Source organism: Chiloscyllium plagiosum, unplaced genomic scaffold (genome assembly GCF_037043375.1).
Source record: "Chiloscyllium plagiosum isolate Xiang-an unplaced genomic scaffold, Cpla_swu_hap1 HiC_scaffold_43, whole genome shotgun sequence".
In the NCBI taxonomy this organism is placed as follows: Eukaryota; Metazoa; Chordata; class Chondrichthyes; order Orectolobiformes; family Hemiscylliidae; genus Chiloscyllium; species Chiloscyllium plagiosum.
The window spans coordinates 27,038,177-27,151,191 of NW_028270181.1; the positions used below are offsets into that span (position 1 = coordinate 27,038,177).

Consider the following 113,015-nt stretch of genomic DNA (forward strand, 5'->3'; position numbering starts at 1 on the left):
CGATCCAGACTCTCCTTACAACTCAAAGCCTCCTTTCTCAGCAACATCTTGGTAAATCCCTTCTGAACCCTCTCTAGTGTAATAATACCCTCCTATAACAGGGCAATCATTACTGGACACAATACTCCAGAAGAGGCCTCATCAATGTATAACCTCAACATGACATCCCAACTCCAATTCTGTATTGACTTCCCCTTCCCATAGTTCTCCTCCCGTTTGCTGTGCCTGACCTTTCCATACTCCCAGTTCTTTCACTTGTTTGGGAAAGTTTAATAGCCTCTGCTGAGCACCTCTCCCCCCCCACCTTTAACTTTTCCATAATTTCCCATGCAACTGAAGCTGTTCCCTCCGCCCCCTTTCCCACTATCCTTATCCCCATCCGCAGCCGGGTTGGAACGAAGGGTCTGTTTCCATGCTGTACATCTCTATGACTCTATGACTCTTAGGGCTAAAGGGATCCAAAGAGTGTGGGGAGAAAGTGGGATGAGGTTTAGATGATCAGCCAAGATCATATTGAATGGTGGAATAGGCTTGAAGGGCAGAATGGCCTTCCCTGGCTCCTATTTTCAGAGTTTCTACATGATATAATATTAGTCGAGTCCATGAGGTGTTTGTCAATGTTACTCTCACCATTGCATACAACATAAGCCATTTTCTATAAACTTGGATTCCTGGTTATTGACAACGTACATGCAGTCAAAGATATTTCCCTTATTGCTCCCAAGATACAACTTAAATCTTCAAAAAGATCAATCCTACAAAGTACAAAATAGTAGTGGTTGCCTCTACAAAATTAGTCAACTGGAGATCATGTCATTTGTGGATAAGGTCCAGGTATCAATGAAGGAGCATTCAGATTGTCTGACATCCGCTTTGATGTATCTAAAATCCCATTTGTGAATTCATCCAACGTCTCAGACTTCAGTGTGACAGCAATAATAAATTCTAGGAATGTGCTACTGGCAATTTATTGCACAATTATCCAATTTAGTGTCAGCCCAAATACTGGCAGACCAAAGCTTGCAATAATATGCAAAAATCTTCCAATCAGTCCTTAAATGGCAATCTTAACAGTTAGAAGTTGAACTGCAGTACTTGATCAGGATTTATGGCTGGCATAGCGGTACTGCTGCCTCACAGCACCAGAGAGCTGTGTTCAATTCCACCTTCATGTGACCGTTGGAGTGGAGTTTGCACATTCTCCCTGTGTCTGTGTGGTTTTTCTTTAGGTGCTCTGCTTTCTTCCCACAGTCCAAAGATAAGCAGGTTAGCTGGATTAGCCATGCTAAATTGATTGTAGTGACCAAATATGTGCAGGCGAGGTGGATTAACCATAGTAAATGTGAGATTATGCAGATAATGTCTGGATGGGATGCTCTTTGGAGGCACAGAGTAAACTTGGTGGCCCAAACAGCCTCTTTCCACAGTCTGGATTCTATGACAAGTGGGACTATTAGACAATGCTTGTTACACACAGATAGGAATTGTGGTTGATTTGGATACAATCTTGGCAAAGAATAGATGCATGTTAAAATAAATGGACAGATATTGGACGAGGAGAAAGTGAGGACTGCAGATGCTGGAGATCAGAGTTGAAGAGTGTGGTGCTGGAAAAGCATAGCTGAGGAAATGTAGCATCCGAGGAGCAGGAGAGTCGACGTTTCGGGCATAAGCCCTTCATCGGGAATGTATATTGAACTAGGAATTCAATGGTTCTTTCTAGAATAGACACAAAGGATATAGCATGAAGGGATACCCACTAACCTTGACAGCATGTAACGAGGGCAGATGGAATCAGTGCTAGACAGAAAGAAACAATGAGACCTGGCACAGAGTAAACCACAGAATCCAAACTTACTTGATTTAGAAGCTGATAGCTGAAAGCTTCCTTTCTATAATGACCATCTGCTGGCTTCCAAAATGCCACAAAATACAACTAATTACTCTAGTTTCTATTTAATTTCTGCCTGGACTTAAAACACTTAGTCATCAACTGACATTTGTGCCACACAAATGCCAGTCAATGACTATCTCCAAGAGACAATCTACCCCTTGACATTCAATGGTGTTACAACACTGAATTCCCCACTATCAACATCCTTAGGGTTACCATTGACCAGAAACTGAACTAGAGTTGCCATATAAATACTGTAGCTACAAAATCAGGTCAGAAGCTATGAATACTGTGGAGACTAACTCACCTCCTGACTCCCCACCACCTGAAAGGCACAAGTCAGGAATATGATGGAATACTCCCCACTTGCCTGGATTAGTGCAGCTCCAACAGCAGTCAAGAAGTTGGCATCATCCAGGACAATGCAGCCCACCTGATTGGCACCATATCCAGAAATATCTACTGCCTTCACTACAGATGCTTAGTGGCAGCGTGCACTAGCTACAATACGCACTGCAGAAATTCACCAGCACCTTAGACAGCACCTTCTAAACTAACAAGAACACTTCCATCTAGAAGGGCATGGGAAAACCACCATCTGCAAGTTGCCCTCCAAGCCATTCACTTCCTGACTTGGAAATATATTGCTGTTCCTTCAGTGTCACTTGGTCAATACCTTGGAATCCCTTCCCTAAGGGTATTGTGGGTCTACCTACAGCACATGGACTGCAGTGGCTCAGGAAGGTAGCTCACTATCCCCTTCATAACAGCAATTCAGGATGGGCAATAAATACTGGCCTTGCCAGCAAAGCCCACATCCCACAAGAGAATAAAGAAATAATCCAATCCAGTGTATAAATGAGGTCCTAAGTGAAAGGCTTGAAGGTAAGACTAATGGAGCATTGAAATTCTAACTTGACAACATGTGTATCTGTTTTCCAGATACAGTCTGCTCAACCACAGTTCCCATCTGTTGCAGCAAGCATTGTCTAATAGTCCCACTTGTCACAGAATCTAGACAGCGCTGAAAGAGGCCATTCGGGCCATTAAGTCTGCACCAACCCACCAAAGAGCATGTCCCAACATGAACAGTGTCAACAGACACATCCCATTATCTAAAAAACCTGTAACCTTTCACCAGCTATCTGGGCTCATTAACAACAAACACTTGCTGGACATGGTGCTCAATTGGAGCTGAACTCTTAAATGAGGAGAAGAAACAAATGAAAGGAATTTGCTCTTTCCTGTGATTGAAAGCAGAAACTTAGCAAGTACAGATTGGTCAGGACCAGTCTTAAAAATAAAATAAGCCTTAAAGCTTCTGTTTCCACACATAGGTTTGAGTGAACATGAATGTCCAAACTCTGTCATTCATGAACACACGCTGCAGCACCGAAAGCTAAAAGGGACAATTTCCTGGTGGCCAGAGCCCTGCCTATATGCCTCATGGCTGTGATCTAAGACAAAAGATATCATCTTTGTTTAGCCCCCAGAATGGGTGTCATGGTGGCTCAGTGGTCAGCGCTGCTGCCTCACAGTGCTAGGCATCTGGGTTCAATTCCACCCTCGGGTGACTGTGTGGAATTTGAATAATCTCCCTGTGTCTGCATGGGCTTCTTTCAGGTGCTCTGGTTTCTTCCTACAGAACAAAGATGTGTAGGATAGATGAATTGGCCATGCTAAGTTGCCCAATGGTGTCTGGGAATGAGTCGGTTAGCCATGGGAAAGGTGGGGCTAACAGGGGATGTGAGTCTGGTAGGATGATTAGTGTGGAGACTTGATGGGCTGAACAGCCTGCTTCAACACTGTAAGGATTCTACAAACTGATGTCAAAAACACACAGAGCAAGGGAAATGTTCCACGAATACCACTTTAATGTATTGTAGCATCTTATTACAGTCATCCTAATGAGCATTTCAACTGACACAGGACCCAATAAATTAAACATTGGAATAATGAGAAAAATGCTGCTGTTTAAATTGAGTTATTTATGATTTTAAAATATGCAAAACAGGTTATGGATGTTTTTATTTTCTAAATGGACCAATCTTATTTTTCCACAATATTTTAAAATATCTGCGAACTGATGAATTGCTTGTTCAAATACGTTGCCAAACATTCAGAGATTAGGATCCTCACTGTTATTGCATTAGTACAGTAATTTATTGTTTACTTGCTGGATGAATGATTCCACATGATCCATTTATAATTGGCTCAGGAGATCTAAGGATTCGTCATTAGGCTTGAGTGGATTGGGAGCAGGGTGCTGCCAGCATTGCCTGACTTTCTGAATGCACCATTTTATGTGCTTTTTCTCCATCTTGCAATCTCAATATATTCAAATCAACACTAGCCACACCATCTCCTATTTTACTCCTCTCCAAAGAAACTGGAAGTTCACAGCTCCTGAAATTTGACCTTCCTCCTACAATCTATGAAACCCAAACTTGGCCTTGACTTATGGTATAACCTTTTGATTTATCCAATTCTTCTCCCTGACCTTTGTCCTGCCCTTCACCTACCACTTCACTTGGGTTCTCAAGTAAATCATAAACTTATTGGTTCAGGACAGTGTAACCTATGTAGGCACCTCACTTTTTGTTCATATTTTAGGAGATGAACTGTTTAGCTTTGGGTTATGTAACTAATAGGCTCAAAGCTATACATTGAACATCGAGTACACTGCCCTACAGAAACTGTCCTGATTTTATGTCTTTTGTAAAGACTCTGGTGGCTTTTTGTACTGGTAACTTGAATGGGTTAACAGTTCCATTGGCAACTGCAGCAAAAAAACATTTGGATAGATACATGAATAGGATAGGTTTGGAGGGATATGGACCAGGTGCAGGCAGGTAAAACTAGTTTAGTTTGGGATTATGTTTGGCATGGACTGGTTGGACCGAACTGTTTCCGCGCTGTTGGGCTTTGTGACTCTAACTTGACTGTCACTGGCTTGGAAGCACGGATTGCTGGTTCCCATGAATACCCATTTCATACATGGGATTGAAGCTGGCTACTGAAGATTGGCTGCTGCCAGGGCTGCTGGTGTGAGTGATGACGATGCTGGGGATCTGGGCAGCCTGCACCAATGCAACATCCACCTTCTTCAGTCCAACACCATCCAGATTTCCGACCACCTGGACAAGACAATGAATCAAGCACGAGAATTTGGTCAGCGTTTCGTTGCTGGTCAAGAATGATCCAATTCAAACAGTAAAAATGCTCTGCCTTGAAGAGGTGTGATACATTCTTCATTCGATGCCCATTCCTTCATATGAACAATTCGAAAGTGCAATAGGTGTTAAAGAGACAATGTTATTTGATAGAAACCCTTTCCAAGTTACTCTAGGAGAGCCCAAATACATACTAATTCCACAACTGGCACGCCATGGATTTATTTTTATTCGCTCTTGGGATATGGGCATCACTGGCTAGGGCAGCATTTATTACCTAATTTAATCTCTAATTGCTCTTGACAAAAGAGGTGGTGAGCTGCCTTCTTGAACCGCTGCAGACCTTTTGAAATTGGTACACCTACAATACTGTTCGGGAGAAAGTTCCAGGGCTTTGGCTCAGTGACATTGAAGTAATGACAATGTACAGTATTTCCAAGGCAGGATGGTAAGTAGCTTGGAGGGAAAATTGCAGGTGGTGTTGTTCCCCTTGTCGTTCTAGGTGGCAGTGGTAACTTAAAGGTTTGGAAGGTGCTGCCGAAGGAACCTGAGTAAAGGTTTGCAGTGCATCTTGTAGACAGTACTTACTTGATTTATTTATTGTCAGGTGTATTGTTATGAAGGTGTAGAAGTGTACTGTACCTTTAAGAGAGTGAAGGACTTGGCAAGCACATTCACTGCTGGAGAATTTACAATGTAACATTTGGTTCAGAACAGATAGCACTGGCTGAGTTGCTATGAGACAAAAACAAATTTAAATTTGGTCAATCGGTTAAATTATACCCCGAAAGCACCAAATTCCAATCAAGTTTGAATTAAGTATATTGACAATCTTAAAAGCCAATGACACAATCCGATGCTTTGGGGGTATAAGACCGGGAAAAATTGAATAGTTGAGAGGAGAACTGCTGAGCTACCAACATGTAAAGACTGCCTGAAAAATAGCTCTCTTAAAGGTACAGTAACTTGCGAAGCAGAATCCCCAAGAAGAAAAGAAGAAAGAAATTCAGAGACGAACCAAAAGCTGTATTGATTTTGAGATAAGAAGTTTTGCTTTGTAAATCTTAATTGGGAGTTTAACGGACTAGTATTATAGAAGGGAAGGTAAAAGATAGGTTAGAGGAAGGGGTTGTAAATAGTTGTTAGTTAATTATTCTCTGTTATACTTTAAGAAATAAAGTTGTTAATTTTTATTTTAACTAATTCTTGGCCTATCAAATTCTCACAGATCACTGCAACGGGATAAATCTTTTCCATGTTGCTGGTTTTAAATTAGCAGAGGGGTTTACCCCATTTTGTAACAGTATCCTATTACATATACAGTGAAAAGTGAACATTATTACTACTGAAAGTCAGTATTGGAGGGAGTGAATGTTTGTGAGTGTGGTGCCAATCAAGTGGGCTGCTTTGTCCTCTGTGGTGTCAAGCTTCTTGAGCATTATTGTAGCTGCAATCATTCAGGCAAGTGGGGAGTATTCCATCCCACTCCTGACATGCGTCCTGTGGACAGACTTTTTTGGGGAGGCAGGAGGTGAGTTACTCACTACAGGCTTCCTTGCCTCTGACTTGCTCTTATAGCCACAATATTTATAACTAATCCATTCAATTTTTAGTCAATTGTTACACCCAGAATGTTGATAGTGAGGGATTCAGTGATGGAGAAAGCTTTGAATTCCAAGGGGCAATGGTTAGATTCTTTCTTGTTGGAAAAAGGTATTGCCTGGCACTTATGTGACCAAACGTTAATTGCCACTTATTAGATCAAACCTGGATATTGTCCAGGTCCTTTTGCATTTAGATATGGACTGCTTCAGTATTTGAGGAGTGGAATACAGGGTTAACAGTAGGGTTCTTAGTAAGGTGGAGGAACAGAGGGATCTTAGGGTCTATGTTCATAGCTCTTTGAAAGTTGCCACTCAGGTGGATAGAGCTTGTAAGAAGGCCTATGGTGTATTAGCATTCATTAGCAAAGGGATTGAATTCAAGAGTCGTGAGGTGATGTTGCAGGTGTACAGGACCTTGGTAAGGCCACATTTGGAGTACTGTGTGCAGTTCTGGTCGCCTCATTTTAGGAAAGATGTGGAAGCTTTGGAGAGGGTGCAGAGGAGATTTACCAGGACGTTGCCTGGAATGGATAATAGGTCATACGAGGATAAGTTGAGAGTGCTAGGCCTTTTCTCATTGGAAAGGCGAAGGATGAGGGGTGACTTGATAGAAGTTTATAAGATGATCAGGGGAATAGATAGAGTAGACAGTCAGAGACTTTTTCCCCGGGTACAACAGAGTGTTACAAGGGGACATAAATTTAAGGTGAAGGTATAGGGGGGATGTCAGGGGTTGGTTCTTTACCCAGAGTGGTGGGGGCATGGAATACGCTGCCTGTGGGAATGGCAGAGTCAGAAACATTGGTGACCTTTAAGTGGCAATTGGATAGGTACATGGATAGGTGCTTAAGCTAGGACAAATGTTCGGCACAACATCGTGGGCCGAAGGGCCTGTTCTGTGCTGTATTGTTCTATGTTCTATGAGCCATGAATGGTGCTGAACATTGTGCAAACGTTGGCAAACATCTCCACTTTTGACCTAATGGAGGGAAGGTCATTGATGAAACAGCTGAAGATGACACTACCCTGAGGAGCTCCAGCAGAGATATCCTGGAGCTGAGATGACTGGCCTTTAACAACTACATCCATTTTCCTATATGCCAGATACTACACTAGCCAGCAGACAGGTTCCCCTGATTCCTATTGATTCTAGAGTTGCTATGAGGTTCTTATACCACACATGGTCAAAAACAACTTTGATGTCAAGGCTATCAGTTTTGCCTCACCTCTGGTTTTCAGCTCCATGCTTGAACCAAGACTATAATGAGGACAGGAGCTGGGTAGACCTGCCAGAAACCAAACTGGGTGTCACTGAGCAGATTATTACTGACCAGGTGGTGCTTGATCACATTATTGACAATTCCTTCCATCACTCTACTAGTGACCAAGAGTAGACTGATGGGGCAGTAATTGGCCTGGTTGGATTTGTCCAGTTTTTTGTGTACAGGACATACCTGTGGTGAATTTCCACATTGTCAGGTAGCTGTACGTGAACAACTTTGCTACAGGGCACAGCGTACTGTGGAGAGCAAACCTTCTGTAATATTGTCAGAGTGCTTGATGCAGTGAATGTGGCTTAAAAGTTGAATCATCACAGAATCCCTACAGTGTGGAAACAGGCCATTTGAACCAACATGTCCACACCCATCTTCCGAAGAGTAACCCACCCAGACCCATTTCTCTACCCTATTACTCTACTTTTACCCCTGACTAGAGATTTGTACCCCAGGGATGTGTAGGTTAGGTGCATTAGTTAGGGGTAAATGTGGAGCATTAGGGGATTGGGTCTGGGTGGGTTACTCTTTGGAGGGTCGGTGTGGGCTTGTTGGGCCAAATGGTCTGTTTCCACACTGTAGTGATTCTAGGATATTATGACTAATGCACCTAACCTACACATCCCTGAAAACTATGGGCAATTTAGCATGGCCAATTCACCTAACCTGCACATCTTTGGATTGCAGGAGGAAACTGGCACTCTTAGAGGAAACCCATGCAGACACAGGGAGAACGCACAAACTCCACACAGACAGTCGCCCAAGGCTGTAATCAAACCTGGATACCTGGTGCTGTGAGGCAGCAGTGCTAACCACTGAGCCACTGTGCCACACTGAAGCAACTCCCTAAGGCTTTTCAGCAAAACCTCCATCATGAGAACCTAAGATAACTTAATTATTTTATTAATTGAAGGGATGTGGGTGTCATTGGCTAGGCCAGCATTTATTGCCATCCCTAATTGCCTAGAGGGCAGTTTAAGAGTCAACCACATCGCTGTGAGTCTGGAGTTAGGTGAAGGGCAGAGTAGGTGAGAATGGCAGATTTCCATTCCAAAAGGGCACTAATGAACCATAGAACATAGAACATAGAAAAATACAGCGCAGTACAGGCCCTTTGGCCCTCGATGCTGCGCTGATCCAAGCCCACCTAACCGACACAAGCCCACGATCCTCCATATGCCTATCCAATGCCCGTTTAAATGCCCATAAAGAGGGAGAGTCCACCACTGCTACTGGCAGGGCATTCCATGAACTCACGACTCGCTGAGTAAAGAATCTACCCCTAACATCTGTCCTATACCTACCACTCCTTAATTTAAAGCTATGCCCCCTCGTAATAGCTGACTCCATGGTCAACCCTATCTAAATCCCTAATCATCTTGTACACCTCTACCAAGTCACCCCTAAACCTTCTTTTCTCCAATGAAAACAGCCCCAAGTGCCTCAGCCTTTCCTCGTACGATCTTCCTACCATACCAGGCAACATCCTAGTAAACCTTCTCTGCACCCTTCCAGTGCCTCCACATCCTTCCTATAGTATGGCGACCAAAACTGCACACAATACTCCAGATGCGGCCGCACCAGAGTCTTATACAACTGCAACATGATCTCAGGACTCCGGAACTCAATTCCTCTACCAATAAAAGCCAGTATGCCATATGCCTTCTTCATCGCACTATTTACCTGGGTGGCAACTTTCAGAGATCTGTGTACATGGACACCAAGATCCCTCTGCTCATCCACACTACCAAGTATCCGACCATTAGCCCCAGTACCCCATCTTTTTGTTACTCCTGCCAAAGTGAATCACCTCACACTTACCTACATTGAACTCCATTTGCCATCTTTCTGCCCAGCTCTGCAGCTTATCTATATCCCGCTGTAACCTGACACATCCTTCCTCACTGTCAACAACTCCACCGACTTTCGTATCATCCGCAAACTTGCTCACCCAACCTTCTAGCCCCTCCTCCAGATCCTTGCGGAACACCGCTAGTAACTGCACTCCAAGATGAACCTTTACCATCAACTACTACCCTCTGTCTTCTTCCAGCCAGCCAATTCCTAATCCAAACCTCCAACTCACCCTCAATGCCATACCTCCGTATTTTTTGAAGTAGCCTACTATGGGGAACCTTATCAAACGCATTACTAAAATCCATATACACCACATCTACCGCTTTACCCTCGTCTACCTCCTTAGTCACCTTTTCAAAGAATTCAATAAGGTTTGTGAGGCACGACCTGCCCTTCACAAAATCATGCTGACTATCCTTGATCACATTATTCCTATCCAGATGTTCATAAATCCTATCCCTTACAATTCTCTCTAAGACTTTGCCCACAACAGAAGTGAGACTCACCGGCCTATAGTTACTAGCGTTATCCCTACTCCCCTTCTTGAACAAGGGAACCACATTTGCTATCCTCCAGTCTTCTGGCACTATTCCTGTAGACAACGAGGACATAAAAATCAAGGCCAATGGCTCTGCAATCTCCTCCCTTGCTTCCCAGAGAATCCTAGGATAAATGTCATCAGGCCCAGGGGACTTATCTATTTTCACCCTTTCCAGAATTTCCAACACCTCTTCCCTACATACCTCAAAGCCGTCCATTCTAATTAATTGTGACTCAGTATTCACATCGGCAACAACGTCCTGTTCCTGAGTGAATACTGACGAAAAGTATTCATTCAGTGTCTCCCCAATCTCCTCAGCCTCCACACGCAACTTCCCACTACTATCCTTGACTGGACCTATTCCTACCCTAGTCATTCTTTTATTCCTGACATACCTATAGAAAGCCTTTGGGTTATCCCTAATCCTGACAATTGGCAATGGCTACCTGATCATCATCAGACTCTTGTTTCCAAGATTATTATGGAATTCAAATTCCACTGTCTGCTGGTCCCCAGAAAATTTCCTGCATTTCTGGATGAATAGTTTGGCAATAATACCCACCTGGGTCATTGCCTAAGAGGTGCAAGAGTATGCCATTTGGCCCCAAATGCCTGCTTTCAATATTCAATACATGGCTAATCTTCTTGTAATCACTTTCTCACCACTTCCACTATTTCTTGGTTCACCGAGAGACCAAAAATCTGTATATCTTAAATATGCTCAATAATAGGGCATTCACAAAAGGATAGAACATTCACAGCTTTGGGGTAGAGCATTCCAAAGATTCACAAACTCTGAAATGATGACTATTTTATCCTCATTTTGGTCCTAAACGACTGAGCACGTCATCCTGAGATTGAGCCTGTGATCTAATTTTCTCACGCAGAGACAACAACGTCTCAATATCTACACCTACAAGGACAGGGACAGCAGGAACACCCCTGAGGCATCCTTCCAAGTCACCCCCCCTACAACTACTTGGAGAGGTTTCACTGTTCTTTCAATGTTGTTGAGTCAATTTGTGTCTAACCGATTCACCAATCTGGCTGCAGAAGTTGAAGAGGGGACTCCATTATTGCCTTCTTGAGGGCAATAATATACCACTGATGCTCACATTCCAAAACTGAAATATTAAAAAATGCCATCATTTTAAAATAGTGACATCCAAAACTGCTGCTGATTCCCAAATTCCCAGTTCTTGTTTCTGTTCCAAGTTCTGAAAGTCACATTACAAATCTCTAGGTGTGAATATCAAATTGAATGTAGTTAAAAAGTCTGCCTGTAATCTTTACTGTACCAGTTGGATGTCTACTGAACATAACACTGGGACAGAGACAAGCACCAAAATCTAACAGCAGCAAGTAGTATAGCTCTGTTTTATGTCATTGCCTGGGATTTTCCAAGACACAGTAAGTTACATTGGACGGCTTGGTGCACTTCAAAGTGGTCTGCATTATCACTCCTACATCATAGATGCACAAGCCCCTGAACATGCTCTGTAGTGGCTAATCGATATAAATAATTGGACTCAGTTCAATGTAAGATATTGAACAGAGGAATGTCACCCAGATAATATTTGTCAGTGAATATCCAAAACACAAGTTTCTGGATTAATAACTTGCCACTTATGTGTGTTATATTTCTCTGTTGGTATTAATGAAGAATTACCACCTGTGGTTTTCTTATGAATAATCAACTAGTAACATTTGCACAAATCCCATGACACCAGCTGTTAATGACTCAAAGTACCATTTTAGCACCATCACCCATTTGAGCATGTTGTGATTTAAAAGTTCCAAAGCATTCAACAGAAGAATAAACAATGCAGTTGTAAATATTTTATTTTCACCATCAGTGTTCGAGGGATATTTAAAGAAACCAGCGTGTGCAGAACAGTAATGTCCCCTCAGTTGGCACACCAAGATGTCACAGGGTGTGTATTCATTGTGTAGATTGCACCACCAACATTTCTGTCATTTAATCCCTTGCCCCCTCTTCTACCCTTCTCTGTTGTTCTTTATCCCAGACTCTCAGAGGCTGGAACCTGTGCAAAATCTCTCAAAGATTTTGCAGATGATACGAAGATAGGTGGAGTTGTGGACAGTGAGGAGGGCTGTTGTCGGCTGCAGAGGGACTTAGATATGATGCAGAGCTGGGCTGAGGAGTGGCAGATGGAGTTCAACCCTGCTAAGTGTGAGGTTGTCCATTTTGGAAGAACAAATAAGAATGCGGAATACAGGGTTAATGGTAGGGTTCTTAGTCAGCTGGAGGAACAGAGGGATCTTGGGGTCTATGTACATAGATCTTTGAAGGTTGCCACTCAGGTGGATAGAGTTTATAAGAAGGCCTACGGAGTATTATCGTTCATTAGCAGAGGGATTGAATTCAAGAGTCGTGAAGTGATGTTGCAGCTGTACAGGACTTTGGTTAGGCCACAGTTGGAGTACTGTGTGCAGTTCTGGTCGCCTCACTTTAGGAAAGATGTGGAAGCTTTGGAGAGGGTGCAGAGAAGATTTACCAGGATGTTGCCTGGAATGGAGAGGAAGTCGTACGAGGATAGGTTGAGAGTTCTCGGCCTTTTCTCGTTGGAACGGCGAAGGATGAGGGGTGACTTGATAGAGGTTTATAAGATGATCAGAGGAATAGATAGAGTAGACAGTCAGAAACTTTTTCCCCGGGTACAACAGAGTGTTACAAGGGGACATAAATTTAAGGTGAAGGGTGGAAGGTATAGGGGAGATGTCAGGGGTGGGTTCTTTACCCAGAGAGTGGTGGGGGCATGGAATGCGCTGCCCGTGGGAGTGGTAGAGTCGGAATCATTGGCGACCTTTAAGCGGCATTTGGATAGGTACATGGATGGGTACTTAATCTAGGTTAGAAGATCGGCACAACATCGTGGGCCGAAGGGCCTGTTCTGTGCTGTATTGTTCTATGTTCTATGTTCTATTACATGCCAAAGAATCTCTGACATGAAATGTAGCTTGCTGTTATAATTTTAACCTGTACTTGTAAGTGTAGCAAAGTGTGCAGTAGTATACAAAAAGTGTCCATGTGTGTTAGTGACTGAGTTTATGTGATGCAAACACTTAAGTATCATACAAAATTCACGATGTTGGTTATAGCAAGTATATCAATGGTTTGAACACAGCAGTGATACATACACAATGATCTTTGTCTCAATCAGTGAAAATTAGAGGGATATTTAAAGAAACCAGCTTGTGCAGAACAGTAATTTCCCCTCATTTGGCACACCGAGATGTCACAGGTTGTGTATCCATTGTGTAGATTGCATTTTGTAGAGTGAAAGTAAGACTTTCAGTCCAATTTTGAAATAAATGACCACAAAGTTAAAGCAACACATACTGATATCTAACCAACATATATGCTGACGTCTAACCAACATATATACTGAAGCCTGACCAACATATATACTGAAGTCTGACCAACATATATACTGAAGTCTGACCAAGCAATGGAACTCCTTTGTTGTTGGAACACTCATGTTTTGCTCACTTGCCTAATGGAATATGCTGGTATCTACCTTGGCAGTGAGTCCCCCATCACTCCTAGGACTCCCTTCAATCATCGAGATGTTTGTCATGTTAAACGATGTCTGAAATGAAAGCAATTCAGATTGTGGAAATGAGCAAATATTGTCTTCATGAATCATAAGAAATTCCAGATCCTTTCTTCCCTAAGAAACTACTATAAATCTTCATTCCAATGCCATGCTATATCTTTCTTTCAGTCCAACACCTTATTTTTTTTCTGCTAAACTTATGTTGTTAGCTATCATTGCTTCTGCACTGTATATTCCAGTCTTAGCTTGGCTTTTGCTTTCCTCTGTTCTATCTTGAGCTGTCATGACACTCAGCAGTTGAAACTAGTCATCTGGCAATTTATTCTGAGACCTTTATTTCATATGTTCCGAAAAAGCAGAAAAAGCCTGATGGTAAATGTGCTGGGGTTCTGTTTAAGATGCAAAATCTTCCCCTTTCACCTTTCCTTCTACTTCCCAGTTATTTACTTGACAATAAGAAACTCTCCCATTCGATTCTCAGGATGTCTCTCCATTTCTTCTTGAAGACATACAGCATGATCCAGAGAAGTGAACTCAGTTAGTTAAACTTCCATGACATCTATGTGAACAGTCCAGTTTGCCTGACTGACTGACTGATTTGGGTTGGAATGTGAGACCCCACATCAAAGCCACCTGGCTCTGGTACAAACGTTACATTCTCCTGTTTCCCATGATACCCACTGCCAGAATTAAGGCAGAAAACTGGCAGAATCCCTGTGAAATTTCAGGGCTCGCTAAGCTTTTGGCACAGATCCAAAGATAAAATGTACTTTTCCACAGAGGTAATTCCTACACCTAGTATTCCAGTTTCTTGCATTGTTTATTGAGATTCCAAATCTCTATAAGATGCTTCCTTTCAGGTTTCATGCTTAGGGCATCATTTAGGCCTTGACCAATAGTGTGAAGTAATCCATAGGGTCAGCTGCCTATTGTGTACTGTTCCTGAAAATTGGGAGTGATGTGGATTGGTTGGCTGATTGGATATTGTCTGTGTCACACCACTCGGGAAAGTCTAAATTGCCCAGTTATGCGCCACGCAACAGGGGTGGAATTGGTCTTTGGCAATAGCACAAGAAAGGCTTGCAACTAATCAATAGCTGATTCAACTACTCATCACACCCACATCTGTTTTTCATTGATATGAAAATATTGTCAACACTGAACATTCAACAGCATCTTCCAAACCCCTGACCCCTATCATCTAGAAGAGAGAAGGCAGCAGATACATGGGAAAACCACCCACTGTGAACTCCCCTCTGACTTGGAAACATACTGCTGTTCCTTCTGCATTGCTGGCTCAAAATCCTGGAAGTCCCTTCCCAACCTGACTGTGTATGTCCCTGCATCATATGGACTGCAGTGATTCAAGAAGGCAGCTCACCACCACCATCTCAAGGGATGGACAATAAATGCTGGCCCAGCCGGGGACACTCACATTCCATGAATGAATAATAAAAGAATTTTTAAAAATTCAAACCAATATAAGTGTCAGGGAGAAGAGGACTGAAGTCCATAAAAAATAGTTGAAATATATCCTCATTTTATAATCTTTGGTGGAAAGAAGAGGGTATGGTCAAAGATCTACTGTTGATTCACTCAGTCTGGCTGATGCTTCTGACAGACACCAATTTCACTCAGTAAGTCCATGTCGGAACCTTTCCCAAAGATCTCATAGCTTACGTCATTTTGCTTAGTTGCTGCTATTTGAAGTGAGCAATTACCTTCTCAAAGATACCCGAGTCATTGTTTTTCAATTTCGATTTCTCCTTGGTGTCACTTTGCTCAGTTGTATCTTTGCTGAATTCACAGGAAACGGTTCTGCTGACAGGTCTCGAATTTACAATGGAAATGTCAACCTCATTGTCAGTCCAGCCCTAGAATGGGAAGGTAGATAAAAGTTAAGGATTGTTTAATACCCTGAATACAGAGACACTGATAATCTTTGAACCAGTTTTCTCTTCGCATCACTTAAAGCGACAAATAATGATTTTGTAGAAGTAATATTACTCGACCAATAACCCAGCAACCCACATCCTGTGGATAGGGGTGCAGATCCCCTGTGGTATGTGGTGGAGTTTATATTCAATCAATAAATCTGGAATATGAAGCTCGTCCCAGCAATGAGGACCAGGAAGCTGTCACTGATTTTTGTTTTTTAGGAAAACTAATTTAATTCATTAATGACCTTTAGGGAGGGAAATCGGCCATCCTTACCTGGTCTGGCCTACACATCGCTCCAGACCCACAGCAATGTAGGTGACTCTTAATTGCCCCCTTGAAATGGCCAAGGAAACCACTCAGTTCAAAGTAATTAGGTACGGACATCAAATGTAGGCCTTACCAGAGATGTCCACATCCCATGAAAAAATAAAGAACAGTAAATTAGGCTTCAAGGCGCGATTGGTGCAATTGTAATGAAATCCCCAAAGGCATAAAATTATTCAGTTTGTACTGCTGGTCATATCTGGTGTTGGGGAGAGTGTATGTACTTGAATGGTTTTAGGAGAAGGCAGATTGTAACATCAATCAGTTGGGAGATAAATTAGACACACATTTTTCAAGCATGGAGTGCTCTGTTTTGCCCTAATCAACCAGGACCAAATGTGCACCAGGCTGCATGAGGATTCCCACACCATACAGTCATTTAAAGAGCTAGCTTTAGCTACTGACGTGGCGAAGGTCATGAAGGTACAGCAGCTTGGTTTTGGACGCCTCTTGGCAAACAGCAAAGACAGACAATTTGGTCACACAATTGTTGAAGAGATAAGCTCAGTGTTGTGTCAATGCCTCTGACTGTCCACAGAAAGCCCTGGCCACTACAGGTTTTCAGACAGTACACACAGGTTTTTAGGCTGTTCACAGGTTTATAGACAGTACACACAGATTTTTAGATTGTTCACAGGTTTATAGACAGTACACATGGATTTTAGACTGTTCACAGGTTTATAGATGGTACACACAAATATTTAGACTGTTCACAGTTTCTTAGACTACACACAGCTCTTTAGAATGTGCACAGATCATCCCTCACAAAGCAGCAACGCTTGAGGTGATTCAACAAGGTGGTGGTCATGTATGTATCCTTGCTTTAAACTATATGCAGGAAGACTACATGCAAGCTCAGATCTGAAAAGGAGAATTCTGATTGAAACCACCATCAGCCATTTCCATGGAGGTCATTGAGGCCCTGGTTGACCCCCAGAGACCCTGTTTAGGACTGCTGACCCAGACGCAAGACTGCCTGGTGGTCATGAATGGCTTTGTACCTCAACACAGCAATCACATCTACTGCTGGCATGCACCTCGAGCCACTTCTTGCTGAAGGCATGACAGGACCACACACAAGGAATATAGCCGAGCCAGGCTGAGATTGATAACCCACCTGAATGACCCAATTTAAGGTGTTGCCAAAATCTGGGGTCATAGATGGTAGGAAGCCATCGCCCTCAAGGATATCATGACTGCAGTTAGGAGGTGTGAGCTGGCTGGTCATGGGATGATGTGCAGACAATTCATTACCAGAGTCATCAGATAGCAGTAAGCTCTTGATCGTGAGATCTCACAAAGCAACTGGTGTTATGTCAATGTGTGATTGCTTAGCAAGTTAATAAAAGGCTAGCACATGAAGTGAAAACTGGATCTAAAGTTTATTGCATGCTGTTGACAAGTATGAAGTATGGACCTCAGATGGTTATGTCCCCTATTGCTTCTGTCTGATCTCTTCCATTTCATGCCCGCTTGTCCTGCAAGAGAAGGAAAAGCATAATGGTGATTCTCTGATGCTGTGTCTGAGTAATGGGCCTGCTATAGAGGAATTGCTTGAGATAGCTGGAGACTGGGAATGGTGGGTGTGAAGTTGGCATGTTTGGAAGATATATGAGGGTGAGGTGGAGTAACAGAATAATTGGAACTGCTTGCTGTTGGGTGAGTGAGATGTTTCTGGTGCACCATGAAAAGTTGGTGGTGCAATGGATAATCAATGTCCTCTGAAGACATACTCAGTGACCTTGACCACCCACGTGAAGCCACTAAACTGTTTCCAGCACTGCAACCAGATCTTTGAAGCAGACACCATGGTTTAACTTCCCTGGCTAACGTTTGGAGAGCATCTTTTAATAGTGTCCTTACTTCTTTCTACAACGGCACAGAAACATGGCCGCTCTCCTTCTCTCTTCCTCCATGATCAAGATCTCCAGTTCAACATCCATGAGCTAAGGAAGTTTTTCTCTCTGCCCTGGAGGTCCATTTTCTTTGTTCCTAATTGTTGACAATTGCAGTACCAGCAGCCAGGAATAGCCTCTATTTATTCAGTGCAAGCTTCTTTCAAGAGGGACAGACGGCATTAAGAGCTGGAGGGTAGGCTAGAACAGTCTTTCTACAACACAAGCTCCCACTGCCACTCCTCCCCATGACTTTGAGTTTGGGGGCAGCCAGCAATGCAGCTGCATGCCTTGATCAGGCACTGTCTGCCTCACTGGAAGCAGCTGGTTGCAAATCGCAAAAATGGGCACAGATCAATTTTTAGTCTTTAATCTTTCTGAAGGAATCTCCTTAAGAGAAGCAATCAGGAGCAAGATAGACTGGCATCATCGCACTCAATTTTACTTGTATCATCAAAGAAAAACAACCAGTTGAAATTAAATAGTTTCTCAGAGGGCAAAAGAAGGACAACTCACTCACACATCAACATTTTCCATTTATGTACGACTCTAATGTAAAAAGAATCCTAAGGTGCTTTTCAGAATTGATGCAAGGACAACAGATGCTGAGTCAGCAAAAGAGAAGTGACAAACCCAGAGGGAAAAACCATTAAAGAACAGTAATGCTTGGACATGTATGTTCTGATCAAACTGAAGCTCCATTAAAAAATACAAAAGAGGTCTGACCAAGATCAATACCAATTTTAATACTTTTTCCTTCTGGGAAGTGCTCAGCTAAAGGTTGGTTCTTGGCTGAAGCAGGTTCCTAAGGAAGAGATAGAGATGAAAACATTTAAGGAGGGAACGTGCAGTGGGTAAGATCAACAGGAGTGACAGTCCTAATTTCAAGATTGAAGAAAAGGAGACTGCACCAGCTTACTGTTTGGGAGGTTGGAGAAAGTTACAAACCCAGAGGAAATGACTGAGATCATTTGAGTAGAAGCAAATGTAGGATTTAACAATGAGCATGTTGGAGAATGAAAGCTAATGATGATTAGACAGTGGGATGGGGCACAATGCACATTTGTAAGTTACAGAAGTTGGAGGAGTTGAAAGAGTATATAAGGGCTTCAGCAACAGAGAACATGACACAGGGCAATGGTGCAAGGAGATTATCATTGTGCTGAAAAAACTCTGGGCTCTGAAATTCCCCTCTGGGACAAATACAATGCCAAGGTCATGTTGAATATGTTCAAACTGACACAATGTTGGATGGCTATGAAAGATACTGGAAGACTATGCATTGGAGGTTGGGGCTAAGACATTGGTTCTGCTCTTCCTAATCTTGAGCTGGAAGACATCAGGTCTTATCCAGGTCAGGATATCAAACAAGGAGTCTAACAATGTAGGAGTAGTAGAATGAATGGGGGTGAGGTGAAGACCCAGAGCACACTGGAGAAGCTAGCTATCTGCTGGTGAACTCTATCAAGTTCTAGAATGTCGATACGGAAGGGGAAGAGCTCCAAATTGGTTATCCTTGGTAGGAGAGTGAAGAGAGGCCAGTCCTGGAGAGTGATTGCCCTTGAGATCAAAGCTCCATTCAATCAATGGTGGCTTCAAGGATTCCCACGAAACTAGAATCAATAGGAATCAGGGAAAACTCTCTGGTGGTTGGAGTCATTCTTGACAAATAGGAAGATGGAGGTCAGTCATCTCAGCTCCAGGACATCATAGTAGGAGTTCCTCAGGGCAGTGTCCTATGCCCAACAATCTTCAGTTGCTGAATCAGTGATCCTCTCACTATCATAAGGTCAGAAGTGAGGAAACTCATTGTTAATGGCACAATATTCAGCACCATTTATGACCCCTCAGATACTGAAACAGTCCATCGCCAAATGCAGTAAGATCTGGACAACAATCAGGCTGACAAGTGGCAAGTAACATTTGTGCCACACAGTGCCAGGTAATAACCATATCCAACACAGAATCAAACCATCATCCATTGATGTTCAAAGCATCACCATTATCAACATATAACTCACCAGAAACAGAACTAGATCAGCCCTATAAAGACTATGGCGACAAAAGCAGGTCAGAGACTAGGAATCTTGGAGGGAGCAACTCACTTCCTGACACTGCAAAGCCAATAAGGTACAAATCAGGCACTCCCCACTTGTCTGGATGAGTGTAGCTCCCACAACACTGAAAAAGCTTGACACTGTCCAGACAAAGCAGCCTGCTTAATGGCACCACATCCACAAACAATCACTCCCTCTAACTCTGATGAACAGTAATACCAGAATGTACCATATACAAGCTGCAGAGCCAAGGCTCCTTAGATAGTGCCTATACTGTGGGCATAAAAGGGGGAGTGGGGGGGAGGGGTTTGCAAATACACTCCAAAGATTCAAAAAAGTCACTACCACCTTCTCAAGATCAACCAGACATGTACAAATAATGTTGGCCCAGCCACCATCACCTACATCCTATGTATGAATAAAAAAAATTAATTCCATAGATATGAACCTCCTAGCAAGGCACTTATAGTAATGTTGACTGTGTCAAACTCTTTGCAAACATTGTGGTTGAGGGGGGATAATGCTCCATGATTGCAAACCATGAATTTTGAATGAGATTTTCTGGGTAAATGTTTAACTTTACCTGGTGATGTGCTTCAAACATTGAGAATGTATATTAGAAATTCAGTTACATGCTTCCATTACTTTCATCCATTAATTTTATTGAACAGAGAACCACAGGAGTGTAAATCCCATCTCTATAATGTGTAGCTATGCACTGGGAGTGTTAAGAATAAAAATATCCTTGTATAAACTAATGCATTGTGAATGATTTTTAAAAGATAACTGGGTTGGCTACATTCGTTGGAAAAGATCTTTTGGCTGAGCAAGGAATAAATGCAAATCGATGCTTTTTAAAGTGATGTTGTGGTTTAAAATTGCTAATAATGAGCTGATCATGACGATACATATGATAGGCAACCAGTGTGTGCAACTGATATTAAATGTGTTGGTAAAGGATCGGTGTCGGTAAAGATATTGGTCATGGCCCATGTCACAGACTTGCTTAAATCATTTGAAGTCGGTTCATGAAAACAGCATTTTTCATGTAAATTCACGAAATGTGTGTTTAACCTGGATTTTAAAATGTCTCTCTGCTATTATCAGTCTGTCGTGTATTTCCAACCTGCATCTGCTCACACTGTTTGGTGAGAGGCTTTACTTGACTACACTTTACCCTCTCTTGAAGGGAGGCTATTTTCAAATTTTACTCTTTGTTATGTGATGCTTTGATGTGCGTTATGTAACTCACTGACCTTTCCTTGTTGGTGTTGAGAATTCCAGGTTACTGTGGATGCTGTGCGTTGAAGCAGTCATGTTATTGGGAAGTGCAACTGTCTCTTTAAATCTAATAAAAGGTCATGGCTGGTTAAAATTCCTGTACAATCTCACTAAACATCAATATTATATTTGATGAAGCTTGCTTTAGCACCAGCCCAAATCTGTCAGTCTATAAAAATTGAAGGTTTTTCTATTCAGGATTTGAGCTTTCTTTTCCACATTTGATTTCCCCTATTGAGGGACTAAGTATATTCCAAACAAAAAACTCAATTTATCTTGCTGTTTTTAAAACAACGCTTTGGTTCATTTTTACTTCATGCGTAAACCAGGAGACAACTGACAGCTCATTTACATCTTCATTGATTCTTATTTCTTTTAGTTATTTTGCCACATACTATAGGAACCCATTCTCTGCAAATGAAAGGAATATTCAAGACCTTCAATACTCAAGCCCTTCCATCTTTTTTGAATTAGAACTTGGGGAATCTATTACTTTCTGTTGCCTTCTCCATAACAATTTTTTGTTTAATCAGATTCCACTTAATAGCCCTCAGCTCCCTTCTCTGCTGTAGTATAAATTGTTATGATAATTTGAAATTTAGCATCTTTGTATTTGTCCTGATGTCAGCAAGGTGCAAAGGTTCAGCAATATCTCTTTTCTGCTGTGTTCAAGTTTGGCACCACAAAGTGATGAGTTTTATCTCTTAGATTACAAAGTGCATTTTTACAGCCTCAGCCATTACAAATTTCCTCACACACAATTAAGTAGATTTTCTATTTAAATGCAGTCACAGTGGTATTTATGTCACAAAAAAACACTCAAGGCCCTGTTGTGAATAATGAGACAATTTACCAGGTAACCTGTCTAAGGATGTTGATTAATGGATAAATATTGTTGATACATTGGGGAACTGTCTCCTGCCCATGTCTTGAAATGGTGTCATGGAATCGTTTGCGTTTACCAAAGGCACCATACGACATCTCAGTTTAATGTATTATCTGAAAGGCAGTACCTCCAACAGTGCGAAACTCTATCAGGAAAATATCAACCTAGATTATTGGCTCAACGCTTTAACTCATGAACCTGAACCAAAGCTGACACCTAGGTTTATGACTCCAATAATGCAAATTAACCAAACGCAAAACACCCATTATCAATTGGTTCAAAAAAGTTCAATTAATTTATTTTTGAAGGGTTGGTTTTAAAGTGATACTGACCTAAGTCAAATAAATGGAGTTAAGGCACAGATTAACCATGATCTACTTGAATGTCAGAGGAGGCCTGAAGGCTGAATGGCCTACTCTTGTTCGTATGGCTCTCAAGAACTAGTGTTGACTAAACTGTATTTCCTTACCGACTCACTATCAGAAGCAGACATGCGACTCTTAGGCCGAAGATTTCCACTTGAGTTAGAGGTTTGGCTGGTCATGGTGGATTGCCTGGTGGAAAAGTAGCTGCTCGCTAACCTGTAATCCTTACGAGACAATCGTAATAAACATCCAAGGAAAGGAATGTATTTCACGATGGCAGCTCTGAAGGTGAAGAACAATAAGGGTAGCAAGTTAATTGAACTGAAATTGAAAATGGTGAACTAAGTTACCAAACCTCGGAGCCTTTATATTGGTTGGAACCTTATTGGAACACATTTGCTATATTTTTAAAATGCAATTCTAAGGGCATCTCTGGAAGGACCAGCGTTTGTTGCCTGTCCCTACTCACCCCGCCTTTTTAATCTCCTGCATGGTTAGTGTATAAGGCTTTCCTGCAACTATATGGCTTCCCAGGACATTTTGGAGGAGTTACAAATGAAAATATGAATTAGGAACAGAAGTCGGCCACTTGGCCTCTTGAGCCTATTCTGTTCGTTAGGGTCATGATCTGATCACTCCATATTCACATCCACTCATGATAACCTTCAGTCTCTTTCTTATTGAGAATCTATCCCATCCCCACCCTAAAACATATTCCACTGCCTTTACAGGAAGACAGTTCGATAGATTCACAACTCTTTATGGGAAAGAATTTCTCCTTATCTGTCTCAAATGGGTAACCCTTTGTTCTCGATTCACCTACAAGAGGAAACATTCTTCCCACATCCATCCTGTCAAGACTCTTCAGGAACTTATATGTTCAAATCAAATTAAGAGTCATTTACAGAGGAATCTCAATTATCCAAACGACACAGGTGGGGAGTATTTTGTTGGGATAATCAAATGTTCGGATAATCGAATGTTCAGATAAGTTTAGCCAAGCAATGGGACCTTGCGATCTTGTTCAGATAATCCGAAATTTGGATAATCGAGGTTCTGCTGTACACTGGAATGGTGATTGGAGTTACATATAGAGAAGGTAAGGGTGACATGCTTCCATTTCAAAAGGACATGAGTAAACTAGTTGGTTTTTAAAGAGTCTTCCTTTCTATTTCTAGATTATTGCATTTTGTAAATCTAAATTTAAATCTTTAAACTTCAGTTGTCAGATTAAAACTCTTTCCAATCAATCACTAGTGGAGATTTACTAATCTAGTAACAAGGCCATTATGGGATCCTATTGCTCTCTGTACCATCATCCCTATTGGAATACAAGAAATGTATTTTGAAAAAACGTACCTGTACTTGGGATGAGTGATAGCATAAATGATTGGATTGTGAATGGCTGAGGCTTTAGCAATTACAGCTGGAACAGAGTTCATGTAGGGTGTAAGGACATCGGCATACCTACAAATACAGAAAGCAGTCAGGTGCCAGTTAAATATCAACGTGGAACATGCGATCACTTAAGATAGATACGAAGATTGGAGTATAAATTCACCCCAGAAGTTCCAGACATTGGCAGGAATACAACTCAACAGTACTTGTACATACCCAGCAAAAGCAGTGAGGGCTACCGTGGAATATGGGGACCAGGAGATGACGTAAAGGAGGATGACTATCAAAGCAATTTTGGCCATTTTCCATTCATTCTTTATCCTCTGAAATCGTCTCCGGGATTCCTTGTTGGTGTTTCCTCCAATTTTTTCAACATCCCTGTTCAAAATAAGGATTTGCTTGGTTTGAGTCAATGATCCAAAGTGGGAACATTAATAGCATAGTGTAAGGTAGAAGACATGCTGTCATAATGAACAAAACCCTGGTTAGACTACCCTGGAGTCACTGTGAGCAGTTCCAGCCACCACATCTAAGGAAGGATGAATTAGCCATGGAGGGAGTTCAGCATAGCCAGACTAATAGCTAGACTCTTAAGGAATAAATTCTGGGACAGATTAAAAAATAAGGGTTGTTTGTGTTCCCCAGAAGTTTGAAAAGTTGAGATATGATTTTTATCAGTTTCCAAGATATTAAAAGGAAAATATAGGGAAGATTGGGAAAAATGAGACGAATGCTCAAAGTAACCTGCATTAAGTATAAGAGTCATGAACAAGTACAGAAAATGCTCATCTTTATATTGATAGGAATGGAATATAAAAGGGTAGAAGTCATGCTTCAACTACATAAAGCCCTGGTTACATCACAACTGGAATTATTAGGGAGAGCTCAGTGTATCACAGCACAGGAAGGCAATATGGGGCTTGGTGGAACTGTAATGTAGGTTTCAAAAGGGTTAAATTAAGAGGATTAATTACATAAACATGGGTTGCATTTCCTAGAATATGGAAGTTAAGGATTGATTTGATTAAAATTCGTAAGATGCTCAAGGGAACAGAAAGAGTTGATAGAGCCTATTTCCAGTGGTCAGGAGGTCTAGAACTAAGGATATAGCCTCAAATTTAGAATCAGACCTCAGAGAAGTAAAATAAGGAAACATCTCAACACACAATAGGTGCTAGAAGCTTGCAATTCTCTTCAAGCGGTGGTAGAAAATTTATTTTAAAGCTGAGGTGATTAGACTTCTGTAATGCAAAAGTATTGTAGAATATGGGGAGAAGGCAGCTTTGTAGAATTGTTGCTCTTCAGCTTAGATCTCATTGAAGAATAGAACAGATATGAGGACCTCCAAAGCTTCCTCTTATTTTGGCATGTACTTATTCACGTGTCAAAGAAAGGATGTGAGCCTGATCATTCCTAAAGTGCATATTAATCATCATTATGGACATCACAAGGCAAATGGTTTAAGTTTCTGCAGAGTTAACCATCCAAAATTAAGCCTGCTGTGAACTGAGCTTTGAATCAATCTACCATTGCGTGCTTCAGTTGCAGAGCCATATATATAAGGACTAATGAAATGAGAGATCCTGAAATTGCTGCACTATGTTTATGGTGGTAACATGTTCCCTCTGACATCTGTACTCTCCAATGAGGTGGAAGTAGAACATGATAATGTGCAGTAAGTGTCAGCACGAATGAATGATCCAGATTATTCATGCTGAAAAGAATCCAGTTCCCTTGAAAGAAATGAAAAATAAACAAAATGAGCTGAAATAACTCGAGAGGCTGGTGTCCCATCACCAAGTCACCCTTTATTTACATTTATACAGTCCTTGATACTGATCTAACTACCTCAGAGCCAGCTCTCTGAGTGAACATGATGTCTGACACTCCTGTTCTCATCTGTCAGCCAAGGCTCCCTGATTGTCCCAGATTTACAGCCTTCATCAGGGAACTCATGTGCGAGGAGGTCCACCTGGTTGACCTCATTACAATCACTACATCCCTTCCCCTCTGAGTCCTAGGACATAGACTGGTTCTCTTTTTTTGTAGCTATTCCTGCGGTGTTTTTGCACTGGGTCAGGTTCCCCCAACTCTGCCTCTGATACGAGCGGCTTATAATACTCAGTAGCTTGCCTCTTGTGCCTGGAGTAGCTCGGAAGAAATTTATTGTGTTCTTCAGACAGCAAAGGCATTGAGGCAAAGGCAATATCCACTGTGTCCACCTCAGATTCTGAGGTATCTTCAATATTTGATGAAGAGGAAGAACCCACAGGTTCCGGAAGAGTCGGACAGGCTGTCAATGAGCTGGGCATGTTTTGCTCCTCATCGTTTGAGAGTTTGTAGTTATAATATGGTCCACATGCTTGTTAAGGACCATTTCACCTACCCAAACTTTATATATTACTGGATCAAACCTCATGTCTACCATGTCTCTTGCCATGGAGGGCTATTCCTGTGTTTCCGACACCAAACTTCATCCCCTGAAGTAAACTGTCTCTCTCACTTAGCAGTGTCTTGCATCCGGCATTGGTCTTCCCTCTTATTGGCATGTCATCTAGATAAATTGCAACCTTGGGTAGACCTTTAGAAATCATCTGCTGAAGAATTGCACAGGGTGATGATACCTCAAAGACATTCTCATATATTGGTACAAACCCTTATGGGTATTAATTATACATATTTTTGAGAATCCTCATCTAACCACAACTTGTTCAAGTCTGGCTTCATGAAGGAAAGTCCCCCCCGCCCCCACCACTCCCAGCCAGCTTTGTGTATAAATCCTCTATGTGAGGGATTGGGTATTTATCCAGCTGCAAAAATCTGCCTGCTTAAAATCCCCACAAAGGTAAAGCGACCCGTTGCGTTTCACAATTGGTAAGACTAGTGCTGCCCATTCCACAAACTGTTCTTCCCTCTGGCAGCCACTTTCTAATTGAAAAATCAAGATGAATCTTTCTCAATCAATTTCACCCCACAAGCTTGAGGCCTGAGCCTTTTATTACAATTAGTGGTAACTGAACTGAACCAGTTGCTTCTCATAAGAGACCAGAACAGAAGTTGTACCCCTAATCTGTAAAGGTTCCCTGGTATAGGTTCTCAGTCTAGAAGCGGGGGTCTTGGGTAACCCTAAGGGTTGGAATCCTGCGATCATTGAAATGGCGGTTAATGACCTCCTTTATAACTGGGTGACCAGATGTTTATTTTCTCTGGTTCTGATTTGCATGTTGCTAAGAAATTTAATTGTTCCAAACCAAAACTCGGTTTCCACTTTGTGAAACTTCTCTTTCAGTGTATATCTTTAGCAAAACTTAACGAAACCAGCAGGAAAGAGCTTTTATATACAGCATGAAATATGTTGGAAGTGGGTTCTATTCACAACACTAGCCATGTTCCCCGTTTATTGCATTAATAACCACAGTGAGTCAATGTCAAATGTGTCATCTTGCTTGAGGAGGCTGCAAACAATTAAGGTTCTTTTGCATGCAAAAATATTAATAGCTATATTTTAAATATTTTTGAATATATACACTTTATTCAATTTAGTAAGAAACGGACTGCTGTACACCAGAGTAACCAGTAAATGATTCAAGGCAATTTTGCCGAAGTCATTTTCACAGTTACCTAAAATTGAGTTATATAAAGCAACTCGGCACCAATTTAAAATGCTTTTTTTTGTGGCTAAATCCCCAGGACCTGATCAGGTGTACCCTAGAACTCTGTGGGAAGCTAAAGAAGTGATTGCCAGGCCCCTTGCTAAGATATTTGGATCACCGATAGTGACAGGTGAGGTGCTGGAAGACTGGAGGTTGGCTAACGTGGTGCCACTCTTTAAGAAGGGTGGTAAGGACAAGCCAGGGAACTATAGACCAGTGAGCTTGATGTTGGAGGTAGGCAAGTTTTTGGAGGGAATCCTGAGGGACAGGATGTACATGTATTTAGAAAGGCAAGAACTGATTAGGGATAGTCAACATGGCTTTGTGCGTGGGAAATCATATCTCACAAACTTGATTGAGTTTTTTGAGGAAGTAATAAAGAGGATTGATGAGGGCAGAGCAGTAGATGTGATCTATATGGACCTCAATAAGGTGTTCAACAAGGTTCCCCATGGGAGACTGGTTTACAAGGTTAGATCTCACGGAATATAGGGAGAACTAGCCATTTGGATACAGAACTGGCTCAAAGGTAGAAGACAGAGGGTGGTGGTGGAGAGTTGTTTTTCAGACTAGAGGCCTGTGACCAGTGGAGTGCCACAAGGATCGGTGCTGGGTCCTCAACTTTTTATCATTTACATAAATGATTTGGAGAGCAGGAGAATCGACGTTTCCAGCATAAGCCCTTCTTGGAAGAGAGCTTTTTCAAGGAAGGCATCCTTGCAAGAGGATTCGCAGTAGGTTAAAATCAACTAGGAGAAAGTGAGGACTGCAGATGTTGGAGATCAGAGCTGAAAAATGTGTTCCTGGAAAAACGCAGCAGGTCAGGCAGCATCCAAGAAGGGCTTATGCCCGAAACGTCGATTCTCCTGCTCCTTGGATGCTTCCTGACCTGCTGCGCTTTTCCAGCAACACATTTTTCAGCTCTGATCTCCAGCATCTGCAGTCTTCACTTTCTCCTCATAAATGATTTGGATGTGAGCATAAGAGATACAGTTAGTAAGTTTGCAGATGACACCAAAATGGAGGTGTAGTGGACAGCAAAGAAGATTACCTCAGATTACAATAGGATCTTGACCAGATGGGCCAAGGCTGAGAAGTGGCAGATGGAGTTTAATTCAGATAAATACGAGGTGCTGCATTTTGGAAAAGCAAATCTTAGCAAGACTTATACTTGGCAAGGTCCTAGGGAATGTTGCTGACCAAAGAGACCTTGGCGTGCACGTTCACAGCTCTTTGAAGGTGGAGTTGCAGGTAGATAGGATAGTGAAGAAGGCATTTGATATGCTTTCTTTTATTGGTCAGAGTATTAGGTACAGGAGTTGGGAGGTCATGTTGCGGCTGTACAGGACATTGGTTAGGCCACTGTTGGAATATTGCATGCAATTCTGGTCTCCTTCCTATCGGAAAGATGTTGTCAAACTTGAAAAGGTTCAGAAAAGATTTACAAGGATGTTGCAGGGTTGGAGGATTTGAGCTACAGGGAAAGGCTGAACTGGCTGGGGCTGTTTTCCCTGGAGCATCGGAGGCTGAGGGGTGACCTTATAGAGGTTTAAAAAATTATGAGAGGCATGGATAAGATAAATAGACAAAGTGTTTTCCCTGGGGTGAGGGAGTCCAGAACTAGAGGGCATAGGTTTAGGGTGAGAGGGGAAAGATACAAAAGAGACCTAAGGGGCAACTTTTTCACACAGTGGGTGGTACGTGTATGGAATGAGCTGCCAGAGGAAGTGGTGGAGGCTGGTACAATTGCAACATTTAAAAGGCATTTGGATGGGTATATGAATAGGAAGGGCTTAGAGGGATATGGGCTGGGTGCTGGCAGGTGGGACTAGATTGGGTTGGGATAACTGGTCGGCATGGACGGGTTGGACCGAAGGGTCTGTTTCCATGCCGTACATCTCTATGACTCTAACCCAATTTGAGTTGCTTCCATAAAACTGAGTTGCCACTCTTCAATGTGCCTTCACAGCTCTCAAGGAAAGAGAAATCCATAGTCTAATTACCCTCAGAGAGAAAAAAAATTATTCTCATCCCTAACTTAAGATGGAGAGCTGTTATTTTGAAACTACTCCCCTTCACTCTATTCTTCCCCACAAGAGGGAATATCCTCTCTGTACCCAATTCCAAAACTATCCAGTATGAATCATTAGGATTCTATATCCCACAGAGCAACGGAAACTGAGTCATTTGAATATGCTTGAATCTGTGTTCAAAATCTGATCGACAAGGGAGTTGTGGGTTAGGGGAGCAGATGAGAAAGTGCAATTAAGGCCACAAACAGATCAGACACAATCTCATTGAATGGAAGAGTTAGCTGGATGGATCAAGGAATCAAATCCGGCTCCGATTTCTTATAGATTTCTCATACTCTTACACAGTCATAAATTTGTCTGGAAATTCTTAAGTCCAACTGCGAATTTAACTCAAAATTTGTCAAGATTGTGGCCAACGTGGACGGGGCAGTTGCATTTGATTGAGAGCACAGAGCCTAGCTTCCCAGAATGATACAGTAAAACTGACAAATGATGAAGAGTGGCACCTAGCATTACTTAAAAAACTCCCCACCATGGATTCAACAGACATTTAGCAGTCACTCATTATAAAGCATGCAAGCCTGACCTGTTAGTAGCCAGAATAGCCCGGAAAATGAAGACGTAGCAGTAGATGATGATGCCCAAAGGAATGAAGAAGACAAAGCAGAAGAGAAGCATGGTATAAGCCCGGACAGATGGGGTGAATGTTGTGTAGTCCCAGGTACAGGAGGTCATCAATCCTTCAGGCACATAGGCACCTAGATACAACAACAGGAACATGTAGATGCTGTAAATCAACTTGCAGATAACTTTCTATTATTCATTTCTGGTATACTGGTCAGCATTTATTGTCCATCCCTAATAGAATAATGACTTCTGTAGAACTGAGTGAGAGATGACCTTTATCCGAATGATCAAGATGTAGAATCAGTCTGGGTCAATCTGAGGGTGAAAAAGGTTGGTCAAGACTAGTGTTGTAAACTTAAATATGTGCAATTATGAGGGCTTGAAGACAGAGTTGGCCAGCATGAACTGAGAATTTAGGTTAAGGGTAGCTTAGTAGAGATGCATTGGCCATACATTTAAGGAAATATTTTGTAACAGTCAGTACTAATTTCAGTGGGAAAGAAAGACTCGAGGAGAGTGACACTCATCCACAATTCCATGAAGACTAGTGGTATGAGAATTAAGAGATCTTATTTTAAAAAAAACAAGAGTAAATTTAAACAAGAGAAATTAGAGAAAAGAGAATACTGGTTAGAACTCTAAAAAGATAGTCTTGGCTTCTACATTGTGATTGTACATATGTCATTTTTACAGTTAGAATTTCAAACTAGCCGCTTATGGGTGTGGGTTACGTTTTTGAATGGTTAGAAAACATAGGTAGATCAATCAGTCATTCTTGAACGATGACCCAATCCAGTTGGTGGAAGAGAGCAGGGAACCTCTGGTGTGTTAATGGAAGATTGTTTCATATTATGTGGTTTACGGCCAGGACTGTGAACTTTGATGGCCATTTGCATGTTTTTGCTTTCGGATAATCAAGAATTAATTTTCACTTAGGAAACCTGGAGCGATCATAGAGTCAGACAGCACAGAAGAGGCCCTTTGACCCATTGAGTCTATGCAAAATGGTGAAGTGTATGTCAAACTATTCAGTGAATACATTTAGATGGTTTGATTTACTTTGTTTCATTGTTTTCCCTTTTGCATAATAAACTTCTATTTTATTATTAAAATTCAGCATTGTGTGCTCCTGTTTCAGTGAATGGTTGCCATATTAAACAAAAAGAAACATATAATCTATCAAGCCAGAGTCCATTCTGGGATCTGCCTTGTCCAGAAGGCACATCAGTTCAAATCAATGACATCACATAGTCAAAAAGGAGAAGAGTAAGTGAAGTGAGCGCCGCTCCCCTAAGAAAGTGAGCCTGTCGAAGTAGGAATGGAAAATTGGAAATAGTGGACAATGTGAACAGAGTGCATCTGTCTTCATTGTAGAAGATACAAATAACAGCCCATAAATAAATGTCAATCAAGAGAATAAAAGTAGGTAAGAACTTAATACAATCTCTAGGGAAAGGACACTGAAAAAGCTATCAGAACTAAAAGCTGACAAGTCCTCAGCTCCTGACAGACTTCATTCTATTGAAAAATTGCTTCACAGTTGGAGAATTGATCTTCTTATTGCAGTTGGAGTTAAATCTGAAGGAGAAAGATTACTGCTTTAACTATTGCTGTAATTAAATGCTTTAATAAAGCTGTACCAATCAGCTTCTGAGTTTCCCACTCTGGTTCCTCTCTGTATTTTCCTCCTTTATGACAGTGGTGTATGTCTGAAGTTTGGTGACTTGGTATTGATTTGTTTGAACTTTGAGACCACTTCCTTTTCTCTGTTCCTCCTGCCATGTAACAAATATGGATTTTAGACTGAAAAGTATTAGTGACTGAGTCAGTTGAATGGGACGAGTAGATCCTCAACAAACACAGAGAATGTAAGAGAAACTCAGCAGGTCTGGTAGCATCTGTGGAGAGAGAAACAGAGTGAATGTTTCAAGTTCAGTACGACTCTTCTTCAGTAGATCCACAACATGAGTTTGCTTTTCATCTTCACACACGCTTTCACGCTTGGAGAATATTGTGGAGCATCGGAAAGGCTCACATGATGATTGACAATATAAACACAACTTTTATGCACATCTACAAGTCCTGAAGTGGGACATGAACCCAAAACCTTCAGGTACTGAGAGAGGTGGTACTGCTAACTGAACCACAGAATGCCCAACAATGTGAGTGATCAACCTACATTTTGAGACATGATCTCAACTAACAGCATCAAAGTGCACTTCAAGGTCACAGCCATGTGATTGCAGCACAGGCAGGTCAGATTATAATCATTCTGTGTGTTTTCAACCCTGGGAACTTACTCATAAGCATGATCGCATGTGGTCAGCCTACAGGGGGGTGATTGCCTGCAGTTCTTCAATCAGTGACAGGGCACCTCTGTTTAAGGAACACTTTGTGCCTTTTATACTTGTCCTGACCTTAAACACTGAACTTGATGATTGAGCAGCGAGCAGTTGTCTATTTGAGTTTTGCAGAGATACAATGTGTAATTATTTCGCCACAGGCAGCATTGTCAAAACCAGATGCCAGTTGAAATAGCGATGGCCCCCACTTCAACTGAATAACCACAATGTTATTTTTCGCCCATTTTCACATGAACCGTTTTCAGATGCTCATACATTGCAGTAGCCACTGGACTACTGCACTGAGTTGAAGATCAAGAGCGAGACCAGTCTTAACCCTGTGATTTTGTAACCTGGCAACTCTCACAGTCTTTGAAAAATGAGCAGCTGTGGAGGCCGGAGTGAGAGGGTTCAATTTAATTTTGTCCTGATGAATACCTTGCAGGATTGCATTGATTGTCCATCAATGGGAAGTGAAGGTGGCAAGTGGTGTGTGGGTGTTTGTGTTTGTGTGTGTGTTTGTGTGTGTGTTTGTGTTTGTGTTTGTGTTTGTGTTTGTGTTTGTGTTTGTGTTTGTGTTTGTGTGTGTTTGTGTGTGTGTAATGGATGGCATGGTAGGGGTGAGGATTTCTTTTGATTAACTTATAGGAAGTTGACACCAATGGCAGGACCAGCCATTTCCCTAATACCCGTTTTTGGTCAATAATAGCCCCCAAGATGTTGATAGCACAGGGTTCAGTGATGGTAATGCTGTTGAATGTCAAGGAACAATGGTTAGTTTCTTCCTTGTCATTGCCTGTCACCTGTGTGGCACGAATGTTACTTGCCACTTATCATCCTAAGCCTGGCTGTTGTCCAGGTGGGATGGGGTGGAGTTGCTCTAGACCCCTTCATTAATTTGATTAAAATTATTTTGGGAACTTGGGCATGGTTCACTAGAATCATTCTGTCCATTTAGTAAGTGCTAGCTCTCTGTCAGTACCCAGCTCGTGCCAGTTCACACCCTCCTCCCCACCCCCACAAACTTCTCTTTGACTTTTCCTGTGGCAGGATCTTTTCTCTTCAGATAATGATCCAATTCCTTTATCAAAGCCACAACTGAACCTGTTTCCATGTGGAACATTCCGAATCCTGATCACTTGCTGCATTAGAAAAGATTGCTCATATCTATCGAAGTATGTCAAAATAGGGACATAACACATTTACCTAAGTAGACATGACATTTTTCTCCATAATTCCTGTATTCATAATTGTTGCCCGTCCAAGCCTCAAACTCTGTACTACAGTGTTTCAATGGGCCAAATCTATACTTGGTTTTCCAGCAATTCACAGCATTTTGAGTCTGTTATGTCTGAAGAATTGTTATATCAAACTCAAAATGTTAACAGTTTCTCTCTCCAAAGATGCTGCCAGACTGATTGTGTTTCTCCAGAACTTTCTATCTTTATACTTGAAATAAAGATTTCAGGTTTTGAACTAGGAACCTGATGTTTGGGGTCAAAGAGGTTTTGTGACCACAAACTGTGAGGGGAGCAATTTTTCTTGAATTGGTTGATGTCCTGTGGTTAGGCTCATCTCACCGTCCAATAGGAGGGCCTTCAGCCTTGAAGGCACTGTAGCTGGCAGTCTGGGTAATAGATCCTCCATTTTGAGGTGCCCTCTGCTAGCTTTTAGAAGATCGAAATTAAAAGACGACCCCCAGAACCAAGCCACCATTGTGGAGGAGGTGTCTCTCCAAAGGGTGCCCTGCAGCGATAGCTATGGCCAGGGAGGTGGAGATGGCTTCAAGGTGCTCACAACTGCTGGCTGCCCCAGACAGCTGCGGGGTAGCAGTGTCCAAGATGTGGTCCAGTTCCAGATACCTCTGGTGGCTTGGAGACAGTTGGGAAATTCTAGTTAGCTTCTAACAACGAGCCTTAATTGGTTTTTCCACAGCTTGCGGGTCACTGCTTGTGGGCAGTAGTGCCATTGGCACCTATCCTGGGGTAAATATTGGAGCAAAAACTCTACCCTCATTCTCTCCACAGCAACAACCTGCCTCTAAGTCCAAAGGATGTTTGTTCCAACCCTGATTCCAGCGACCAGAATGTACAATCTAGATTGATATCTCAGTGCGATTCTGCAGGAATGTTATATAGGTAAAGGCTCTGTCGATAGGCGAACTGTTAAACTGAGGTCCCAACTGCCTGTTCAATTACAAACGATTCTTCGGGGAAGAGAATGGTCATGGCCAAAATAGATAGCCTTCAATTAACATCATCAGAACAAATTAACTGCTCATTTATCTGCTACTGTGTTGCAAATGTCCATGCTTCATGATTCATAAGTTCTTGAATATAGTAGTGCTCTATTGTTTGCAAGGAATATGCAGGCAAAGTATTTCACAATTGGAGATTTTCGCAAATGACAAACATGGCAGACTGTGCACAGTACGGTATGCACTTATAATCCAGGATGTTCTTTTTTTTTAAAAGGGTGGAAAAATAAAGATTAGATTTGCAGATGGCGAAAAAGTGTATGCCCTGCATGGATTTGTGAAAGGCAGACACACAAACAGTGGGACTTTATTATACTTCAGTGCAATTTTGGTAATTTAAGTTTTGACTGCAGAGAAATGGAGCTTCTGGTTGGGAAACAGATGAGTAACCTGGATTGGATGTAACTCTAGGATGCTTAAAACATTTAAGCAATGTTGTCTTAAAGGAAAGGCAATAAAACAGCAGGTTAGCTTACTTAGCAAAAGAACAGGAGATATGACACCTGTAATTCTTACAGAAGTGGAGTCCAAAGAGGGATCTTGTTTTGCGGGAATTAAAACAAAGCTAATTTAAAAGCATACTTGTTTTTCCTGAAGGATTGCAAAATCTGCTTCTTTCTTTTTTTAAATGTCATTGAAGGAATTTTAAATTTTTAAAAATATTTAAATATTTCTAAAATTAGTTTTAAGTACTTAACCTAAAGTACTTAAATCATGCCACATCCTCATGGAGAAGGGTGGAGATTTGAAGGATTTATGTGGGTATTTGCTGAGAGGATGAATTACAGCTTGCATTTACATATGGTGCAGCTCACTGAAAACAGTAGGCAAAGTAAATGAAAGTTTATTAGGCCTACACCATAAGCAAAGATAAAGCTAGCATCACCATCGCCTGCGTGAACTGTGCGCAGGGTTTAATCTAAGTTTCAGTTTCTTGAGGGGAAGGAAGCTAGAAGGTTGTCTCGCTTACAGCTAGTGGAAAAATCCTTGGCGATCCTCTTGGAGTTTTGTGCCAAAAACAAGCACCAGAAGTTAAGCTAGGAGGTATTGAGATGGGTGTCCAGAATAAAGGACTTAGGCATCCATGGTCAAATGGTAGTAAATGAAAGTCTTACCTCTGAGAACTGAGGAGAATTAAGATTGTTTCTTGAGGTACACTTCTGCATGATCCTGACAGATGTAAGTCACTCTAAGTTACAGGAGTAGTGCCAAAAGACTGGAGGACAGCAAATGTTGTCCCCTTGTTCAAGAAGGGGAGTAGAGGCAACTCTGGTAATTACAGACCAGTCAGCCTTACTGCTTTACCCAGCTTTACCCACTTGTGGGTAAAGTGTTGGAAAGGGTTATAAGATTTATAATTATCTAGCAAGGAATAAGTTGATTAGGGATAATCATCATGGTTTTGTCAAGGGTAGGTCATGCCTCACAAACCTTACTGAGTTCTTTGAGATGGTGACCAAACAGGTGGATATGGGTAAAGTGGTTGATGTGGTGGATATGGATTTCAGTAAGGCATTTGATAAGGTTCCCCATGGTAGACTATTGCACAAAATACGAAGGCATGAGATTGAGGGTGATTTCGCAGTTTGGATCAGAATTTGGCTGGCTGAAAGAAGACAGAGGCAGGTGGTTGAAGGGAGATGCTCATCCTGGAGTTTAGTTACCAGTGGTGTACTGCAGAGTACAGAGCTAATGGTAAGATTCTTGGTAGTGTAAATGAGCAGAGAGATCTCGGTGTCCATATACAAAGATCCCTGAAAGTTGTCACCCAGGCTGATAGGGTTGTTCAGAATGCATATGGTGTGTTAGTTTTTATTGGTAGAGGGATTGAATTCTATGCTGCAGCTGTACAAAACTCTGGTGCGGTCACATTTGGAGTATTGTGAGCAGTTTTGGTCACCATATTATTGGAAGGATGTTGAAGCTTTGGAAATAGTTCAGAGGAGATTTACTCGGATGTTGCCTGGTATGGAGGGAAGATCTTATGATGAAAGGCTGAGGGATTTGAGGCTGTTTTCATTAGAGAGAAGAAGGTTGAGAGGTGACTTAATTGAGGAGAAAGTGAGGACTGCAGATGCTGGAGATCAGAGCTGAAAATGTGTTGCTGGAAAAGCGCAGCAGGTCAGGCAGCATTCAAGGAGCAGGAGAATCGATGTTTCGGGCATGAGCCCTTCTTCAGGAATGAGGAAAGTGTGTCCAGCAGGCTAAGATAAAAGGTAGGGAGGAGGGACTTGGGGAAGGGGCATTGGAAATGCGATAGGTGGAAGGAGGTTAAGGTGAGGGTGATAGGCCGGAGTGAGGGTGGGAGCGGAGAGGTCAGGAAGAAGATTGTAGGTTAGGAAGGCGGTGTTGAGTTTGAGGGTTGGGACTGAGACAAAGTGGGGGGAGGGGAAATGAGGAAACTGGAGAAATCTGAGTTCATCCCTTGTGGTTGGAGGGTTCCTAGGCGGAAGATGAGGCGCTCTTCCTCCAGCCATTGTGTTGCTATGGTCTGGAGATGGAGGAGTCCAAGGACCTGCATGTCCTTGGTGGAGTGGGAGGGGGAGTTGAAGTGTTGAGCCACAGGGTGGTTGGGTCGGTTGGTCCGGGTGTCCCAGAGGTGTTCGCTGAAACGTTCCGCAAGTAGGCGGCCTGTCTCCCCAATATAGAGGAGGACTTAATTGAGACATATAAGATAATTAGAGGGTTAAATAGGGTGGACAGTGAGAGCCTTTTTCCTTGGATAGTGATGACCAGCACAAGGGGACATAGCTTTAAGTCGATGGGTGATAGATACAGGGCGGGCAGATGTCAGAGGTAGTTTCTTTACTCAGAGAGTAGTACGGGCGTGGAATGCCCTACCGACCATAATAGTAGACTCGCCAACTTTAAGGGCACTTAAATAGTCTTTGGATATACATATGGGTGAAAATGGAATAGTTTAGGTTGGATGGGCTTCAGATTGGTTTCACAGGTTGACGCAATATCAAGAGCTGAAGAGCCTGTAATGCGCTGTAATGTTCTATGTTCTAAGTAATCATTAATTATAACAGAATAATATAGGCAGTTGTAAGTCATATTGTTGAGTTAATGGTGCTTGCTTTTTAAAAGTCTTTAAATACAATAAAGTTTAATTTTGATTTAAAAAATGAAATCTTGTGATGGAATCCAGTTGGTTAAAATGATGAGTTTGGATTAGGGTTAGGGCTCGGGCTAGTGTTAGGGTTAGCATTAAAATTAGGGTTAGCATGAGAGTCGGGGTCAGGGTCAGGGTTAGTGTCAGGGTCAGGTTTAGTGTTACTCCTCAACAGCTAGAAGTCCTCAGATTGACCTTCAAGCTTCAGAGCCTGTCCACTGAAATGATCCAGGTCAACTCAGCAGCATCTTGTTCCAAATTTGTTCATGCCCCAGAAATAGTCCCAGCTCTTCCCGACTCTCCCAGAGTGATAAGCCAGTGCAGGGAAAAGGAAAATGAGTCTATTTGATCCTGCTCGATTGACAGAATGTTAGATTTCACTGATCATGGATTGTACTAATTATATTGTGGATAGGGTATCTTGTTAGAGAGACAGCCTAGCTTTCTTGTCAGTGGGTCTCCAGAATGGAAGTTGCTATGTTTGGAGTTGCTGTATCTCTAACATATCTCAGAGTTTATCTTAGAGTAGTATGAGGATAGTTTGAAATTCAAACAGTTTATTTACATCATTGAAACTTCTTAGAACTATACACCATTTTCAATGGATTTGCCTTCATAGCTAGGAGTAGCACGTTGTGTCTTTCTAAAATCTTTTCTCAGCATCAGACTGACTAGCTGAAACCACAGGCTGAAGCAATCAAGAACAGCACATGGATTAGTGATCAGACAAGCTTAATCAAACACTGCAGAATCATGGTCCCTCTAATGGTTAAGTAAAAATGACCACCAAGTTATCTGCCCAGTGAAGAAGGTAGATATGTCAAATAACCAGGAGTGAGGAATTTCAATACATAGGCTCTAAAAAATTCTATTGTCAGCAATTCCTGCCATAACTTCATTACTCAACAATACTTACTCCATCCAAAGAAAGGGGGGAGGCTCCAGGCCAGTGAATACAGCCAGACACCCAGCAGGATGTAGATAGCTCTCTTCTTCGACAACATTCCAATGGAGGCCAGGGGCCGGGTGATCACTAAATATCTGTCAGCTGCAATTACAACCAGTGTGATCATCGAGGTGATTCCAAATAGAGCCCCACAGAAAGCATATAGCTCACAGCCTGAAGGGAGAGGGGAAAAGGACAGCATCAGCAAGAATTGCCATTGATTAAAGGGTTAATGTCTAGCTTCCAGCCTCATTAACATTGGGTTGATTTAACGATTGTTTGGAATATTATAAATGTGACTCCAATTGAACTTTGAATGAATTTCTTGTACAAAGATCTTTGAATTGGCAGTAAGTGTAGGTTACCACTGTAACAATAATGAAAACAGAACACTGTGGATACTCTGTGATTGAGGTTTTATATTTATGAAGCAATTTGATAAGTAGATGTAGAGAAATTCACTCTTCAAAGAACTCTACAGGCCTGTGGGCTAAATGGCCTCCTTTTGTCCAGTGGGATTTCACAACTCTAAGATATTTCCAAGAGTCCAAAGTTAGAAGATATGGATATAAGAAAAGAAAAAAATTCTTTATTCAGAGAGTGATTAGAATGTGGAACCCTTGCCCTACAGAGTGGTTGTAGCATAGATGCATTTAAAGAGATGCCAAATAAATCTATGAAAGAAAAAGGAGACGCATGTGGAACCATCAACAGCAGCATCAACCAGTTAAGCCAAATAACCTGTTTCTATGTTGTTAAAATGTTATTTTGTAAGATTGTTGAACTCTGTGATGCAGAGGGATCTGGGTATCCTTGTGCATAAATCTCGAAAAGCTAAAATGCAAGTACAACAAGTTCTAATAGAATGTTATAATTTATCATGGGCGGGGGGGGGAAACAACACAGCAGTCAGGAGATTATGCATCAGTTCCTCAGGGCACTGGTGAGACCATATCTAAAGTACTGCGCACAGTCTTGGCCTCTTCACTTAAGGAAGGATAGAAATACTTTGGAGGCAGTTCAGAGAATACACAAAACTTGGTGTGTTATCCTAGAGCAAAGGCTGGACAGGCTAGGGACCTGTGTCTGCAGAAGTTTAGAGTCGTAAGAGGAGAATTGTCTGAAACACCTTGAATCGTGAAGGGTCTTGACAGGGTAGGTGTGGAAAGGATTTTCCTCTTTGGAGTGATCCGAGAACTAGGGGTCACGGCTTAAATAAAAGGGGTCACCTTTTAATACAGTGATGCAGATTTGTTTTCTGACACAGTCATGAGTATTTGGAATTTTTTTCTTTAAAATTTGGTGGATGAAGAGTTTTTGAATATTGTTAAGGCAGAGGAATATACATTCTTAATAAGCAGAGGGGTTAGCAGGATTGGGAAATACTCAGGTCAGTCGTGATCTTCTTGAATGGTAATGCAGAGTAGAGGGGCTGAGTGGCCTTTTCCTGCTTCTGATTTGTATGTTGTATCATTCTATCGGCTGGAGTTTAGCTGTAAATCGATTGGTCCAGCACCACTCCCACACAAATGTAAGAACTAGTGGCGTGATCTTGGAAGGCTGCATTGATGGAGGAAAGTGGAAGTATTTTAGCTGCGTATTATGAGGTGGTACAAAGGCAGAATGACTGCAGGTAGCAGCAGATGGTGCCAGTGAAGGTGTATGAGTTTTGAGTTCATTGTTTGACTTTTGTGAGCCTTCAATAAAAAAATGAAGAGAGTTTCTCAGGGCAGGAGCCGTTTAAATTTGCAATCCATGACCAAATTCCTGTTTGAGACCAAACCCCTTCACCTCATAACATCCCAGTTTCAATTCCTGATTGGATACAGAGCCCTCCTGGTTGCACCTCTAATTGGCTGGCTTGCCAAGAGACGACTGCTAATTGGATGTTCAATAGCTATAAAATCCAGCCCGAAGAGCGTCATATTATAGTGCAAGGTTTTCCCTGGGCTTGTTGTTTCTTAAACTCCTGATCCCTTATATCTGAGTCACACTGAGGTTTCTTCCCTAGAGAAAGCAAACCAACCGTAGAACCTGGAGAAAGTGAGGACTGACTACGCTGGAGATCACAGTCGAAAAGCACAGCAGGACAGGCAGCATCCAAGGAGCAGGAGAGTTGACGTTTCAGGCATAAGGAAACATAGAACATATCTCATTTCCTTCCCTTTAGGAAATCTGCCATCCTTACCCAGTCTGACCTAAATGTGACTCCAGACCTGCAGCGAAGTCATTGACTCTTAACTGCCCTCTGAAATGGCCACAAAATTCCCAGCCAATTCAAGGATGATTCAGGATGTGCAACAAATGTCGGCATTGCACACATCCTATGAAAAGATAAATAAAACCAAAAGGAGAATGTCTGACTGTATAATTGGGAGCACCAAACTGTCATTGGATCTGAAATCAGAATGATATGCAACATGATTCTACGACTCTAGTCAAAGTCTGTCTTCTGTTACACATTACCCAGGCATCAGTGCTGGCATCCTGGACCCACTGAGGGAGTGCCGCATGGTTGGCAGTGCTTTTTCACAACTGTGACGTTAAACATAGGCACTGGTGTCTGTTTGGGTGGAAATAAAAGATCTCATGCTACTATCTGAAACAGAATGCTAAATTGCCCATAGTATTCAATGATGTATAGGTTAGGTGCATTAGACAGGGGTAAATGTAGAGTCATGAGGAATGGGTTTGAGCGGGATACTCTTGGGAGGATTGGTATGGACTCGTTGGGCCAAAGGGCCTGTTTCCACACTGTAGGGATTCTCTGAAAAAGAGATTTCTTTTAATAAAGAGAGTCTAGGTAACGTCAGAGGAACCTTAGTATCCTGTACAAGGACTGCAGTAAATTAAAGGCCTTTATTACAAAGGGACTGTAAAATGAGAGCATTCTTAATGTAATTGCGTAGGACTGAAGAGAGACCAGTGTGAAATACCTGAAGTATTGCATACAGTTTGGTCTCCTTACCTAGAGAAAGATATGCTTGATGGCGGGGATGCAATAAAGACATTAGGATAAAGGGAATGTTGGATAAGGTTAGATTGGGAAGATTACATTAATTTTATTTGCCCTGCAGTTTAAGAAGAATGTACAATAATCTCACCTAAATATGGAAAATTCAGTGGAGTTTTGCTGGAGCAGTAGCTGGGAGGAAATGTTCCTGGGCTGGGGTGTCAAAGATTAGAGGTCACACTCTCAGTAAGTGCTCAGCTGTTTAGCACTGAGATGAGGAAGAACTGCCTTACTTAAATGGCTGTGAATCTTCAGATGGAAATACCAGCAAACATAAACACCAACAAAGATCTACTCTAATTATATGTGGTCCAAATTCTTTGTTATTCTGTGTGATTTTTCACTTTGAATTTTATGGAAACACTTTATTATCTCTTAATAATGGGCCTTCAAAGGCTATGCGGTCTGAGACACATGCAAGGTACAGCCTTCAATGTGAATAATGTAGGACTGGGACTCAGTAGTTGGTTTTACTTCTTATTTATAGGGAAGTCCTCACCCATCCCAGCAGTGACAGAAGGGGCTGTAGAAACTTTAGTGGAGAAAGTGAGGTCTGCAGATGCTGGAGATCAGAGATGGAAATGTGTTGCTGGAAAAGCGCAGCAGGTCAGGCAGCATCTAGGGAACAGGAGAATCGACGTTTCGGGCATTAGCCCTTCTTCAGGAAGGGCTGAAGAAGGGCTAATGCCCGAAACGTCGATTCTCCTGTTCCCTAGATGCTGCCTGACCTGCTGCGCTTTTCCAGCAACACATTTCCATCTCTGTAGAAACTTTAGTGTTTACCTGAAAGGGCAAGTAGGGCTTCAGTTTAACATCTCATCCAGTTTGAGACCTTTGGCAGTGCAGCACTCCATCAGTACTACACTGGTACACTGGCCAGTTTGAACCTTGAAACCATAGCTCCTATCTCAAGGGTGTACTAACCCTGAACTACTGTGAAAACGATAGATATCAGCTGAGAGAGGCTGAATAGTCAAAGAGGGGAAAAATCAGAAGATCTATAAGTACCCATGGAAATACAGACCCTGCTGTACTGAGTTGAACAGTAAAGGAGATCAACAGGATCGACTCCCTGAGACTCACAATGTTTTCATTCCACAGAAAGTTTCAAAATAATCAGTCAGGTCGGTTCTCTATCTCTGTCTGAGCATCACCTCAGGGGCTGGGGAATGTTTGCAGTCGGCTGCACCGATTCCCTGGAGACCCTCCCATCGTAGCCTCACTGTAATGGCATCAAATCGTTGGACAATTGTTCCACTGAGATATTAAACCGAGATATCTCGGCGCTGGTGATGATTGAGGCAGTTTCTAAAAATATCAAAGCGTTTGTGGAGTAAGGGAGTTAACTTGACCTTTACTCCAATAATAGCTATAGAGTATGTGCATGAGGAGTGGTCTCAATAATGTCAAAGCACATGGACCCGGGAGCTGAGTGTAAAGGATGCGAACAGATGTGCTGTTTTACCATCTCCTGTATGTACTTAATAAGGGTTATTAATGTTCACTGACAGGCTCTCAGATCGACAAACTAGCCACGATCTTACGATAGAGACAGGGGAATTCTTCCAGTCTCCTGATTAACAATTCTCCCTCAATTACGTCATTCTCTCATTGTGGGATCACACTGTTCACTTCACCTGATGAAGGGGCAACGCTCTGAAAGCTTGTGATTTCAAATAAACCTGTTGGGCAATAATCTGGCGTAGTCTGACTTCTGACGACAAAGAGAAACTGTCTTTGAAATGATTTGGAGGTGCCGGTGTTGGACTGGGGTGTTCAAAGTTAAAAATGACACAACACCAGGTTATAGTCCAGCAGGTTTAATTGGAAACACTAGCTTTCAGACCGCTGCTCCTTCATCAGGTGTTTGTGGAGTACCTAAAGAACAAAGAAAATGTACAGCCCAGGAACAGGCCCTTCGGCCCTCCAAGCCTGAGCCAATCCAAACCTCCTGTCTAAACCTGTCGCCAATTCCTAAGCATCTGTATCCCTCTGCTCCCCATCTACTCACCCATCTCTCCAGACGCATCTTAAATGGATCTACCGTGCCTTCATCTACCACCCTCTGTGTGAAGTACTTGCCGCGTGTATGCCCCTTACACTTTTCACCTCTCACCTTGATAGCATGACCTCTCATTATTGAATCTTTCTCCCTGGGGAAAAGCTTGTCTCTATCCACCCTGTCTATACCCTTCATGATTTTGTAAACCTCAATCAGGTCCCCTCTCAATCTCCTTTTTTCTAATGAAAACAAACCTAACCTATTCAACCTCTCTTCATAGCTAGCACCTTCCATACCAGGCAACGTTCTCGTAAACCTTCTCTGCACCCTCTCCAAAGCATCCACATCCTTTTGGTAATGTGGCAACCAGAACTGTACACAGTATTCTAAATGTCGTCGAACCAATGTCTTGTACAATTTTAACATGACTTGCCAGCTCTTACACTCAATACCCCATCCAATGAAGGCAAGCATACTATATGCCTTCTTGACCACTCTATCCACCTGTGCAGCAACCTTCAGGGTACAATGGACCTGCACTCTCAGATCTCTCTGCCCATGAACTTTTCCAAAGGCTCTTCCGTTCATTGTATAATTCACTCAAGAATTAGATTTGCCTAAATGCATCGCCTCACATTTGTCTGGATTGAACTCCATCTGCCACTTTTCCGCCCAACTCTCTAGTCTATCTATATTCTCTTGTATTCTTTAACAGTCCCTTATGCTTTCTGCTACTCCACCAATCTTCGTGTCATCTGCAAACTTGCTGATCATACTAACAGTGCCCTTTTCCAGATCATTTATGTATATCACAAACAGCAGTGGCCACAACACTGACCCCTATGGACACCACTGGTCACCTTTCTCCATTTCGAGAAACTCTCTTCAACTACTACTCTCTGTCTCCTGTTGCTCAACCAGTTCTTTATCCACCTAGCGAGAACACCCTGCACACCATGTGACTTCACTTTCTCTATTAGTTTACCATGGGGAACCTTATCAAACACCTTACTAAAGTCCATGTATATGACATCAACAGCCCTTCCTTCATCGATCAACTTGGTCACTTCCTCAAAGAACTCTATTAAGTTGGTAAGGCACGATCTCCCCTGCACAAAACCATGTTGCTTACTACTGATAAGGCCATTTTTTTCTAAATATATATAGATCCTATCCATTAGTACCTTCTCCAGCAACTTTCCCACCACTGACGCCAGGCTCACTGATCTGTAGTTATCCGGAATATCCCTACTCCCCTCTTGTACAGGGAGACAACATGAGCAACCCTCCAGTCCTCCGGCACCTCACCTGTGTTTAAGGATGCCACAAAGATATCTGTCAGGGCCCCAGCTACTTCCTCTCTCACCTGGGATAGATCCCATCCAGTCTTGGGGATTTGTCCACCTTAATAACCTCTAGCATACCCAATACATCTTCCATGCTTATGTCAACTAATGATGAAGGAGCAGCGCTCTGAAAGCTAGTGCTTCCAATTAAACCTGTTGGTCTGTAACTTGTTGTGTGATTTGTAACTTTGCCTTTGAAATGTTTGAGAAGGTGTACCCGAGAACACTGTGGGAAGCTAGAGAAGTGATTTCTGGACCTCTTGCTGAGATATTTGTATCATCAATAGTCACAGGTGAGGTGCCGGAAGACTGGAGGTTGGCTACCGTGGTTCCAATGTCTAAGAAGGGCGGTAAAGACAAGCCAGGGAACTATAGACCGGTGAGCCTGACCTTAGTGGTGGGCAAGTTGTTGGAGGGAATCCTGAGGGCCAGGATGTACATGTATTTGGAAAGGCAAGGACTGATTAGGGATAGTCAAGATGACTTTGTGGGCGGCACGGTGGCACAGTGGTTAGCACTGCTGCCTCACAGCACCAGAGACCAGGGTTCAATTCCCACCTCAGACTGTGTGGAGTTTGCACGTTCTCCCCGTGTCTGCGTGGGTTTCCTCCAGGTGCTCCGGTTTCCTCCCACAGTCCAAAGATGTGCAGGTCAGGTGAATTGGCCATGCTAAAATTGCCCGTAGTGTTAGGTAAGGGGTAAATGTAGGGGTATAGTGTGGGTTGCGCTTCGGCGGGGCGGTGTGGACTTGTTGGGCCAAAGGGCCTGTTTCCACACTAAGTAATCTAATCTAATCTAAAATCATGTCTCACAAACTTGATTGAGTTTTTTGAAGAAGTAACAAAGAAGATTGATGAGGGCAGAGCAGTAGGTGTGATCTTTATGGACTTCAGTAAGGCGTTCGACAAGGTTCCCCATGGGAGACTGGTTAGTAAGGTTAGATCTCATGGAATACAGGGAGAACTAGCCATTTGGATACAGAACTGGCTCAAAGGGAGAGGACAGAGGGTGGTGGTGGAGGGTTGATTTTCAGACTGAAGGCCTGTGACCAGTGGAGTGCCACAAGGATCAGTGCTGGGACCTCTACTTTTTGTCATTTATATAAATGATTTGGATTTGAGCATAAGAGGTATAGTTAGTGAGTTTGCAGATGACACCAAAATTGGAGGTGTAGTGGACAACGAAGAGGGTTTCCTCAGATTACAACAGGATCTGGACCAGATGGGTCAATGGGCTGAGAAGTAGCAGATGGAGTTTAATTCAGATAAATGCGAGGTGCTACATTTTGGGAAAGCAAATCTTAGCAGGAATAATACACTTAATGGTAAGGTCCTAGGGAATGTTGCTGAACAAAGAGACCTTGGAGGGCAGGTTCATAGCTCCTTGAAAGTGGAGTTGCAGGTAGATAGTGAAGAAGGCGTTTGGTATGCTTTCCTTTATTGGTAAGAGTATTGAGTACAGGGGTTGGGAGGTCATGTTGCGGCTGTACAGGACATTGGTTAGGCCACTGTTGCAATATTGCGTGCAATTCTGGTCTCCTTCCTATCAGAAAGATGTTGTCAAACTTGAAAGGGTTCAGAAAAGATTTACAAGGATGCTGCCAGGGTTGGAGGATTTGAGCTATAGGGAGAGGCTGAACAGGCTGGGGCTGTTTTCCCTGGAGTGTCGGAGGCTGAGGGGTGACCTCATAGAGGTTAACATAATTATGAGGGGCATGGATAGGATAAATAGACAAAGTCTTTTCCCTGGGGTCAGGGCATAGTTTTAGGGTGAGAGGGGAAAGATATAAAGGAGACCTAAGGGGCAACTTTTTCATGCAGAGGGTGGTACGTGTATGGAATGAGCTACCAGAGGATGTGGTGGAGGCTGGTACAATTGGAACATTTAAGAGGCATTTGGACGGGTATATGAATAGGAAAGGCTTGAAGGGATATGGGCTGGGTGCTGGCAGGTGGGACTAGATTGGGTTGGGATATCTGGTCGGCATGGACGGGTTGGACCGAAGGGTCTGTTTCCATGCTGTACATCTCTATGACTCTCTGACTCTAAGTAAGAATTTGCTGGATAAACAGTCAAGGGAGTGTCATTAGCCCTAACTCTCCTGGGTAGGGCAGTAAAGATCGGCCTAAGATTCCTGTTCACTCTAGTTTCTCAGCTGTGCTGAAGAGCTGATGCTGGGATAGGCTTGACTGAATGGCCTATCAGGAGCTACCATCAATGCTAGCATGTGAATGGTCAAGAGGATGAGATCATGACAGCATTCATGATCCAGTAAGATGCCCCGCAGAGAGCTAGAGGTTAAAGAACAAGTCACAGTGGACATGGTAGGGAGAATTGAATAGATTTTTATATATGTATAAAAAACATATATAAATCTATCAAAAGGAACACCACGAAGAGCTATCAACCACATCTGCTACTAATGTCTCCTCAACAGCCTCTGTCAATAACTGAAACAAGTTATGCAGCTGTCAAGAAGGTGATATGCTTTGGGGTGTTTCGAAAGCAATTTAAGAAGCTGTGAGGGCAGAATGGAATCCCTGGGGCAGCACACTGGCTCAGTGGTTAGCACTGCTGCCTCACAGCACCAGGGACCCGGGTTCAATTCCAGCTTCGGGTGGCTGTCTGTGAGGAGGTCACAAATTCTCCTCTTGTCTGTATGGGTTTCTTCTGGGTGCTCCAGTTTCCTCCCACAATCCAAAGATGTGCAGGTTAGGTGAATTGGTCATGCTATAGTGTTCAGGGATGTATGGGTTAGGTGCATTAGTCAGGGGTAAATGTTGGGGAATGGGTCTGGATGGATTACTCTTCAGAGAGTCAGTGTGGACCTGTTGGGTTGAAGAACCTATTTCCACACTGTAGAGATTCTATGATATCATCAACGCAAAAGAAACCCTGCACAGTGTGGTGAGCCATGAGGTCACACAAGTACAGATACAGCATGTTCTGATCTCAATTATGATTAGATTAGATTACAGATTATATTACAGTGTGGAAACAGGCCCTTCGGCCCAACAAGTCCACACCGACCCGCCAAAGCGCAACCCACCCATACCCCTACACTTACCCCTTACCTAACACTACAGGCAATTTAGCATGGCCAATTCACCTGACCTGCACATCTTTGGACTGTGGGAGGAAAACGGAGCACCCAGAGGAAACCCACGCCGACACGGGGAGAACGTGCAAACTCCACACAGTTAGTTGCCTGAGGCGGGAACTGAACCCGAGTCTCTGGAGCTGTGAGGCAGCAGTGCTAACCACTGTGCCACCATGCCACCCACAGATTATGCTGAACAGATACCAAGGACAAGTCCATGTCAGAAACTAGACACTTCATGCCTGTACCAAATTCTTCATTCCTGCAACTTAATGCAAGGGGCCACACTCTGTGAGTAGTCAAAGTCATAATAGGGTCAAACTTATCGATCCGACCCTCCATTGCGAAGCTTTGTTTAAGAGGAGCATGGTACAAATTATCAGAATTATTATGTTTCCATAAGAGTGGTAAGCAAGGTTCTGGAAAGGATTCTGAGAGATAGGATTTATGACTATTGGGAGAAACATAGTTTGATTAAAGATAGTCAGCAGATAGAGGGGCAGGCTCTTTGAGAATGTGATGAGACAAGTTGACGAAGGTTGAGCAGCAGATGTGGTGTATATGGATTTCATCAAGGCATTTGATAAGGTTCTGCATTGTAGGTTCGTTCAGAAAGTTAGGAGGTATGGGATACAGGAAAATTTGGCTGTCTGGATATAGAATTGGCTGGCCAAAAAAAGACAGCAAGTGGTAGTGGATGGAAAGTATTCTGCCGGGAGCCGGTGACCAGTGATGTCCTGCAGGGATTGTTCTTGGGCCTCTGCTCTTTGTAGTTTTCATAAATGACTTGGATGAAGAAGTAGATAGATGGGTTAGTAAGTTTGCAAATGACACAAAGGTTGGTGGTGTTGTAGATAGTGTCAAGGGATGTTGTGGGATAAAACAAGACATTGACAGAATGCGAGCTTGGCTGAGAGTCGCAGATGGAGTTCAACCTGGATAAATGCAAAGTGATTCATTTTGAATACTGAATACAGGATTGTAGACAAGATTCCTCAGTGTAGAAGAACAGTGGGTTCTTGAGGTCTACGTACATAGATCCCTCGAATTTGCAAGCTAAATTGATAGGGTTGTTAAGAAGACGTATGGTGTTTTGGCTTTCATTAACAGGGGATCGAGTTTAAGAGCCGCAAGGTTTTTCTGCAGCTCTAGGGTTTTAAAACCCTAGTTAGACCACACTTGCAATGCTGTGTCCAGTTCTGGTCACCTCATTATAGGAAGGCTGTAGATGTTTTAGAGAGAGTGCAGAGGAGATTTATCAGGATGCTGCCTTGATTGGAGGGCTTGTATTATGAAGAGCAGTTGAGTGAGCTCGAGCTTTTCACACTGGAGAGCAGAAGGAAAAGAGGTGACTTGATAGAGGTGTACAAGGTAATGAGAGGCATCGATAGTGGGTAGCCAGAGACTGTTTCCCAGGGCAGAAGTGGCTGCCATGAGGGGTCATAATTTTGAGGTGGTTGGAGGAAGGTATAGGGGAGATGTCAGAGGTAGGAGCTTTACACAGAGAGGGTGGGTGCATGGAATGCACTGCCAGCAGTGGTAGTAGAGTCAGAGACATTAGGGACATTAAGCGACTGCTGGACAAGCACATGGGCGGCAGTAAATTGAGGGGCGTGTAGGTTAGTTTGATCTTAGATTAAGGTAAATGCTCGGCACAACATCGTGGGCCGAAGGGCCTATACCGTGCTGTACTGTGCTATATTCTAAATATGACAAGGCAAAATATAAATGTGAATGTGTTTGAACAAGATTCTGGACACTGCACTGGTTAACCCACAGAAACAGCTGGACAGACATGAAGGTGTGCCAATAACAAACACATCCTCATAATGAGCTTGAGTCCATAGCTCTCAGTCTTTACTGTACAGTAAACCCCTGAGTGTCTATGCAGCAGAGACTGGACAGTAAGTAGGTCCTCAAGGAGGCATGGATTGGTTGGACTGAAGGGTCTATTTCCTCTATGACACCGTGAATCACAAGACTGAAAGAGAGAGGAAATTCACCTTTCTCGCCAAAAATCCAGCGTTTGTGCAGACTTGTAGTGAAGAAGATTGGAGCCTGTGTGATTGACATTAGGAAATCGCTGATGGCCAGATTGATAATGAAAGTATTAGATGGACTCCGCAGACTCTTGCTTCTGTGGGGAGAGAGAGAGGGAAAGTTGTAATTTTAAATGGAACGATATCGCTTTTCAAAGCAGTCTTGTTTCTTTTTTATTGTTGATTTAGCTAAATGCAGAGGCGAGGAAAGGATGTTTGAGAGATCATAGAATTACATATCGGAGTACATGAGGGATATACAACAAAGAAACAGACCAGTCCCTGCAAGTGTTCATTCTCCACTGGAGCCTCTTTCCACCTTTATCCAACTCTAACATAACTCTCTATTTCCTTCCCCTCGTTTTCTTACACATTAGCAAAACATTCCTACTTTTCCATTCTGTCCCTTCAGAAATAAAACCTCGTGCTTCATTTAGGAGCAAATTACTGCAGATACTGGAATCTGTACTAAAAACAAAAAATGCCGGTGATCACAGTGGGACAGGCAGCACTCATGGAAAGAAAGCAAGCTAACCTTTTGAGTCTAGATGACTCTTCAAGTGTGGAGGGGGCAGCATTTATGAAATAGTGGAGGGTGGGGGGGTTGGGGGTGGGGGAGAGGGGGTGAAGTTAGAGTGCTGAGGGAGAAAAGATGCTGATAGTTCCGATGAAGTGATCGGAATGTGAGAATAGCAGAACAAAGGTGTGTCTAACTGCCAGACTAGAAAGGACAGACACTCCCACTGGGGTGGGGGGAGGGGACAGAGGACATGGTGACAGAGAATGTAACAAGTAAAGATAAAAGAAACGGAAGGAATGGCAGTTGGTTCATAATTTGAAAGTGTTGAACTCAATATCAAGTCCAGAAGATTGTAAAGTGCCCAGCCTGAATTTGAGACCTGTTCCTCCAGTTTGCCTGGTGATTCACTGGAACACTACAGCACGCCGAGGACACGTAGACATGCGAGCAGGGCACTCTTTCTGACAACTCCAACAGAATGCCACCACCAAAGTCATCTTCCCATTGCTCACCGTCTGCATTTCACAGGGATCGTTCCCTCCAGGCCACCCTAATCCATTCATCAACCACTAACACAAACCCCTGTCCCAAGGCACCTTCCCACGTAACCGATGAAGGTGCAAAACCTGCACTTTCATCTTCTCCCTGCTCACTATCCAAGGGCCTCCACACCAATTAAATCCACATTGTGGGAAAGTCCATGCATGGTCAACACATTCCCATGGCAATTGAGGGCATCATCCTGTTGGCGTTGGGTACTAACCTTGGCATTGGACAAGAAGGCTGTTTGGGCATGGAGTCAGACAAGTAGGACCAGTGTGGCATTGCTTATAGGATCCTGGGTGCTTTGTTTAACTGCACTCAATGAGTGATTGATAGACCTGTCATTGGGGCTGAGGAGGCCCATTGAAAACCAGGCCCCTGCCCATACATTGACCACCCCGGTCCCTCACATTGCCCACCCTCTGACCTCTTTCCATCCATCTTCACCTGTTTCATTTTGATTGGAGATAGCTTAAGACTATGGGGTAGACTGAGACTAAGAGAAATTTCTTCACCCAGCGAGCGGGGAGCCTATGGAATTCTGTGCCATAAAAAGCGATTGTGGCCAAAACATTGAATATTTGCAAGAAAGTGTTAGATATTGTTCTTACAGATGAAAGGATCAAAGGGTATGGGGAGAAAGCAGCAACAAGGTACTGAGTTGGACGATCAGCCAGGATCATACTGAAAATGATGGAGCAGGCTCAAATGGGCCAAATGGTCTCCTCCTGTTTCTATTTTTTATGTTTCCTGGAATCCAGTCATGATGCAACCTCTGACTGGCCGGCAATTCTTGTAGATAAGACTTCCGTCTGCATAGTCTTTGTTCCTGGGAAGATCCATCATTGTCCAGCCAAAAACCTGAATGGCACTTCATTTTTGGGGGCCTTCCTTAAATGAGGTGCCACAGGAGCCTCACTGGTTCTGCCACTGGTGGGCAACACCCTCATCACTCCTATATAAATGCCACCCATAATTTTTTGAGATCATCCAGGAAAGGGAAAATCCCACTTGTGGACCAAGGACTCTGGTGGGCTGAATGGCCTGTTCCTGTGTTGTACGGTATTACTGTATTGTACTGGGGAAATTGCGAGTGCATAACGGAACATGAGGCCTGCAGGAGGTGCGCGCTTGTACCTGCAAAATGCATAGATGACCAGGAAATTGCCCACCATGCCAGTGACGCCCACTGCTAGAATTACTGCCCCGATTGTGTAGTGGGCATGATCTGGTACATTCACTGTAGGAAAGGTGCGATGGTAATTGGCATCAGTCACCGACTCCTCCTGTAATTGGAGAAAGAAAGAATGAATCATGCAGACACCACCCCCAAAATATAGAGAGCTCAAGACTCTGATGGAGGAAAGTCCGGGCAAACAGGGAATTCCTTACAGACATCATCTAAATGTACAAAGGTGATTCTACATCTTCAGTCTATAACTTGCCATTTTCTATTTTAAGTCAATTTTTAAAAAAATTCTCTTTTGCAAGTAAATTCATCACAAAAGAACCCAGCCGCTGGGTTTATATTTTTCTCTTTTATAGTTCTTTTTAAACATACTTTAGTACTTCAATGTTACCTTGCTAGTTGAAGTGCAGACAGATATTGTAAACCTTATTTTAATGCTAGTATGCCTTACAGCAGATATTGAGGTCTCAATGTGGCAGAGGCCAATAGAGGAGTGCAGCCGGGGAGCTTAAAAAAGAATACAAGAGATAGTATTGCTGGATAGAATAAAGGAAAACCCATGGGGGTTTCTAAAATAAGAGCAAGGGAAATACCTGGAAAGAATAAAAGCCATTAGTGACCTTTGAGGTAATATGTGTGGGAGCCCAGAGGACATGGGCACAGTTCTTAGTGAATGCTTTGTGATAGTCTTCACATTGGAAAAGGCCAACACAGGTATAGATCTCAGGGTGGAATAGTAGAAGAAATAAACATAGCAAGAGAGGAAGTTTGTCCAGCAATAGCCTCCTTGATCTTATATTCTATGCCTCAGCTAATAAAGACATATCGTCCAAATATCTTTGAACCAATGTAGAGACTTGATGGAGTCTATAAGACTATGAAGGGCATAGATAGGTGGAATAGAAGAGACATTTTCATCAGTAGAGGGATCAATGACCAAGGGCATAGATTTAAGGCAAGAGGGAGAAGTTTAAGAGGAGGTGAGAAACCTTTTGAACCAGAATTCAATGGAAGTCTGAAACTCACTGCCTGAAAGAGTGATTGAATCAGAAACTCTTGTAACACTTAAGCAACATTTAGATGTTCACTTATTTGCCATAGCCCCCAGGATCTCCACCAAAAGCTGAAAAAAATGGGATTAGTGTAGTGAGATCTTTGTTGACTAGTGAGTAACAATGGGCTGAATGGCCTCATTCTGTGAACGTCTTTGAGTGTATGAATATGGATTTTTATCGAAAAAATTACCACCCACAATCTCTTAGTTAATTGGATGTTCAGCATCACATTTACTGAAATGAGCTGACTACGGTAGTAGTCAAGATTTGATACAATGTAGATAGGTCTCTGAGACAAGTAGTGATAGCACTGTGACCTCAATGGTTATCTGTTAATATTCTATAGTCAGGGGTTGGAGTCTTGCCAGCTCAGAACATGCTGTTCTGCAGCCATATCATCTACAGTGTGACAATAAACACAGATGAATATTTACTAAGATATCTAGTTTCAGCTTGTATTAATATCATCTGAACACAATCAAGCAATTATATGCTTTAATGTTCATTGAATTGTCAGAAATACATTTTAGAGGGAACAGTTGATAGTTAAAGTCCGTATAGGAAGTTGAAATTGGTTCAGAACTCTACAGTATTGTTTGTGTGTCAAGCCAACTTGTTTGTTCTAATACAGCAGTTAAACACTCTAACACTAAGTGTGTGCCCCCCTTGTGCTGCAGCACAAGTAAATACAACCTTCCTGGAAAAATGGTGACAAACTGAGTCACAACATAGTCAAGGATTTTGGAGCGAAAAACAAGGTTGGAGGTGGGATGGCAGTTTGCTGGGGTAAGAGAGAAACTGGTGAGTTTTGGTGGTTTTGGATGACAATGGCAAGTTTGTAAAGGAGGAAGACACTATCAGAGGAGTGGAAACTTTTAATAAAATCTACCAGTATGGGAGTCAGCAAGGGAAGGTTGGTCGATCAGCGCTATACAGGCTGAGAGTCAAGGGAGTAGGTTGTGGGTCTCATGAAAAAGATGAGCTCTGAGAGGGCATGATGAGATAGTAGAAAAAAATTGGCAAAAGCTCTGAATGCAGGAATAAAATGGGGAGGTAGCTTTGGGTCAGTGAGCTAGGGGAAGGGAAATTAAATGAAAAAAATAGCTGAACAGATGGTCTCACTCATTGTAATAAAGAAATCTATGGGTTCTGGAGTGAGGGCATTGCTGAAGAAATGAGTATTATTGTGGCATCCTTGAAAGATTCAAGGGTGATGGACAGTTTTGACAGAAGTGAATAGGGCCTAACAATGCTTTCTTCCTACTTTATTGTTTTGTGGGATGTGAGTGTCGTTGGCAAGGACAACATTTGTTGACTTCCCTAAGTGCCCTTAAACTGAATGCCTTGACTGACCATTTTAGAGAGCAGTTAAGAGTCAATCACATCGTTGTGGGTCTGGAATCACACGTAAGTCAGACCAGGTAAAGATGGCAGATTTCCTTCCTTAAAGGACGAGAGTAAACCAGATAGGTTTCCACGAAAATGATTATTCATTTTTACTGAGGCTAGCTTTTAATTTCAGAATTTACTGCACTTTAATTCCAGAATAGCATGGGCGGCACGGTGGCACAGTGGTTAGCACTGCTGCCTCACAGCGCCAGAGACCCGGGTTCAATTCCCGCCTCAGGCGACTGACTGTGTGGAGTTTACACATTCTCCCGTGTCTTCGTGGGTTTCCTTCGGGTGCTCCGGTTTCTTCCCACATTCCCAGAATGGGTCTGGGTGGGTGCACTTCGGTGGGTCGGTGTGGACTTGTTGGGCCAAAGGGCCTGTTTCCACACTGTAAAGTAATCTAATCTAATCACCAGCTGCTGTGGTGGGATTTGAAGCCCTTGTCCCAGAGCATTGGCCTGGGCCTCTGAGTTTTGACTGCATTGAGATTACCATTACACCACTGTCTTCAAAGTGACAAGTTAATTGGTGTTCTGTATCAGGTTAGGATGTCTCTGTGGTAATTCTGACATTCAGTGGCCAGAGTATGGGTTGAAAGCACATGTAACTGTTCCTGCCACTTTTAGAACATAAGAACATGAGCACATGAGAACCAGGAATAGGAGCAGGCAATTCACTCCTTCGTACCTGCTCCACCATTTGATATGATCATGGCTGATTTTATTTTTGCCTCAACTCCATTTTCTTGCCCGCTCCCCATAATCTTGGGTTAGTGAATTCAACAGATTCATGACCCTTTTTAGGGAAGTAATTTCTCTTCATCTGTTTAAATCTGCTGCCCCCTTTTAAAAACATCATTCTAGATTGCCCCATGTGAGGAAACTTCCTCTCTGGTCTACTTTGTCATCCCCCTTCACCATCTTATATATCTCAGTTAGATCTTCTCTCACTCTTGTAAACTCCAGAGAGCATAAACTTAAACTGCTCAATCTCTCTCCAGAAGACAAGCCCCTCAACTCTCAAATCAAGTGAATCTTCTATGTATTGCCTCCAAAGCAACTACAAGAATTGGATCTGATACCCAAGGTGTGATCTCACTCATGCCTTGTACAGTTGTAGCAATACTTCCCTATTTTTATATTCTATTCCTTCTGCACTAAACACCAAAATTCTATATGTCCTCATCATTACCTGCTGTACCTGCACATTCGTTTTCTGTGATTCATGCATGAAGACACCAGATCCCTCTGCACTGAAGCATTCTGAAGTTTCTCTCAGTTTAATTAACAAGTTGTCTTTCTATTCTTCTCACGAAAATGGATAACCTCACACCTACCCATGTTAAACTCCATCTGCCAAGTTAAGTCCTATACCTATCCAAATCCACTTGTGAATTTCCTATTTCTTCATTTCAACTTATTTTCCCACCTATTTTAGTGTCATCTGTAGATTTGGCTACAGTACCTTCTATCCTTACAGCAGGAAGAGTTATTGGGTTCTGGGCCTCCATGACTGAATCACTCCAATAAAATGTCATCTCAAAGTTTGTGAGAAGATTTGTAGCTCGGGTGCTCATTGTTGTGGTTCTGCTCGCCGAGCTGGCAATTTGTGTTGCAGACGTTTCGTTCCCTGTCTAGGTGACATCCTCAGTGCTTGGGAGCCTCCTGTGAAGCGCTTCTGTGATCTTTCCTCCGGCATTTGTAGTGGGACAGGGGACGAAATGTCTGCAACACAAATTCCCAACTCGACGAACAGAACCACAACAAAATGTCTTGGCCTTGTTGAATTCGTGAATGAAACTTGATGTGACTGTCTTCATAACCGTCTTCATTCTTCATGATACCTCTACAGCCTTTTTACAGTTACCCTAGCTCCACCTTCTTTCTCCAACTCCTCTCCTGCCCTTCCTTCTATCTGGGACTGCTTTCACCTGATTCAACCCCGACTGATCCAATTCTAGCCAGTGAGTTTCCTGCAATGGCTTCTTTTTCTGCTCTGCCAAGTAACAAGGCCGTGTTATTCCTCAACTACATACAACCTCTTAGTGACATTTTCATAAAGCATTGGATTCCAAACCCAGCCCTGCCTTGCTGCTATTTTTCGCGAATCTTCCCACTGCTGCAGGCTTGTCACACAGACTGTACAACATCGGTTTTGGATGGGTCTTAATCTCCTCCGATGAAACACTCAGCAGGTAGAGCCTGGGGACTTTGTTTCTGCCACAAACTGCATCCCACACGGCGATCTTGATCTCCCTCCCTGACCCCTGCTTAATACTGACCTGAACTTGTTTTACTGGGTCCCAAGCTGTCTTATCACCAGGACCATCGATCTCAATATTGTCAGTCACCCATCTCAGACCCTTCTTCAGTTCACCTACTGCTGAAACTCTCATGCATGCTTTCACCACAGCAACAAAATGCTGCATTCGTACAGTGTCTTTAATAGAGCAAAAAATCCCACAGCACGTCAGACAATAGTTGCCAAATAAAATATGACACAGAGTCTTGGCCCAGTGACATTAAGGGTAGTTGGTTCAGGTTTTAAGGAGAAAAGACACTTGTGCCAGGAGACCCAGGTTTGAATCCCATCTGACCTGGAGTGTGTCATAACATGTCTGAGCAGGTTGATTAAAATAATTAAAGAGTGATGTAAGGGTTCATATGGCACAGTGGGTGGTATCCAGACCTCTGAGCCAGTCCTAGGCAGTGCATTAAAGCTAGAATAAAAGAAATTTATGATCCACAACGGGCTATAATTGCTGCGAGTTTAGACAGGATCTACAGATAAAATCCTGATGGAATGGGTATGAGAAGTTGCATGTTCTACCCCTGCTGCTGTTTCTGAAGTTCTTTAATAACTAAATCATAGAATTTTGGATGGCCATGTCATGTCTGTATCTACTCTTTGAAAATACCATTTAAGTTAGTCCCACACCCAGTTTGTTCTGAATCAATCCTGTTCAAATACACTGCCCTTTAAAAGATCTTGTGGAATTTGATTACAACTGCACTGGGGTTAACCATAACCCTATCAGATTGTGAATTCCAGATGATGACAATCCTGTGTGTGGAAACATTCTCACATCGACTCCAGTTAGTTTGTTATTTTTTTAAAATCTATGATCTCTAGTTACCAATACAACTGGCAGAGCAAACAATTTCTTCCTAATTAATCTAACAGGCCCTTATGGTTTTGAATCCTGCAATGGGTTCTCCTCATAACCACTGCAGTCCTATCATCCAGTTAATACCTCACCTGAGACCGCTCTAAGGCTTTGGCATCAGTTCTAAAGTGTGGTGCCAGAATTGTGAACAATATTCCAGCAGAGGCCTTAATAGTGATTCATAAAAGATTACTACACTTTCTAGTTTTTGTGTCCAGTGGCTCTATTTACAAAGTCGAGCATTCTTTCTTAACTGCCTTCTCAACTTTCTCTGCAATCTGTAAAGAATTTATTAATAAACACCCCACTCAAAGTAGCATTGTTTACTTTGGACTTGCCTCCCCATGTTATTTCTCCCGAAGTTCATTACTTCAAAGCTGTCTGCACTAAACCATTAAACTACGTTTGCCTCTTGTCTGCCCATTTCACCAAAACATGACAGTGCAGAGTGTGGTACACCAACCCCGTACAAATACATTTCCATGCCATTCAAAACAGTACCAAATCACAGGGGAGAGTCCGTAGCGTGGGGACAGTGTCAAGCTTCAGATGGACAGGAGTACGTTTGTCTGGAAGCTGACCGCATGCCTGAGCCACCTTGAGTGCACGCAAAGTGTTGGAACCGAGTGCCTCAGCCGTCAGGTTTTGGATGGCTCAGGACACGAATCGGAGGTGGATCGACACCCTCACGGCTGATTGTGCTGGCATTATCCATTCAGTGTGTCCCTGACTCTTGTCAGCCCTGCATCCCGTGCTTTCTCCTCCCTGGCCCAGAGCAAACCATACCCAAGGAGGAATCTGTTTTTGAACAGCAGCTCCCTGATGAAAAACGCCACTCTCATAGAGGGTGAGCTTCAGCGTGAGCCACCCAAGTCCCAGACTGTGATCAGGTCCAGCTAGAAGAAAGGCAATTCCTGGAAGAAGACCAGCTGTGCCTAGGAGGAGCTGCTGCTGAGTGAGGCCTAGAGCCTGCGGCCTTGGTTGCTACAACCTGCCTGTCTGGAAGGGCTTATGCCTGGGACTCTCTGTTGCTGCTGCTGCTTTTGGAAGCCTGTGGCCTACTTCTGTCCTTGGTCAGTGCCTGGAAGACTGGAGTTTGGAGTCTGTGCACATCTTCCCAGCTGGTGTTTGAGAGGATTGATTCCTGGAGTCTGGGCTTTTTCTTCAGTCAGGGGATTCAGCTCTGGAATTTTGCAGCTTGGGACCTGTAGGTGATTGTGGTTGGAGCCTGGCCCTCTACTTATTCTTTCTTTCCTGACTGTGGTCTACACAATCACCATGTGCTGCCAGTGTCAGCTGTCTTTGGGCATTGGGGACTGTTGTTTGGAATCCATGGGTCCCAGGTCAGAACACAGCACCTTGAGGGCTGGTGGGGCCTAACAAGACTGTTTCTGTTTCCTTTTTCTGTGATTTGTGTGAGAGATGGTGGTGATGCCCCTGGTGGAGGGAGGGGTGCAGGGTGTGGGAAGCAATAGCGGTCACCTACAGTCCAAAAGCAGCAGCAACCGAGAGTCCCAGGCATGAGCCCCTCCAGACAGGCAGGTTGTAGCAACCAAGGCCCCAGGCTCTAGGCCTCACTCAGCAGTAGCTCCTCCTAGGCACAGCAGCTGTTCCCACTTCACTCTCCAATCTCCAACAGATGCAGCAGCAGGGTACCACTTCCCAATCCACTACCCTCTACAAGGAGCAACCCTCTATCACCACTCCCTGTCTCTCACCTTGAAGCCAATTTTGTATCCAATTGGCTCTATTCCCCAGATCCCATGTGATCTAATCTTACTACCATGCTGAACCTTGTTAAACACTTTGCTGATATCCATATAGACAATGTCTACCACTCTGCCTTCATCAATCTTCTTTGTCACCTCTTCAAAAAACTTAATCAAGTTAGCAGACACCATTTCCCTCACACAAAGCCATGCTGTGTATCTCTAATCAGTCCTTGCCTTTTCAAATGTATGTAAATCCTATCTCTCCAAATCTCCTCCAACAACTTACCCACCACTGATGTCAGGCTCACGGATCTGTAGTTCCTTGGCTTTTCCTTACCACCCTTGTTCAATAATGGCCAGTCTTCTGGCACCTTACCGTGGATGGTTGTTGATGATACAAATATCTCAGCAAGGGGCCCAGCAATCACTTCCTAGCTTCTCACAAAGTTCTGAGACAGGTGCTGGGGATTTATCTACCTCAATGCGTTTTAAAACCTCCAACACCTCCTCTTCTATTATATGGACACTTTTCAAGACATCACTATTTATTTCCCCTAGCTTCCATGTCCTTCTCCACAGTAAACACTGATGCAAAATATTTGTTTTGTATCTCACCCATCTCCTGTCCTTCAACACATAGATGGCCTCATTGATCTTTAAGAGGCCCTATCCTCTCCCTAGTTACTTAAGTATACTCCCACAGCCCTTACACTCCTCTACGGATTCACTCAATCCCAGCTGTCTATACCTGACTTCAAACCTTTCATGGTGTTTGCACTGTCCCAATTCTAACCTCTTCTGCCTCTGTTTGGCTGATGTTGGCATCAATGACTAATATCTATATTATGCCAAATTCATATGGGTAAAAAGAAACCCAGGGTCTGACTTGCAGAGATGGCACTCTTGATAATAAAATGATCTCAGGCTAGGTCTTGAAGATTTCAAGTGATGGATCTGTGACTATTTCCTTCACCACCATTTGTCAAGATGGATTGTCCTTGAAAAGAAAGATTTTTGATACTTTGCCTTGGAAACAATGGTCTTTGTAGATTGTGTAGAGGATTACCTCATGTTTGGAACAATTTGAAGTCATAAAAGATGTTGCATAGATATTTATTTTGGAAGAAAAATGCAACCCATAATAAACTTCCAATCCAGTCGCTGTGACTCAGCACCTTGAATCAGTACTCTTTTCACAACTGGGACTGAATCAGAGGCGAGAATGCAAGCAACTGAACAAAGTGCACAGAAATCACACCTTTCTATGAGTTTGCATGGGCTAATAAGCCTTTGTGGTGAAAAATCTGTCATGTTGAATTAAGATTAAGGTTCTTGGTCTGGGAATTTAAAGTCTAAATAACCGAGACTAAATAACTTACACACAAGATTGGAATTAGCTGTTAAATTTAAAAAATGAATACAAAGAGCAGACAAATTCACAATGGAAAGCAGATGTTAAATAGATGTAGAAATAAAAATAAACAAATACAATTCAGGCCTGAACTCAAATAAAGGTCATAAATGGGAATATGAAAATGCAAAGAATGTTTGTTCAGGCTATTGAAGCTCCTCCCTCTCCAGGGTGCAATTACAAGATCCCGAGGAGGGTGAATTCACCCTCCCCAATAGAGCTACGAAGAGTAGACACTTCTTCGAAGAAGCTCGTCTGCTCAAGTCCCATCAGAAACACATGTACGTTTGTAAAGTGAAGCACCATGCCTCTGAAACAAACATGTTGGAGCATGCGCTTTTTCTGCTATTTTGTGCTCCTGGCAGGGGGAAATTATAGCGGTTGTGGGGTCTCAAAAATAACATCTGGATTGAGGCCCAGTCATTACTACTTCGGGATCTTCTGCATCCCCCAACCCCGCAGGGGCCATGTTGCCTTTTACTCACTCGACAAAAAAGCTTGGCTGAAATGTTACTCAAGATGATCATGTAGACATGCGCAGCAGCCTTGGCAAGGCTAGTCAGCGGCCCCAACAGTCACTACGTTAAAGATGTATAGGAAGCAAACACCATAACAAGCATCGTCATACTAAGACTGACCCTTCATTGAAATCCATCACTCTAAAACTGCAAATCTCCCACTGAAAACTGTCTTTTTTAATATTGTAAGCCTCACATTGAAACTTGTCTCTCTGATATGTAATTCTCCCAATTAAAAACTCATCTCTCTAAAAGGTACGTCTGCCATTGTAATATAATAATTCTAATAGTGTAACCCTCACATTGAAAACCATTGCTCTGTTACTGAATTCTCCCACTGAACTTATTTCTGAAATCCTGTAACTGTTCCACTGAAACTTCACTCACTAATACTGTAACACTCTCATTTAAACTTGACACTTTTTAATACTTTAACTGTCTCACTATAATCTGTCTCTCTAAAACTATCGCTCGTCCATTGAAATGCCTGGGGGCGGTGCGGTGGCTCAGTGGTTAGCACTGCTGCTTCACAGCATCGGGAACCTGGGTTCAATTCCTGCCTCGGGCAACTGTCTGTGTGGAGTTTGCACATTCCCCCTGTTTCTGTGTGGGTTTCCTCCGGGTGCTTCGGTTTCCTCCCACAGTCAGGTGAATTGGCCATGCTAAATTGCCCATTATGTTAGGTGCATTAGTCAGGGGTGAATGTAGGGGAATGGGTCTGGGTGGGTTGCTCTTCAGAGTATCGGTGTGGACTTGTTGGGCTGAAGGGGCTGTTTCCACACTGTAGGGAATCTACAGTGTAGGTGGGTGGCACGGTGGCACAGTGGTTAGCACTGCTGCCTCACAGCGCCAGAGACCCGGGTTCAATTCCTGCCTCAGGCGACTCTCTGTGTGGAGTTTGCACATCCTCCCCGTGTCTGCGTGGGTTTCCTCCGGGTGCTCCGGTTTCCTCCCACAGTCATAAAGATGTGCGGGTCAGGTGAATTGGCCATGCTAAATTGCCCATAGTGTTAGGTGCAGGGATAAATGTAGGGGTATGGGTGGGTTGCGCTTCGGCGGGTCGGTGTGGACTTGTTGGGCCGAAGGACCTGTTTCCACACTGTAGTGTAATGTTATCTAATCTAATCTAATCTAATACTGTAATGAACACAGAGAATGCTGAGAAACTCAGCAGGTCTGGCAACATCTGTGGAGAGAGAAACTGAGTTAACGTTTCGAGTCAGGTCTGACCTTTCTTCAGGGCTAATACTGTGGTTGCTCTCCTTTTAAAACCCATGACTGTAATGCTGTTACTTTTCCAACTGTCATTCTAATACTTCCTAAACTTGTCTTTCTAATACAGAAAATCTGCCATTAAAAGCTGTTTCTGCAACTGTCCTATTGAAACTTGTCTCTCCAAGACTGTAACTATTCTTAGAAATATCTGCTTCTCCAATTCTTTACAGATAGTTCTGCTATAAAGCGTGTTTCTAAAACACGGGTTGACTTCAATGCGTTTGAAGCATTTAGACCGTTGTTTACAGAAGGTGAGCTTTCCTTACCTATATTGGCTATAATGCGATTCCAACTCCATTAGTTAAAATGGCGCTGATATTTATAACACTAGGTCACGGGGTGGGGCTATAGCATTATATCAGGCCTGACTGTATTGTAATTGCACCAATGAAACCTTCTCTTTAATGTTGCAGCTCTCCGACTATCACCCTTCTTTCCCACAGTGCAACTCTCTGTAACTCTCCAATTATCATTCAGAACTCATTCACCGAAGTCTATTGCTACTACTGTAACTCTCACATTGAAATCCATCTCTCAGGTACTGACTCTACCACTGAAAACACTCTAATAATGTAAATTTCTTGTTACACCACATATCTCTATTACTGCAATTCTCCCTTTAAAACCAATCTCTCTAATACTGTAACAGTCCTGCTTAACCCCGTTTGATGAAGAATTCAACTCTCCCAGTGAAACCCGTCCCTGTAACATTCATTGAGACTGGTCGTTCTAATACTGTTACCAGTGAATCCGAACTCACTAATCTGTAACTGTCTTGTTCAAATCAATCTCTTTCACACTGTAATAAACAGAAAGACTGGCGGAAGCAGGAATTCTGAAATAAAAACACAAAGAGCTGGAGAAGCCCAGCAGGTTTGGCAGTTTGTCTGGCAAGAGAAGCAGAATTTGCATTTTTGAGCTGAGTTCTAAGGATCTTTGGACTCGAAACGTTAACTCAAATTCTCCACAGCTGCTGCCAGATCTCCTGAGTTTCCCCTATTTTGCTTTGGTTTTTTTTTCCCTAATACTGTAAACCTCCCAGTGAAACCAGCCTCTCTAACATTGTAAACTCTCCCACTGAAACCAGCCTAATACTCTAACACACACTGAAATCAGCCTCACTAATACTGTAAAGTCTCCCACTGAAACCAGCCTCTCTAATAATGTAAACTCTCTGACTGAAACCAACCTCTCTAATACTGTAAACTCTCCCACTGAAACCAGCCTAATACTGTATCTCTCGCACTGAAACCAGCCTAATACTCTAACACACACTGAAAACAGCCTCATTAATACTGTAAAGTCTCCCACTGAAACCAGCCTCTCTAGTAATGTAAACTCTCCGACTGAAACCAACCTCTCTAATACTGTAAACTCTCCCACTGAAACCAGCCTCTCTAATACTGTACCTCTCGCACTGAAACCAGCCCCTCTAATACTATACCTCTTGCACTGAAACCAGCCTCACTAATACTGTAAACTCTCCCACTGAAACCAGCCTAATACTGTAAACTCTCCTACTGAAACCAGCCTCTCTAATACTGTAAACTCTCCCAACGAACTAACCTCTCCAGTATTGTAAACTCTCCCACTGAAACCAGCCTAATACTGTAACTCTCCCACTGAAACCAGCCTCTCCAATTCTGTGAACTCTCCCACTGAAAGCAATCCAGTACTGTAAACTCTCCCACTGAAACCAGCCTCTCTAATACTGTAAACTCTCACACTCAACCCCATACTGTAAACTCTCCCACTGAAGCCAACCTCTCTAAAACTGTAACTCTCCCACTGAAACCAGCCTCTCGAATTCTGTAAACTCTCCCACTGAAAGCAATCTCTCCAAGTAAAGAGTAAACTCTCCAACTGAAAGCAGCCTCTCTAATATTGTAAACTCTCTCACTCAACCCCATACTGTAACTCTCCCACTGAAAACAGCCACTCCAATATTGCAATGCTCCCACTGAAACCAGCCTCTCTAATACTGTAACTCTCCCACTGAAAACAGACTAATACTGAAGACACTCCCACTGAAACCAGCTTCTCTAATACTGTAACTCTCCCACTGAAACCAGCCTCTGTAATACTGTAACTCTCCCACTGAAACCAGTGTAAACTCGCCAACTGACACCAACATAGTACTGTAACACTCCCACCGAAACCAGCCTCTCTAATACTGTAAACCCTCCCACTGAAACCAAACTAATACTGTAACTCTCCCACTGAAACCAGCCTCTCTAATACTGTAAACTCTCTCACTGAAACCAGCCTGTCAAATGCTGTAACTCTCCCACTGAAACCGGCCTCTCTAATACTGTGACTCTCTTATGAAACCAACCAAAACTGCAACCTCTCTCACTGAAAACAGCCACTGAAACCAAACTAATACTGTAACTCTCCCACTGAATCCAGCCTCTCCAATACTGTAAACTCCCCCAGTGAAACCAGCCTCTCTAATACTGTAACTCTCCCACTGAAAACAGCCTCTTCAATTCTGTAACACTCCCACTGAAACCAGCCTCTCTTATACAGGAACTCTCCCACTGAAACCAGCACCTCTAATACTGTAAACCCTCCCACTGAAACCAAACTAATACTGTAACTCTCCCACTGAAACCAGCCTCTCTAATACTGTAAACTCTCTCACTGAAACCAACCTGTCTAATGCTGTAACACTCCCACTGAAACCGGCCTCTCTAATACTGTGACTCTCTTATGAAACCAACTAAAACTGCAACCTCTCTCACTGAAAACAGCCACTGAAACCAAACTAATACTGTAACTCTCCCACTGAATCCAGCCTCTCCAATACTGTAAACTCCCCCAGTGAAACCAGCCTCTCTAATACTATAACTCTCCCACTGAAAACAGCCTCTCCAATTCTGTAACACTCCCACTGAAACCAGCCTCTCTAATACAGGAACTCTCCCACTGAAACCAGCCTCTCTGATACTGTAAATCCTCCCATGAAACCAGCTTAATACTGTAACTCTCCCACTGAAACCAGCCTCTCTAAAACTGTAAACTCTCACACTGAAACCAGTCTAACACTGTAAACTCGCCAACTGACACCAACATAGTACTGTAACACTCCCACCGAAACCAGCCTCTCTAATACTGTAATCCTCCCATGAAACCAGCCTAATACTGTAACTCTCCTACTGAAACCAGCCACTCCAACACTGTAAACTCTCCAACTGAAACCAGCCTGTCAAATACTGTAACTCTCCCACTGAACACAGCCTCTCTAATACTGTAACTCTCCCACTGAAACCAGCCTCTCCAATGTTGTAACTCTCCCACTGAAACCAGCCTCTCTAATACTGCAACTCTCCCACTGAAACCAGCCTCTCTAATACTGTAACTCTCCCACTGAAACCAGCCTCTCCAATGTTGTAACTCTCCCACTGACACCAGCCTCTCTAATACTGTAACTCTCCCACTGAAACCAGCCTCTCTAATACTGTAAACTCTCCCACTGAAACCAGCCTCTCTAATACTGTAAACTCTCCCACTGAAACCAGCCTCTCTAATACTGTAAACTCTCCCACTGAAACCAACCTCTCTAATACTGTAAACTCTCCCACTGAAACCAGCCTCTCTAATACTGTAATCTCTCCCACTCATACTGTAAACTCTCCCACTGAAACCAGCCTCTCTAATACTGTAACTCTCCCACTGAAACCGGCCTGTCAAATACTGTAACTCTCCCACTGAACCTAGCCTCTCTAATACTGTAACACTCCCACTGAAACCAGCCTCTCCAATGTTGTAACTCTCCCACTGAAACCAGCCTCTCTAGTACTGCAACTCTCCCACTGAAACCAGCCTCTCTAATACTGTAACTCTCCCACTGAAACCAGCCTCTCTAATACTGCAACTCTCCCACTGAAACCAGCCTCTCTAATACTGTAAACTCTCCCACTCAATCTCATACTGTAAACTCTCCCACTGAAACCAACCTCTCTAATGCTGTAACTCTCCCACTAAACCAGCCTCTCTAAGACTATAAACTCTCTCACTGAAACCAGCCTCTCTAATACTGTAACTCTCCCACTGAAACCGGCCTCCATAATACTGTAAGCTCTCCCACTGAAACCAGCCTCTCTGATACTGTAAACTCTCCCACTCAACCACATAGTGTAAACTCTCCCACTGAAACCAGCTTCCCTAATACTGTATCTCTCCCACCGAAACCAGCCAACACTGCAACCTCTCCAACTGTGTAAGCTCTCCCACTGAAACCGGCCTCCCTAATACTGTAAACTCTACCAATGAAACCAGCCTCTCTGATACTGTAAACTCTCCCACTCAACCACATAGTGTAAACTCTCCCATTGAAACCAACCTCTCTAATACTGTATCTCTCCCACTGAAACTAGCATCTCTAATACTGTAACTCTCCCACTGAAACCAGTCTAACACTGTAAACTCGCCAACTGAAACCAGCCTAATACTACAACTCTCCCAATGAAACCAGCCTCTCTAATACTGTAAACCCTCCCACTGAAACCAGTCTAAGACTGTAAACTCACCAATTGAAACCAGCCTAATACTGCAACTCTCCCACTGAAACCAGTTTCTCTAATACTGTAAACTCTCCCACTGAAAACAGCCTCTCCAATTCTGGAACTCTCCCGTTGAAACCAGCCTGTCAAATACCATAACTCTCCCACTGAAACCAACCTCTCTAATACTGTGACTCTCTTACTGAAATCAACTAACACTGCAACTTCTCCAACTGTGTAAGCTCACACAATGAAACGTGCCTCTCTAATACTGTAACTCTCCCACTGAAACCAGCCTAATACTGTAACTCTCCCACTGAAACCTGCCTAATACTGTAACTCTCCTACTGAAACCAGGCAACACTGCTACCTCTCCAACTGTGTAAGCTCTCCCACTGAATCCAACCTCTCTAATACTGTAACTCTCCCACTGAAAGCAGACTAATACTGTAAACTCTCCCACTGAAACCAGCCTCTGTAATACTGCAACTCTCCCACTGACACCAGCCTTTCTAATACTGTAACTCTCCCACTGAAACCAGCCTCTCTAATACTGTAAACTCTCCCACAGAAACCAGCTTCTCTAATACTGTAACTCTCCCACTGAAACCAACCTAACACTGTACATCTCCCACTGAAACCAGCCTCTCCAATACTGTAAACTCCCCCAGTGAAACCAGCCTCTCTAATACTGTAACTCTTCCACTGAAAACAGCCTCTCCAATTCTGTAACTCTCCCACTGAAACCAGCCTCTCTAATACTATAACTCTCCCACTGAAACCAGCTTCCCTAATACTGTAACTCTCCCACTGAAACCAGCCAACACTGCAACCTCTCCAACTGTGTAAGCTCTCCCACTGAAACCAGCCTCTCTAATACTGTAACTCTCCCACTGAAACCAGTCTAACACTGTAAACTCGCCAACTGAAACCAGCCTAATACTGCAACTCTCCCAATGAAACCAGCCTCTCTAATACTGTAACTCTCCCACTGAAACCAGCCTAATACTGTAACTCTCCCACTGAAACCAGGCAACACTGCTACCTCTCCAACTGTGTAAGTTCTCCCACTGAATCCAACCTCTCTAATAGTGCAACTCTCCCACTGAAAGCAGACTAATACTGTAAACTCTCCCACTGAAACCAGCCTCCCTAATACTGCAACTCTCCCACTGAAACCAGCCTCTATAATACTGTAAACTCTTCCATAGAAACCAGCTTCTCTAATACTGTAAACTCTCCCACTGAATCCAACCTAATACTGTAACTCTCCCACTGAAACCAGCCTCTCCAATACTGTAAACTCCCCCAGTGAAACCAGCCTCTCTAATACTGTAACTCTCCCACTGAAAGCAGCCTCTCCAATTCTGTAACTCTCCCACTGAAACCAGCCACTCCAACACTGTAACTCTCCCACTGAAACCAGCCTCGCTAATACTGTAACTCTCCCACTGAAAACAGCCTCTCCAATTCTGGAACTCTCCCACTGAAACCAGCATCTCTAATACTGTAAAGCTTCCCACTGAAACCAGTCTAAGACTGTAAACTCACCACCTGAAACCAGCCTAATACTGGAACTCTCCCACTGAAACCAGTTTCTCTAATACTGTAAACTCTCCCACTGAAAACAGCCTTTGTAATACTGTAACTCTCCCGTTGAAACCAGCCTGTCTAATACTGTAACTCTCCCACTGAAACCAGCCTCTCTAATACTGTGACTCTCTTACTGAAATCAACCAACACTGCAACTTCTCCAACTGTGTAAGCTCACACAATGAAACGTGCCTCTCTAATACTGTAACTCTCCCACTGAAACCAGGCAACACTGCTACCTCTCCAACTGTGTAAGTTCTCCCACTGAATCCAACCTCTCTAATAGTGTAACTCTCCCACTGAAAGCAGACTAATACTGTAAACTCTCCCACTGAAACCAGCCTCCCTAATACTGCAACTCTCCCACTGAAACCAGCCTCTATAATACTGTAAACTCTTCCATAGAAACCAGCTTCTCTAATACTGTAAACTCTCCCACTGAAACCAACCTAATACTATAACTCTCCCACTGAAACCAGCCTCTCCAATACTGTAAACTCCCCCAGTGAAACCAGCCTCTCTAATACTGTAACTCTCCCACTGAAAGCAGCCTCTCCAATTCTGTAACTCTCCCACTGAAACCAGCCACTCCAACACTGTAACTCTCCCACTGAAACCAGCCTCGCTAATACTGTAACTCTCCCACTGAAAACAGCCTCTCCAATTCTGGAACTCTCCCACTGAAACCAGCATCTCTAATACTGTAAACCTTCCCACTGAAACCAGTCTAAGACTGTAAACTCACCACCTGAAACCAGCCTAATACTGCAACTCTCCCACTGAAACCAGTTTCTCTAATACTGTAAACTCTCCCACTGAAAACAGCCTTTGTAATACTGTAACTCTCCCGTTGAAACCAGCCTGTCTAATACTGTAACTCTCCCACTGAAACCAGCCTGTCTAATACTGTAAGCTCTCCCACTGAAACCAGCCTAATGCTGTAACTCTCCCACTGAAACCAGGCAACACTGCAACCTCTCCAACTGTGTAAGCTCTCCCACTGAATCCAACCTCTCTAATACTGTAACTCTCCCACTGAAAGCAGACTAATACTGTAAACTCTCCCACTGAAACCAGCCTCTGTAATACTGCAACTCTCCCACTGACACCAGCCTTTCTAATACTGTAACTCTCCCACTGAAACCAGCCTCTCTAATACGGTAAACTCTCCCACAGAAACCAGCTTCTCTAATACTGTAACTCTCCCACTGAAACCAACCTAATACTGTACATCTCCCACTGAAACCAGCCTCTCTAATACTGTAACTCTCCCACTGAAAACAGCCTCTGTAATACTGCAACTCTCCCACTGACACCAGCCTCTCTAATACTGTAACTCTCCCACTGAAACCAGCCTCTCTAATATTGTAAACTCTCCCACAGAAACCAGCTTCTCTAATACTGTAACTCTCCCACTGAAACCAACCTAATACTGTACATCTCCCACTGAAACCAGCCTCTCCAATACTGTAAATTCCCGCAGTGAAACCATCCTCTCTAATACTGTAACTCTCCCACTGAAAACAACCTCTCCAATTCTGTAACTCTCCCACTGAAACCAGCCTCTCTAATACTGTAACTCTCCCACTGAAACCAGCCTCTCTAAGTGGGCGGCACGGTGGCACAGTGGTTAGCACTGCTGCCTCACAGCGCCAGAGACCCAGGTTCAATTCCCGCCTCAGGCGACTGACTGTGTGGAGTTTGCACGTTCTCCCCGTGTTCGCGTGGGATTCCTCCGGGTGCTCCGGTTTCCTCCCACAGTCCAAAGATGTTCAGGTCAGGTGAATTGGCCATGCTAAATTGCCCGTAGTGTTAAGTAAGGGGTAAATGTAGGGATATGGGTGGGTTGCGCTTCGGCGGGTCGGTATGGACTTGTTGAGCCGTAGGGCCTGTTTCCACACTGTAATGTAATGTAAAAATCTAATACTGTGACTCTCTTACTGTAATACTGCAAGTCTCCCACTGAAACAAGCCTCTCTAATACTGTAAATGCTCAACACTGAAACCAACATAATACTGTAAACTCTCCCACTGAAACTAGCCTCTCTAATACTGTAAACTCTCCCACGGAAACCAGCCTCTCTAATACTGTAAACTCTCCCACTGAAACCAGCCTATCCAACACTGTAATTCTGCCACTGAAACCAGCCTCCCAAAGCCTGGAACTAGCCCACTGAAACAAGCCTATCCAACACTGTAAACTCTCCAACTGAAACCAGCCTATCTAATATTGTAATTCTCCCACTGAAATTAGCCTAATACTGTAAACTCTCCCATTGAAACCAGCCTCTGTAATACTGTAACTCTCCCATTGAAACCAGCCTCTCTAATACCGTAAACGCTCCCACTGAAACCAGCCTCTCTAATACCGTAAAAGCTCCCACTGAAACCAGCCTCTCTCATACCGTAAACGCTCCCACTGAAACCAGCCTCTCTAAGACCGTAAACGCTCCCACTGAAACCAGCCTCTCTAATACCGTAAACGCTCCCACTGAAGCCAGCCTCGCTGATAGTGCAACTCTCGCACTGAAACCAACCTAATACTGTAAACTCTCCCACTGACACCAATCTAATACTGTAAATTCTCCCACTGAAACCTGCCTCTTCAGTACTGCAAACTCTTCCACTGAAACCAGACTAATACTGTAACTCTCCCACTGAAACCAGTCTAACACTGTAAGCTCACCAACTGAAACCAGCCTAATACTGCAACTCTCCCACTGAAACCAGCCTCTCTAATACTGTAACTCTCCCACTGAAACCAGTCTAACACTGTAAGCTCACCAACTGAAACCAGCCTAATACTGCAACTCTCCTACTGAAACCAGGCAACACTGCTACCTCTCCAACTGTGTAAGCTCTCCCACTGAATCCAACCTCTCTAATACTGTAACTCTCCCACTGAAAGCAGACTAATACTGTAAACTCTCCCACTGAAACCAGCCTCTGTAATACTGCAACTCTCCCACTGACACCAGCCTTTCTAATACTGTAACTCTCCCACTGAAACCAGCCTCTCTAATACTGTAAACTCTCCCACAGAAACCAGCTTCTCTAATACTGTAACTCTCCCACTGAAACCAACCTAACACTGTACATCTCCCACTGAAACCAGCCTCTCCAATACTGTAAACTCCCCCAGTGAAACCAGCCTCTCTAATACTGTAACTCTTCCACTGAAAACAGCCTCTCCAATTCTGTAACTCTCCCACTGAAACCAGCCTCTCTAATACTATAACTCTCCCACTGAAACCAGCTTCCCTAATACTGTAACTCTCCCACTGAAACCAGCCAACACTGCAACCTCTCCAACTGTGTAAGCTCTCCCACTGAAACCAGCCTCTCTAATACTGTAACTCTCCCACTGAAACCAGTCTAACACTGTAAACTCGCCAACTGAAACCAGCCTAATACTGCAACTCTCCCAATGAAACCAGCCTCTCTAATACTGTAACTCTCCCACTGAAACCAGCCTAATACTGTAACTCTCCCACTGAAACCAGGCAACACTGCTACCTCTCCAACTGTGTAAGTTCTCCCACTGAATCCAACCTCTCTAATAGTGCAACTCTCCCACTGAAAGCAGACTAATACTGTAAACTCTCCCACTGAAACCAGCCTCCCTAATACTGCAACTCTCCCACTGAAACCAGCCTCTATAATACTGTAAACTCTTCCATAGAAACCAGCTTCTCTAATACTGTAAACTCTCCCACTGAATCCAACCTAATACTGTAACTCTCCCACTGAAACCAGCCTCTCCAATACTGTAAACTCCCCCAGTGAAACCAGCCTCTCTAATACTGTAACTCTCCCACTGAAAGCAGCCTCTCCAATTCTGTAACTCTCCCACTGAAACCAGCCACTCCAACACTGTAACTCTCCCACTGAAACCAGCCTCGCTAATACTGTAACTCTCCCACTGAAAACAGCCTCTCCAATTCTGGAACTCTCCCACTGAAACCAGCATCTCTAATACTGTAAAGCTTCCCACTGAAACCAGTCTAAGACTGTAAACTCACCACCTGAAACCAGCCTAATACTGGAACTCTCCCACTGAAACCAGTTTCTCTAATACTGTAAACTCTCCCACTGAAAACAGCCTTTGTAATACTGTAACTCTCCCGTTGAAACCAGCCTGTCTAATACTGTAACTCTCCCACTGAAACCAGCCTCTCTAATACTGTGACTCTCTTACTGAAATCAACCAACACTGCAACTTCTCCAACTGTGTAAGCTCACACAATGAAACGTGCCTCTCTAATACTGTAACTCTCCCACTGAAACCAGCCTAATACTGTAACTCTCCCACTGAAACCAGGCAACACTGCTACCTCTCCAACTGTGTAAGTTCTCCCACTGAATCCAACCTCTCTAATAGTGTAACTCTCCCACTGAAAGCAGACTAATACTGTAAACTCTCCCACTGAAACCAGCCTCCCTAATACTGCAACTCTCCCACTGAAACCAGCCTCTATAATACTGTAAACTCTTCCATAGAAACCAGCTTCTCTAATACTGTAAACTCTCCCACTGAAACCAACCTAATACTATAACTCTCCCACTGAAACCAGCCTCTCCAATACTGTAAACTCCCCCAGTGAAACCAGCCTCTCTAATACTGTAACTCTCCCACTGAAAGCAGCCTCTCCAATTCTGTAACTCTCCCACTGAAACCAGCCACTCCAACACTGTAACTCTCCCACTGAAACCAGCCTCGCTAATACTGTAACTCTCCCACTGAAAACAGCCTCTCCAATTCTGGAACTCTCCCACTGAAACCAGCATCTCTAATACTGTAAACCTTCCCACTGAAACCAGTCTAAGACTGTAAACTCACCACCTGAAACCAGCCTAATACTGCAACTCTCCCACTGAAACCAGTTTCTCTAATACTGTAAACTCTCCCACTGAAAACAGCCTTTGTAATACTGTAACTCTCCCGTTGAAACCAGCCTGTCTAATACTGTAACTCTCCCACTGAAACCAGCCTGTCTAATACTGTAAGCTCTCCCACTGAAACCAGCCTAATGCTGTAACTCTCCCACTGAAACCAGGCAACACTGCAACCTCTCCAACTGTGTAAGCTCTCCCACTGAATCCAACCTCTCTAATACTGTAACTCTCCCACTGAAAGCAGACTAATACTGTAAACTCTCCCACTGAAACCAGCCTCTGTAATACTGCAACTCTCCCACTGACACCAGCCTTTCTAATACTGTAACTCTCCCACTGAAACCAGCCTCTCTAATACGGTAAACTCTCCCACAGAAACCAGCTTCTCTAATACTGTAACTCTCCCACTGAAACCAACCTAATACTGTACATCTCCCACTGAAACCAGCCTCTCTAATACTGTAACTCTCCCACTGAAAACAGCCTCTGTAATACTGCAACTCTCCCACTGACACCAGCCTCTCTAATACTGTAACTCTCCCACTGAAACCAGCCTCTCTAATATTGTAAACTCTCCCACAGAAACCAGCTTCTCTAATACTGTAACTCTCCCACTGAAACCAACCTAATACTGTACATCTCCCACTGAAACCAGCCTCTCCAATACTGTAAATTCCCGCAGTGAAACCATCCTCTCTAATACTGTAACTCTCCCACTGAAAACAACCTCTCCAATTCTGTAACTCTCCCACTGAAACCAGCCTCTCTAATACTGTAACTCTCCCACTGAAACCAGCCTCTCTAAGTGGGCGGCACGGTGGCACAGTGGTTAGCACTGCTGCCTCACAGCGCCAGAGACCCAGGTTCAATTCCCGCCTCAGGCGACTGACTGTGTGGAGTTTGCACGTTCTCCCCGTGTTCGCGTGGGATTCCTCCGGGTGCTCCGGTTTCCTCCCACAGTCCAAAGATGTTCAGGTCAGGTGAATTGGCCATGCTAAATTGCCCGTAGTGTTAAGTAAGGGGTAAATGTAGGGATATGGGTGGGTTGCGCTTCGGCGGGTCGGTATGGACTTGTTGAGCCGTAGGGCCTGTTTCCACACTGTAATGTAATGTAAAAATCTAATACTGTGACTCTCTTACTGTAATACTGCAAGTCTCCCACTGAAACAAGCCTCTCTAATACTGTAAATGCTCAACACTGAAACCAACATAATACTGTAAACTCTCCCACTGAAACTAGCCTCTCTAATACTGTAAACTCTCCCACGGAAACCAGCCTCTCTAATACTGTAAACTCTCCCACTGAAACCAGCCTATCCAACACTGTAATTCTGCCACTGAAACCAGCCTCCCAAAGCCTGGAACTAGCCCACTGAAACAAGCCTATCCAACACTGTAAACTCTCCAACTGAAACCAGCCTATCTAATATTGTAATTCTCCCACTGAAATTAGCCTAATACTGTAAACTCTCCCATTGAAACCAGCCTCTGTAATACTGTAACTCTCCCATTGAAACCAGCCTCTCTAATACCGTAAACGCTCCCACTGAAACCAGCCTCTCTAATACCGTAAAAGCTCCCACTGAAACCAGCCTCTCTCATACCGTAAACGCTCCCACTGAAACCAGCCTCTCTAAGACCGTAAACGCTCCCACTGAAACCAGCCTCTCTAATACCGTAAACGCTCCCACTGAAGCCAGCCTCGCTGATAGTGCAACTCTCGCACTGAAACCAACCTAATACTGTAAACTCTCCCACTGACACCAATCTAATACTGTAAATTCTCCCACTGAAACCTGCCTCTTCAGTACTGCAAACTCTTCCACTGAAACCAGACTAATACTGTAACTCTCCCACTGAAACCAGTCTAACACTGTAAGCTCACCAACTGAAACCAGCCTAATACTGCAACTCTCCCACTGAAACCAGCCTCTCTAATACTGTAACTCTCCCACTGAAACCAGTCTAACACTGTAAGCTCACCAACTGAAACCAGCCTAATACTGCAACTCTCCCACAGAAACCAGCTTCTCTAATACTGTAACTCTCCCACTGAAACCAACCTAACACTGTACATCTCCCACTGAAACCAGCCTCTCCAATACTGTAAACTCCCCCAGTGAAACCAGCCTCTCTAATACTGTAACTCTCCCACTGAAACCAGCCTCTATAATACTGTAAACTCCCCCAGTGAAACCAGCCTCTCCAATTCTGTAACTCTCCCACTGAAACCAGCCTCGCTAATACTATAACTCTCCCACTGAAACCAGCCTCTTCAGTACTGCAAACTCTTCCACTGAAACCAGACTAATACTGTAACTCTCCCACTGAAACCAGTCTAACACTGTAAGCTCACCAACTGAAACCAGCCTAATACTGCAACTCTCCCACTGAAACCAGCCTCTCTAATACTGTAACTCTCCCACTGAAACCAGTCTAACACTGTAAGCTCACCAACTGAAACCAGCCTAATACTGCAACTCTCCCACAGAAACCAGCTTCTCTAATACTGTAACTCTCCCACTGAAACCAACCTAACACTGTACATCTCCCACTGAAACCAGCCTCTCCAATACTGTAAACTCCCCCAGTGAAACCAGCCTCTCCAATTCTGTAACTCTCCCACTGAAACCAGCCTCGCTAATACTATAACTCTCCCACTGAAACCAGCTTCCCTAATACTGTAACTCTCCCACTGAAACCAGCCTCCCTAATACTGTAAACTCTCCCACTGAAACCAGCCTCCCTAATACTGCAACTCTCCCACTGAAACCAGCCTCTATAATACTGTAAACTCTTCCATAGAAACCAGCTTCTCTAATACTGTAACTCTCCCACTGAAAACAGCCTCTCCAATTCTGTAACTCTCCCACTGAAACCAGCCTCTCTAATACTGTAACTCTCCCACTGAAACCAGCCTCTCCAATACTGTAACTCTCCCACTGAAAACAGCCTCTCCAATTCTGGAACTCTCCCACTGAAACCAGCATCTCTAATACTGTAAACCTTCCCACTGAAACCAGTCTAAGACTGTAAACCCGCCACCTGAAACCAGCCGAATACTGCAACTCTCCCACTGAAACCAGTTTCTCTAATACTGTAAACTCTCCCACTGAAAACAGCCTTTGTAATACTGTAACTCTCCCGTTGAAACCAGCCTGTCTAATACTGTAACTCTCCCACTGAAACCAGCCTGTCTAATACTGTAAGCTCTCCCACTGAAACCAGCCTAATGCTGTAACTCTCCCACTGAAACCAGGCAACACTGCTACCTCTCCAACTGTGTAAGCTCTCCCACTGAATCCAACCTCTCTAATTCTGTAACTCTCCCACTGAAAGCAGACTAATACTGTAAACTCTCCTACTGAAACCAGCCTCTGTAATACTGCAACTCTCCCACTGACACCAGCCTCTCTAATACTGTAACTCTCCCACTGAAACCAGCCTCTCTAATACTGTAAACTCTCCCACAGAAACCAGCTTCTCTAATACTGTAACTCTCCCACTGAAACCAACCTAATACTATACATCTCCCACTGAAACCAGCCTCTCTAATACTGTTAACTCTCACACTGAAACCAGCCACTCCAACACTGTAAACTCTCCAACTGAAACCAGCCTGTCAAATACTGTAACTCTCCCACTGAACCCAGCCTCTCTAATACTGTAACTCTCCCACTGAAACCAGCTTCTCTAATACTGTAAACTCTCCCACTGAAACCAGCCTCTCTGATACTGTAAACTCTCCCACTCAACCACATACTGTAAACTCTCCCATTGAAACCAACCTCTCTAATACTGTAACTCTCCCACTGAAACCAGCCAACACTGCATCCTCTCCAACTGTGTAAGCTCTCCCACTGAAACCAGCCTCTCTAATACTGTAACTCTCCCACTGAAACTAGTCTAACACTGTAAACTCGCCAACTGAAACCAGCCTAATACTGCAACTCTCCCAATGAAACCAGCCTCTCTAATACTGTAAACCCTCCCACTGAAACCAGTCTAAGACTGTAAACTCACCAATTGAAACCAGCCTAATACTGCAACTCTCCCACTGAAACAAGCTTCTCTAATACTGTAAACTCTCCCACTGAAAACAGCCTTTTTAATACTGTAACTCTCCTGTTGAAACCAGCCTGTCTAATACCATAACTTTCCCACTGAAACCAGCCTCTCTAATACTGTGACTCTCTTACTGAAACCAACCAACACTGCAACTTCTCCAACTCACACAATTAAACGTGCCTCTCTAATACTGTAACTCTCCCACTGAAACCAGCCTAATACTGTAACTCTCCCACTGAAACCAGGCAACACTGCTACCTCTCCAACTGTGTAAGCTCTCCCACTGAATCCAACCTAATAGTGTAACTCTCCCACTGAAAGCAGACTAATACTGTAAACTCTCCCACTGAAACCAGCCTCCCTAATACTGCAACTCTCCCACTGAAACCAGCCTCTCCAATACTGTAAACTCTTCCATAGAAACCAGCTTCTCTAATACTGTAACTCTCCCACTGAAAACAGCCTCTCCAATTCTGTAACTCTCCCACTGAAAACAGCCTCTCCAATTCTGGAACTCTCCCACTGACACCAGCATCTCTAATACTGTAAACCTTCCCACTGAAACCAGTCTAAGACTGTAAACTCGCCACCTGAAACCAGCCTAATACTGCAACTCTCCTGTTGAAACCAGCCTGTCTAATACTGTAACTCTCCCACTGAAACCAGCCTCGCTTATAGTGCAACTCTCGCACTGAAACCAACCTAATACTGTAAACTCTCCCACTGACACCAATCTAATACTGTAAATTCTCCCACTGAAACCTGCCTCTCCAGTACTGCAAACTCTTCCACTGAAACCAGACTAATACTGTAACTCTCCCACTGAAACCAGTCTAACACTGTAAACTCACCAACTGAAACCATCCTAATACTGCAACTCTCCCACTGAAACCAGCCTCTCTAATACTGTAACTCTCCCACTGAAACCATCCTAATACTGTAACTCTCCCTCTAAAAACCAGCCTCTCTAATACTGTAAACTCTCCCACTGAAACCAGCCTTTCTAATTCTGTAACTCTGACTGAAACCAGCCTAATACTGTAAACCCTCCCATTGAAACCAACCTCTCTAATACTGTAACTCTCCCACTGAAACCAGCCTCATACTGTAAACTCTCCCACTGAAACTGTAAACTCTCCCAATGTAGCCGATAGTTCTAGACCGAAGTCCATCTCTACAGTTCTCCTTTTGCAGCTAATGCTGTGTGTGAGCTGTACATAATCCCCAGCTGTTCCAATCGTAAATCTCACTCTATCTCACTAAGTTTGCTACTAGGGGCAATTATTCCCAGCATTTCCTTCTTCCTTCAATCCAGAAAAAAAGTCCTTTCTGCGATCGATTTCAATTTATTAAACTTTCAACTTGAAATGTTTACTTTCTGATCCTGAATTCATGGTTTTGAACTTTAACGAAAAGTGTGTTCTGCCTGGAACCTATTCATTGATATTTGAGGCATTGTGAGAATGCCGACTTTGCAGGTTTCAGTTTGTCTGAGCTGCTCTCGGAGGGGATAAATAAAGAAGGGTCAGTCACTGTGGGGGAATCATCATTGGTTTAAAACGAATGTGGAGAGAAAAGCGACGAGGGGAGAGATTATAGTGAGTGAAAATTGACAGAGAGAAAGACTTGTGAACAAACAGAGAGGCAAAATGATTCCTGGATCAGAAAATCGTCTGAAACTGAAAGATAGAAACGAGGCGAACTAAGTAAATAAACTGTCTCAACCAAGCGGATTCAGTGTACCAGGTGAGAAAGTAGTGGGAGTTTCGTGAAGATGACAAGCTGAAAGTTCAGACCAAACCCTCGGCACCTGCGATATGTGAAATATCTGGAATTGACAGTTTTTTAAAGGAAAGAAAACTTCTGTTTTCAATTTGTCTGGAGCTTGCAATTTGCTGTCGCTTTGGGCAGGGACTGAGCTACAGAGAAAAGTATCACATTCCGACGGGAACAAAGTGTCCACAAGGTTAGCGACCAGGCTGAAAGAGAATGGAAAGTTAAACCTTTTCTGAATCAGTGACAGCGCAGAGATTCCAGGCAGGCAGCACAGTGTGTGAAATGCTGCAGAGATACATATTGTGTACGGTACACAAGGGACAGAGGGAGAGAGAGATGGACAAAAAGGGCGCAGGGACAGCTCCCTACCGTCACTCTGGCTTGGGGCAGGTCGACCATTTCCAGGGCTCCTGCAGATTCATTCGAGACAGTCCTGGTGCAGTTTCCAGCTTCCTGACATTGTTCCAGTCTCCGGACGCCGAGGCCATTCATCCTTCACCACTTACCCTGTCTCACCAGCTTGGACAGTGCTCGAGAAACCTAGCGACTGCAAGTAAGAGGATGTTGCGGCGTTGGCAAACTGGTCCCTGGCTATTTTGAACAAAATTGTGGGAGGGAAAGAAGAGTCACATTGACTCAAATCTGAGAGGGGTGGGGGGTAGCTCTTTAGAGAGCTACAAGAAAAACAACATTTGGATGCACGTGGATGGTAATGTGCAGGTCTCCCGACGTCAATGCAAGACAGGAAATATAGATGGTTAAGAGTCAAAAAGTAGTGGAGGATAGTTACTGTTCAGAATGGCAGGTAGAAAATAACCTTCTACAGATTTATATTTGAATCATTGCTCCTATTCATCATAATAAGATTGACTTGGATGTGTTTCACTCTCCCTTTCCCAGCTCTAATTTATCAAAATAATTACACGACCACTGTTCTGCTGAATTTCACAAAGTGGTCTCTTCACCCTTCCTGATATTGTCACGGGGAACCTGTGCAGCTGGGGACAACCTTCCCGGCCCATGGCACAGTTTTGCAGATGATACTGAATGTGGGGACATGGAGGATGCTGGGGAGGAGACTTTAGGGGGACACTGATGGGCAGGTGGAATGGGCAGGCACGGAACCCATGAAATTGAACACAGATATGTGCGAAGGGAGACGCTTTGGTGAAAAAGCATGAAATGAGGCAATAAAAAATGATTTATGTAATTGTAAAGGAATTTGGGAACAGCAAGATCTGTATGTGGAAGAAACATAGCAAGATTTACAGCAAGATTTCTTCTCTAAGGTGAAAAGAAGCATAAATGACTTGAGGAAAAAGTTTTTTTTCGTACAGTGAGTGGTCTGTTATGCACTCCCTGATAGAGGCTGGAGGCTGGTTCAACTGAGGCTTTCAAAGGGGAATTAGATACCTGAAAAAGAAGAATGTGCAGGTTGTGGGGATAAGACAGGATAATGGCACAAATGAAATGTTCATTCAAAGAGCCAGGCCAAATGGCCTACTTCTGTATTGTAACAACTGTGTGATTCAGGAGAATATTCTACAGCAAAGTGTACTGGTAGCTTTTTGAGCTCTTGCTTTCTAGCCCTGTGCGTGATACTGTCTCAAGTACATCCAAATCCTTTTTAAACACAATGCACTTAGAATCATAGAATCCTTATCGAGTGGAAGCAGGCCACTTGGCCCAGTGAGTCCACACTAACCCTCCAAAGAGCATCCCACCTGGACCTCCTTCCCCAGACCTGTAACTCTGCATTTCCTATGGCTAATCCACCTAGCCTGCACATCCCCGGACACTTTGGGCAATTTAGCATGTCCAAACCACCTAACCTACACATTTTTGGACTGTGGGAGAAAACTGGAGCACCGGAGGAAACCCACGCAGATGCAGGGAGAATGTGCAAACTCCACACAGAGTCACCTGAGGGTGGAGTCAAACTTCGATCCCTGGTACTGTGAGGCAACAGTGCTAGCCACTGTGCCACACTTCTGTTTCCATTTTCTCTTCAACCACTCAGCCAATAAAGGAAAGCATCTCATATGCTTTCTTGATCACCTTAACTGTTTGTCATGCTGCCTTCAGAAATCTGTACATGTACACTCCAAGATTCCCTACTTTCTCAATTTCTCTGTATCCTACTATTTATTGTATATTTCTTTGTCTTGTTGGCTTTTGCAAGTACACGACCTCACACTCCTCTCAGTTGAATTCCATTTAACACTTTTTTCCCCATCTTCCCATCTTCTTTCTGTTGATATCCTTTTGCCATCTACAGTAATTTTTCTCACTTTCAACTGCAAGGCAATTCTTCACATTGTCTACAAAATTCTTATAATGTCTCCCGTATGTAAATCTAAACAATTACTATATATTATAAAGAATGAGTCCTGTGGAATCCCAACGGAAACGGCCTTCCAGTCTAAAAACATGCATTAATCATTAAACTTCCAGCTACTGTGTCAATTTACGATCTTTTTGCCGGTGTCACTTGGACTCCGTGCACTGCTAGTTTTTTTTGGACCTTGTCAAAATCCTTACTAAATTCAATGTTGATCGCATCATGCCTCAGTGGAACTGATTGGATAGTCCTACCAATGAACAAGGACAAGCCTGATGGGCCAAATGGTCTCCTTCTGGGCCAAATGGTCTCCTTCTGGGAATTATCAGTTGTGAACCAATGATTCTTTCATTTCTACACATCAGCAAACATGTTTAATGGGCTGACAATCTTGTTTTAACTCAGCATTAAAAGCTATAAAAGCAGATTAGACCAAGCTTGCCATTAATTTGATTTAATTGCAGAGTAGTTAGTTTTGTTATGTGAATAATGCATTAATTTCTTATCCATTTCTCCATGCATATATTTTGATCCGTTTACAGAATCATAGATTCACAGAATTGTTACAGCCCAGTAGGAGGCCATTTGGCCCATTGTGTCTGCACTGGCTATCTCAAAGAGCAACTACCATTCTCCCACATTCTCCTAGAAACTCTGTACTTTTTGGATTCCTTTTTGAAAAACTCACTTGAATCTGCTTCACTACACTCTCAGGAGCACTGCAAACCTTAATCACGCACTGTATTTTCCTTGTATCACTACTGCTTTTCTTATTAATTATTTTTAACCTGTGCCCCGTCATTGTTGATACTTTCACAAGTGGAAACCATTTCTCCCTATTTATATTGCCCATGTCTCTCATGAGTTTGAAGACTTCAAACAGATCTCCTCTTAGCAATTTCTTCCAAAGGAAAAGATTCTCGACTTCTCCAATCCCTCATCTCTGGAACCATTCTCATCAATTGCCCTTGTTTCAGGGCCTTTTTAAACACACTTGCACCAATCATTGATTTATCAGTGTACAGGGTTGTGAGTGGGTTTTGTTCTGGAGTCTACTTGCAAGTTGGTTTATACACAAGTCAAAACACAGTGCAGGACAATGTAAAACAGTCAGTTGTAAGTACAGGAAATGTTTTTATGTTGGTTCTTTAAAATTACACTCCTGAACGGGATTGCATTCATAAGTACGAGCATTCATAAATCGGATGTTGGTAAATTGGAATAGAAGAGAATTATGTTTATTGGGGACCTCCTCTACTTGTTTCCATGTGTTGAGGACTCTTTGTATCATCCTCACTACTTGACTTGCCACCTGTTTTTGTGTCATCTGTAAACATAGTACATTCACTTTTCTCATCTAATTGTATGGAGTACTGCATTTAATTTTGAATGTCAGGAAGGATATACTCGCCTTCAAGTAGGTCCAGCACAGACAAACCATAATTAGACTGAGAGTTCTTGAGTTAAATTGCAAGGCTAAATTGCATGGGTTAAGCTTGTATATAGGAGATTGAGGAGTGATCGGATTAGGAAATGTAAAACTTTATTTTAGAAAAAGAGGGTAAATACATGAAACTATTTTGGTTGTGGTGGAAATCAAGAACAAGGGGCCATCATCTTAAATTAAAGCTGGATTGCTGGACAGCAAACTTAGGAAACACATCTTCACACAAAACATCTTGAATTTCTTCCCAAAAAAGTTGTGGATATTGAGAGAATTGGAGTTTTCAAGACTCAGGTTGATAGACGTTCATTATGTCAGGCCATCTAAGGATACTGAAGAAAAGCAGCAACATGAAGTTGAAGTGGATCAGTTTTAATTGAGTTGAATGGCAGAGCAGACTGGAGAAGCTGAATGACCTATTCCTGCTCCTACATTGTTGCATCTTTCAGTTCCTTAAGATTCTATAAATGGTCGTCTGAAAAACAGCAACTCCCTCAGTACTGAGATGTCACACCAGATTATGTGGCAAAATTTCTGGAGGGGAGCTTCAACTCAAGACTTCTGACTCAGAGAAGAAAGTCAGCCATAGCAGCCAGGCAATAATAAACTCTATTTTTGGGTGTTAACTTCGTGAGCAAATAAAAATATTCTGAACATGCACATTGACAACATTTTAGCAATATTTGAAATATCTAATACGTATCTCTCATATGAACAATACAGTCATATTACACCAGTATCTATCATGAAAAAAGGTACTGGATTCCATTCTTAAGTAGGCAATAGCAGGATACTGAGAAAATCATAGTGTTCAGATAGTGCCAACATGGATTTGTGAAAAGAAAGTTGGTTTTGAACCAATCTATTTCAATTTATTTTCATGAAATAACATGCACAGTGAATGGGGGAGCCAGTAAATGTGATGTGCTTAAGATTTCTGTAAGCAGTTCATTAGATGCCACATCAAAAATGATTGCACAAGATAAGAGCATATAATATAGTGATTGACATATTGGCATGGAGAGAGGATTGCTTGGCTAATAGGAGGCAAAAAATAGAGATAAATAGGTTATTTTCAAGTTGGTCGTTACAACTAGTGGAATGCCACAGGGATCAGTGCTGGATTATCAATTATTTACAATCTATATCAATTGTCTGGATAAGGGGACCAAATGTATTGCAGTTAAATTTACCAATATCACAAATATGTGTATGAAAGGAGATGTCAAGGAGAGGGTCTGCATATGGATATGGACAGGTTACGTGAGTGTGTGAGATTTAGTATGAGTAAATGTGAACCTTTCAATTTTGGCACAAAGAGTAGAAAAGCAGTATAATATTTAAATGGAGAGAGATTACAGAACTCAGTGGGAAAGAGGGATCTGGGCTCTGGTACATTGTAATGATTGAAAAAAAGGACCAGGTGAATCCCATTGACTATGAGATCCTTGTTTGGGGCTGTCAGGGATCCCAGGCTGACAGATATAAACAAGAGATTCAGACAGTCTCTGAGAGACTGGCTCTGAGCTGGCTAGTCAGAGCCCATGTGTTGTGCACATGTCAATAAAAGGTGACTTGGTGATGGGATACCAGCCTCTGTGCAGTTATTTCATACATGAATGGCATAACATTAATATGCTGGTGCAGCAAGTCATTAGGAAGGTGAATGTAATGTTGGTGTTTATTGTAAGGGGAATGGAATATAAAAATAGAGAAATTCTATCGCAGCTACACAGGCTGATGAGACAACTACAGATGTGTACACCATATCTTGACAATGTACAGTTTTAGTTTTCTTATTTGAAAAAAAAGCCATTGATAGAAGATTAAGATTAGATTACTTACAGTGTGGAAACAGGCCCTTCGCCCCGCCGAAGCGCAACCCAGCCATACCCCTACGTTTACCCCTTACCTAACACTATGGGCAATTTAACATGGCCAATTCACCTGACCTGCACATCTTTGGACTGTGGGAGAAAACCGGAGCACACGGAGGAAACCCACACAGACACTGGGAGAACGTGCAAACTCCACACAGTTAGTCATCTGAGGCGGGAATTGAACCCGGGTCTCTGGCTCTGTGAGGCAGCAGTGCTAACCACTGTGCTACCATGCCGCCCATTAACTTGACTTGTTGCTGGGAAGAAAGGCTTATCTTATGAAGAAAAGATGTACAAGTTAAACATTTATCTGTTGGAGTTTAGAAGAATGAGAGGTGACCTTATTGAAACATATAAGATCCTGAGGGGATTTGAGAGTGAATACCAGGAGGATGTTTCCTCTTGTGGGGAGACTAAAACCCGGGAAATCGTTGAAGGTAAGGACATCTTTTTTTCATTAAAGGTAATATTTATTTAAGGCAGACATAAGGAATATTTTGTTTCTCTCAGAGTGTCACCAGAGTGTAGAATTCCCTTGCTGAGAATGTACTGGAGCTGGGTATTTAAATTTTATCAAGGCTGCATGAGATGGATCTTTGACAGACAAGGAAGTCAGGAGTTACCGGAGGTAGACAGTAGTATGGCATTGAGATCACAAACAGACCAGCCAGGTTATTTTGAATGGTGAGGCAGGCTCAGAGGAATGAATGACGCAAAAACAGAGAATGTTGTAGAAACTCAGCAGGTTTGGCAGCATCAATGAAGAGAGAAACAGAACTAACACTTTCGAGTCCAATGAATGTTTATTCAGAATTAGACAGTCTCAGAACGTTAACTCTGTTTCTCTCTCTCTCTCCAAACATGCTGAGATTATCCAGCACTTTCTATTTTTATTTCAGATTTCCAGCATCCACAATACTTTGATTTTATTTGGGTGGATGGCCTACTCCTGCTCATAAGTCCCATGTTCCTAGCAATAACCAGTGTGTTTCCCTTTAAAAACTTCGCCACATGTGGAGAATCCTTTAAAACAGTTGAAAATGGGCTTGTAATGAAAAAAATACAATTCTGGTTCAGACACTGGAAAGTTTTGTTTATGTCTTTAATTTAAATATTTAATGTGAATTCTGCAGTTTTAATGAGGTTGAGTCATTAAGTGTGCAGTAATTTTGCACCTGCTCAATCAGTGGAGTTAAACGCAACGTTATCTTGCAGTGTGATTGTGATTTTAACAAGCTTGAATACTGATAATAACAATGTAAATGATTGTATTGCAGGTTTTCAGTGCTGTGGCATTTAAATAATTTCAATTGGTAACTTTCTGTAAATGGACAGTAAATGAAGAATAATCAGGGTAGAAATTACTGCTCAGCTATTCACAATTCTTTGGTAACTATCTGTCCATCTGTTCATCGGTCCAGCCATTCTGATGTGGTTCAGTATTAGACCCTTTGTTTGGAGTTAGAAGGTTCATGGTTCTATTATGACATTGGATCACTTCGGAACCTCTTCAACTTTAAATACAATATGTGTTTTTTGATAAAGAAAGGTCATACAGCCAATTGACTGCATATATAAATTCTGTCTGAAAAGAGAGAGAATGGAATGTGACAATGATGGGGGATTTCAAGACTAAAGGGCATATTTTTAGGGTGAAAAGAAAAAGATTTTAAAAAAGACATGAGGTGCAAATGTTTTACACAGATGGTGGTTTGTGTGTGGAATGAACTTCCTGAGGAAGTGGTGGATGTGGGCACAGTTACAACGTTTAAAAGACACTTGGATAAATACATGAAGAGGAAAGGTTTAGAGGGATATGGGCTAGGAGTAGCCAGGTGGGACTAGTTTAGTTTAGCATTATGTTTGGCATGGACTGGTTGGACTGAAGGGTTTGGTTTCGTGTTATATGACTCTATGACCTGAAAAGAAAATGAATTTTTAATCACCTGAAAGTATCTCATACTGTAACATGATGGTAAAGAAAAGTCTGGTTGAAAGATATAATTGTGTTTTCCCATTTTCAAGAATATATAAGGATGGAGTTAAAACTGAACTTCGAAGCCAGTCTACTTGTATTAGCTAGACATCCTTGGGTTGTGAGGGGCAAAGATCTGAGAACAGGCATTTAAACACCCCTACACTGCAGGCAAAGAGAGAGGACATTTATTTTTCTCTGAGTACAGCCTGTCAGCTGCTACTAAAAAGAATTAGGACAAAATAGCTTCAATCAACCTACAAATCAATAAACACCAGATCAACCTTTCAACAACCATCAATACTACAATAGCTACAACATTCAACCATCTATACTTCACAAACAATTCAAAGACTGATCCATTCTTAAAAAAAGAAATAATCTATTTGGACTCACCTCTTGCTTCTAATCTGTGTAGATGAGTTATGTTACTGTTTCTTCTCGCGTTTAGTAATTAATAAACTCACTCTTTTTGTGAAGTCAAGAAAGCCTGGATAAACTGGCTTCATGAAAGGGAAACTGTGTATAAAAAGAGGAACCAATAGATGTGTTGTATTTGGACTCCCAGAAGGCTTTCAACAAAAGATTAAGTCATAAAATAAGAGGCAACAGTGTTCGAGTTGGTATAATGGCATGAATTGAGAATTGGCTAATGAGCAGGAAACAGAGAGTGCGGCTGGCAAACGAATGTACTGTAGCCAAGTTTGCAGACAACACAAGACTAGGTAGAAGGCTAGTTGTGAGTGGGATTCAAAAGTTTACAGGGAGATATTGATAGATTAAGTAAGTGGGCAAAAAGTTGGCAAATGTGAGGTTTTTCACTTTGGAAGTGAGAACAGAGGAATAGAGTATTACTTAAATGAAGAAAATTTGTAAAAAGGGACTTGGGATACCTGTGTACGAAACACCAAAAGCGAGCACACAGCTGCAGCAGGTAATCAGAAAGGCAGGTGGAATGTTGGCTTTTATTTCAACGGGGTTGGAGTAGAAGAATGGGGAAGTCTTACTGCAACATTACAAGTTACTGGTGAGACAACTGGAGTACTGTGGGCAGTTTTGGTCCCTTTATTTAACAAAGGTATAATTTCATTGGAGACAGTTCAGAGAAAGTTCACTAGGATGATCCCCAGCATGAAGGGATTCTCTTTGGAGCAAAAGGTTGGAACTCTACTCATTGGAATTTAGAAGAATGAGAGGTGATCTCATTGAAAAATACAGGATTCTTAATGGGCTTGATAGGGTAAATGCTGAGAGGATGTTTACCTCTCACAGGAGAGTCTAGGACCAGAGGGCATTGTCTCAGAATTAAAAAGTGTCAATTTGAGACTAATTGAGGAGGAATTTCTTCTCTCAGGATTGTGAGTCTTTGGAACTCCTTGCCACTGACAACTGTGGTTTTAGGAGTCCTTGTGTATATTTAAGTCTGAGATGGATAGATCCTTGATCAGTCAGGGAACCAAAGGTTATGGGGAAAAGGGCAGAATGTGAGGACTGTCAGATCAGCCATAATTCTATTGAATGGCAGAACAGGCTTGAGAAGCTGAACAGCCTGTTCCTATTTTCTATGGTCTTATGATCTTTTGAAATGGAAGTTAATTTGGATCTGGAAAGGGATCCATTTAAAATTAACCTTGTTGTGACCAACCAGGGAGTGGGTGCATCAACAAGGGGAGCCAGTTCACTCCTCCTCACCTGGAAGCTTGAGGTATCCCATCTGGAAATATAACAAATTAGGAAGATTCACCTGGAACCGGTCATAACACTTCACTGCTATAATAAGAGAATTGAGTGGGTATAATTTTGATGAAATGGTGCCTCTGTCTAATCACATTAAGATTTTCTAAGTATCCTGCTATAACTTCCTTAATAATGAATTCTACCAATTTTCCTATGATGGACGCTTGACTCAGTTGTCTATTGTTTTCTGCTTTCTGTTGCCCTCCTTTCTGAATTCCGATTTTCAAATTCACTGTAACCCTTCCACAATCAGAGACTTTGTAAGATTATAACCAATGCGTCTATTACCCCTGCTGTCATTGTTTTAGGTTCTATAGGCAAGCAATCTGTTCCTGGGGCCCGTCAATCTTTACATTAAATGGTTCTCCTAACACTTCTTCCCTAATGATCTTTGGTTATTTTTAAGTTCCTCCCTCTCCTTTTTAATTTGATTTCAATCTTTGGAAAGTTTCCTAAGTGTTTTGTGATGTAGACAGACACAAAATGCTTGTTCACTGCCTCTGCCATTTCCTGATATTCTATGGTCAATTCCTCAGTCTCACTTTCTGAAAGACAAACGCTATTTTAAGTTATTCTTCTCCGATTTAAATGTTGCAGAATCTATTACCCTCCATCTGTGTATTACTATCTAGTTCTCCAATACTCTGAAATGGACTATTTTCTCTTTTTTTTAGTCATTCTTCAGATTCCTAAAATCCAACCAATCTTCTGACCTGCCACTAAGCTTTACAGATTTGTACAGTGTTTCTCAACTGCCTTATTTAGTCATGGTGTTACCTACTTAATGAACAGTTTTTATTTCTCATTGGAATGAATTTTTGCTGAGAGTTTCTCCCTGCTATAGGAAAGATGTGAAATTTGAAAGGGTTCAGAAAAGATTTGCAAGGATGTTGTAGGGGTTGGAGTATTTGAACTATAGGCAGAGGCTAACTAGGCAGGAGCTATTTTCCCTGCAGTGTTGGAGGCTGATGGGGGACCTTATAGAGATTTATAAAATCATGAGGGGCATGGATAGGGTGAATAACCAAGGTCTTTTCCCCATGGTAGGGGAGTCCAAAGCTAAAGGACATAAATTTACAGTGAGAGGGGAAAGATTTAAAAGGGACCTAAGGGGCAACCTTTTCACACAGAGGGTGTGGTGCGTATGGAATGAGCTGCCAGAGGAAGTGGTGGAGGCTGGTACAATTACAACAATTAAGATGGGTATATGGATTGTAAAGATTGAGAATGATATGGGCAAAATGCTGGCAAATGGGACTAGATCAGTTTAGGATATCTGGTCAGAATGGACAAATTGGACCAAAGGGTCTGTTTCTGTGTTGTCCATCTCTATGTCTCTGTGTCCTGAAAAGACTACCGCTACATCACTACTTTTAACCTAGTTTTCCACATTACTTTAGTTAGCTCTGCCTTCACACATTTATAATTACCTTTATTAAAGTTTAAAATGGAATCTTTATAATCTTAATTTAGTTTTTAATTTTATACTCACACTTCTCTCCTTGAAACTGAACAAGAAATTCTACTTTATGATCACTGTCACCTTTACCCTGAGTTTATTGGTTCATCCTGTCTCATTGCTCATTACCGAGTCGAGAATAGCCTGCTCCTTGGTCTTGCTTTAAGACATTTTCCCAGATATTCTCTATGAACTTATTTTCCAAGCTACATTTTCGATTCTGATTCACTCAATCTACATTAAGGTTAAAGACCACATAATTGCATCTTACACACAATTATTTCTGAATGTATACATGATCTACAGTATAGCTACTGTTAAAGTGCCCATAAACTACGTATAAAAGTGACCTCTTACCTTTCTTATTTCTTAGAGGAGAAAGTGAGGTCTGCAGATGCTGGAGATCAGAGCTGGAAATGTGTTGCTGGAAAAGCGCAGCAGGTCAGGCAGCATCCAGGGAACAGGAGAATCGACGTTTCGGGCATAAGCCCTTCTTTCCAGTTCCGTTTCTTATTTCTTAGGTGGACAAAACTGTTTCTATATCTCGCTAACATGATCTGTTAATACTGTACTAATGACTTGCTTAACTAACAGACCTACCACACCAGCTTTTCTTAGTTTTCTAATGGAGATGTTAAATACCCTACAATATTCTGGTAACAGCCTTGCAACCCTGCAACGATGTCTCTATAAGAGGTATCAGGTCATAAATATTTATTTTTATATGCACTGATAATTCATCTAATTTGTTATAAACACTACCCAAATTTGAATACCCAGCCTTGGATTCGTGAAAAGGAAATCCTATTTAACCAATCCATTTGAGTTTTGAAGGAAGTAATAAGCAGGATGGATAAAGGGAACCAGTAGCTATGGTGTACTTGGATTTCCAATGATAAGGTTCCACATCAAAGATTCATGCTTTAGGTGGTGACATTTAAGTGTAGATAAACGATAATGGAAGCTATGAGTTGGAATAAATGAATCTTTTCAGATTTGCAAGCTATATTAATCTCCTCACAAGGATCAGTGCTGGTACCTCAAATATTTACTATTTACTATGACTTGGATGAAGGGACTGAAGGTACAGTGGCTAAATTTGCCAGTGAAACTAAGATGGGTAGGAAATGAAAGTGTCAAGAGGTAGAGAGAGTGAAAAGGGATATGGACAAAGGGGTCAGTTTCCTTGGATAGCTGGTTCACAATGGAGGAGAACGTGAGGACTGCAGATGCTAGAAATCAGAGTCAAAGAGCGTGGTGCTGGAAAAGCACAGCTGGTCAGGCAGCATCCAAGGAACAGGGAAGTTGCATTTCATCAGGAATCCTCGGATGCTGCCTGACCAGCTGTGCTTTTCCAGCACCACGCTCTTCGTGGCTGGTTCACAATGCAGAATGACAACAACAATGCGATTCAATCCCTGCATTGGCTGACATCATTAAGAAGGTCACATCATTAAGAAGGTCACATTTTTCCACCCTTGTCTGAGGTATGGTGATCCTCAGGTTAAACCACCAGTCTCATCCTCTCTAATTTGACCACTCTCCCCCACACGTCTCCTCCAGCACATTTTGAGTATGACGGTGAAGCTGATCACCCACAGCAGCAAGATGCATGGTCAATGTTAAATATTAAAAACAGCCATAAAGATTTCACCTCCATATCAGTTTGATCTCTGCCCCTGAGATTTGTACAATTAGTAATCTGCAGTCTGCCCTTTCCCTTTGAAGCTACTAAAGTTCATAAGTTTCAACCTTATTTTGATGGTTAAATTTCTTTTGCTTTTGCTGAATGTATGAAATTTTGATGATCTATGAAGCTCTTATGCATTACTGTCTCTGCTTTCTTTTCCTGCTTCTTCTCAGAGTTCAACAATATGCTTTTATTGATCAATCTCCTGTCCCCTGCTGTTCCTCAGTTATCTTCATCTGATTTTCTTTCTTATTGTTAAAGGCATTCAGATGATTTAGTTCATCAAATTGATCCTGCATGCTTTCACTTAGGGTTAAGTTATTATAAAAAATGAGAGAAAGAGAATATTTAATTTTGTCTCCCTTCCGAGATAGCACGTATTACATTAAGAGATAAACTGTTCACCTACTTTATTGCAAATAAATCTTGTAGAACAGCGACAATGGCTGAAAAGTAACACTGGGTACGCATCTCAAATGTAGGAACCCGTGCTTTTATTTTGAGGGCAGAAGATAACTCCAAATCTCATTAGGATGAGGCATAGCTCCTTGATTAGTCAGAAAAGCAGATAGAAGCAGGTGAAAATAAACAGTCACATAGCCACTTCTGGTTGGGAAACTAGCTTGTATTGTTTGTATGTCATAAAATCTAATACTATTATTGGTCAATATAATAATAAAATTATAATTAGAGAAACGCTCACTTATGAATCATAAATTAGTTTTATGATTGCAGGACTAACACTTGCTTGGGTATTTTGGCCTGTAAAAATGTGTTGCTCCATGTATTCCAGTAAAAGTAAAGTTGCCATTGGGCTGCTCTCTCAGAGAGAGATCACTGGTGGAGGTTGAACTTGAGGGTCACCACACCTCAGGCAAAGGAGTTGCTGAGAAGGAGAATCTTTCATGATAACCTCAGCTAGTGTAGGAATTGAACCCACGCTGTTAGCATCACTCTGCATTGCAAACCAACTGCCTACCCAACTGAGTTTGTTTTATTTGAAAAAAAATTTTCTTACTGTTTTACAAAAAAAATTATAAAAATAAAGTTACATAAGAATAGAGATAATACAACATTAATGTATTACATTAGTATTAACAATAACTTACCTACTACTCTACAGGGTACCACTGTCTCATACTTAATTTAGCTTAAGTTAAATTAAGAACAAATTAAATAAAATGAAATTAAATTAAATTAGAATTAAATTACATTACATAACATTACTCCACTCGCCGCAACTCCACTGAAGCTCCCGTCCACAGGACCAACAATTGTTATACCCATATTTACTAAGTCTATCCTCCCAGTGGTCCCCGGACAGTCAAACCTGGCCCTCACGGCTTATAAAAGCCCATAAGACCATAAGACATAGGAGTGAAAGTAAGGCCATTCGGCCCATCGAGTCCACTCCGCCATTCAATCATGGCTGATGAGCATTTCAGCTCCACTTACCAGCGTTCTCCCCGTAGCCCTTAATTCCTCGAGACAACAAGAATCTATCAATCTCGGCCTTGAAGACATTTAGCGTCCCGGCTTCCACTGCACTCCGTGGCAATGAATTCACCACTCTCTGGCTGAAGAAATGTCTCCGCATTTCTGTTCTGAAATGACCCCCTCTAATTCTAAGGCTGTGTCCACGGGTCCTAGTCTCCTCGTTTAACTGAAACAATTTCCTAGCATCCACCTTTTCCAAGCCATGTATTATTTTGTACGTCTCTATTAAGTCTCCCCTTAATCTTCTAAACTCCAACGAATACAATCCCAGTATCCTCAGCCGTTCCTCATATGTTAGACCTGTCATTCCAGGGATCATCCGTGTGAATCTCCGCTGGACACGTTCCAGTGCCAGTATGTCCTTCCTGAGGTGTGGGGACCAAAACTGGACACAGTATTCTAAATGGGGCCTAACCAGAGCTTTATAAAGTCTTAGTAGTACATCTCTGCTTTTATATTCCAACCCTCTTGAGATAAGAGACAACATTGCATTCGCTTTCTTAATCACGGACTCAACCTGCATGTTTACCTTTAGAGAATCCTCGACTAGCACTCCCAGATCCCTTTGTGCTTTGGCTTTATTAATTTTCTCACCATTTAGAAAGTAGTCTATGCTTTTATTCTTTTTGCCAAAGTGCAAGACCTCGCACTTGCTCACGTTAAATTCCATCAGCCATTTCCTGGACCACTCTCCCAACCTGTCAAGATCCTTCTGTAGCCTCCCCACTTCCTCAGTACTACCTGCCTGTCCACCTAACTTCGTATCAGAATCAGTATCGCCCGAATCAGTATCGCCAATAGATCCATGTCTATGTAAATTAGAAAGGACTGCCACATCTTATAAAATTAGTCTGTTCAATGGTGTACCATATTTGTAAGATAGTCTTGGGGGACATGCTCCATCACAAGTCTACGTCATTTCATAAGACCTGGGGGGTTTTCTGATATCCAGTTCATTAGAATGTTCTTCCTGGCAGAGCGCGTAAGAATGCTACATAACCTCTTCCTGGGTTCACCCAGAGACGGCAGATTCAGTATTCCCAAATGAAGGGACACTGGATCCGCCTTAACTTCAATTCCCAGGATCCTCCCAGTTCATTCACTATGGTACCCCAGTATCCACGATTCTTGTGGCAGGACCAAAAGCAATGTATAAGGGTTATCTGTGCTAATTTTACATTTGGGACATCCTGGAGAAGATCCTTTCTTAAACTTTGCTAACTTCTCTGGTGGCATATGGGCCCTGTGAAGGATCTTCAATTGCATAGCTTGTACTTTATTCATATTGAATTTTTCTTCACATTCTCCTCCCATGTTACTGATGAGATTTTTTCTCCTAATTCCTGATTCCAGATCGCATGGAGTCTCTCCATATCTCCCAAGGCACTCCCTCTCTGCAAATGATATATGGTACTGACAGAGAGAGAGTGCCCCCTGCATCGGAGCACTCTTCTCTCTATGTTCGACTTGTAGGGCTGAGCCAAGAGCATTGTCTTCTTCTGTATATAATCCCTAACCTGAAAATATTGGAAGAGGTGTCTACTAGGAATCCGGTATTTCTGACTTAACTGGTTAAAAGACATCACGACCTCTCCCTCAAATAAATCTCCCAAACAGGAGATTCCCCTACCCTCTCATGTTTTGAAGCTGGAGTCTATTGTCCCCGGCCTAAATCCTGGGGTTCACACTGATCACCATTGAGAGCTTACCATGGCAAGTTCGACAGCAAATCTTTTCCTACTTGGATATATGATCCTTGTTGTGTGTAGGCTGTGTCTGCAAGTCCTTCTATCAGGTAGCTAGTGATAAGTAAGTGAACTAAATAGAAGTATTTCCTGCTGATTAAGATTTTTGAGGCACTATTTAATCTAACTGGAGCAAACATTTAAATACAAAATCATATACCGTACATTTTAAGCACACTGCTCTACTGAGGTTCAGCAATTTATTCCAATGAAATCTGAGATAAAGTTTATTTTGAATGGTGGAGTTATCGCTATTTACATGTTCATGAGAAATCAAGGGCACTACTTGCATGTTTTTTTTGGTTTGGACTGCACACAGATAAACAAGGTTTGAGGAGTGGAGGGACAACTGAAAGTGGAGGCAGAAATATAGAGGAAAGGGAAGGAGACTAGAATAACAAGGGATGTTGGGAAAAAGTACCTAGAAGCATTATGATTTTAAAAATTGTATTGGTTGACTAAGCATTAATTTTTTTTAAAAATCTTAACTTTTCGCTCTTAAATTTTGATGTTTTAAATTTGACTTCTTGATTTTGTTTTAAAAAAAGGAGAACTTGGCCTATTTGTTAAAGTGCTTGATTTCTTAGTTGGCACAGATATCTGAAGGAACATTTATGGTATTACAAATAATTAAAATTAACAATGCCCAAAAACAATTCAGCCTCTGTCACCCAGGCATTTTTGTAATGTTGCAATCTGCCTTCTATTTTTATAATTTAGTGATTTGTGTTATAGAAGTAGTTACTGCCTTTGCTGTTGAATTCATGTATCGCTGGACACCGGAGTGCATCTGGGAAAATTAAAAAACAGTGAAATTCACAACTGATCTTGGAATGAGCTGCCAGAGGAAGTGATGGAGGCTAGTACAATTGCAACATTTAAAAGGCATCTGGATGGGTATATGAATAGGAAGGGTTCGGAGAGATATGGGCCGGGTGCTGGCAGGTGGGACTAGATTGGGTTGGGATATCTGGTCGGCAAGGACGAGTTGGACTGAAGGGTCAGTTTCTGTGCTGTACATCTCTATGACTAATGGGGTGAACGGTGAGGTCTTAAGCAAGTTTCCCTCGCCCTGCCGCATTATTCTCCATGCTTTCACTGTATTTAAGATAATTGGGCTCTCACAATGCTCAGCCACAGATCTCATCTTGTCCAAAAAACAATAAGTTAACAAGGGGACACCTTGCCCGCGAGGCCTCGACACCAAGCCATATTGATCTCGAGTCATTACGCACCCAGTCACCCACGTATGACAACAGGGCGCCTATTTGGTATCTCTTCAGATCCCGAAGATCCGCCCCCCCCGCACCTCCTCCACCCCCCAATACCCTGTGGGAGTTGCAGCTTAGTAAATTTAATTAGGGTGCACCTATGGCACCAAATAAAGGACCCAAGCCTGCTGGTAAACCTCCGCAGCACCTGTCAGGGCAGCAACAACGGGAGCATCCTCATAGGGTAGAATAACCGAGGAAGAACATTCATTTTAATCAGGGCTATGCGGCCCAGCCACAATATTGGTAGCCCCTCCCACCACTGCAAGTCCTGCTTTATCCCATCCAACAACTGCACAAAGTTAGCTCTATACAGCTGATGGAAGACAGGGGTAATAAAAATTCTTAGGTAGAGAAAATCTTTTTGCGACCACCGAGAAGGAAACTGCGTTCCATCCTCCAACTCAGGCACTTCCACCAATCCTCCCACTGGCATGACTTCTGACTTTGTAAAATTTATCCTGGATCCCAAAAAACTGCCGAATAATTTAATTTTTTATATGAGCCAGGATACGAACTTTTCCGGGTTAGCCAGAAACAGAAGGACATCATCTGCACAAAGAGTAATTTTGTGCTCCCCAATTCCTACTTTTGGTGCCGCCATTTTAGGGTCCTTCTGGATGGCCTCTACCAAAGTAAATAGCAGCGGCAAGAGAGGACATTCCTGTTGGCTGCCTTTCCCAAGACTAAAATTATCCGCTTTTACACCATTCGTGATGACCGCTGCCTTGGGGTCATTATATAGCACTGCCACCCACTGAGTAGAGGCCCTCCCAAGACCAACACAATCTAGAACACCAAAGAGATATGACCACCCCACCCAATCAAATGCCTTTTCTGCATCCAGGGAGACCACCAAGCTCGGAATCAATCTCTGCTGACATACTTGTACTATATTCAGTACCCTTCTGATATTGTTGGAAGGGCTATTGCCCTTCCTAAAACCCCTCTGGTCTTCTTTTATAATAACAGGCAGTACTTTTTCCAACCTTAGGGCCAGGACCTTTGAGAAAATTTTGAAGTCTACATTCAATCACGAGATAGGTCTATCCAAGTCACAATCCTCGGTGTCTTTCCCTTTCTTTAAAATAAGGGAGATATTGGCTTCCATAAGGGAGGGCAGAAGGCAGTCCTGGCTATACATCCCCAGAAGTGGCTCAGCCAACATGTTTATAAACACCTTGTAAAACCTGGATGGGCCAGATGCTTTGCCACTTTGGAGCTGCCGTACCATCTCTTGTATTTCTTGTGTCGTCAGGGGTGCATTTAAAAGAGAAGCCTACTCTGCGTTTATACCGGGGAGGTCCAGGTTTTCAAAAAAGGATTCCAATCTCGCTACTTCTTCCTCGCAGCCCTCCGACCGGTATAACTCTGCATAGAATTCCCGAAATCCAGCATTAATCTTTTTCAACTCACGCGTGATGGCACATCTCTCTCCCTAATAGATACAATGTTCTGCGGAGCACTTTTCTTCCAAGCCAGATACCTGGCTCATCCCCATATTCGAACAACCTTTGCTTGCAAAGGAGACCCCGGCCTCCGCCGCCTGCATGAGCACTGAGTCCAGAGCAGCCTGGAGAGCCGTGACCCACTGTAACTGCACCACAAATGGCCTGTTACAATACGCTGACTTAGCTGCTTTCAACTGGGACTCAAGCATCCGCTGCTTCTCCCCTCTCTGTCTCTTTCCAGTTGTTGAATATGAGATAATCAGAACCCTTAAGTACATCTTGGTGGTCTCCTAAAGCACCCATGGATTACTGGCTGTAGTCCAATTGATGTCACAGAAGGCCCTGTACTCTACAAATTTGCCATTCTTCAACAGGAACGGATCCATGCATTAGACTCATGGTTCCAGATTTCTATTGAATTCAAATTCAAAAGCCCACATGGGCTTTTTTTTATTTGCACATCATTTCAGAATATGAAAATATTGGAATTGACTGGTGTCCAGATAACAGGTAGAAAATATTTACGTGTATTTTTACAAGGAGCACATTCTTAGATCAGAGCTGTCCTTTAACTGCCTTTGCTTTAAGAGTTGTCTTGAGACTCCAGTAAATTGCTGCTTTTTAATCAAAGAGAGAGAGAGACGTAAAATATTCACTATGCCTCAGTATACAGGTTGTATCCCTTCAGTTAGGGCACAGCTCTTTAGCCTTGCATGTCTTTGTAATATCAGTGCCGAACACAGTCAGGCTGATGGATGACAGTTGGGAAAAGATTTTTCACAACTGCCAAGCTGCTGTCACCTTTTCAGTCTTTAATAACTAGCAGCCACCACTAGCTTTACTGCCCACTTGCTTGTGGTTTTCTGTTTTTAACCCATGTAACATGCACCAGAAAACTTCAGTTCTTGCTGAGCCAGTTACACTGAAGTTAACTTACAAAGCTAACTATTTACATGGCTACAATATCACAGACTTACACACATTGCCTAGGTTCTGATTACTGATGTTACTGCACACTATACATACATGACTGACTGACTAACTGCAGAAAGTGAGGACTGCAGATGCTGGAGATCAGAGCTTAAAAATGTGTTGCTGGAAAAGCGCAGCAGAAGGGCTTATGCCCGAAACGTCGATTCTCCTGTTCCTTTGACTAACTGCAGACACAACACTGACTCAATTACACTGAGACAGTGACTAATGGCAGGGCAGGTACTTTTGAACCATAACATCACATGTCAAGAAGCTACTCATCTGGAAACAATGCTCTAATACAACAGGTGGAATAGCATTGTTCCATTGTGCTGGACACCAGGGATGAATGATATCTATGTCCTAAACCTATTGTTACAAAGATGTGCTATGTGGAAAGATAATTTATGATTTTCTGGGATAGTTGTCAAATACTGTTCATGTATCAAAATAGCATCCATTTTGTGCTTGAAGCAATGGCACTTTTTGGCGAAGAAAAATCGATTAGTTTGAAATGAAATTTGCATTAAAGCCACATACCGGATTTCCATAATCTTTGGAGACCTCTGGCAAATAATGTATTTATTGGAAGTGTAAATAGCCCCTCTTTATTTCATCCAGAGGAGGTGTTAAGATCCCAACAAATGGCCTTGCCCTCATTGTTCAGTCCTTTGAGTATAGGAGTTGGGAAGTCATGTTAAGGTTGTACAGGTGTTATGGACAAGGCCAGACCCCCTCAAAACATTTCAAGAATGTCGCCAGACCCTAATCTTGCTCTTTGTTTTAAACAGGTGTAAAGTATTTATTCCAGGAGAGATGCAGCTGGTCAAATCACTTCATTTTAAACAAAACAGAATTTATTTACAAGATTACCCAAATGAAATACAAGCAAAAGAGAACAGAATACCAAATAACTTAATCTATCCAAAAACCAAACAGATTATCCCAACTTAATGATGCTGTTCCAAATACTTGCAACAACCCCATAAACACTCTTTGGCACAAAAGGTAAAATCAATAACAATGTCTTATAGGGGAAAGAGAGATGGCAGCATGAAACATCCTCTTCCATGTCGATGTTTCTTGGTTCAGTAGCCTCCAAAACAGCCTAACTGCTTTCAGTGACTAGCTAGCCTGTCAAAAACCAAATCTAACCAGAGGAAAGCTGAGCTGGGAGATCTGGCCACTCCCCTTTCATTGTACAAGTGTTGCTTTTAAAACTTGAAAACCCTTTTCCTGAGGTAGTGTCTGTTAGCTATAATCAAACTGGCCCTAAAACCCATCCAAGCCAGACTTTTCGGAATCGCTGCATTTACGACCTCCTGAAAAAAAACCCAAGGACAACATGACCTTGCTAAAGGAGCAGCATTATCACACAGGACATTGGTGAGTACTCTTCTGGAATACTGTGTCCAGTTCTGGTCGCCCAGTTATAGGAAGGATTTTACTAAGCTGCAGAGGGTTCAGAAGAGATTTACCAGGATGTTGCCGGGAATAGAAGGTTTGATTATAAAGAAAGACTGGATAGGCTTGGACTTTTTTCATTGGAATGTGGGCGGTTGTGAGGCGACCTGACAGAAGTTTATAAAATAATGAGAGGTACAGATAGAGTTAATGGTAGTTGTCTTTTTTCTAGGATAGGGGTTTTCAAAACTGGGGGACATTTTTAAGGTGAGAGGAGAGAGATTTTAAAAATGCATGAGGGCAGACGTTTTACAGAGTGATTCGTGTGTGGAATGAACTTCCTGAGGAAGTGGTGGATGTGGGTACATTTAAAACATTTAAAAAACATTTGGATAAGTATAAGAAAATGAAAGGTTTGGAGGGATATGTTTCAGGACTAGGCAAGTGGGACTAGTTTAGTTTGGGATTATGTTCAGTATGGACTGGTCGGATTGAAGTGTTTGTTTCTGTGTTGTATACCTTTATGACTCTACTACTCTGTACGTCAGAGCCCAAAATTAAGTCTAGCTTGCTAGATCAATTTTTAAAAAAAATTTGTTAATACAGTAGTCATTTGCTGAAACATGGTCACTAATATTGTCACTGGATGATTGATCTAGAAACTCAGATAATGCCCTGAGAAGTCAGGTTTGAATATCAAGTGGTGGATGTGGGCACAGTTATAATGTTTAACAGACACTTAGCTAAGCACACAAATAGGAAAGGTTTGGAGGGATATGGGCCAGGAGCAGGCAGGTGAGAGTAGTTTAGTTTGGGATTATGTTCGGCATGGACTGGTTAGACTGAAGGCTCTGTTGCCCTGCTGTATGACTCTATGACCATGGCAGACAGTAGAAATTTCTAAAACTTAATCATGAAACAGTTATTATAAAATCCCATCCAGCTCTTATGTCCTTTAAAGAAGGAAATCTTCCAAACTTACCTGGTGTCATCTACATGTGACTCCAAACCCACAGCAATGTGATTCACTCTGAACTAAAAAGGTTGAGCACAGTCCTGTCAACCCCGCAAAGTCCTCCTCACTAACATCTTGGCACTTGTGCAGCACAGTGATTTATAGTTGGGTGGTAGTTTACCTGAGAATTCTCATCAGTGACTCCAGAGCCTGTGAATTCTTCTGGCATCAGATCAAAGATAGGCAAAGAAAGTAGTGGCAGCGCAAAGCAAATCATGGACACCAAGGATATACAGGTTGGATGGATAAGGAGAGAAAGGGAAGCCATCTGGCAAATGCAAAGAAGTCAAAATAAAAGGAGATCTAGAAAAATTTAGGGGGTCACTTAAGGAAGAAATTAGGAGAGTGAAGTGTCAGTACGAAAAAAACACGGGATTAAAATGAAAGAAAATTATTTTATAAGTACATTGGGCTCAAGAGAATAACTAAGAAAAGAGTAAGACCCACTAGGGTTCAAGTGGAGCCTGAAAATGTATGTGAGGTGTAAATGGGTACTTTGCATCTCTATTCTCAATACAGAAGAACGAGGTAGGATTAAAAACCAGGAAGGAGGACTGTGAAATACTGGAACACATCAGAATTGAGAATGAGGTTAAAGCAGCTTGAAAGTGGATAAATCCCCCAGCACAGGTGAGATATATCCCAGATTGTTGTGGGAGGCAAGGGAGGAGATTGCAAAGGCTGTGTCATTAAATTTGAAATCCTCTCTGGGCAGAGGGGAGGTGCCAGAAGACGTGAGGGATAAATTGATCAAATATTTTGCAGGGATAACTACATGCATAGATAAGAGTAGTGTAGGTGATATAATTTACATGGACTCCAGTAAAGCTTCTGACAATGTGTCACATGGGAGATTAGTATAGAAGCTAAGAGCCTATGAGATTATCAGCAATTTGGCAAATTGGATCCAAAATTGAATGGAATCAACAGGTTAGACTATTTCTGCTGGTCGGGGTAAATGAACTACAGATACAGTCTCAGGATAGGAGCTGACTATTTAGAAACATAGAAAATAGAAGTAGAAATAGACCTCTCAGCCCATTGAGGCTGCTCTGCCACTCAGTATGATCACAGCTGATCCTCTATCTGAAAGTCTCTCCTTCCCTTTATTGATACCTTTTGTGTCTTGAAGTCAATCTATTTTTTTCTTGACCATATTCAATGATGACCTTCTTGCCCTTTTTAGCAGCTCCACAGGTTCACCATCCTCTGACTGAAGAAATTTCTCCTCCTCTCAATCCTAAATAACTTCAGAAATGTTTATGAGTTAAGTCATTAAACCCCTCTAAGACACAAAGAAAACTCATTTCCACAAGTTCAAAATCCAAAATAATCACACATCTTGCATCTCTGTTCATAGGTGAGGAAATGAAACCTTAATAGAGTATTCCAGGTGAAGTATCAAAAGGCACAGTACAGTTGTAATAACATGGAGGTGCACTGTTGGACTGAGGTGGACAAATTCAAAAGTTACAGGTTAGAGGTCACCAGATTTATTTGAAATCACATCCTTTCAGTATGCTGCTTCTTCATCAATTGAAACAGCACTCTGAAAGCTTTTAATTTCAAATCAACCTGTTGGACTATAACCAGGTGTTGCGTGACTTCTGCAGTTGCAATAAGATGTCCTTATTCCTGTGGTCAAACCCCCTAGCAGTGAAAGCCAACACTGCCTCCCAACGTGCCTTCCTAGCTGTTTGCTGCATTTGCCTGCTTACTTCCAGTAACTGTGTATGAGGATCCCACCAGGTCCCTTTGTACACTAACATTTCCTAATTTATCACATTTTCAGTGATACTTTGCCATGCTACTTTTACAATAGGTGTTGACAACTCTACACTTATCCACGATGCACTTGCTTACTCGCTCTGCCTGTCTAAATCATCTTGAAGGCCTCATTCCACCCTCTCACAACTTGTAATCCAGCCTAGTACTGTGTATCAATACAGGTGGAAATATTACATCTAACCCCTCATCCAAATCATTGCTATATATTGTGACTAGCTAGGGCCCAAGCATGGATCCCTGAGGAATCCATGTAGTCACTGCCTACACTCAGTACAAGACTTATTTCGTCTTGTTCTCTGTTTCTTGTCTGTTAACTCAACTGAGACCATACCACCTCCAATTGCATGTGCTTTAGGACCGAGATGAGGAGAAATAACTTCAGTCCGCAGGTTGAGAATCTTTGGAATTCTCTACTCATGGGGGCTGTGGATATTTCAGCCCTGGAATAAGACCATAAGACAGAGGAGTGGAAGTAAGGCCATTCGGCCCATCGAGTCCACTCCGCCATTTAATCATAGCTGATGGGCATCTTAACTCCGCTTACTCTCACTGTCCCTGTAGCCCTTAATTCCTTGCGAGATCAAGAATTTATCAATCTCTGCCTTGAAGACATTTAACATCTCCACTGTGCTCTGTGGCAATGAATTCCACAGGCCCACCACTCTGGCTAAAGAAATGTCTCCTCATTTCCGTTCTAAATTGACCCTCTCTAATTCTAAGGCTGTGCCTAGTCTCCCCACCTAATGGAAACAACTTCCCAGTGCCACCCTTTCTAAGCCATGCATTATCTTGTAAGTTTTGATTAGATCTTCCCTCAACCTTCTAAACTCTAATGAATACAATCCCAGGATCCTCAGCCATTCCTGCGAATGTATTCAAGACCAAAACAAACATATTTTTGATCTCTCAAGGAATCGAGAAGTCTGGGGAGTGGGCAGGAAATGGAATGGAGGTTCAAGATCAACCATGTTTGTATTGAATTGCAGGGCAGTCGTGACACACAGAGTGGTCTACTCTTGCTCCTATTTCTTGTGTTTTGGCTACGTCAGACTGATCCTTCCCAAATATGTGGTATACAAGAGAATTCAGAGATAATCATCCATAAAGAAGGTGAGACCAAAGGAAGTGATTGAAGCAATATTAAAATGTTTGATGCATACCTGTAGTTAGAACAGTAATTGATTGTAATCTTTCAGATGATACAAAGTAAGACTATTAAGATTTTAATTGACCCAGAGTGTCGCTGAAATGCCAGAATGTTTGAGTACTCCGTGATTCAGTTAGTGAAATTATTTCAACATCCTTACACTTAGGTTTGTATTATTGCAATGGGGAGCAAGTGTTTATTCTAAGACAACATGAACTGCAGTAAGAAATAAATTAGATACTTATTACACTATAACAAAAGTTTATTTGTAATGCACAGAGTGAGAGAGGGAGAGAGAGAGAGAGAGAGAGAGAGAGAGGAAGGCCAGAGTGTATATTTCAGGTCAACTCTTGGAAAGGCCGAATAAAAATAAAAAATTGCAGTAAAATCCCAGAAGATTAGGCAGCATCTGTGGGGAAAGTTAACATTTCAGGTCAATGACATTTCACTATTCTCACTGATTTGAAACATTAAAATTCTTTTTTCTGTTCTTCCCTGGCTCAACAATTCTACCCTTTACCTGCTTTAAAACTCTCCTCCCTCTCCCTTCCCTTCAACACTTCTCCCTACCTATTCCCTCCTTTTCACATTCCACAATTGTCATACATTAAAATGCAGGAAGATGCTTGGGAAGTACTGGCTTGGAGAAGAATTATTCCTGGTCTGGTATTGTATTTTTACATGTCACCTTGTGATTTTATGTAACTCTGTAGAATAATATCAAATCCAAGGCTGTCATTAGTCTTCGTAATAAAACTGTAATTTGAAAGCTGTTCATGCATGAACGGAGTTATTGTCATCCAACTAACAGTACTTTGTTGTGCCAGCAGCCACTAAGAAATCCATTGAGACACATTCTCTTCACCTTACTTTCCCCTTTGCTTCTTTCAAGTTCTCTCTTTGTTCACGGCCTTGTCAGATGCTCAGTTCCTCAGACAGGAACTTTTGCCTTTTAATTTTTTATGATAATAATTGGTCGGCACGGTGGCTCAGTGGTTAGCACTGCTGCCTCACAGCACCAGGTTCCCGGGTTTGATTCCAGCCTCGGGCGACTGTCTGTGTAGAGTGTGCACATTCTCCCTGTGTCTACATTGGTTTCCTCTGGGTGCTCCGGTTTTCTCCCACAGTCCAAAGATGTGCAGGTCAGATGAATTGGCCATGCTAAATTGCCCATAGTGTTAGGTGCATTAGTCAGAGGGAGATGGGTCTGGGTGGGTTACTCTTCGGAGGGTCAGCGTGGGCTGGTTGAGCCGAAAGGCCTGTTTCCACACTGTAGGGAATCTAATAATTTTACAGCAAGAGTCATTCAGAATCATCCTGTTTCTTTCTTTCTCTCTCTCCTAAAAATGGTACAGAGCTACAGTTGAGAGAAATTACTTTGCCACAGGCAAAAATGTTCTTTGTGAGGTATGAGACCCAGTACAATCCTATGTGATGCAAACCGTCACAGGATTGACTCCCTTGGATAGACGATCCCAGCTCCAAACAGATCCTGCATTCGGCCTTTTGGACTATACATATGTTCTGCCACAAGAGGGCAATGTGCCACAGCAGTACAACTCCATAGATGGCAAATCATACTAGGAGCTGAAGTGTTAAATCAGGTTGCTCAAACATGGCTTGTATTCAATCGATATTGAACGATATGGGGTGGTCCACGTGCTTAAAATGATTAAAGGATTCACTTGAATGGTACGTCTGCATTCACTGGTCAGAATATTGAGTATAGGAATTGGGATATCATGTTGCAGCTGGATAGGACATTGGTGAAGCCACTTTTAGAATACTGCGTTCAATTCTGGTCACCCTTCTTCAGGAAAGATGCTGTTAAACGTGAAAGGCTTCAGAAAAGATTTAGAAGGACTTTGGAGGAACCAGAGTGTTTGTGCTACAAGGAGAGGCTGAATAGGTTAGGGTTTTTTTTTCTCTGGAGTGTCGGAGGCTAAGGGCTGATCTTTTAGAGGTTGATAAAATCATGAGAGGCATGGATAGGGTGAATAGCCAAGGTCTTTTTCCTAGGATGGGAGAGGGCATAGGCTTAATGTGAGAGGGGAAAAATTTAAAAAGGACCTAAGGGGTAACTTTTCCACACAAAGGGTGGTACATGCATGGAATGAGTTGCCAGAGGAAGTGTTGGGGGCTGGTACAATTACAACGTTTAAATGATATCTGGATTGGTACATGAATAGGAAGGGTTTAGAGGGATATGGGTCAAATGCTTGCAAATGGGACTAGATTTATGTAGAATATCTGGTCAGACTGGGTGAGTTGGACTGAAGGGTCTGACTCTGTGCTATATAACTCTATGACTCTCTTTCAGGGACTGCCCATCAACTTTTTATTCAACTTCAGTCCCATATCCCTGATTGCTGTGGACCTGGTATGGCAGGCGAGGGGACAGATCAGAACACTGTCTCATGGGTCTGCTCCAGGCTTGGCAAAAACAGTGAATTCGAACTCCCTCAGCATTGTCCTTGCCCAAGTATCCCTGGAGAGGGATTATTGCAGTATTATTTGTGCAAAGTCTGAACCTTTTTATTTTTCTCCATTTTGGCTTGCTGACTAAACTGTGAAAAGGATTGATTTACAGCAAAGAACTAAGGAAGGAATTGCTGTATTTTCCAAAAGCATATCACTAAACTCATTATGTGTGGTATTTGCACTGCTGCTTTACTCAAGCTTTGGGGGGGGGGGGGTAAGGTGACTTGATTGTAAATGTAAAATTCTGAGTTGTTCATGACAGGGTTGATGTAGAGAGGATATTTCCTCTATGGGAGAATCTAAAAGTAGAGACCACTGTTTAAAAATCAGAAATTGCCCATTTAAAACAATGGCAAAACTCTTTTGTCTCAGATTATTCTAAGTCTTTGGAACGCTCTCCCTGAAAAGGCAATAGAAACAGAGTCCTTGAGTATTTTCAAGGCAGAGGGAAATGGGTTCTTGTTAATCAAGAGGGTGAAAGGTCATCAAGGGAGGTGGGAATGCAAATTTGAGGTTATTATTATGATTTTATTGAACCAAGTGGCTAAATGGCTCCTCTTGCTCTTGACTCATATGTTCGAATGTTTGTAATATCTGCATTGCACAACATTGCCCTAACTTTCACAAATGCATCAGTTGCCCCTCTGTAACTTGAGCGTGATTTGTAAGTCAAAGCCTCTTTTGTCCCAGAGGTACTCATTGCATGAATGTGTGCACCGGCTGTGGTGTGTGACTATTGATAGTGGTGCTAGGTGGAACATCTTCCCACTTTGGGAAGGGTTGGAAGAGTGCCAATATCTGTTTAAGGCTGATAGTCATGCCAACCTGCAGGCAAGCTGTTTCATAGACATTCATAATTGTTTGTATATCAACCTGGGAATGTGCCAAAAGACTGCAATCATCAGTAACGAGGAGATTCATAGGTACACAAAAAATCCACTGCCATCCGGAGAGTCACATGATTCAACCATAATTGAGTTGATGATTGGAATCAATTGTCCAGAATAAACCCAGATGAAACATAAGGAAATCCTCAATATGGAAAATGTCAGGAGACAAAGGTTTATAGACACAAAGATGCGATACTCACAACATGCCAAATTACTCCCCAATCCCAAAATGGTATTTTCTGAAATACACTGAAATTAAAATTAGATAGACCTTTTCGTTTAACAGATTCCAGAATCCTCCACAGATTGAGCACTCACTCACTGAATAAATTGTTCCTCTGGGTTAGTTTTGAATTTACGCTCCTTCAAGGGCAAAGAGATACTTTATTCAGGACAAGGTGAAATTGCTTGTCATAATCACAACTGTCTAGAAATAAAAATGTGCATTTATTTAGCACCTTTTGTAACTGCAAGACATCCCAAAGCACTGTGCAGCCAATCGGCAAATAATTTTGTCACTGAACTAATGGAGAAATCATGGCAATGAGTTTATACAACAGCAAGATTCTGGAAATGACATTGAGTTCACAAACTGAGCATCTTTTCAGAGAGTTGGTTGAGAGTCATGTGTTGGCCATGAATTCCCCACATTTTCTTCAAAATCATATTATGCTGCACTTCATATTTATCTCAGGGATTTCCACTTTGATCTTTCATACTCCAGTGGAAGACATCATCTTCCAACTGTGCAGCACTCACACAGCAATACATTTGGAGTGTCAGCTTGGATTTTCAGCCCAAGATCCTGACCTGGGACTTGAACTTACAGCCTTGTGATTCAAAGAGAGGTTGAGCCAGTGCCTCCACCTTCTTTGTTTAGTTCCTTCAGAATCTAAAATACAACAATCCTGTCACTTCCCAACCTTCTTTCCAGTCAGAAAGCTTCGACATTTACTTGAGCTTGCTGTGCTTACATTGACCCCTGCACTTACTGCATAGCAGCTTTGAGTGCACTTCAAAAGTATTTCATTGGCTGTGAAACACCCTGGGATGTACTGAGGTTGTGAAAGGCACCATATAAATGTAACCTTTTCTACCTGTTTAAAATGTGTTGAATAGTTATTGTCAGGAGCAAAGCCAGGAGTTGTATTTTGGGACCATGCGGGATTACAGTCAGAGATTTGGGGAGGATTTGGGCTGATTTACCTGAATATTTACCAAGGATAAATCAGAGGGATTGGAACAAAGAGATGTTGGGGTACAGGCTCTTAGCTCCTTGGAAGTGGAGTCGCAGGTAGACAAGTTGTGAAGATATTGAGTTTCTTGAGTGTTGTTGGAACTGCACTCAACAGGCAAGCAGAGAGTACTCCCTCAGATCACAGCATTGACCTTTGTTTCCAGATATTGCCACATTTGGAACGTGGAGGCCCAGGCAGCCAGAAAGAAAATTGGAAGGAACGCTGATTATGAAACACCTCCAGGGCAGATGGGGGTTGAACTTTCTCCTTCTTGCCTAAAGATGGGGACACTCCCAATGTTCCACAACACCTTCTTCAGAGCAGCTAGTTTATTCATCTGAAGGAGACACTGATGAACTGAATGGCCTTTTTCTGTGCTTGAAATAGCAGCAGGAATGCCTCCTCTAAGTGAGAGAAACAGTTTACTTCAGAGGACAAAGTTTAGTGCTTGAACTACAAAAATGGCCCAGCATGGGTACGTGGTGAGGTCAAAGCAAAGTCAGATCTTGTGACATACAAAGTTTGGGTAAATGAGGTGGTGCTGAACAAACATGTGGATCACCTGAAAGCTGCTACTATGCAAACATGGCAGGAGTAAAACATACCTGGCCCGTCAGAACAGCCAGAAAGGCGGTCAGGAACCGTGAGTTCTTTCCCTCCGTCGAATGTCGAGGAAACCGCAGAGTCCGAGATAGACACAGTCCCGATCCTGTTACCGCCGGAAGAAACGAAGGAAACTCTCCCAATATGTTCTAGGCACAAGAGACAGGATACAGTCCACACGCTGCTCATGTCTGTGTCCAAGTCAAATTAACCAGACCTGGGATGAAAATGTCCAAGGAGAAACTACAATAGAACATAGAACGTTACAGCGCAGTACAGGCCCTTTGGCCCCCGCTGTTGTGCCAACCTGTGGAAGGGCTTATGCCCGAAACGTCGATTCTCCTGTTCCTTTGATGCTGCCTGACCTGCTGCGCTTTTCCAGCAACACATTTTTAAGCTCTGATCTCCAGCATCTGCAGACCTTACTTTCTCCAACCTGTGGAACCAATCTGAAGCCTATCAATCCTACACTATTCTATTTTCATCCATATGTTTATCCAATGACCATTTAAATGCCCTTAAAAGTTGGCGAGTTTACTACTTTTGCTGGTAGGGCGTTCCACACCCCTACTACTCTCTGCATAAAGAAACTACCTCTGACATCTGTCCTATATCTATCACCCCTCAATTTAAATCTATGTCCCCTCGTGCTAGCCATCATCATCCGAGGAAAAAGGTTCTCAATGTCCATCTATCTAACCGTCTGATTATCTTATATTTCTCAATTAAGTCACCGCTCAACTTTCTCTCTAACAAATACAGCCTCATTCCCTCAGCCTTTCCTCATAAGACCTTCCCTCCATACCAGGCAACATCCTAGTAAATCTTCTCTGTGCACCCTTTCCAAAGCTTCCGTATCCTTCCTATAATGCAGTGACCAGAACTGTACGCAATACTCCAAGTGCGGCCACATCAGAGATTTGTACAACATGATCTCATGGCTCCAAAACTCAATCCCTCTACCAATAAAAACTAACAAACTGTATGCCTTCTTAACAGCACTATTAATCTGGGCAGCAACTTTCAGGAACAATGCACATGGACACCGAGATCTCTCTGCTCAACCACACTAGCAAGAATCTTACCATTAACCCAATACTCTGAATTCCTGTTGCTCCTTCCAAAGTGAATCACCACACACTTTTCCACATTAAATTCCATTTGCCACCTCTCAGCCCAGCTCTGCAGTTTATCTATGTCCCTCTGTAACCTGCAACATCCTTCGGGACTATCTACAACTCCACCGATCTTAGTGTCACCCGCAAATTTTACTAACCCATCCTTCTACGCCCTCATCTAAGTCATTTATAAAAGTTACAAACAGTAGTGGCCCCAAAACAAATCCTTGTGGTACAAAACTCGTAACTGAACTCCACAATGAACATTTTCCATCACCACCACCCTCTGCCTTCTTTCAGCCAACCAATTTCTAAACTGTTAAATCACCCTCAATCCCATGCCTCAGTATTTTGTGCAATAGCCTACAGTGGAGAACCTTATCAAACTCCTTACTGGAATCCATCTACACCACATCAACTGCTTTACCCTCATCCACTTGTTTGGTCACTATCTCAAAGAACACAATAAGGTTTGTGTGGCACGACCAACCCTTTGCAAAACCGTGTTGATGATCCCTAATCAACTTATTCCTCTTTAGATGATTATAAATCCTATCTCTTATAACACTTTATCCACAACCGAAGTAAGGCTCACTGGTCTGTAATTACCAAGGTTGTCTCTACTCCCCTTTTTGAACAAGAGGACAACATTTGCTATCTCCAGTCTTCTGGCATTTTCCTGTAGAAAACGACAACATAAAGATCAAAGCCAAAGGCTCTGCGATCTCCTTTCTGGCTTCCGAGACAATCCTAGGATAAATCCCATCCGGCCCAGGGGACTTATGTATTTTCACACTTTCCTGAATTGTTAACACCTCCTCCTTGAGAACCTCAATCTCGTCTTGTTTAGGAGCTTGTTTCTCAGTATTCTTCTCAACAACATTATCTTTTTCCAGTGTGAATACTTATGAAAAATATTCATTTAGCACTTGCCCTATCTCCTCGCACAACTTCCCACTACTATCCTTATTGACAAGATAAAGAATAGGCCTACATCCCCAAACTTGGAGGGTGATGGATGTAATGATTGGTGCCAGGGCCACTGTCTATGAGATCCTTGATTGCGCTTTTAACCTAGGTCAATCAGGAAGCCCTGGCTGACAAATATAAACAGGAGATTCAGAGGTCTCCTCAGTCTAGGGACTGGCTTTGAGCTAACTAGTCAGAGATAACATACTATGCATGTGTAAATACAGGGTGACTTGGTGATGGGACATCGGCCTCTTTGCAGTTATTTCAGTGCTGTGAGCTTTCTAAGGTTCTTATTAATTATGAAAGCTAGTCTGTGGGTGACAAAGTAACAACAGATGTAAAAACTGTAAACAAAAATCAAAAAACTGCAGATGCTGCGTATCTGAAATAATGTGACTTGGACCTGAAACATTGATACTGTTTTCTCTCCACAGACTTGCTGAGTTTCTCCAGCAATTTTTGTATTTTGGTATGAAATGTCTTTTTTCTTTTAAAATCCTGTTCAGAGATGTCATTACACACCTACTGGAGCAGGTGCATCTTGAACACAAGCTTCCTAGCTCAGAGATAGGGACACTATCACTGCATTACACCCACTTGGTTTCATCAATGTCCTTTAGTGAAGAAATCTGGCCTGCTCACTTGGACTCCAAACCCATAGCAAAGGGCGGCTGACTCTTAATTGCTCTCTAGTCTTGATGGCCCTTTAGTTCCAGGGCAATTAGTGATGTACT

The 113,015-nt window shown here is 42.6% G+C and overlaps 1 protein-coding gene across 3 annotated transcripts; it reads right to left on the reverse strand.

The window, feature by feature from the left end:
* Positions 1-3,734: 3,734 nt before the first annotated feature.
* LOC122541761 (melanopsin-A) lies at positions 3,735-80,748 on the reverse strand. Of its 3 annotated transcripts, none has more exons than XM_087982665.1 (11): positions 80,533-80,748; positions 52,745-52,893; positions 50,509-50,642; positions 39,015-39,146; positions 30,344-30,515; positions 24,288-24,449; positions 24,033-24,140; positions 22,778-22,955; positions 15,646-15,798; positions 13,886-13,957; positions 3,735-5,031 (listed from the first exon to the last, which is right to left on the reverse strand). In XM_087982665.1, the coding sequence occupies exons 1-11, from the start codon at positions 80,653-80,655 to the stop codon at positions 4,840-4,842; spliced, it is 1,575 nt and encodes a 524-aa protein (XP_087838791.1). In that variant the 5' UTR covers positions 80,656-80,748; the 3' UTR covers positions 3,735-4,839. The 3 variants fall into 3 exon arrangements, with proteins under 3 accessions (XP_087838791.1, XP_043534642.1, XP_043534643.1); XM_043678707.2 differs by having other exon boundaries at positions 39,015-39,218; positions 80,533-80,747; XM_043678708.2 differs by lacking the exon at positions 13,886-13,957 and having other exon boundaries at positions 39,015-39,218; positions 80,533-80,747.
* Between the last annotated feature and the right edge of the window lie 32,267 nt (positions 80,749-113,015).

What these genes read in the sequence shown, in the direction of transcription:
- LOC122541761 (XM_043678707.2), bottom strand. Translation starts at nt 80,655, where the DNA reads ATGAATGGCCTCGGCGTCCGGAGACTGGAACAATGTCAGGAAGCTGGA. An exon ending in CTGGATTTTTGGCGAGAAAG is followed by an intron (nt 39,219 to 50,508) that starts GTGAATTTCCTC and finishes CTCTCCCTTCAG; the next exon opens with GCTGTGAGCTATATGCTTTC. An exon ending in GCTATTCTGGCTACTAACAG is followed by an intron (nt 24,450 to 30,343) that starts GTCAGGCTTGCA and finishes TATTTTGAACAG; the next exon opens with GGATGTTGAAAAAATTGGAG.